This window comes from Symsagittifera roscoffensis, chromosome 2 (genome assembly GCF_963678635.1).
Source record: "Symsagittifera roscoffensis chromosome 2, txSymRosc1.1, whole genome shotgun sequence".
Taxonomy (NCBI): domain Eukaryota; kingdom Metazoa; phylum Xenacoelomorpha; order Acoela; family Convolutidae; genus Symsagittifera; species Symsagittifera roscoffensis.
In genome coordinates, this window is record NC_087063.1 from 58,366,553 (window position 1) to 58,510,731 (window position 144,179).

The 144,179-nt window shown below is 34.4% G+C and overlaps 5 protein-coding genes across 5 annotated transcripts; 1 reads left to right on the forward strand and 4 right to left on the reverse strand.

Moving 5' to 3' along the window:
• Positions 1–51,117: 51,117 nt before the first annotated feature.
• LOC134839890 (N-lysine methyltransferase KMT5A-like) lies at positions 51,118–53,873 on the forward strand. The gene is made up of 3 exons (XM_063855517.1): positions 51,118–51,750; positions 53,043–53,157; positions 53,473–53,873. Exons 1-3 carry the CDS (start codon positions 51,118–51,120, stop codon positions 53,871–53,873), a joined length of 1,149 nt encoding a protein of 382 aa, XP_063711587.1.
• A 15,199-nt stretch (positions 53,874–69,072) lies between these two features.
• Positions 69,073–119,221, reverse strand: LOC134839356 (ubiquitin carboxyl-terminal hydrolase 15-like). The gene is made up of 14 exons (XM_063854875.1): positions 119,007–119,221; positions 114,881–115,100; positions 113,106–113,459; positions 112,495–112,884; positions 112,062–112,195; positions 111,560–111,718; positions 110,906–111,130; positions 110,407–110,663; positions 109,656–109,775; positions 109,093–109,493; positions 108,478–108,661; positions 105,966–106,115; positions 70,443–70,641; positions 69,073–69,848 (listed from the first exon to the last, which is right to left on the reverse strand). The coding sequence occupies exons 1-14, from the start codon at positions 119,214–119,216 to the stop codon at positions 69,714–69,716; spliced, it is 3,138 nt and encodes a 1,045-aa protein (XP_063710945.1). The 5' UTR covers positions 119,217–119,221; the 3' UTR covers positions 69,073–69,713.
• Positions 119,222–122,809: 3,588 nt separating this feature from the next.
• LOC134840347 (BTB/POZ domain-containing protein KCTD3-like) lies at positions 122,810–125,180 on the reverse strand. The gene has a single exon (XM_063856110.1). It carries the CDS (start codon positions 125,133–125,135, stop codon positions 123,153–123,155), a length of 1,983 nt encoding a protein of 660 aa, XP_063712180.1. The 5' UTR covers positions 125,136–125,180; the 3' UTR covers positions 122,810–123,152.
• A 9,476-nt stretch (positions 125,181–134,656) lies between these two features.
• LOC134839891 (BTB/POZ domain-containing protein KCTD3-like) lies at positions 134,657–136,386 on the reverse strand. Its single transcript, XM_063855519.1, is given in 4 exon segments — positions 134,657–135,092; positions 135,094–135,392; positions 135,690–136,246; positions 136,335–136,386. Coding segments are annotated over 4 exon segments (1,344 nt in total).
• Positions 136,387–140,132: 3,746 nt separating this feature from the next.
• LOC134840113 (putative uncharacterized protein DDB_G0286901) lies at positions 140,133–143,522 on the reverse strand. The gene has a single exon (XM_063855805.1). The coding sequence runs from the start codon at positions 143,511–143,513 to the stop codon at positions 141,153–141,155; it is 2,361 nt and encodes a 786-aa protein (XP_063711875.1). The 5' UTR covers positions 143,514–143,522; the 3' UTR covers positions 140,133–141,152.
• Positions 143,523–144,179: the final 657 nt, after the last annotated feature.

Below are 144,179 nucleotides of genomic sequence, written 5' to 3' on the forward strand. Positions count from 1 at the left end.
AACATATATAAACTTTCAATAAAACAAGTTAATCAGTATGACAAAAGTCCAAACAAACAACAGCTTTTCATGTACGATTTCGAATTTAAACCCATTCACAAATTTTTCAAAATTACAATTTCATCCATAAAATATCTAAAAAAAGAAAATTCCGATATTATTTCACTACCCGTATATAATAATACACCATTTCGAATAACACTACCTTCAGGACTATTAGGATATTGTGAAACGAATGCTACAACTTCACCTGTAAATGAAGTAGCATATCGGGTAAATAATATATTACGACTATTAGATATTTGTCAGTCAACAATTCTTGACGAAGAATTATCCATAATTAATATAATAAGTAATGAAAAAAGAAATACAGATTACTTCACAAAAACACCATATTTTAAACCAACATAAATATATCAAATTATACAAAAGAACAACAAAAATTCTTAACAATGTTTAATTTTCAACATTCACAAATCACACAAGATCAATTTGACAAATTAGCAAAACAACTGATAAAATATTCCAGAGTCTACGCAACATCAAAATTTGACGTTGGAAAAATTATTACATCACTACACCTCCCTTTAAAACCTGACGCAGTTTTCAAAAAACAAAGAGCAAGTAAAGTACCGATTCACTTACACGACAAGGTAAATAGATTACTTGATATTTTAGAACAATACGAAATTATATCACCAATAAATAAGGAAGAACAACCAAAAGGTAAAACCTTCATCAACCCTGTTATCATTCTAGCAAAAGGTGAATCACTAAAAATAGTTTTAGACGCTAGATATCTCAATTCACTAAATGACGAATCAAAATGCAATTGGCCTATTGAACCAATACAGGTTATCTTAACAAAGATAAATGGTAAATACTTCACAATCGCAGATATGAATAGTGCTTATAATCAAATGCCACTAGATGAACAATCAAGACGACTTACACAATTTGTTATTGGAAATCAACAATACGAAATTAACCGATTATTCTATGGAATATCCAAAGGACCAGCAGCTTTTTCAGCTTTCATGAGTAAAATTTTTAGACCATTAATACTCATGAAACATGCAATCGCATATCTAGATGATGTTTTCATGCAATCACGAACTAAAGACGAAGTGCTTACAGTTTTGGAACAATATCACGAAAAACTTCAGAACGAAAATCTGAAAGCAGCCCCCGATAAATCACATTTTTTCTTAACACGCGTTAAATTTGTAGGACATGATAATGAACGAAATACAATCACCCCATTAAAATCACGCATTGATGCATTCCAAAAACTTCAACCACCTACAAATAAAAAGAAAATCCAAGAATTCCTTGGAATGTTGAATTTCTTAAGTAAATATGTTTACAAAATGCAGTTATACTTAAGACCTTTCTTTAACCTCGTCAGACAACAAAATAATTTTGAATGGACCACTGAACATCAAACTCGATTTGAAGAAATTAAAAAACTTTTGACAGAGCAAATTTCAAACACAATTCCAGATCCAAATCAACCATTCTACGCAATGTGCGATGCTTCAATTTTTGGCATCGGCGCAGCATTACTACAATCACATAGTGGAACAAATAAAATGAATCTTATGTCAGCAAATTTACGATTTGTCACACCACAAGCCGAGCTACGACTCTCTATTCTAATGAGAGAATGTACAGCTATAATTTATACATTTACAGAGTACGAATTTCTGATACTTGGTTCAAAACACCCAACAGTTCTATCTACAGATCATAAACCAATTATATTTCTCTTCACACAAAAATCAAATCCTAATCATGTAGTTTATAGATTTCAATTAATTTTAATGAAATTCCAAAACTTACATATAGTTTGGAGAGCAGGAAAAAACCTTGCATTACCAGATACATTAAGTAGAAATACACCACCTGAACTATTTACACGAAAAACTACAGTTGAAATACCAAAAAAATATTAAATTCTATCTCGCAAAAGATGAATTATCACCCCGATTAAAATGCAAATATGCAGTAAAACTGATATTGATCAATCACAAATAAATAATCTACAACATTTTCGACTTTACTTAGATTGCCAAAATAATCACTATGAAGTTGATTTATTAGGCACATCTACCTTCAAACCAATTCCATACTCACAATGGATCAAAAAAAATACTCAACAAAAGAAAATGAAACAACAACCGCATAAAAAAGACCTTTTTCCATTAATTGAAAAAGAAAACTTGACCGATGAAATAAATTTATCAGGACCACAAACGAAGGATTCAAAATACACAATAAATCAAATTCTTAACCTCTATGACCCACTTGACACAGTCCCCTATCAAAACTAGAAATTGAAAATATTTTTCTCCCACCAACAGAAAAAATTACACTTGAAATTTTAAAACAATATCAAATTTTTGACCCAGTAATTAGACAACTAAAATCATGGCACAAATACAAAACAAAACCAGCAAAAGCTGATAGCACAATTTTAGGAAACAAAACACTTCTCCGATATTTCCGAAAATTTAATAACACAACAATCAATGAAAATATAGATCTTTTATAATATCAATTAGATGATTCAAAAGTTCCCCGTCTTCCTTTAAGTATGATACTGATAGCATTTAACATCTCCCATACACAAATTACAAAAGGACACTCAGGATCAGAAAAGATATAATCGAACTTCGCACAAAATTTTTATTTTCCAAATGCCCCAATTTGGATAAAAGTATTATGCAATGATTGTATAAAATGTCAATTGAATAAACCTTATCCAAATCAAAAACAAATAGCACAGAAACAAGATTTTAAAGGACAAAGTTTTTATTTCAACCATAGAATTTCATTCGACACAAAAGGACCAATTTCACCATCTTCTGAAGGAAACTTCTACCTTATGGTCATTGTTGATGCATTCACACATTATGTAGCACTCAACCCAGTACCACATTGTAATGCTTACTATGCTTACACAACACTTTAAGAACACTGGATAGCTAAATTCGGATTACCCGAAATCCTAGTTACAGACAAAGGTACAGAGTTTATTAATAATGAAATCATCTCACTATGCCACTTATATAACATCAAACATAAACCACGTACATCTCATGCACCTTGGACAAACGGTTTAGTCGAAGGTATGAACCGTTCATTACAAGAATATCTTAGATGTATCATTAATGGAAACGATACACAGAATGGTCAGCCGATGTAAAATTATTTCCCTTATCATACAATGCACAAATCACGACATCTTTAGAAATGTCACCATATGAAATGGTTTTTAATCAAAAGCCACGAAAACCAGTTATGTTCACAGCAAATGCCCATAAAAATGCACAAGGTTATTGCCAACCAAATAAAGATTCAATTTGTTATAACCTACCTACACACACACATGATGAAGCTCATTTTCATCACCCACAATTTCTCAAATTAGCCTCCGGCACACATACCGAATGGATTTTAAATAGAGATAAAAAGCACAATGAAATCTACCAGAAAGTAACAAAGAAATTGTTACAAAAGCAAAACATTAACAGCCAAATTCATTCACGTTTTATGGCAGCCACAGATTTAAAAATTGGAACATTTGTTTTAATACCTAATTTTAATATACAAAAAGGAATCTCCAAAAAACTACAACCACTTCGAAAAGGACCATACCAAATAATTGCCAAACCCACTGAAGTAACATACAAACTCACAGATTCAACCAAAAAAGAAATTGTTCAACATCGTAACAATTTACTACCTTACTACCCAAAAGAATACGCATTACGCGAATTAACACAATTATATTCTTTTACAGGTTTAAAAGTTATCCAAAATCATACACATACAGAACAAGCAACAAATGTAAAATCTGACGTTCATCATACACAAAATAAAAAACAAAACACAACTCATAATAATACAAAAACACCAGACCCAAAAATATCTAAAAAAAAAGAAAAAACAGGAAAATGATAGAAAAATTTTACCACAAGAACAAGTACAAAAATCAAAACACAGAAAATTATCACGACTTAGAAACCAACCACGTAAAAATTACAAAACATTCATCCCACAATCTAAAATATTAAAGAAAGTTGAATTTCAAAAACAACTTTGATTTTTAAACTAGTAATTTGTACACCTTTAAATCATTTTGAACTTTCATATTTTCAAAATAACATACTGAAACATACGCAACAATTCTAGTTCAAATTCAGCCAATAGGATTCACTCAAATCCGTCACCTTCTATATCTCTAACACAAATCTATTAGCCGATAAATGTTAAACTTCAGGCATATTTATAACTATAACTTTACAACCTCCAGGTCAAAAATAAGCATCTCGCTAAAACTTGACAACTAAAATAAATACCACCATAGTTTTAAAACCCTCCCCTATCTAATAACGCAAAGATCAACAGTATCTTCCCAACTTAGACCTCAAAAACCCTCAAACCAAAAATGGCAAATTAGCCTAAAGTAAAAACGGACCAAAATCATTTGGCCTAAAGTACAAATATTTCAAAAATACCCCAGATTACCCACCAAACAAAAACAAAGCAAAGAAGACCTCCCAAACACCATAAAATTAGCCTTCAACAATTTTTCACAAAACTCAACTCAACCCACTTGTCAAAAAATCAAAAAATAACCGACCACACTTGAATTTCGCTCCAGAAAACAAAAAATATTCAACGAACGAGTCATTTCTTAAATGTTTTTCTCTTTTACAGTCGAAACCTTAAAAAATACAATCTTAAATCTTTTCATAAAATTTTTCATTCTCTTTAAACTTTTGCTAGTAATTTTTATTGAAACTTTTGAAGCCTTAATAATCCTTTTAATAATTTTTTGCAATATGTTTTTAATTTTCTACTCCCTATTTGAAATATATCTCCAACTTTCCCAAATCATTGACCACATTCACAGGTACGATAATTCAAAGTCTATTTAAATGATACGAACAATTTTTAGTAGAACAGATATTTTTTATTATTCGTAATTTTCATCATATTTTTATCATCTCTAATTATGACGATGTGCAAATGTGTAAAAAAGGTAATAGTCACATTCGTCTTAGCAATAATCCTTTTAATTCTTTTCATCGAAGAATATTACAATAAACATAAATCTTCCAACTAAAAAATAAATTAATCAAACACATTTCCAAAATTGCTAACCAACCACCACCAAAACAGTCTTCACCGACATCTTCCCAAGAAAACCCAATCAAACCTACAACTACCCAAAACCCCCAAGCATTCACACGAATTTCTTTCCAAGATAACCCGTATACTTTTGAAGAACGACACGCTCGCTTATCTGAACCATTAGAACCAGTTCAGCGACAAGCATCCCTAAGTGAACCATCATATAATTTGTACCCCCCATTACCACAAGACTTAAATCGAATAAGACATATTAGTCAGAACCAAAATAGAGTTGAAGTAAATAGACAAATTATACATCCACGAAGAAATAGAAATTTTCAAACCCCCAGAGTTCATTTTGATATACCCCAATCACAAACACCAACTACTTCAGAAATTTTGAAGTAGTACATTACCAGAAACTCCCACACTCCTTTCACAACATAGCACCTCAAGTATACCCTCAGACTATCTAGGTTCAACACCCACATCACAACAAATCCGAGAAAACCCTTTTAATCACGCAGATACCAGAGAAAGACCACCATATTGGACAACACACTCATATACACAAGGTGAACCGAACTTGGTAAATGAACCGATAGATATCTCTACTGATACAACACTATCATCGTTACCAGAAACATTATCACTCCCGTCAACACCATAATTAAGTCAAATCTCACCGACACTTTTCCCTTTAAATTTCCCGAATAGTCTCGACGCTAGATATCGAGAACAATCATCATCAAATATCCCTTTACGATTAGATTGGAACACTTTCGTAGCACCTCCCCCATTATTTGGACAACATGAAGAAAGTAACCGACTCCACAGTTGAGAACTCAATCGATTACAATATAGACAAGATATCCACGAAGATATTCGAGAACATAATATTCAAATACTCCAACAAAATAGTCTCCAAGTGAAATTTGAAATCACAATCAGACTAAACAATTTTGTTCAACATCCCTACCTATTAAATCCACCAAATATAACAGCTCAATCGCTACCACCACCATTTATATCAACTGAAGTAATATATAAATACGATAGATATACAAAAAACACAATTGGATACATAACATTTTACAACCCATACTCCGGATTATCATACACAGGTATATTTTAAAAATTTTAATATTTCAACACATCCTTTTTTTAAATATTTTCCGACCAAAACACAAATCCTTCTCCTCGAACAGGACCCCAGGTTTTATTAGTAACACACTATGATTGTGAAGAAAACGAACAAAAAAACACTACACAAATATGCAATAAATCATATATCACAATGCGAAACAGAACCACAAACTATAGAAACTACAAATGTAATAGCAACATTGTACTCAAAAGCCCGAGCAACAACAGTCACAGGATATAAATATACAGCAACATTTTCCGAAAAGAAAGTACATTGTTCACAAGTTTCAAACGGAAATAAGAACCGAATTGATCACGAATCATTTTACCCGAGTAATATTGAAGGACTTTTACACCTAAATCCCGACGATTGTAAAAACGAATTACTCAGACTAAATCTAACAAGAAATAAAAACACAGACAGAAAAATAGTAAATTTTCAAGTCTTTGCCGACTCTGTACATCAAGCAGAACTTGAACGATATCAAGGAAGGACATGTTAAATTAGACGAAAAATACCCATATAATGGCGCACACGGACGATTAACTTATGATATAAACGATAAACACTGGATACCACACATTGGAATAAATAGTTCTTCAAACTGCAAAGAAGACAGAAAAAATAAAGGATATCAAGAAATAATGTTTTTTGATTGCAAAATACAACTTGAAAAAATACAACTCACACGAGATTTAACTGATAACACTATGATCTATCAACGAATCAGATTACGCTGCGAAAATGATCAAGGTTATTGTGATCCTACAACAAGGACCCAAGCAACAATTGTTTTGTTTCCCGAAGATACATGCACAACATTTCAAGTAGCAAAAATACACCATCGAATGATAAAATTTCATGAAAAATATTTTATTGAATCAATCCCATACGAACAAGTAAACCCGTCTCGTAAACAAAGCACTGATTTCAAAAACATTCATGATATAGAAAATAAATTAACACGCTTTCAAGTCTATCATGAAACAGAATTTGCATGTAAATATAGCAATCCACATTATAAAACACAATACTCTGAAATACTTGTCGAATACGAGAAAGGTTTCGACATGACCACTGGAAAAACAAAATTTGACCCTATGCCACAAATCATCCTATTAACGAAGGAACATCATACGTCCCAGTTAACTTTTAGAAAAGCAAAGGTCAACCTGGTGGAAAATTGAAACCACACGACAGTAAAAGCACACAATTACAAGGACTGTCACTAATGAATAGCACCTACTCTGGTAATATTCATTATGATATCTACTTGGACATGAAATTAGACTACACAATTAGTAGAATTTTCCAAGAAATGTCACTTTCTGAATTAGAAACACTTCATCAACTATGCGAATTAAAAAGAACACAAATCTTACAATCACTCGCATTAGCAGTACTAAAAATACCTTACGCAGGATACTTATTATCAGGAAACAGATCAAATTTTCTTGATTACGAAGGAAACATTTTATGGTTTTATACTTGCACCAAAAAAGTGTCACCATTATATGTTTTCGAAGATAAACGTTGTTATAAAAGAATCCCCATATTCTATAAAAATAAAGTACATTTTGTCGATACACTCTCAAGACGAACTTATTTTTGGGATACCGTAGTCCCATGTGCCACAATGTCGTACAATTAAACCCTGATGAAGATAAATACTACCTACTTACACCGTATCCTTCATTAATGCAACCACTTAAAAAGTTTTCACCCGAAAGCATCCGAGCTATCGCTCGTATCCCAAATATTGATTTACAATCAATTGGAATATATTCTAAACCTGATATACAACATCACATTAGAACACAACAATTTCAAGAATTACTAACACAAATGGACACAATACAACGACAATCAATCGACCAGAATTTAAGAAAACTTGCCGAAACCGCAGGATTTGCAGACATTTATACACAAGACTACAGTGGATATTTTAAAGATATCAAAGACTACATATATTTAAATGGTGAAAAAAATAGACCACAGGATATTTCACCCGTAAATATTTTCAATTTTGTAACCTTAAAAATTGAAATTCTCGCCTTTCTAGGATGGCCCTATTAAATCTTAGAAAATTTAACCATCTTATACGCAATGTTTAATTTTATAGGATTTCTTTTCTCACTGTTAAAAGGAATCTATAACACATGTGCTATACACACACAAGTAAATCGCCAAGCAAGTGTAGCACGTATACTATTCGCAGGATTTTTTGAAATTTTTTCATCATCAATCAATAAAATACTTTTAGATGCACAAATAAAAGAATATAATACAAAAATATCCACAAGACCAAACACATATGACGAAGAGCATAACAATATCGATACAACACCTACAGCACCACAGATACCAACCCTACCACAAAACCATCCATTATCATTAGTTCCCCGAAATTTTCGAAACCGAGCAATCACAAATAACCCAAATTTTAGATCAAATACAACACAAAGCCCCATTAAACACATAATGACGCATCATTCACAAAATGATAATACATATGAACAAATTATCGAACAACATCATACCACCACTTTTCAGTCTCAAAATCATCATTTTTTTAGCCCACGATGAGCCGACAAATTGGATCCCTCCATCGCTTAAATTCCCACCCAGCCAACCTCCAAACTCAAATCCCAATTATCCCACTTTTTGATTTCCCGCCACCCGATTCTCCAATTAATAAAATACCATCAAGCACGAATTCTGATACTAACTCAGATATTTCAGTTTTTCATACTATCTCACAATTTAATAACTCCAATGTAGAAACCCCCGACGAATTTGAAGACTCCGAACCATCTCCCTCCACCCATACCCAGACCAACTCCTCAGTTTTTTCGCAACCCCCTTTTCGACCCATCCAATCCAATCATCCACTCCCATCCCTCTCTACTCCTTCTTACGCTTCCCAAGTAACCTCAACCTATTCTCCTTTTCATTCCAACAGATCACATAATAACTCCCCAGATACCATCCACATTTGCGAAGAACTCGACAAATTTTTTACATTACAACAACAACTAATACATCCACACACTCTTACAATACATCAACTATCATCCTCAATAACATCCTCAAATCCACCAACTCCTACACCCTCTTCAGCTTACACTCCATCACTAGCTCAGTCATCCACATCCACCGAAACACCTACCAGTACTAACCGAGCTTATCGCACTTTTAAACGAAAATTCCCAAATCACCCATTCCCAACCAAACGCGGAACAGCCCGAGAATACATCAACCACCCAGAACACACAAATACGAAAATTTTTCTAGAAATCACCCTACCATCATTTCCGCAATATACGTTAAATACACCTACTATTGCTAACGAAACACGAAATTTTGTTGATGAGCACGCTTTAATGCCAACACTTCATTGGACAGCTTACTACAATTATACTAACTCCCTTTGTTTACCACTAACAAATACTAGTGAAGACATAGAGAAAAACAAAAATATGTTATATAGACTCACCACATCATTAACACCTCGACAATTTACTTATGTTGGATATAAAAAGTTATTAAATACATTCAACGAGCTAACGATTTTTCAATAGAATACTACGATCATAATATCATCCGTCCTAACCAAGATCAATTTTTAGATGAAGATCGCTTCGCAAACCCGCAACAAAGGAAAATTTTTTTATTAAAACATCATACGTATTCACACTTAATATTTTTGATAGAAAGCATGATCATATTATTTCAGAAGTACTAGTTGACATTCAAGCATATGAAAGCTTCTATGATAAATTTCAGTTATTTCCACTAGCCTTTCACTTTCTTTTACCACAGGAACGCGATTTGCACTGTTCCCACGATATAATGTTACGCACTAAACAAACGCACACTTACACATATTATCGCTTTATACAAAATCATTTTGATTTACACACTCTATCAAGACAACCCCACCATCGTTTTCAGTTTCTTAACTTAAAATACAAGTCACCATTTTTTTCTTAATTTTACATATTGCATTAAAAATACTAACCTCCACGGCATCCTCCGCAATTACGACCCAGTCACCCAAATGTATATATTCTGTCCCATCACGAAGATCTTCAATGATGAAGAATCAAAACCCTTCATTATCCCGCATGAATTTATACAACCTATCGAAATACCCATATTAGAATTTATTCATAAAACTAAAAATAATCACAAAATCGATAACCTCATTCAAAACACGCCTCATGAGTTCGCAGTAGGCACAGAAGAACTAATCACCATCAAAGCACTTCAATTGCTTTGGCCACTACTACAAACTAAAAATGTCATACGCATACCAGCCAAATTATTAACAACATCAGACATGATTCGCGACATATTCCCCCACGGCTTTTTCCCAGACGACTAAGGTAAATATGAATAAAAAAACTTTTAACTAATAAATTCAAATTTGTACCAACCATTTTCTGTCAATGTTTAATTTATTCTTTTAGTCTTCACACCACAATCATCTACAAAACAGAAAAAGACAAATAAAAATACAAACTTCTTAAATTATATTCAAACTCATTAATCTCTCGCACTAAATAAGGTAGTAAAATTCATACCCAATGTAGAAATTTCATTTATAAATTATTTCCCCATGAAGCAGTTAAATTAAAATACGATGAAAATTTGTAATTCTAAACTTCCCCAAAAGCAGTAAAATTCAATTTCTATGCAATAAATTAATAAAATGAGAAAGCAGTACGAACTTTTTTCAATATTTTCATTCACTCGCACAGGAATTTTATCTAAACTCGCACAGCTCGCCCACGAAGAATTAATTAAATGATGATTTTAAGTTTCAAGTTTTCACTATCAACAACTCTAACACGCGATAACAAGTTTCAAACTTTCCTTTAACCCGGTTGGAAAGGAATTATATACTGAAACACACTAACCAACGCAGCTTACTAAACACCACAAATCATAAAATAACAGCATGACTAAGAAAAGAAAACCAACTGTACCCAAACCGGATTAACCCAGCTTAAAACTGGATAATTTATTCTTTTGAAGACTATTATGAAGTCTAAGAAAGAAATAATAAATTACAAAAAAGTCGCAAGACAAACCCAAACCAAAAACAATTTGATTTTTGAAAAAAGGACAAAACCGAAATAACATAAGAAAGACCAGAAAAAAAACAACATAAAATGTTATCACATAACAGGACCTCTCAAAGGAACAGCATGAAATCACACTCCCATTCCTGGCCTAACCCACCAGAGAAGGACGTCCTGAGCATGCTTATAGCCGGCCTAACCCACAGCGCTACACCCACGCTTTGTGACCACACTTTGTGACCACAATTTTTAATAAGAGCTACTCAAGGGTGAGTAACTCTTCAAAATAACTGAACTAAAATAAAACGCTTTTGTGAAAACGACTAACTAAGATCATGATTAAAAAACCAAATTAACAAAAATTTATAAAATGTAAATCATACTATGCAGTATATAGATCATACACAACAACAAAGACGAACATCCAAAGACTAGACGATCCCATCACACTCGAACAAAAGAATGGCTAAACACAACCGACATGCCGTCCACAATCACGACTCAAAGGATTTAGAGTACGACTCGACTTCGCAGAAAAGGACTTCATTGAACTAGACCAATGACCACCTCGATGTTCAAGTATACGTACAGATCCGAGTTTCAAGGCATCCCTTCCAAACACGATTCTCACGCCATTCCCAGACGAGGCTGCACACAAAATAGTTCTCTTCTAATACAGAAAACACTGACATAGCAAACCATTTTGAAATCGGATTGATTTCATTGGGGATCACAGTCGTTGTCGAACGACGTAATAACAACTTCCTATACCTGATTCCAGCGTCCTGGAACGTTCTTCTTCAAGAGGAACCGGATAAGAAAATGATGTTCGCCAAAAACCAACGTTCATCATCCATCCTTCAATTGCAGAACTCTGTAAACCCCGGATGGGTGGAACCTGATCTAAACTACATTTTATTATTGGATAAAATAGATATTTTACCACTGTAAAATATTTAATATTAACCAATCATATTCCATCTAACTAACAACCCACTTATTTGTAATTGCTGAAATTACTTGTAATTTCAGCACCAGAGAGATTCAAATTTAACTTAGTAATTAGTTACCTCTCCAAGAAAACTAAAGCAGTTGCAATAAGCCAGTATACTCTAGATCTATTGAGCCTAGCAGATACTAGTTAAACACCCTGAGACTAGTAGATATAAGAGTAAGATTAGGATCGGTATTAGACTAAGTAGTTGCACGAATCTATCCGGCCGAAAATAAGATAGCGTGACGAGCAGACGGTGTACTCTATCCGAAATTACTCTATGATTTAACCTAAAGGATCTAACTCATCATTTTTGAGGAACTCTTATGCTCCCAAAAGTATCCCGAATATCGCAAGAAAAAACATTCGATCTGTTCATAAATCAAAGTTTTGTTCGAAAAACGATGAACTGCAAGTTGTGAAGGCAATGCGTGGTCAGACACATTTAGTTGCGTCTTAGTTGTGCGCGCTTGGATTGGAAAAACGTCCAGACGACCAAAGACTTTAGTGTACCGAAATTTTACTACAATTTGCTTAAAAATTCAGGGAGTCTCCAAATGACTTCGAACGCAATAATTATTTTTTGCTTTCGATATTCTTAAATTCTTTTTGTAACCTCAACAAAAATAGTTGTTGAAACTGTAAACTTCAAATTTAAATTAAGAGTCTGCAAACTTCTTAATCAAAGAACCGGATTAAAAATTCCTATAAGCCTCAATTTGTCATACAAAAAATATCAATAAAAGACTGATTGGTGTTATTGATGTCAATTTTCTTTTTCATGGCAACGTTGCGTAGAAAAACAGCCAATTGGTCATTTGCAGTCAGTTTTTACACAGAGGCGATGCTGAGTTTTGCGTCACTCGAGATTCTGCAAGTAAAAGATTTAAAAAACTTGATGCTGCAGAAGTAGCAAACATGAGTTCAAGCGAAGACAAAATTGACAAAGGAACAAAAAAACCATTTCCAAAAATGAAAAAGAAGTTTTTTATGATTAAAATTTTTCCAGAAGACTTCATGAGGATCAAAATGAGCATTCGAAAAATTCGAGCCAGAGTGCTTTGATCTTCAAAACGAAACGACAAACTGGAAGGACACGAAAAAAATAAAGTACCACAAGGATAACCGAATACTGTAAAAGTAGCACAGATGTTTCAACCATAGTCTTTTCCAGACGTGATAAGATAAAAAGGAGCTGAACAACTGAGGATAAAGTATATTCGACAGTAAAAAAACTGAGCAAATTACAAAATAGTGTTTGTAGAAATATAACTAGAAAAACGAAAACAAGAATTTCGAAAAAGAAGTTTTTTTTGCAGTTTTTTGAGTTTTTGAAATTTTTGACTCGAAAAAGCGCTAAAATAGTCAAAGAACACTAACATTACTCAAGTAAAACTAGGTTTTCACGTTTTCAAATAAGCTATTAAGTGCTTTTGAGCAATTAAAAGAAGACTGCTCGCTTGATTTTTTCGCTCGAACAAAGACAAAAAAATCTATATTTTTAAATCGGTTTTGTACACGGGCTATTTATTTAAACAAATTTTCAACGTGTTTCAAAACCCGACCATAAGGGTTTTAAATTAATATAGCACTCATCACTGATATAATATTTCTGATACCTGTTTTTGCGTGCTAAACAAAAATAAAAAACTAACACACCCGAATACAAAATTACTCCCGATTTTTAATGGTCGGAACAAAAACCCACACAATTACATCCGATAGCCAGTCAGCTGAAAATCAACCGATATATACGGCTGTTATAGTGTCCACGAGTGAATTAGTTTTAATGAATACAAGACCTAATTCGTAAACTAAACCCACAGAGATTAAACCGGCAACCATGAAGCAAACATTTTGAAAAAAACAAACAGCACAAACTAGCGAAGCGCAATTAAAAAGAAAACTACTAAGTTGAAAAAATTATTCAAACTTTGTGAAAAGCCTAAATTATCAACATGTTCATATCTTTTGTATCATTTTATGTATCAATTTTTTTGGACTTAAAATCATAAAAAAAAAACATCATAGTATCGTCTGCCTAAACCTGGTAAATAAAACAAGTTGCTCGAATATTATACTTCAGCTGTATGATGTAAAGTGAAAACAGCAGAGTTCCCAGCGACGATCCTTGTGGAATTCTAGTTTTGGAACTTCAGCAAAAAAATCAAGAGAATGACTTTTATTTTAACTCTTTGTTTTGGTCTGCTCAGATGAGACTTTTCAATTTTAGGGCTTTGATTCCTAGACCCATCAAGTTTTACAGTTTAATTAGCAGTATCGTGTGACTCAGGATCACAAATGCTGCTGATAAATTAGAGCAATAACAAAAATTGTCTTCTTGCAGTCCAAAAAATTTTAAAAAAAACGACGTTGTGCTTAGCACGGATGGTTCTATTGAGTAAATTTTGTTATAAGCTAACTGCTTTTCATTAAGTAAAATTGGTTAGAAATAACTGGATTATTTTATTAATCAAGCTATCAGTTTTTTTTTTCAAATCACTGTCAAAGAAAAACATATTTCAAATCATTATGCAACGCGCGCATATCATGGCAAATTAAACGACAGATATAAGATGAAAGCTGAAAGACGAAAAAAAAATAGTCTACCGAAAACTTTCCTACCGTTGTCTTGAGGTTGTTTTAAATAAAAAAATCCATCAAAAAAGTATACCAAGAAGCGATACAATTGAAAGTTAAATAAGCTTTCATTTGAAAAAACTGAAAACTCGACAAAGCCGAAAATTCGTGAGCAGGCAAAAATTGCACGAAAAATACTTTTGTTAGAAAAACTTTAAAACTCAAAAGTCCTTATGTTTTTGAAAAGTCCCACACTCAGTCCTTCTCAAAACATTTCGATTAAGCTTTTCACTCCCAAAAACATTCCGGTGAGCTGTTTTGTAATAACCGAAACCTTTTCAGCCGCATAAAGAAAAAACAATAAAAAACCTGATGTACTGAAGTAGGAGTTTGTAACTTTACAAACAAATTGTAAAACAATTTTTTAAAAAGGTAGGCTTTTAAAACGCAGACATGCTCAAAACTTGTCGATTTGTTGACAAAAATACAGATGGTTCGAGATGTCCGCGAATCTCACTCATCTTGTGAACAAAATCACTTGAAAACTTACGTGGAAAAAAACAAGTATCACATTGCAACACCTTTGATTATTGCGAGGGTAGCAAAATAATAGCAGCAAATAATCGATATCAAATAATTAATGTTCATCAAAAAATTGAGCATAAAATTTTGCGGCTCTTGGTACTTATCAGAGTTTGGAAAGTTTTGACTAAAATTTGCTCTCCTTAAAAATTAGTATATATTGGTCCACCCCTAAATCTGCTGCGGTGCTTATCTTCATATTGCCCCAATACCAGCACAAAAAATCATGTTGGTTACAGAAAAAATTTAGGTTGGAAACAATGGCTAGGTAAATTAGAAATAACTGGATCAACTAATTCATCGAAATATCAATTTTATTAAATCACTGTCGAATAAACACCAGAATTAAAATCATTAAAAGGTTGTAATAATGACACAGAAACAATAGAGCACGCACGTATCATGAAAAACTAACCAATAGAAAAAAAAAAGAAATTTGTAGAAAAAATTAGTTGGAAAAAAACTTTTCCTCGCTTTGTCTTAATTTTATCTTGAAGAAAAAATCCTTTCGAGAACATATACCAAGAAGCAAGACAATTCATTGTTTCATAAACATCAATAAAAAACTCGTTGAGCCAAAGGCATTGTTTTTGAGCCAAAAGGTCTGCATTCTACTTTACACTTCCTAGTAGATTTCGGTTTGATAGAAAACTACACAAAGCCGCACTTGAACGATGGATTTTCGGTTAAACGAGAATATTCAAAATTTGTTTGTTCCGTTTAAAGAGAAAAACACGCACAGTTTTTTTGAAGCGATAGAATTTTTTGAAATGGGAAATTTCAACGATTGTTTATTATTTTTGTAGAAAGTTCGCAAGTTTTCTGAAGATCGCAAGAAAAAACATTCGATCTGTTCGTAAATCAAAGTTTTGTCCAAAAAACAATAAACTGCAAGTTGTAAAGGCAATGCGTGGTCAGACACATTTAGTTGCGTCTTAGTTGTGCGCGCTTAGATTGGAAAACGTCCAGATGAACAAAGGCTTAGTGTACCAAAATTTTACTATAAATTGCTTAAAAATTCAAGGATTCCCCAAATTACTTCGAACGCATTAATTATTTTTGCTTTCGATATTTTTAAATTCTGTTTTCAACCTCAACAAAAATAGTTGTTGAACCTGTAAACTTCAAAATTAATTAAAAGTCTGCGAATTTCTTGATCAAAAAACCAGATTCAAAGTTCCTATAAGCCTCACTTTTTCGTACAAAAAATATCAATAAAAGACTGAATGGTATTATTACTGTCAAAAATTTTTTTCATGGCAACGTTGCTCGGACAAAAGCCAAATGGTCAATTGCAGTCAGTATTTACACAGAGGCGATGCTGAGCTTCGCGTCACTCGAGATACTGCAAGTACAAGATTTAAAAAAACTTGATGCTGCAGAAGTAGCAAACATGAGTTTGAGCGAAGACAAAATTGACAAAGGAACAAGAAAAACATTATTTTCAAAAATGGAAAAGAAGTTTTTTTATGATTAAAAACTTTTCCAAAAAACTTCATGAGGTTAAAATTGAGCATTCGAAAACTTCGAGCCAGAGTTTTATCGATCTTCAAAACGAAACGAGAAATTGGAACGACACAAAAAATAAAATAGCACAAGGATAACCGAATACTGTGAAAGTAGCACAGAATCTTTCGACCATAGTCTTTTTGAGGCGTGATAGGATAAAACGGAGCTGAACAAGTGAGGAAAAAGTATATTCGACAGTAAAAAAACTGAGAAAATTACAAAATAGTGTTTGTAGAAATATAACTAGAAAAACGAAAAAAAGAATTCGAACACTTTTTCGCAGTTTTTTGAATTTTTGAATGTTTTGACTCCAAAAAGCGCTAACATAGTCGAAGAACACTAACATTAGTCAAGTTAAACTAGGTTTTTACGTTTTAAAATAAGCTATTGTAAGCTTTTAAGCAATTAAAGAAGACTGCTCGCTTGATTTTTTCGCTCGAACAAAGACAAAAAAATCTATATTTTTAAATCGGTTTTGTACACGGGCTATTTATTTAAACAAATTTTCAACGTGTTTCAAAGCCCGACCATAAGGGTTTTAAATTAATATAGCACTCATCACTGATATAATATTTCTGATACCTGTTTTTGCGTGCTAAACAAAAATAAAAAACTAACACACCCGAATACAAAATTACTCCCGATTTTTAATGGTCGGAACAAAAACCCACACAATTACATCCGATAGCCAGTCAGCTGAAAATCAACCGATATATACGGCTGATATAGTGTCCACGAGTGAATTGTTTTTAATGAATACAAGACCTAAATCGTAAACTAAACCCACAAAGATTAAACCGGCAACCATGAAGCAAAAACTTTGAAAAACAACAAACATAGCACAAACTAGCGAAACGCAATTAAGAAGGAATCTACTAATTTGAAAAAATTGTTCAAATTTTGTGAAAAGCTTAAATTACCAACATGTTCATATCTTTTGTATCATATTAAGTATCAATTTTTTTGGACTTAAAATCATAAGAAAAAACATCATAGTATCGTCTGCATAAACCAGGTTATTAAAACAAGTTGCTCGAACATGATACTTCAGCTGTATGATGTAAAGTGAAAACAGCATAGGTCCCAGCGACGATTCTTGTGGAATTCCAGTTTTGGAACTTCAGCAAAAAAATCGAGAGAATGACTTTTATTTTAACTATTTGTGTTGGTCTGCTCAGATTAGACTTTTTAATTTTAGGGCTTTGATTCCTAGATTCATCAAGTTTTACAGTTTAATTAGCAGTATCGTGTGACTCAGGATCACAAATGCTGCTGATAAATTAGAGCAAAAACAAAAATTGTCTCCTTGCAGTTTAAAAAATTTAAAAAAAAACGACGTTGTGCTTGGAAGGGATGTTTCTATTGAGTAAATTTTGTTATAAGCTAACTGCTTTTCATCAAGTATTATATTCGATTCTAGGTGTTTATTCAATTTTGGACCAGAATTGACTCAAAAACTGTGTCAAAGAAACAAACGACGTCAGTAAAATATGTTAAACCGTAAAAGAATATCTAATACATTTTGAAATCAGTCGACTGGAAGAATTTTATAAATGCGCACAAATTATAAATGAGCAATAAATTTATAAATAGCACCAATTTAAGGCTATGAGGTTGGGTAATAGCGCACTTGCTTATATCCAGAACAAAAATTTATTCGACGCTCTTCTTATTCCAATGCCCTATTTGCATGTAGACGAGTCCGTTTCGAAATAATTTTTTGTGCGTACCACATCAAACCTGTTTGTGCAGATCTTTGTTTTGTGCATAGTCAGGGTTGAGAAAAACCAATCTGGATGTTCACTATTCAAATTTAAATCACCACTAGGGATTTAAGGGATGAACAACAAGAAAAAGCGGTAGCGGGTGATTTTAACTCAACAGTCTAACTCTCCATGAAGCTAACATTCGAGTGTGAACTCAGAGGTGGATCTGCACCTGCAAATTCAAGCGACAAACTGGCAACAAGTAGCTTTAAAAAAGCATTAAAATACGGACAACAGACAGATGGAACAGAGTCAATATACCAATAAAAACAGAAAATGACTTATTCGAAATTCAAAGAATCTGGCCTTCATTTCCAGAACAATTTATGATTGACACGTTTCACTTTTACAATTCACTTTTGAAGCAGGAATTCATAAACGTTTTTTGTGATTATAAAGCTTTTGCAGTTCTATAGTCGACTTTCTCTTCCTTTTAATAAAGGAAATGAACTAAACTTTAACATAAATCAAAAAACAAAACCGCAAAAAAACATCAAACTAGAGCATAAAAATGTTTTCCCAAGAAAAACTGGCTTGTTTTTTTTTCAAGAACCTTTAAAATTTTGAATTTCGATAAAAAAAACAACTGATCGCCTTCCAGCTTTTAGAATTTGTAAAACAATTTATCATGGACACTTTTTTGTTAAAATTAACCTAATTTGAGAAAACTGGATCAATATGCGAAACTTTTATTTCGCTGGGAATTCTGATAATTATTTTCCGTTTTTCGTGACATTTCCAATTTTGCTGCTCGAAAGTGGAGTTTTCCTTCCTTTTAACAATCTATATGCACCGAACTTAAAAAGAAATCACAAATCAAACCGCGAAAAATCAGCAAGACCTATAAAAGAGTACTCATTGAATTTTGTATTATGTACTATACTCATAGAGTAATTTCAGATAAGGTACACCGTCTGCTCGTCACGCTATCTAATTTTCGGCCGGATAGATTCGTGCAACTTCTTAGTCTAAAACCAATCTTAATCTTACTCTTATATCTCCTAGTTTCAATAGATCTAGTATACACCGGTTTGCGCGAGTTAGTTCCAGAATGAGAACAACTGTATTCTAAGTTTAATTCAAATTGTTCTGGTGTTGAAGCTACAAGTAGTTTCAACACTTACAAATAAGTAGGTTGTTAGTTTGATGGAGTATGATTGGTTAGTTTTTCGTATTTTATAGAGATAAAACATCATAATAATAACCAATGATAAATACTAGTTTAGATCTGGTTCCACCCATCCGGGGCTTAGAGAGTTTTAGTTTTCCAAGGTTCTATTGTAGTCTAGGGCGGATGATGGTGTTTTTCTATAGAGGTTGCGAGCATATTCTTTTTTCTGGGTTGGAAGAAGAGATGTTATCACAAAAGAAAAAACAGGAAAATTGTAGTAAAAATTTTACCACAAGATTAAGTACAAAAATCAGAACACAGAGAATCATCACGACTTAGAAATCAACCAGGTAAAAATTACAAAACATTCATAACACAATCTAAAATATTAAATAATGTTGAATTTCAAAAAAAAAACTTTGATTTTTAAATTAGTAATTTGCACACCTTTAAATCTTTTTGAACTTTCATATTTTCAAAATAACATACTGAAACATACGCAACAATTCTAGTTCAAATTCAGCCAATAGGATTCACTCAAATCCGTCACCTACTATATCTCTAACACAAACCTATTAGCCGATAAATATTAAACTTCAGGCATGTTTATAACTATAACTTTACAACCTCCAGGTCAAAAATAAGCACCTCGCTAAAACTTGACAACTAAAATAAATACCACCATAGTATTACAACCCTCCCCTATCTAATAACGCAAAGATCAACAGTATTTTCCCAACTTAGACCTCAAAAACCCTCAAACAAAAAGGGCAAATTAGCCTAAAGTAAAAACGGACCAAAATAATTTGGCCTAAATTATAAATATTTCAAAAATACCCCAGATTACCCACCAAATAAAAACAAAGCAAAGAAGACCTCCCGAACACCATAAATTTAGCCTTCAACAACTTTTCACAAAACTCCACCCACTTGTCAAAAAATCAATAAATAACCGACCCCACTTGAATTTCGCTCCAGAAAACAAAAAATATTCGACGGACGAGTCATTTCTTAAATGCTTTTCTCTCTAACAGTCGATACCTTAAAAAATACAATCTTAAATCTTTTCATTAAATTTTTCATTCTCTTTAAACTTTTGCTAATAATTTTTATGGAATTTTTTGAAGCCTTAATAATCCTTTTAATAATTTTTTGCAATATGTTTTTAATATTCTCCTCCCTATTTGAAATATATCTCCAACTTTCCCAAATCATTGACCACATTCACAGGTACGATAATTCAAAGTCTATTTAAATGATACGAACAATTTTTAGTAGAACAGATATTTTTTACTATTCGTAATTTTCATCACATTTTTCTCATCTCTAATTATGACGATGTGCAAATGTGTAAAAAAGGCAATAGTCACATTCGTCTTAGCAACAATCCTTTTAATTCTTTTCATCGAAGAATATTACAATAAACATAAATCTTCCAACTAAAAAATAAAATAATCAAACACATTTCCAAAATTGCTAACCAACCACCGCCAAAACAGTCTTCACCGACATATTCCCAAGAAAACCCAATCATACCTACAACTACCCAAAACCCCCAAACATTCACACGAATTTCTTTCCAAGATAACCCGTATACTTTTGAAGAACGACACGCTCGCTTATCTGAACCATTAGAACCAGTTCAGCGAAAAGCATCCCTAAGTGAACTAACATATAATTTGTACCCTCCATTACCACAAGACTTAAATCGAATAAGACATATTAGTCAAAACCAAAATACAGTTGAAGTAAATAGACAAATTATACATCCACGAAGAAATAGAAATTTTCAAACCCCCAGAGTTCATTTTGATATAGCCCAATCACAAACACCAACTACTTCAGAAATTTTAAGTAGTACATTACCAGAAACTCCCACACTCTTTTCACAACATAGCACCTCAAGTATACCCTCAGACTATCTAGGTTTAACCCCCACATCACAACAAATCCGAGAAAACCCTTTTAAACACTATCATCGTTACCAGAAACATTATTACTCCCGTCAACACCATCATTAAGTCAAATCTCACCGACACTTTTCCCTTTAAATTTCCCGAATAATCTCGGGGCTAGATATCGAGAACAATCATCATCAAATATCCCTTTACGATTAGATTGGAACACGTTCGTAGCACCTCCCCATTATTTGGACAACATGAAGAAAGTAACCGACTCCACAGTTGGGAACTCAATCGATTACAATATAGACAAGATATCCACGAAGATATTCGAGAACATAATATTCAAATACTCCAACAAAATAGTCTCCAATTGAAATTTGAAATCACAATCAGACTAAACAATATTGTTCAACATCCCTACCCATTAAATCCACCAAAAATAACAGCTCAATCGCTACCACCACCATTTATAACAACTGAAGTAATATATAAATACGATAGATATACAAAAAACACAATTGGATACATAACATTTTACAACCCATACTCCGGATTATCATACACACGTATATTCTTAAAATTTTAATTTTTCAACACATCCTTTTCCAAATATTTTCCGACAAAAATTACAAATCCTTCTCCTCGAACAGGACCCCAGGATTTATTAGTAACAAACTATGATTGTGAAGAAAACGAACAAAAACACTACACAAATATGCAATAAATCAAGTATCACAATGCGAAACAGGACCACAAACTATAGAAACTACAAATGTAATAGCAACATTGTACTCAAAAGCCCGAGCAACAACAGTCACAGGATATAAATTTACAGCAACATTTTCCGAAAAGAAAGTACATTGTTCACAAGATTCCAACGGAAATAAGAACTGACTTGATCACGAATCATTTTACCAGAGTAATACTGAAGGACTTTTACACCTAAATCCCGACGGTTGTAAAAACGAAAAACTCAGACTAAATCTAACAAGAAATAAAAACACAGACAGAAAAATAGTAAATTTTCAAGTCTTTGCCGACTCTGTACATCAAGCAGAACTTGAACGATATCAAGGACATGTTAAAATAGACGAAAAATACCCATATAAGGGCGCACACGGATGATTAAATTTTGATATAAACGAGAAACACTGGATACCACACATTGGAATAAATAGTTCTTCAAACTGCAAAGAAGACAGAAAAAATAAAGGATATCAATAAATAATGTTTTTTGATTAACCTGAAAAAATACAACTCACACGAGATTTAACTGATAACACTATGATCTATCAACGAATCAGATTACGCTGCAAAAATGATCAAGGTTATTGTGATCCTACAACAAGGACCCAAACAACAATTGTTTTGTTTCCCGAAGATACATGCACAACATTTCAAGTAGCAAAAATACACCATCGAATGATAAAATTTCATGAAAAATATTTTATTGAATCAATCCTATACGAACAAGTAAACCCGTCTCGTAAACAAAGCACTGATCTCAAAAACATTCATGATATAGAAAATAAATTAAGACGCTTTCAAGTCTATCAAGAAACAGAATTTGCATGTAAATATAGCAATCCACATTATAAAACACAATACTCTGAAATACTTGTCGAATACGAAAAAGGTTTCGACATGACCACTGGAAAAATAAAATTTGACCCTATGCCACAAATCATCCTATTAACGAAGGAACATCATACGTCCCAGTTAACTTTTATAAAAGCAAAGGTCAACCTGGTGGAAAATTGAAACCACACGACAGTAAAAGCACACGTTTACAAGAACTGTCACTAATGAATAGCACCTACTTTGGTAATATTCGTTAAGATATCTACTTGGACATGAAATTAGACTACACAATTAGTAGAATTTTCCAAGAAATGTCACTTTCTGAATCAGAAACACTTCATCAACTATGCGAATTAGAAAGAACACAAATCTTACAATCACTCGCATTAGCAGTACTAAAATTACCTTACGCAGGATACTTATTATCAGGAAACAGATCAAATTTTCTTGATTACGAAGGAAACATTTTATGGTTTTATACTTGCACCAAAAAAGTGTCACCATTATAAGTTTTCGAAGATAAACGTTGTTATAAAAGAATCCCCATATTCTATAAAAATAAAATACATTTTGTCGATACACTCTCAAGACGAACTTATTTTTGGGATACCGTAGTCCCATGTGGATCAGAAAATAGCCACAATGTCGTACAATTAAACCCTGATGAAGATAAATACTACCTACTTACACCGTATCCTACATTAATGCAACCACTTAAAAAGTTTTCACCCGAAAGCATCCGAGCTATCGCTCGTAACCCAAATATTGATTTACAATCAATTGGAATATATTCTAAACCTGATATACAACATCACATTAGAACACAACAATTTCAAGAATTACTAACACAAATGGACACAATACAACGACAATCAATCGACCAGAAATTAAGAAAACTTGCCGAAACCGAAGGATTTGCAGACATTTATACACAAGACTACAGTGGATATTTTAAAGATATCAAAGACTACATATATTTAAACGATGAAAAAAATAGACCACAGGATATTTCACCCATAAATATTTTCAGTTTTGTAACCTTAAAAAACGAAATTCTCGCCTTTCTAGGATGGCCCTATTAAATCTTAGAAAATTTAACCATCTTATACGCAATGTTTAATTTTATAGGATTTCTTTTCTCACTGTTAAAAGGAATCTATAACACATGTGCTATACACACACAAGTAAATCGCCAAGCAAGTGTAGCACGTATACTATTCGCAGGATTTTTTGGAATTTTTTCATCATCAATCAATAAAATACTTTTAGATCCACAAATAAAAGAATATAATACAAAAATATCCACAAGACCAAACACATATGACGAAGAGCATAACAATATCGATACAACACCTACAGCACCACAGATACCAATCCTACCACAAAACCATCCATTATCATTAGTTCCCCGAAATTTTCGAAACCTAGCAATCACAAATAATCCAAATTTTAGATCAAATACAACACAAAGCCCCATTCAACACATAATGACGCATCATTCACAAAATGATAATACATATGAACAAATTATCAATTAACCTCATACCAACACTTTTCAGTCTCAAAATAATCGTTTTTTTAGCCCACGATGAGCCGACAAATTGGATCCCTCCATCGCTCAAATTCCCACCCAGCCAACCTCCAAACTCAAATCCCAATTATCCCACTTTTTGCTTTCCTGCCACCCGATTCTCCATTTAAAAATATACCATCAAGCACGAATTCTGATACTAACTCAGATGTTTCAGTTTTTCATACTATCTCACAATTTAATAACTCCAATGTAGAAACCCCCGACGAATTTGAAGACTCCGAACCATCTCCCTCCACCCATACCCAGACCAACTCCTCAATTTTTTCGCAACCCCCTTTTCGACCCATCCAATCCAATCATCCACTTCCATCCCTCTCCACTCCTTCTTACGCTTCCCAAGTAACCCCAACTTATTCTCCATTTCATTCCGACAGATCACATAATAGCTCCCCAGATACCAACCACATTTCCGAAGAACTCGACAATTTTTTTTACATTACAACAACAACTAAAACATCCACACACTCTTACAATACATCAACTATCATCCACAATAACATCCTCAAATCCACCAACTCCTACATCCTCTTCAGCTTACACTCCATCACTAGCTCAGTCATCCACATCCACCGAAACACCATCATTAATAAAATGAGAAAGCAGTACTGACTTTTTTCAATATTTTCATTCACTCGCACAGGAATTTTATCTAAACTCGCACAGCTCGCCCACGAAGAATTAATTAAATAATGATTTTAAGTTTCAAGTTTTCACTATCAACAACTCTAACACGCGATAACAAGTTTCAAACGTTCCTTTAACCCGGTTGGAAATGAATTATATACTGAAACACACGAACCAACGCAGCTTACTAAACACCACAAATCATAAAATAACAGCATGACTAAGAAAAGAAAACCAACGGTACCCAAACCGAATTAACCCAGCTTAAAACTGGATACTTTATTCTTTTGAAGATTATTATGAAGTCTAAGAAAGAAATAATAAAACACAAAAAAGTCGCAAGACAAACCCAAACCAAAAACAAATTGATTTTTGAAAAAAGGACACAACCAAAATAACATAAGAAAGACCAGAAATAAACAACATAAAATGTTATCACATAACAAGACCTCTCAAAGGAACAGCATGAAATCACACTCCCATTCCTGGCCTAACACACCAGAAAAGGACGTCCTGAGCATGCTTATAGCCGGCCTAACCCACAGCGCTACACCCACGCTTTGTGACCACACTTCAATTTTTAATATGAGGTACTCAAGGGTGAGTAACTCTTCAAAATAACTGAACTAAAATAAAACGCTTTTGTGAAAACGACTAACTAAGTTGACAAAAATTTATAAAATGTAAATCAAACTATGCAGTATATAGATCATACACAACAACCAAGACGAACATCCAAAGACTAGACGATCCCATCACACTCGAACAAAAGAATGGCTAAACACAACCGACATGCCGTCCACAATCACGACTCAAAGGATTTAGAGTACGACTTGACTTCGCAGAAAAGGACTTCATTGAACTAGACCAATGACCACCTCGATGTTCAAGTATACGTACAGATCCGAGTTTCAAGGCATCCCTTCCAAACACGATTCTCACGCCATTCCCAGACGAGGCTGCACACAAAATAGTTCTCTACTAATACAGAAAACACTGACAAAGCAAACCATTTTGAAATCGGATTGATTTCATTGGGGATCACAGTTGTTGTCGAACGACGTAATAACAACTTCCTATCCCTGATTCCAGCGTCCTGGAACGTTCTTCTTCAAGAGGAACCGGATAAGAAAATGATGTTCGCCAAAAACCAACGTTCATCATCCATCCTTCAATTGCAGAAAGAAAGATAAATCTGAAAACTCTGTAAACCCCGGATGGGTGGAACCTGATCTAATATACATTTTATTATTGGATAAAATAGATATTTTACCACTGTAAAATATTTAATATTAACCAGTCATATTCCATCTAACTAACAACCCACTTATTTGTAAGTGCTGAAATTACTTGTAATTTCAGCACCAGAGAGATTTGAATTTAACTTAGAAATTAGTTACCTCTCCAAGAGAACTAAAGCAGTTGCAATAAACCAGTATACTCTAGATGTATTGAGCCTAGCAGAGACTAGTTAAATGCCCTTAGACGAGTAGATATAAGAGTAAGATTAGGATCGGTATTAGACTAAGAAGTTGCACGAATCTATCCGGCCGAAAATAAGATAGCGTGACGAGCAGACGGTGTACCCTATCCGAAATTACTCTATGATTTAACCTAAAGGATCTAACTCATTATTTTTGAGGAACTCTTATGCTCCCAAAAGTATCCTGAAGATCGCAAGAAAAAACATTCGATCTGTTCATAAATCAAAGTTTTGTTCGAAAAACGATAAACTGCAAGTTGTGAAGGCAATGCGTGGTCAGACACTTTAGTTGCGTCTTAGTTGTGCGCGCTTGGATTGCAAAAACGTCCAGACGACCAAAGACTTTAGTGTACCGAAATTTTACTACAAGTTGCTTAAAAATTCAGGGAGTCTCCAAATGACTTCGAACGCAATAATTATTTTTTGCTTTCGATATTCTTAAATTCTTTTTGTAACCTCAACAAAAATAGTTGTTGAAACTGTAATCTTCAAATTTGAATTAAGAGTCTGCAAACTTCTTAATCAAAGAACCGGATTAAAAATTCATATAAGCCTCAATTTGTCATACAAAAAATATCAATAAAAGACTGATTGGTGTTATTGCTGTCAATTTTTTTTGTTCATGGCAACGTTGCGTAGAAAAACAGCCAATTGTTCATTTGCAGTCAGTTTTTACACAGAGGCGATGCTGAGCTTTGCGTCACTCGAGATACTGCAAGTACAAGATTTAAAAAATTTGATGCTGCAGAAGTAGCAAACATGAGTTCAAGCGAAGACAAAATTGACAAAGGAACAAAAAAAACATTTCCAAAAATGAAAAAGAAGTTTTTTTATGATTAAAGTTTTTCCAAGAAGACTTCATTAATATCAAAATGAGCATTTGAAAATTTCGAGCCAGAGTTCTTTGATCTTCAAAATGAAACGACAAACTGGAAGGACACGAAAAAAATAAAGTACCACAAGGATAACCGAATACCGTAAAAGTAGCACAGATGTTTCGACCATAGTCTTTCCAGACGTGATAAGATAAAAAGGAGCTGAACAACTGAGGATAAAGTATATTCGACAGTAAAAAAACTGAGCAAATTACAAAATAGTGTTTGTAGAAATATAATTAGAAAAACGAAAAAAAGAATTCGAAAAAGAAGTTTTTTTTGCAGTTTTTTGAGTTTTTGAAATTTTTGACTCCAAAAAGCGCTAAAATAGTCAAAGAACACTAACATTACTCAAGTAAAACTAGGTTTTCACGTTTTCAAATAAGCTTTTAAGTGCTTTTGAGCAATTAAAAGAAGACTGCTCGCTCGCTTTATTCGCTCGAAGTAAGACAAAAAAATCTATATTTTCAAATCGGTTTTTTACACGGGCTAATTTTTTTAAAATTTTTTTCAACGTGTTTTAAAAGTCGACCATGAGGGTTTTAATTTAAAATAGCACTCAACATCGATATAATAATTGTGATACCTGACTTTGAGTGGTAAACAAAAAGAAAAAACTAACAAACCCGAATACAAAATTACTCCCCATTTTCAATGGTCGGAACAAAAACCCACAAAATTACATCCAATAGCTAATCAGCTGAAAATCAACCGATATATACTGCTGTTATAGTGTCCACGAGTGAATTAGTTTTAATGAATACAAGACCTAATTCGTAAACTAAACCCACAGAGATTAAACCGGCAACCATGAAGCAAAATTTTTGAAAAATAACAATCAGCACAAACTAGGGAAGCGCAATTAAGAAGAAAACTACTAAGTTGAAAAAATTGTTCAAACTTTGTGAAAAGCCTAACTTATCAATATGTTCATATCTTTTGTATCATATTATGTATCAATTTTTTTGGACTTAAAGAAAAAACATCATAGGATCATAAGAAAAAACATCATAGTATCATCTGCCTAAACCTGGTAATTAAAACAAGTTGCTCGAACATTATACTTCAGCTGTTTGATGTAAAGTGAAAACAGCAGAGTTCCCAGCGACGATCCTTGTGGAACTTCAATTTTGGAACTTCAGCAAAAAAATCAAGAGAATGACTTTTGTTTTAACTCTTTGTTTTGGTCTGCTCAGATGAGACTTTTCAATTTTAGGGCTTTGATTCCTAGACCCATCAAGTTTTACAGTTTAATTAGCAGTATCGTGTGACTCCGGATCACAAATGCTGCTGATAAATTAGAGCAATAACAAAAATTGTCTTCTTGCAGTCCAAAAAATTTTAAAAAAAAAACGACGTTGTGCTTAGCACGGATGGTTCTATTGAGTGAATTTTGTTATAAGCTAACTGCTTTTCATTAAGTAAAATTGGTTAGAAATAACTGGATTATGTTATTCATCAAGCTATCAGTTTTTTTTAAGCCACTGTCAAAGAAAAACATATTTCAAATCATTATACAACGCGCGCATATCATGGCAAATTAAACGACAGATATAAGATGAAAGCTGAAAATCGAAAAAAAAATAGCCTACCGAAAACTTTCCTACCGTTGTCTTGATGTTGTTTTAAATAAAAAAAATCCATCAAAAAAGTATACCAAGAAGCGATACAATTGAAAGTTAAATAAGCTTTCATTTGAAAAAACTGAAAGTTCGACAAAGCCGAAAATTCGTGAGCAGGCAAAAATTGCACGAAAAATACTTTTGTTAGAAAAACTTTAAAACTCAAAAGTCCTTATGTTTTTGAAAAGTCCCACTCTCAGTCCTTCTCAAAACATTTCGATTAAGCTTTTCACTCCCAAAAACATTCCGGTGAGCTGTTTTGTAATAACCGAAACCTTTTCAGCCGCATAAAGAAAAAACAACAAAAAAACCTGATGTACTGAAGTAGGAGTTTGTAACTTTACAAACAAATTGTAAAACAATTTTTTAAAAGGTAGGCTTTTAAAACGCAGACATGCTCAAAAATTGTCTATTTGTTGACAAAAGTACAGATGGTTCGAGATGACCGCGAATCTCACTCATCTTGTGAACAAAATCACTTGAAAACTTACGTGGAAAAAAACAAGTATCACATTTCAACACCTTTGATTATTGCACGGGTAGCAAAATAATAGCAGAAAATAATCGTTATCAAATAATAAATGTTCATCAAAAAATTGAGCATAAAATTTTGCGGCTCTCGGTACTTATCAGAGTTCGGAAAGTTTTGACTAAAATTTGCTCTCCTCAAAAATTAGTATACATTGGTCCACCCCTAAATCTGCTGCGGTGCTTATCTTCATATTGCCCCAATACCAGCACAAAAAATCATGTTGGTTACAGAAAAAATTTAGGTTGGAAACAATGGCTAGGTAAGTTAGAAATAACTGGATCAACTAATTCATCGAGATATCAATTTTTCTAAGTCACTGTCGAATAAACACCAGAATTAAAATCATTAAAAGTTTGTAATAATGACACAGAATAAATAGAGCACGCACGTATCATGAAAAACTAACCAATAGAAAAAAAAATGAAATTTGTAGAAAAAATTAGTTGGAGAAAAACTTTTCCTCGCTTTGTCTTAATTTTATCTTGAAGAAAAAATCCTTTCGAGAACATATACCAAGAAGCCAGACAATTCATTGTTTCATAAACATCAATAAAAAACTCAAAAAAAAACTCGTTGAGCCAAAGGCATCGTTTTTGAGCCAAAAGGTCTGCATTCTACTTTACACTTCCTAGTAGATTTCGGTTTGATTGAAAACTACCCAAAGCCGCACTTGAACGCTGGATTTTCGGTTAAACGAGAATATTCAAAATTTGTTTGTTCCGTTTAAAGAGAAAAACACGCATAGTTTTTTTGAAGCGATAGAATTTTTTTGAAATGGGAATATTCAACGATTGTTTATTATTTTTGTAGAAAGTTCGCAAGTTTTCTGAAGATCGCAAGAAAAAACATTCGATCTGTTCGTAAATCAAAGTTTTGTCCAAAAAACAATAAACTGCAATTTGTAAAGGCAATGCGTGGTCAGACACATTTAGTTGCGTCTTAGTTGTGCGCGCTTGGATTGGAAAACGTCCAGATGAACAAAGACTTAGTGTACCAAAATTTTACTATAAATTGCTTAAAAATTCAAGGATTCCCCAAATTACTTCGAACGCAATAATTATTTTTTGCTTTCGATATTTTGAAATTATTTTTTTAACCTCAACAAAAATAGTTGTTGAACCTGTAAACTTCAAAATTAATTAAGAGTCTGCGAATTTCTTGATCAAAAAACCAGATTCAAAGTTCCTATAAGCCTCAATTTTTCGTACAAAAAATATCAATAAAAGACTGAATGGTATTATTGCTGTCAAAATTTTTTTTCATGGCAACGTTGCACGGAAAAAAGCCAAATGGTCATTTGCAGTCAGTATTTACACAGAGGCGATGCTGAGCTTCGCGTCACTCGAGATACTGCAAGTACAAGATTTAAAAAACTTGATGCTGCAGAAGTAGCAAACATGAGTTCGAGCGAAGACAAAATTGACAAAGGAACAAGAAAAACATTATTTTCATTTTCAAAAATGGAAAAGAAGTTTTTTTATGATTAAAAATTTTTCCAAAAAACTTCATGAGGTTAAAATTGAGCCTTCGAAAACTTCGAGCCAGAGTTCTATCGATCTTCAAAACGAAACGAGAAATTGGAACGACACAAAAAATAAAATAGCACAAGGATAACCGAATACTGTGAAAGTAGCTCAGAATCTTTCGACCATAGTCTTTTTGAGGCGTGATAGGATAAAAATGAGCTGAACAAGTGAGGAAAAAGTATATTCGACAGTAAAAAAAAATTGAGCAAATTGCAAGTTTTTCGCAGTTTTTTGAATTTTTGAATGTTTTGACTCCAAAAAGCGCTAACATAGTCGAAGAACACTAACATTAGTCAAGTAAAACTAGGTTTTCACGTTTTAAAATAAGCTATTGTAAGCTTTTAAGCAATTAAAGAAGACTGCTCGCTTGGTTTTTCGCTCGAACTAAGACAAAAAAATCTATATTTTCAAATCGGTTTTGTACACGGGCTGTTTTTTTTTAAACAAATTTTCAACGTGTTTCAAAACCCGACCATAAGGGTTTTAAATTAATATAGCACTCAACACTGATATAATATTTCTGATACCTGTTTTTGCGTGGTAAACAAAAATAAAAAACTAACACACCCGAATACAAAATTACTCCCCATTTTTAATGGTCGGAACAAAAATCCACACAAGTACATCCGATAGCCAATCAGCTGAAAATCAACCGATATATACTGCTGATATAGTGTCCACGAGTGAATTGTTTTTAATGAATACAAGACCTAATTCGTAAACTAAACCCACAAAGATTAAACCGGCAACCATGAAGCAAAAACTTTGAAAAATAACAATCATAGCACAAACTAGCGAAGCGCAATTAAGAAGAACTCTACTAAATTGAAAAAATTGTTCAAATTTTGTGAAAAGCTTAAATTACCAACATGTTCATATCTTTTGTATCGTATTATGTATCAATTTTTTTGGACTCAAAATCATAAGAAAAAACATCATAGTATCGTCTGCATAAACCTGGTTATTAAAACAAGTTGCTCGAACATGATACTTCAGCTGTATGATGTAAAGTGAAAACAGCATAGGTCCCAGCGACGATTCTTGTGGAATTCCAGTTTTGGAACTTCAGCAAAAAAATCAAGAGAATGACTTTTATTTCAACTCTTTGTTTTGGTCTGCTCAGATGAGACTTTTTAATTTTAGGGCTTTGATCCTAGACCCATCAAGTTTTACAGTTTAATTAGCAGTATCGTGTGACTCAGGATCACAAATTCTGCTGATAAATTAGAGCAATAACAAAAATTGTCTCCTTGCAGTTTAAAAAAAAATTTTAAAAAAAAACGACGTTGTGCTTAGAAGGGATGTTTCTATTGAGTAAATTTTGTTATAAGCTAACTGCTTTTCATCAAGTATTATATTCGATTATAGGTGTTTTTTCAATTTTGGACCAGAACTGACTCAAAAACTGTGTCAAAGAAACAAACGACGTCAGTAAAATATGTTAAACCGTAAAAGAAAATCGAATACATTTTGAAATCAGTCGACTGGAAGAGTTTTATAAATGCACAATTTTCAAATAGAATCTTGAACCCAGTAAACCCAAATGTTTTCTCTCTCCACCCAGAAGGCAAAGGCAAATGAATCCATCAGAAGCAATTTCCAAAGTTTTTTGTATTTTCGAGGTTTCTGTTCATTTTTTGTGGTGTTGCATTTTAAAGTTTTGGACTTTGTTTGAAAAAGAATGAAAAAACAGTGAATTGACTAATATCATAAAGAACTTTCAATAACAATATTTTCAAAAATTATGCCTCATCGACGCTTTGTAAGATATCATTGAGGATTCTCGAAGACGATTTTTTCACATGATGCGTCCCATTGACGAGTTGTTTGCCCCAGCTACTCCTTGAAAATTAAAACCGACAGATTTCAAACTGTCTTAGATTTTGTCTAACGTCGGCTGAGCCATCTGACTTTGCTTCCTTCCAAATACTAAACATACTCGATTTTCCCAAATAAAACATGTTCAGTTTACAGGTACTCAAATTTTTCTTCACTATTGATTAGCACCAATTTAAGCCTATGAGGTTGGGTAATAGCGCACTTGCTTATATCCAGAACAAAAATTTATTCGACGCTCTTCTTATTCCAATGCCCTATTTGCATGTAGACGAGTCCGTTTCGAAATAATTTTTTGTGCGTACCACATCAAACCTGTTTGTGCAGATCTTTGTTTTGTGCAGTCAGGGCTGAGAAAAACCAATCTGGATGTTCACTATTCAAACTTAAATTACCACTAGGGATTTAAGGGATGAACAACAAGAAAAAGCGGTAGCGGGTGATTTTAACTCAACAGTCTAACTCTCCATGAAGCTAACATTCGAGTGTGAACACAGAGGTGGATATGCACCTGCAAATTCAAGCGACAAACTGGCAACAAGTAGCTTTAAAAAAGCAATAAAATACGGACAACAGACAGATTGAACAGAGTCAATATACCAATAAAAACAGAAAATGACTTATTCGAAATTCAAAGAATCTGGCCTTCATTTTCAGAACAATTTATGATTGACACGTTTCACTTTTACAATTCACTTTTGAAGCAGGAAGTCATAAACGTTTTTCGTGATAATAACGCTTTTGCAGTTCTATAGTCGACTTTGTCTTCCTTTTAATAAAGGAAATGAACTAAACTTTAACATAAATCAAAAACAAAACCGCAAAAAAACATCAAACTTGAGCGTAAAAGTTTTCCCAAGAAAAACTGGCTGGTTTTTTTTTCAAGAACCTTCAAATTTTGAATTTCGAAAAAAAACAACTGATGGCCTTCCAGCTCTTAGAATTTGTAGAACAATTTATCATGGACACTTTTTTGTTAAAACTAACCTAATTTGAGAAAACTGGATCAATATGCGAAACTTTTATTTCGCTGGGAAATCTGATAATTAATTTCCGTTTTTCGTGACATTCCACTCTTGCTGCTCGAAAGTGGAGTTTGCCTTCCTTTTAACAATCTAAATGCACTGAACTTAAAAAGAAATCACAAATCAAACCGCGAAAAATTAGCAAGACCTATAAAAGAGTACTAACTGAGTTTTGTATTATGTACTATACTCATAGAGTAATTTCAGATAAGGTACACCGTCTGCTCGTCACGCTATCTTATTTTCGGCCGGATAGATTCGTGCAACTTCTTAGTCTAATACCAATCTTAATCTTACTCTTATATCTCCTAGTTTCAATAGATTTAGTGTACACCGGTTTGCGCGAATTAGTTCCAGAATGAGAACAACTGTATTCTAAGTTTAATTCAAATTGTTCTGGTGTTGAAACTACAAGTAGTTTCAACACTTACAAATAAGTGGGTTGTTAGTTTGATGGAGTATGATTGGTTAGTTTTTCATATTTTATGGAGATAAAATATCATAATAATAATCAATGATAAATACTAGTTTAGATCTGGTTCCACCCATCCGGGGTTTAGAGAGTTTTAGTTTTTCAAGGTTCTATTGTAGTGTAGGGTGGATGATGGTGTTTTTCTATAGAGGTTGCGAGCATATTCTTTTTTCCGGGTTGGAAGAAGAGATGTTATCACGATAGTTTCGAGAGATTGTATTATGATTTCTGATCGGTTGTAATGAGTGTTGATCTGGTTATTTTAGAGAAAAGGAACATTGCTATTCTACATTGCTATTATCAATCTCGTTTGGATGTGGCATGTAGTTCGATTTTGGATGAAGTGCCTGGTGAATTGGATCTGTACGTACACTTGAACATCGAGATGGCCATTGTTGTGTTGCAATGGGTTTCCTTTGCTGCGATGCCAAGTCGTACTTTAAATCCGTTGAGTGTAGTGACTGTAGGCAGCATGTCAGGTGGGTTTTGCCATTCCGTAGTTGGAGTGTGATTGGGTTGTCAAGTTCATTGCTGCTCGTCTTTGGGCTGTATTTTAACTATGTATTGCATTGTATTGTTTATGTATATAAATTTTTGATATTCTTGTTTTTTAGTCATGATCTTGTATTAGTTTTTATAGTTCGGTTATTTTTAAGAGCTACTCACACTTGAGTAATTCCCGTCAAAAATAGAGGGTGTTGTCACAAAGCGTGGATGTAGCACGGTGGGTGAGGCCGGCTATAGAGCATGCTCAGGACGTCCTCTTCTGGTGGGTTAGGTCGGGAGTGAGGGTATAATTTCATGCTCTCTTTTTTAGAGGGTCCTGTTTTAGTTCAACTTTTCGTGCCTTTTTTATTGCTGGTTTTTTATTTTGTTGTCTTAGTTATATCTTTTTCTCAAAAATCAAATTGTTTGTTTTGGTTTTGTCTTTCGACTTATTGGTGTTTTGTTCTTTTGTGTTCAGACTTAAAAGTAGTCTTTAAAAGAATAATTTATCCAGTTCTAAGCTGGTGTTAACCCAGTTTGGGTACCGTGGGTTTTCTTTTCTTAGTCATGCTGTTAGTTTGTGGTTGGTTTGTGGTGTTTAGTAAGCTTGCGTTGGTTAGTTTGGATTATTATATAATTCCTTTCCAACCGGGTTAAAGGAAAGTTTGAAACGTGTTAAACCTTGTTAGAGTTGTTATCAGTGAAAGCTAAAACTTAAATGCATTATTTTAAACAATTCTTTGTCGGCAAGCTCTGCGAAAGCGGGTAGAATTTGTGGGCGAGTGAATATAAAAAAGCGTCTTTGAAAATGTTAGTGCTGCTTTTTGCAATTTCTGGGCAATTTTTATTAATTTACTACTTGAAAATTATGAAGTTTACTGCTTGATTTGGGGGTTGAAATTATTAATTTATTTTCAATTTTATGGAGGTTTACTGCATTGGGGAAAAGAAATTATATATTAATTTATTGCTTTGTACGGGAGAATTTTACTGCTTCAATAATTGAAATTGTTTAATGGAAATTTATGAATTTAGAAAAAGTTTCCTGTTTTTTATTTCGCTTTTTGTTTCATAGATGATTGATGATCGGGCCTATGAAGAAAAAAGAGAATATTCATGAAGAATGGTTAGTTTTGTTCGTATTTGTTAGTAAATTATTTAATTCATATTACCTAATCGTCGGTGAAGAATCTGTGGGGAAAAACGTCATGGATGATGTCTGATGAGGTTAGTAGTTTAGCTAGCAAACGAATGATGTGTTTAGTTTGAAGAAGTGGGCAAGCAATTCGAGTGCTTTAATGATGTTGTGCTCTTCAGTGCTAGGTGAAAGTTCTTATGGTGTGCTTTGAATAAGGTTATAGAGTTTATGATTATAGCGAGTGATTTGTATATGAATTCTAGGATTGGGACTTCAACGGGCTGGAGGAATTCGTGTGGGACGATTAGTGGGCGGGATTTGTCTACGTTTAAGAGTTTGGTTAGGGTAAAGAAGATATACACCTGGGTGATGGGATCCTAATTTCGGGGGATGCCCTGTAGGTTAGTGTTTTCAATACAATAGGTGAAGTTAAGAAAAAATGGTGAGGTGTACTTAGAGTTAATATATTGATATCTGTGGTGAATTTGTCGTGCTGGTGTATTATGAGTGTAATGATGTTGGATGAACTTATAGTATGTGTACGTGTGTGTTTGTTTAGTTCGTAACATGACATCGTGTGAACAGTGCAAATCACGTTATTTGGGTGTGAGGAAATGAAAGGTTCGTGAAAAGTGGTTAAATTTGTTAAAGTATGAATCATAAGCATGAATATCACGGAGTGCTGCTGAAATGACGTTGTTGTATTTTTTATTTAAGGTGTCGAGGGTGAAAGTGTATGGGGTTTTGATGAAAAATTTCTCTGTTAGTTGGGTGTTAGCAAATGGGTCGTTGTTTAGAAAGATGTCTTCGTTAAGTCGTATGATGTTATGATCGTAATAATCGATAGAAAATTCATTTGGTTTGGGTGCTATGAATTTGATTAGTGATTGTCTGTATCCTATCTGTGTGAACTGTTTTGAAGTTAGTGCTGTTGTTAGAAGATAGAGTTGGGTGCTGCATACTTCGATGTCATGAGGGGTGTTATATAGTGGTAGTGATAGTGGATTAGTAAAGTGATAGAATGATGTCCATGAAAGTGTATAGTACAACACGTGCTCGTTTACATAATTAGGTTTCTCATCATTGGGGTCTGAATGGAAGTATGTGTATTGTGGGAAAAAGAGTAAACATATTTGTAGAAATTCTTTGGTGTTAGTGTGGAGTGGATGATTGACAAATGTTGCGGATGTTCCTGGGTTAGATAGGAATGGAGTATTTGGGAATTTTCTTTTAAAGGTTCGGTAAGCTCGGTTTGTACTGGAGGATGGGGTTGTTGAGGAAATCGGGTTCTGTGAAGGTGTATAATGTGAAGAGGGGGTTGGGGTTGATAGGTTGGATGATATTCTAGATTGTGAGAATTGGTGAATGGTTAGTGTTTGAGGGTGTTGTAATTGTTGTTGCAGTGTGATGAAATTATCAAGCTCGTGTGAGATTTTCGTGTTTTCAGAGTCGTTGTTATCGGATGGTTCACTGGTTGGAGGGGAATATATGGGTTTCACATTTGAAATGGAAGAGGGAGGGGAAGGGGGTTCAATTTTGACTTGGGTATGAATAGGTTGAAAGGGAGGTTGGGAAAATGTAGATGGGCTAAGTTCAGAGTTGGCAAATTCGTCGTCTGATATCGGAGTTACTGAATTGGTAGATAGTGTTATATACTGTTGTGTTGGAATTAGTGTCTGATTCCATGCTGGATGAAGTGTTATGATGAGGTGATTGAGGTGGGGGGAAAGCAAAAAGTGGGATGATGGAAAGGTTGTTCTGGAGGTTGTGTGGTTGGAAAATTGATCGATGGGGGATCCAACTTGGCGGCTTATCATGGGCTAAAAAGATGGTTGTTCTGAGAACGAAAGTTAGTGGTATGTGGTTGTTCTATACTTTGTTCGTATGTGTCTTCTATACTGGGTTGTTGGGTTATTATGTGTTGAATTGGGCTTTGTGGATAATTAGATCTCGAAGTTATGAGGTCTGTTAAGGCTATATTTCTGAAATTTCGTGGTACTAATGATAAGGGATGGTTATGGTTTAGCTTTTGTAGTTGTGGTGCTGTAGGCGTTGTATTTGTATTATTTTGTGATTCGTCATATGTGTTAGGCGTTGTTGAAAGCTTGGTATTGCATTCTTTTATTTGAGCGTCTAAAAGTATTTTATTGATTGATGTAGAAAATATTCCAAAAAACACTGCAAAAAGTACGCGTGCTACGCTTGCTTGTTTGTTTACTTGTGTGTGTATTGCGCATGTATTGTAGATTCCTTTTAAGAGAGACATTACGTCGCCAATCCGTGTTATTTGGTTTTTGCGGAATCGGTGCCAAAAAGCTAGAAATCGTGTGTCCCGGATTCCGGAACACACACATTTTTTTTTGATGTTTTTAGATTCCGTGGATTCCTAATTCAAACCAGTTTGTATGTGACCAGCTTTTGTCATGGATTCCGGGACAGCTAAAACCACCGATTTTGTGGCCAATCCCGGAATCCATGACAAAAACCATGGAATCCGATACCATATTAAAACGCATTAAAAAACGGTTTTACCATAGATTCCTGGGCTTTTGGCTTCTGCGTGTTCTGGAATCCGGGACTTTACCAAGATGAAAGGGACCGGATTCCATGACATTTTACAACAATTATCAATACACAAAATTAGAAATGTTTAGTGTTTTGCCACGGATTCCATGATTAACACACAATTAAAAGAAATCTTTTAGTGACTTAAGTGACTTATTTCGAAAAGAAAGAGGTTAAAAAACTATTGTATACTCTATACAGTTCAACTGTATCACTCTATACTGTATACTATATACTCTATACTGTATACTGTATATACAGATTTTTCAATTAGTTTAGTTTCACTAGTTTTACATGTATTTGATGTTCATGTTGTAGAACAACAATATTCATTCTTCTAGAACATTTAAAATGTACAGGATTTCGGCATGCATTTTTTCAAAACAGGTAATTGTAACCGTTACCGTAACGTGACAATGGGGACCATTTGTCATTTACAGGATTTCAGCATTCTAGCAAATTTTATAATTAGTTCAGTTTAACTAGTTTCATTTGATGTTCAACATTTGAAGTTCAGAAAAACAGCCTGTTGAGTTGAATATGAATACTACTCATGATTATTCAACACTAAAACCTGAGTCTCATAAACTATTCAACACTTAAGCTTGAGTCTCATAATAGGATAAGTTAGTAACTTGTTGTCAGAAAAAGTTTGCACGCGCGTGCGCACAACTCAGTGTCAAGATTCACACTATATCATTTAGTAACTATGATAGTTACGTTAAATCACCATTGCATAAATTCAATTCATCATTGTTTTGAAAAAAGTCCTTCATCGAAAGATTCAACAAAAGTTACTCACAATTGTCAACAATGGAATTATGGAATTAATTTTTAATTTCTGGCGCCGACTCGGACATTAACCGTCAGTTTGTTGACTGTAACATTTTGGATGCAATTGCCGAAAAGTTTATCCAAAAAAAGTACGACAAGTTATCAAAGATTCTTGAAGAGACGCTCGCAGGGACGGATAAGTGGATCGTTTCTGATGTTCTTCGTCAGATATCTGTGCGGGGACAATAAAAAAAGCTACAATTTTAGCAGTAAGTAACTGTTCACAAATTTATCGTTTTCAGTCACCAAACATTCTTTACGTTGATTAATTCAACTTCAATTACGTTCAATTACGTTCATCTTTACGTTCAATTAAAATTCAACTTTCAATAAAATTTATATCCAATTGGGACAACACAACACTGTTTAGGCTGGCGTAATGCAACTCGTAATTCTTTGTGGTTCAAGAGAAATGCCTTGGACCAAGACTCGGAAGGAGCTAGTAAAATGTTTCTTCGGTCCAATGTTCATACCTGACGAAGTTGATCCTTATAAAGCGCTCAAAGCAACCGAAACTTCATTTTCATTTGAACAGTGCGCACTCAATCAAACCTACCTCAAACATTGGAAGAGTCAAGACACGTTTCCAGGATAATGAAACGATCAAAATTTATGTCTATAACAGCTGAAAACTCCCAACAACTATGGGGACAAGTGCTGAAACTGATCCGACAAAAAAGTTCAAATAAGCACATTTGTTAAATTGATTCGACAATCCGCATTCAGCCGTAAAAAGACGTATTCTGGGTATAGAAAGAATTACACAAATGTCTTACGAGTTTTGGCGATGGAACTATTTTCTAAAAGAGGCTCAACGAAGGATTTTGAGTTTTGCTTGGGCATCGCTTGTAAAACTGGAAACGTAGAAGAAGTGATCAACATTATCCGGAACAGACTACAACTGATTGGCCTCGGACATAATTTAGTACCCTCAATGAGAAATGTCCAACGATCAACTGCAAGCCTTGTAAATCACTTTTTGGCCTTGTGCAAACCACAGAAGTCCTTCTCTGGATTCAGAACGGACTTGGTTGCATGTATACAACTAGCTGTTTTTCTATTGTTTAAAAAAGAAAACATCAACAACGTTAAAGTCGATATTTGGGGAAACGGTTGTGAAATTGGTGGCACAGAAGTTACGAGAATGGCTTTAGACTACTTTCTGAAGATATTAGCGCCCAATCTGCTACGAGCGTCTTCTGCTTCGCAGGTACTCCTTTTTCTAAAATCATTTTAAAATCATTTCTTCACAAGTTTTTTTCTCAACTTGAGACTAAATTGATTTTTTTTAGCTTATCGAGGAAAAGACTCAAGGTTTGCGATGGAGTTGAACTTGGGACCGAGTGTTGTCGGATGTCAAGAGTCAGGGTGGTTATTCCAGCAAACAAATCAGTTGAAAAATTTGGGAGCAAAATTGACGTACAGTGGAAATACCCCGTTTCTCCATCGACTGATACTGGGCTCCGGAAACGACCTGTCTACAGATTACCCTTCTAAGATGGCACTTTATGTAGAAGACGAACGTTTTCTACCTTCCCTTTGCGACAAAATAACTGGTCGAAGAACGGATGTAAAGATTCCATTTCGCACGAATATTCCTGAAACTTCTCTAGTTTTCCTTAATGACGTGAGATGCATTTGCCCAGATGCCACGCACATGCTCACTCGATGCGTTGAAAGTGACCTGAGAAAAATGGCTCAAAAAATTATCAACGACAAAAGTCCGTTCGAAATGGAGTTTCTTCACCGCTTTGAACAGAATCTGTCAAGTCGTGATGCCAAGAGACCCGTCTTCCAATTTACAAGAACTGCGAAAAATGCGCAACAAGTTGGAACTGTTGGAGCGGTATCGTTATCTGAAGTGGTGCCCCAACTGTTATCGCGGACAAAGAGGAGTTGAAGGTATGCTAAATTACCATTTTAATGTATCCTCATAATTTCATCAAATGTTACAATTTAGGATGCCAAGTTTGGAAAAATAACCGACCTATATGATGGAGTGTGGTGCGATGAAATAGTTAGCGGTACCTCAGATAAAACCGTCGCAAATTCCATTGATGTCCTCAAAGTATTGCATCCAAATTTGTTCACGAAAGAGGACCCTAAAGCGAAAGGAAAACTTTCTATAACGACTCTGGATGCAAGCGAACTTTTGAGAAAAAGCTTGAACCGTTGTATTACTATCTTGAGAAGTTCTAAGGAGAGTTTTAACGTAATTGATTTCAATTTTTGGGCGGAAACCTACTATCAAACTTCTTTACTATTATTCGCAGAACACGGACTGACGCCATACAAACTCAAGCTGGTGACTATTCCGCAAATTGTTGAAGGAAATTTCGTGGTGTCCCCGTGGAACCACATTTGCGAAGGTCTAGAAAAATCTAACCATCACGCCAGCAAAGATTTTCATACAAGAACAATGCGTGGAGGCGGAAAAATGTGTAATCATGATCCACTTTTTCTTGAAAGTTTTTTCTCTTTTTGCAAGCTCCTTCAACGTACTAAAGCAGAAAAAGAAGTGCCTGACGTTTTAGCGAATCTTACGAGTGTTTTCAACGTGTCATTAGGACAAACTTATCTGGAAATATGCATCGACGCAGTACCGAATCCTCGTAGTACAGTGCTACTAGTTGGTAACTGTTAAAAAGGCTTTGTCCCGGATTCCGGGCCAGAAAAGAATTCAGTCCTCGGATTTCGGCACACAACTTTTTTGAGATTACACAAAATAAATTATTGCAAAAAAACGGCCTATATCAAAATCAGTAGTTTACAGTAATTTAGCACACTTGTCCAATGCTTTCTCTGTTACCATAGCAATAAATCCGTTTCTCTGAGAAAGTTTCTCTGAAACACGTGGCAGTGCATTGTTATTCACACACACCGTGCAGCGCAGTCGTTTAATTAGTCACATGAGCTTTGAAACGGCAGGAATAGTATATAACTTTCTCGTGTCTTTTCTCGTAACTTTCTTGTCGGCGAAAAGTTATTGATAACATTGTTTCAATTATTTTTCATTTATTCGTTTATCGCAGCGAAGATTATAATCCACCTTCAAACTTTCAAAGTTGAATTTAAATTCAACAATTGTTACAAGTTAAATTTCTTATTTTCAGTAAGAAATGCCAAATCGTCAGAGAAGAGAAACTGACAAAACCTGCAATGGTAAGTATTTATAATAATTAAGTGTAAATTAGAATGGTTAAACCATCATGATGATACATGAACTTCAGTTGAACTACAGTTATGCTTGGTCTTAAACAAAATACACTTTGTGTTTTTGAGTGAGTTTAAAGTTCATTTGATTGATTTTTTGATTGACAAAAACCTCTAGATTGCATTATAAAGAAAAATAAATTATTTAAATACTGAAATATTGACCGTCAAGTGTGACAATCATTGTCATGATACGGCCCGTATAACCGGGTTATAAATTACTGAAATCGTTTCGTGACCGTCACGAATCATTCGTGAATGAATTCGTAATTCACGAATTCGTGACGAATCACTGAAATCAACCATATTAGAACAACCGATATTTACAGGAAAATGGCATGCATGTAACCTGGTAATCAACAAAACTTTTATTGGTTTTTCCAGAAGCCAGTACTGTAATTAAATTACATCATGTTATTAACCAATAATCATTCACATATTAGAATTTTGCTTCCATTATCCCATGATATATCACTGATAAACTATAACTTTTTTAGAATGTCGTAAAGTCTTTCACTCTACCGGCACGCTCAACCGCCACAGAAGACTAAACGTTTGCCGAGCTAAGCAGGTCAAACGGGAGAGCATGCTCCGATGCATGTTTTGCGGTGTGCCCGAATCTTCTTGGTTCGCGGACATCTATGCAGTTGCTGAACATGCATTGAGTCCCTACTGCTGGAACAAAATCAGGAGCAATCGTGTACGAGGAGTCGGAGCAAATTTTCTGGCGCCAACACGAACAAACTTTGATGCAGTCGTGAGAACATGGAAAGGCTGCAAAAAAGCGTTTTCCCTGGCTGATAGACGTCGAAGCAAGCAGTTTGAAGACGAAGAGTTTCGGTTTGGTAAGGTTTTGTTAGCCCTCAGGCCCTGGGTTGCTTTTGGCCAACTGAAAAAAATAATTTTGCAATAAAAAATAACCGTTATTTTAGTGACTGAAATAAAATAAAATAATAAAATAATCAATTGCAACTTGAATGTTGAACATGATTTTCAACCAATTTTTTTTGTTATGTAAGATTTTGAACTCCAAACTTCGGAAGTCATAGTCAATATAGACAAGTTGTGTTTAGACATGGACGCAGTTGACTCCCAGGTGTTTTATTTGCCCAGTCAACTTCAACAAGTCAAAAAAAATCAACGAGTTCTCCACTGGCAGGAACAGCACAAATGTTGCCAACAACATCCTGTTCAGTGAACCAAGAAAATGCTGAACTTCCACTGGAAGAGGAAGAAGAACCTTCAACGAGTTCTCCACAGGCAGGAACAGCACAAATGTTGCCAACAACATCCTGTTCAGTGAACGAAGAAAATGCTGAACTTCCACTGGAAGAGGAAGAAGAACCTTCAACGAGTTCTACGAAAAGTCCGGGAACTGCACAGGAAAAGCTTCATGGCCATGACGCGAACAGTGAATGTGGAAGTGGAATTGTTGCGAACTTCGAACTGTTGAACAGTGAATGTGGAAGAGGGAGTGTCGTGAACAGTGAAGGTGGAAGTGGGAGTGTTGTGAACAGTGAAGGTGGAAGTGGGAGTGTCGTGAACAGTGAAGGTGGAAGTGGGAGTATCGTAAACAGTGAAGGTGGAAGTGTTGTGAGCAGTGAAGGTGGAAGTGTTGTGAGCAGTGAAGGTGGAAGTGTTGTGAGCAGTGAAGGTGGAAGTGTTGTGAGCAGTGAAGGTGGAAGTGTTGTGAGCAATGAAGGTAAAAGTGTTGCGAGCAGTGAAGGTGGAAGTGTTGCGAGCAGTGAAGGTGGAAGTGTTGTGGGCAGTGAAGGTGGAAGTGAAGTGAACTTGAAAGAAGTGGTTGAAATTGCCAATAGCCTTTTGAGTATTGCCAACAATGTTGAAATGGAACAGGAGGATAAAAATGTTGTGAGCAGTGACTCACCTTCGGAAGGTGGAAGTGAAGTGAACTACAGTGAAGTGGACTACTTTGGAAGACTTTTTTCGGAAGAAACGGCAAATAGTTTTGCCAACAGTGACTGTTTTGTAGTGGAAGAAGGACTCCTTCTCGGAGATGGACAGGAAGAAGAAAATGAACTTGAATGGAAAAAATTTATTGAATATCTTGAAGAAAGTAGTGAAGAAGAACTGTTTCCTGTTGAACTTCAACCGGTTGAACCGGAAAATGAACTCAATTTTGATGCTCCTCTTGAAGAGGAAGAACTGTTTGAAACAGCTGAAGTTGACTCTGAAGTTGGGGATGTCTCTAAGTTCAACTTGAATCTTCTTGATACAGAAGAACAGCAAAGTTCAACTGCAAACAAGGTAACATTGTTAATCATTAATCTCGAAAAATTCACAAATTTTTTCGAGCTTTGGAGAACGATAAAAAAATTGTAGGCCTGTGAACTGTGAAAAAATGAACTCCATTCTTCATTCAAGAAAAATTATTCTCACTAAACGTGCCAAAATCCAGTACTTTTGAACAAATTTTTTCGAGCTTTTGAGAACGATAAAAAAGTTGTAGGCATTGGCCTGTGATAAAAATTGGCAATGTTTTGTCATTTGACACTGGATTCCGGGCCTCATGGCTAAAGGTTTGAACATGAATTCCGAGATCAATTCCTTGCCTAGTTGACAGCATTCGAAAGTGCCATGGATTCCGGAGAGATATTCATTAGACCCGGAATCCATGGCACTTTCGAATGCTGTCAACTATGCAAAAAATTGATCTCGGAATTCATGTTCAAACCTTTAGCCATAAGGCCCGGAATTCAGTGTCAAATGACAAAACATTGCCAATTTTTATCACAGGCCAATTCCTACAACTTTTTTATCGTTCTCAAAAGCTCGAAAAAATTTGTTCAAAAGTACTACTTTTGTTGTAGTACATCCTGTAGTACAGGATTTTGGCACGTTTAGTGAAAATAATCATTATTTATGATAGAAATAGAAATATGATATTTCTTGAATGAAGAATGGAGTTAATTTTTTTAAATGAAGTCACAACGCTGGTTCTTTGGGTTTTTTCAAATGGGTTTGACTCAACCGGACAAACTACCCACTAACTTCCTTTTTTCAGCAAGCAAAACAGACTAGAGTGGATTCTAAGGCCGCTTCTATCTGGCCTTCTGTAAAGATAGTCTTGCCGAGAGACTCACGCATGTTGCATTTGAGGCAACTGGAGAGCTTCACGACTATCCAAGATTTACGAAGAGTGTTATCCTGCGTGAGTTTTTTTCGTAAAAAATGAAAAGTGTTTCACAGAGAAAAAAATTATGTTCACAGGTAAAAATCGCGAAATCGTTGGTAAGGACAGTTGAAGCGCGACATATCGAAAGTGCCCTTCAGGAAGCAGAGTTTTTGAACTCAGAATATGCTGTTTTTGTTCCTGACGCCTTTCGATTCAACGGCTTCACGTCAAAAGTGTCACAATCAGTCCTCGACAACCCAAACGTCGTGAAGCTTCTATTGGAAGGTTACAAAAAACCCTTAACCCTCCGCTCGTACGACTCGAATTTCAGGGTTAGTACTACTAACGCTTTAGTACGCTTTCTTTTCAAAAGATTTGCCAACAAAGGTTGCCAGTATAAAATTTTTATCATGACCGTCATTCATTCATTCACTGAAAGTTGAGGTTGAAATGTCTCTGGATGATTTTCCGAAATTTTTTCAATTCAATTTCTAATTTCTTACTATTTCTAAGTTATAGTATTGAACCATTCCAGGAACAAACAAGGATAATTGATGGAAAAGAGGTGGATCAGTTGTTCAGAAAAACACCTCCCATGTTTTACAACATTATTGACGCTGATGCCGCACATCAAAAAATCACAAAATTTACACAACCGTCATTCCTATCGAGTACCTCGCTGGGACACATTCATTCAAAAAGTTTGCACGCAGCATGTCGGCCCAATAAAGAGTCCAACTTTCTTCTCATTTCTCAAGATGGCGCTGTGACAATGTTCCACCACGATTTTTCCAGCACATCAGTCCTCTATATTCTACTGAAAGGATGTAAGACGTTCTTCTTGATAGCCCCGACGAGCATCAACCAGGATCTCTTCAACCAGTTCCTGCAGCAGTCCCGAAGGAAATTTTTCTTCGGTTCCCATGAAGGCTTGAATATGGGAGGGTGCCAAGCTATCACGCTGAAAGTGCGACAAGGTTTAATCATGCCAGCGAATATGATTCATATGGTGGAGACGACAGGCGTTTCTGTCGCCTATGGAGTTAACTTCATTTTCAAGAATCATCTTCGTCTGGCCGCTGATACCTTCAAGACAGAACGCGTTCAGAAAACAAAGTTCACTGAATGCTACCCTTCTTTCTCGTTCCTTGCGCTTACTCATATTGTGTCTCGAGTACAGTGAGTCGTTTCAAACGTTGAACATCATTTTAACGTTTTAACATCAACGTTTAACTTAAACTTGAAAATTTAACATCATGTTAAAGAGTCAACTGTGAAAATCTGTGGTTGAAGTTTATAATAATGTAACCTCAAAATCAATAACTGGAATAATATGACAAAATCTATTTTTTTTGAAATTTTTGAATTTGTTTACAGAGATGGATCCGACGCAAATGTCGATGAGCTCGCGGCAATTTTTGACGTGTTTCAAATTCTGAAAAAACACGACTCATCGTTTGCACAACATGTTTCCCTAGTAAAATACATCGTACGTACAAATTATGCTCAAGTTGAAATATTGAATATTTTTCACACAATTTTATCCATAACGTTTTGGTAAAACTTCTCTGAGTTTATGACAAAATTAATTTAATATTACTCAGTAATATTACTCATCAAGGCTTGATGTAACTTACATATATATTCAATGTATATCAAGTATATATCAATATATACTACATATAGTATACTATATTTATAGTATAAAGTTGAATATATTTTTTGATGTCATCCAGTATTGTTTTCCAGGATAAATTACTTGCAACTGGAAACTCTTCGAACCTGGGTAACAACTTCTCTGAAGTTGAACTTTTGGAAAAGCGAATCGAACTCATGATGATGCTGAGGCAACATGATTGTGTCCTAGTCAGTCCAGCCCCGAGTCCAAACAAAAAGTTAAAGGCAAATCCTTCAACCTGACAGCCGTTTATGCCAACCACTGTATATTGCTCAAAAAAATCTTCTGTTCCCTAGCGACCGCATTTAACGTGTTATTTTTCTCTCGATTATTCGAACATGAAACAATAACATTCGATGTGGAGTCAACTTTCTTCCAAATTCTGTGTAAATACGCCTTTTCAACTCCTTCGCGGCGCGCAGTTATCACTGTGAGTGACCGTCAAAGTGACTTTATGATGATAATTTATAACTTACGTCATTGAATGACGTTATGATGATGATTATGATTATACTGTAATTTTTTTTCAGTACTGCTTGTACTGACACTGTCAAAAAACCATAGCTTAAAGCTCTTACTATGAGCCTTATGAGAAACATTTCCAATTGAAGTGTTTGCAAACAATTTGTTTTCTTTTCATTTAACAGAGAGAAAAAATTGATTGTCAATTTTCGGATTTGAAAAAAGTTACATTGTCAAGGTTTGAAGTTTATGAAACTTTAATTGATCACATTCACGCGAAAACACTGAAACTTTGAACTAGTTGAACTAATAAAAATAATGGGGTTTTGACTGTTCTAAGTTGTGTGAAAAAAGAGTCCGGTAGTCTTCTTCACTTGCGTAGTGGCCTGTGCACGTTTGAACGTTGCATCGTAAGTTGAAACTTGTGAATTCACGGTGTTCTGTAATCCTTAAATACTTTATAAGTGTATCATGACCATTGTCTTTTTGTGCGGGCAATACATCCCACCTGCTACCCAACACAGAATCCCAAGATTTGTGGCAGCCTCGAATTCCTTCGGATATTGCTGCACTAAACTTGACCACTTCCTTTTGGGATTCTGTCGAAAAACCCATTATTTGTCTTGTTAGTTTGGTCACGGGTCCAAGATTGAAAGTGATGGAGTTTTTGTCCCTAGCCAATCCAACAGCACGTTTCAAGGCGGAAAACACCGCAAACGATAAATTGATTGGATGTTCAATTGCATTGAAGTCACACGTTTCATGCTAAAATGTTTCAAAATTAGTCACGTGCCAAAATCCTGTACTTTTGAATAAAAGTATTTGAGTTTTTGAAAACGATAAAAATTGTAGGCATTAGCCTGTGTTTTCACGTGCCAAAATCCTGTACTTTTGAACAAAAGTATTTCAGTTTTTGAAAACGATAAAAAAAATTGTAGGCATTAGCCTGTGATAAAAATTGGCAATGTTTTGTCATTTGACACTGGATTCCGGGCCTTATGGCTAAGGGTTTGAACATGAATTCCTAGTTCGTTTCTCAGTCGTAAGCATTGTTAAAGTCCATGGAATCCGGGACGTGACAAATTCGGAATGTTTCAAATAAAAATTGTAGGCCTTAGCCTGTGATAAAAATTGGCAATGTTTTGTCATTTGACAGTGGATTCCGGGCCTTATGGCTAAAGGTTTGAACATGAATTCCTAGTTCGTTTCTCAGTCGTAAGCATTGTAAAATTCCATGGAATCCGGGACGTGACAAATTCGGAATGTTTCAAATGAAAATTGTAGGCCTTAGCCTGTGATAAAAATTGGCAATGTTTTGTCATTTGACACTGGATTCCGGGCCTTATGGCTAAAGGTTTGAACATGAATTCCTAGTTTTATTTCTCAGTCGTAAGCATTGTTAAATTTCATGGAATCGGGGACAATAAAAATTCGGAATGTTTCATTAAAAAAACTTTACCTTGAGGTAGTCTTCACAAGCTAGCTGAACCAAGAGTGCAGGCATCCTTATAGAAATGTCCTCGTTATTTATGCATGTCAACTGTGCAAAGGCCTTTTTTGTCCTTCCTTCAAACTCCAAGCTGTCTACTCTGCAATTTTCCCCTCCTTAGAAAGCAGATGATCCAACCTGAGAAACAAATTGAATTTTTATACAAAATATTTTGATCGGGCGCTGAGACATATATTCCTAACTTTATGACATCTAAAAAAATCGCGGCACACACTTCCAATGCTTGTAATTATTTTGTTAACAAACCTTGAGGACACCGTTGGAACAAGGGACAAAGGTCAAAGGCACTATGTCTTCTGTGGCTTCGAGAAGTGTCAGCATGTCAATTTCTTTTTCGTCTTTTTTAGCTCTTTTTGTAGGATTACGTTGATGATCCTGAACCTCACATGGCTCCAAATCTAAAGTAGCCGTGTCACAAAAAGATGTCTGAAACAATTCACGATTTCAAACAGATTATGAATGAAGTTAAAATATGTTTTTCAATTTCAGCTATTCAAAAAAACTTCTTTTGAAGTTGAACTTCTTTCCGAGTGATGTTTTGAAAAATGTTTTTCAAAGCAAATAAGTACCTCAGATGTAAGCGTATCTTCAAAGAGCCCTTGATTTCGAAGTTGATTGTATTTTACAACCAATATGTTAGCCTCTGGTTTTTCTCGGGGGTTTTCATCGTGCTCCGAGTCCAAAATTCTCAATGTACATTCCCGTTTGAAAGAATCGTTGTACAGTACAACCCCTGTCATCAGAATGCATTTGTCAACGCAATCTGTTTCACAAGCAGCACAGAAAAAAACATCTGTATTGCGAGTTAAGCGTCTTGGGTTGAACAGAAGTGGATCTTTTTTGTTTCTTCTTTTAGCCCTATCTGGCTCTTCAACAACTTTGATTGTCTTTCTTATTTTCCAATGTTTCATCCTCCGATTGTCGCGAAGGTCTTCTGGAATTGTTATCTGTACGGGTGGACCCTTCCATTCAGTCCATTTGACATTATTGAATAATACTATTATTAGTAAGTTGTTAGTAACACCCTCCGAGGGTGATTCATTCGATTCTGCAATCCTTTCTAGTCACTTCTCATTTCATTCCAAGTTTCGTTAACCTGAACTATGGACTCCGAACTTCCTGCTGTGAATACTGCGCAACTTGAAACTCCTGTTTTCCATAGAGATCATAATGAACCTCCATCTAGTCAACAGTCTGTTACTAACATATGTAGTACATCTCGGAGTTTCGACCAAAATTTTGCACAGCTCCCATCTGTGGAAGTTCCTTTAGGAACCCCCATCCGAGTCGGACATAGACCCTATGCTGAACCTTGTACAATTATTACAGATGTTAATCATAATCATCATGACAATACTTACCACACATTGGAGACTCCGCAGCAAGTGTCTTCTCGAAGTGAAGGGTATTCAAACTTCATTAGCCCAATGCCAGTGGTGTACCCACACTTTGATCCTGCGTTTTTTCATAGAAATCAAATTGCCAGCCAGCCCACTGATCGTCATGATGATTACACTGCCAATGGAACAGAACTCAGTCGTTTTTTTTCTCAACCTTCAGAATCAACTCCTTCAAACCAGCATTCATCAACTTTGTCATGGGAAACACCTCTGTTCACGCCGCAGTCGGCGACTGCCACTCAGGCTGGCAGTTCAAGTACAGAGCCTCCGACTGAGTCTTCATCTGAGAATATGGCAAAACGAGTTATTCCAACGAACAATGACTCGCAAACCGAGGTAAGATTCCTTTTGTTTCGAATCAAAAAGCATTTTTGCTGCTCAAACCGTGAAGAGTTGGAAACTTTCAGCTAATGTTTTTGTTCACTTTTGTAGTTCAACTAAAAGTTTTTGTTTTGAGTTTAGATAGCTGCAAAACTTGCACGCGTTCAAGAACAACTTGAAGCTGCTTCGTCCAAAGACGACCAAAATGAACATTGCGAGAGGCAAGAAATCGAAACACTTGTTAAAGAGCACTTGGATGTTTTCCAAGAATCGGGTTTTTTAACCCATAAACAACGTGTTTCGTTATTTCAACTTGTGACAGCATTCTTATACTGTTATGTCGTGCCATCAATGCTAGAAAAAACCATAAGCTGCATGTCTGTTCATGCAGTTGCACAAGCGTTTGTGGCATTGTCAGATGAGGACGATACTTGTATAACGGTTTCAATTGAACCAAGTGAAAGTGAGTCATCTTGAATTTCTTCCGTATAACTTTTTTTCAAAATTGTGAAACTGTTTGTTTAGTGTCTACTGAACGTTCGAATCACATTTTGCCGCGATGGCTCGTACAGGGTTTGAAACTTTATCACACTGAAGTTCGACCACATTTCTTACCTCAGAGTGTCCCGGAAGAAAAAATTTCTTTCACCCGATCTTTCCCTGAGCAACCAATCCAAGTCAAAACAGAACTTTTTTTTGTGAACTCCAGTGGAAACACCAAGTTTCGTGTGAATAGAATTGCCGCCACAGTTTCTGACATGGTACGTTTCAACTTTTAACTTATAAGTCTGTGGAAGTTGAACTTCCTAATATGATTTGAACACAACGGGGAATATTCGTTCTAGAAGGATCTGTTTAGATTTCTGCTCAAATGGAGCCTGCTAAGCGACCCAAGACACTGCTCGATCGTCAAGTGGCAAAATTCATGCCTTTGTCAAAAGATCCTGCATTTCAACTGGTGAAACACAAAACGCAGGAAATTCACAAGGTACTACTTTGATTTTCCAAGAATTTTTTTAATTTAAAAAACGTTTCGACTCGGAAACTTTCGGAAAGTTTCGACTGTTTCAGCTGATTTGTACTTCACAGTTTTTTTATACAGTATCACAATTTATCAATTGGATGTATGAAACAATACGCTCACGTTTTTCCAGATTGTCAATCACACCTACAAAGATGTTGAAAAAGCTGTGCGATGTAAACAAGATCAACAAAGATACATTAGACAGACAATTAGGGCACAAGCTTTTGTGAAACAGTATCCAAACTTTGTTGAATCGGAGACGCGCGTGTCGGGTTTTTTCCAGCGAAACAAATGGGAAACTCATCACGACCTAAAGAAAGTCATGTCCCAAATCGCCATGCTGCAGAAAGAGAAAAGCAAGCGACAACAAAAGCCGCTTTTTGATTCCAGCGGCATTAGTTATTGGAAGCACAAACGCTTCTGGCCCACAGATGTGATACGCAAGAATGGGTTGGCATTTGTGATGTCGTTTTCCCTACCTTCGGAAGAGGTAATCTTGCGTTTCTTGAAAACGTTGACAACAAGTTTCCAAAACTTTCAAAAGTTTCTTTTTCAAAAAAATTTCTTTTTTGATTCAAACGTTATAGTTTAAAGTTTTAAAAAGTCATAAAGTTTTCAACCAATACAGTTTTTTGAATTCCATTCAAAAATGCCATGTAACAGTGTTACATAATATAGAGTAAACTTTAAATGTTGAACATTTTCTGATTCAGGCGTTGTCAGCACACAGGCCTTCCAGAAGGATGATATTATCATGGACTACCATGGGGTTGCTGTGACAGATAAAACATATCAAGATTTGATAAGGAACCGTTCTGTTCCGACTGAATTTGTGCTGGAAATTGGCGCGCCTGTGAAGCTATTCATCGATGCTTCTTCAGAAGTGTGTGTTGAACATCCAACCAACCGCTGTCTTGGTCGACTGGCTAATCACAGCACGCTAAACTCCAAGAAGAATTTGGATGCGAATATGAAGATCATAGAAGTTGTTCTTAATGCCTTCGATCCGCCAAAACGATTAGCTGTATTCAAAGCCCGAAGAAACATTGAGCCTTTCGAACAGCTACGATACGATTATGGCGATAAAGTTGCTCGAAACATGTTCAACATGTGAAGTTCACAAGCTCAGCTTTTTTACCTTAGAAACTTTTCAAGTTGTATTCTTATTCTTGACTGTTGTTGTGTTACACCCATTCAATGGAAGTTCCATATATTTTATGTTCAACATACTGTATGTTACATACGTGTAGTTACTACTAGTAGTAGTTCAAACATTTGCACCCACAACTTTTTTCATCGAAGTACATGTACAGTATTTCGGCACGCTCGAAATTACTAATTACTTAGTAACTAATTAGTTAGTAGTTGCAACTACAAGTAGCCTACTTATAACTAAGTTTGATCAAACAAGTTCAGACACTGGCAGTGTCTTAACCTCAGTACAGTATTTCGGCACGCTCGAAATTAACTAATTAGTTAGTAGTTGCAACTACAAGTAGTTATAACTAAGTTTGATCAAACGATTGTACCCACAACTTTTTTCATCGGAATACAGTATTTTAGCACGTAAGTTAATAGTTGCAGTTATAATAACTTGTAGGACAAACTAAACAAAAAAGATGGAATAAAATTGCTTAAAAACTGTAAACTTCTGCCAGATAAATTCAAAAATATAAAATTCTTGGATTCCATGCCATTTTTCTCACTGGATTCCAACGTCTTGGATTCCATGGTTATAGTGTATTGAATTTATCAACTATTTGTTTAGCAACTATTTGTTTAGTGGTTGAGTAAAAATGGCTCGGATTCCGGGACCATGTCCTGGATTCCGAATTCAAGTAATTGTTCGCTATACCATGGATTCCGGGATTTTGCCAATTTTCGGTGGTTTAATTGATTGTCCCGGATTCCGGGATTTTGCGTATATGCCTGTTCGTGCCGCCATGCGAGTATTTGAACGCGGAATCCATGGCATGTGCATGTTATATCATTTGAATTCGGAATCCATGTACACTAATAGTCAAATCTGACTATTGAAATAACACGGATTGGCGACGTAATGGAGAAAAGAAATCCAAGAAAGTTAAACATTGCGTATAATATAGTTAATCTTTCTAAGATGTAGTAGGGCCATCCTAGAAAGGCAAGAAGTTCGTTTTTCAGATTTACAAAACTAAAAATATTTATTGGTGATATATCTTGTCGTCTGTTTTTTTCGCCATTTAAGTAAATGTAATCTTTTTTATCTTTAAAATATCCGCTATAGTCTTGTGCGTATATGTCTGAAAAGCCTGCCGTTTCTGCAAGTTTGTGTAGGTCTATGGATTGTCGTTGTATTGTGTCCATTTTTGTGAGTAATTCCTGAAATTGTTGTGTACGTATGTGATGTTGAATCTCGGATTTTGAGTATACGCCAATCGATTGCAAATCGATATTTGGGTTTCTGGCAATAGCTCTAATGCTTTTAGGTGAAAACTTTTTTAGTGGTGGCATTAGTGTTGGATATGGTGTGAGTATATAGTATTTATCTTCGTCGGGATTTAATTGTACAACCTTTTGGCTATTTTCTGATCCACATGGGACTGCCGTATCCCAGAAATAAGTTCTTCGGGAGAGTGTATCAACAAAATGTACTTTATTTTTGTAGAATTTTGGGATTCTTTTATAGCATCTGTCTTCAAAAACATATAAAGGTGATACTTTTTCGTACAGGTGTAATACCATAAAATGTTTACTTCGTAGTCAATGAAATTTGATCTGCTACCTGAAATTAAATATCCTGCTTAAGGGATTTTAAGTACTGCTAGTGCAAGTGATTGTAAAATTTGTGTGCGTTCAAGTTCGCATAATTAATGATAGAGTGTTTCAAGTTCTGTCAAAGACATTTCATGAAAGATTCTACTTTTTGTGTAGTCTAATTTCATGTCTAAGTGTATGTTATAATAGATTGCGCCAAAATTAGTGTTGTTCATGAGTGAAAGTTATTGTAAACGTGTACTGTCTTTGTCTTGTGGTTTTAATTTTCCATCAATTCTTCCTGTGTTTTTTTAGAAATTTTACTGGGACATGAATTTTCGTCAGTGGTTGAGTGAGATGCAGCCATTGGATGTATAATAGATTTTCCTGTTTTCATGTCGAAACCTTCTTCGTATTCGACAAGAATTTCTGAATATTGTGTTTTGTAAAGTGGTTTGGTGTATTTACATGCAAGTTCTGTTTCTGGGTATATTTGGAAGCGTGTCAATTTATTTTCTTTTTTATGAATCTTTCTAAATTTATAAATACTATGTCTGAGTTGATCAGGGTTCACATCTTCAAATGGGATTGATTCAATAAAATATTTTTGGTGAAATTTTATCATTCTAGCGTGTATTTTTGCTACTTAAATGTGGTACAGGTGTCTTCGGGGAACCAAACAATTGTTGCTTGTGTGCGTGTAGTAGGGTCGCAGTATCTTTGGTCGTTTTTGCAAGGGAGTCTAATTTCTTGATAAATTATAGTGTCATCTTTTAAACCACGTGTTAGTTGAACTTTTTCAAGTTATATTTTCCAATCAAAAAACATTATCTCTTGGTACCCTTTATTTTTTGTGTCGGCTTTACAATTTGAGAGGCTGTTTATTCCAATGTGTGGTATCCAATTTTTGTCATGGAGATCGTAAATTTATCTCCCATGTGCTCGGTGGAAGGGAAATTTGTCATCTAGTCACCTTGGTATCTTTCAAGTTCGGCGTGATGTGTCAAGTTCGGGTCGAGTTCGGCGTTCGTTTTTACCATAGTCAGGGCTGAGATGTAAAAATCTTTTTATCTTATTTTGGTTAATAGAATCTTGATCTAGTTTGTATTTGTTTCCGTTTGAAACTTGGGAACAATGTACTTTCTTTTCGGAAAAGGTTGCTCTGAATTTATATCCAGTTAGTGTTGTAGCTCGTGCTTTTGAGTAAAGTGTAGCTATTATGTTTGTTGTTTCGATTGATTGTGGATCGGATTCACATTGAGTGACTTGGTTTATTGCATATTTATGTAACGTTTTTTGTTCATTTTCTTCACAGTCGTAATGTGTGACTAATAAATCTTGGGGTCCTGTTCGGGAGGAAGGATTCCTATCATCGGGTTTTGGGAGAATGAAAAATAGAAGGGTCTGAAAAATAAGTATCTTTAAAAGATTCATGTGTATGATAGTCCTGAGTATGGATTATAAAAGGTGATATATCCAATTGTCTTTTTTGTGTATCTATCGTATTTGTAGATGATTTCTGTTGTTATAAATGGGGGAGGTAAAGATTGAGCTGTTATATTCGGGGGAGGGGGGCTAGAGATAAGGGGGGATGAATTATATTATTTAGTCTTACTGTGATTCCAAATTTTATTGTGAGATTATCTTGTGTAAGTATTTGTATGTTATGTTCTTGTATATCTTTGTGGATATCTTGTCGATATTGTAATCTGTTTAGTGCCCAGTTGTGTAATCTGTTACTTTCGTGATGTTGTCTAAACAATGGAGGGGGTGCTACGAATGTATTCCAATCTAATCGTAGGTGTATGTTATTGGTTGAAATTTCTCTATATCTGGCATCGAGATTTGTAGGAAAATTTGAAGGAAATGAGGTTTGTGAGAATTGAGTTAAGGAAGGAGTTGAAGGGAGTGAAAAAGTTTCTGGTAGTGATAAGGTTGTGTCAGATGAAACGTCTATTGGATCGTTTACTAAATTTGGTTCGCCTTGAGTAAAAGCTTGTGTCATCCAAAATGGGAGATGTTCTGTAGTGGCTGGGGGATTGAAAGGATTTTCTCGGATTTGTTCAGATGTAGGGGTTGAACCTAAAAAATCTGAGGGAATGTTTGATGTGTTTTGTTGTGTTTGGGTCTTGGGAGTACTTTGAATTGTGCTACTGGAGAGATCTATAGGGTTTTCTATTGGTCTATTGGTGAATGAGGTATGTTGAATTGAACTCTGGGGTTTGCAAATTTCTATTTCGTCTTGGGCGAATAATTTGTTTGTTTATTTCGAGTGTGTTTTGGTTTTCACTTTGAGGTCTTGCTCTATTAAGATCTTGTTGGAGAGGGGGGTATATATTATATACTGGTTCGTATCGTGGTTCGCTTAGAGATGCTTGGCGAAATACTGGTTCTAGTGGTTCGGACAATCGTGAGTGTCTTTCTTCAAATGTTTATGGATTGTCTTGAAAAGAGATGCGTGTTGATGATAGGGAGTTATTTGTTTGACTATTTGTTGGTGTTGTTGGAGGTTCTCGGGACGTTGTTGGTGGGGACTGATGTGATGGTTGTTGATTAGCAATTTTGGAAAGTTCTGGAAAAATTATTCATTTATGAGAAAATTTTGTTTTTTGTAATATTCTTGAATGAAAAGTATTAAAAGTACTGTTGCTAATGCAAAGATCACAATAGCCTTTTTTATATATTTGCATATTGTCATTATGAGGGATGTCAGAAACGTGAGAAATATTATAAAAAGAAGAAAAACATCTGTTCTACTGAAAAGATGTTGGAACATTTAGATAGTTATTTGAAATATCGCACCTGAGGTGGTCAATGATTTTGGAAAAATTAACGTAGGTTTGAGCTAGAGAGTAAAAAATGATGAAAAAGTTGCAAAGAATTATCAGGGAGAGAATTAGTATTTCTAAAATGTCGGATATGAAAATTTTACAAGGTTTGAAAAAAGTTGAAAGGATTAAAAAAAGGTTTGAAAGAATGTTTTGAATATTGTTGACTGTTCGAGAAAGAAGCATTTGAAGAAATGATTCGTTTCGTCGAACGATTTTTTGTTTTTTGAGGCTAAAATCGAATGTGGTCGGTTTATTTATTAGTTTTTTGACAGGTGGGTTGGATTTCGGCAATTTTTGATAAAGGAATGTTTGGAGGCTCTTAAGAGCCTTCCTGGTTTTGTTGTTATTTGTTGGATGATTGGGGTATCTAAGAGATGTTCGTACTTTAGGCTAAATGATCATGTCCATTTTGTTCTTTAGGCTAATTTAGTATTTTTGCCTGAGGCGTTTTTGAGGTCTAAGTTGGGACAATAACGTTGATCTTTGTACTGCTTGAGGGTTGTAATAATGAGACTTTGTTTATTTCAGGTGTCAATGTTTAGCAGTTTGCTTATTTTTGACCTGGAGGTCCTTTAGTTATATTTAGAGATTAGCTTGAGGGTGATTGTTGGTCGGCTAAAGAAGTCGTTTTAAAAACGAGGTGATGATTCGGAAAGGTTTCTGATTGGCTGAATTTGAACTAGTTTGTTCAAGTGCTTTTCAGCATTAATTTTGAGAAAATGTTCGGTTTATGAAAATATCTTCAAGAGGTGAAAATGTTAATTAATTTTAAAGTGGTTTCTGAAATTCAACTTCCTTTAATATTTTAGATTGTGGGATGAATATTTTGTAATCTTTTCGTGGCTGATTTCGAAATCTTGACGATTGTCTATGTGGAGATTTTTTTTGTTCTTGTGGTAGATTTTTTTTCTAAATTTCGATTTTTTTTCCTGTTTGAATTACCTTTTTGTTGTCTACATTTTTAGATTTTTGTTTGAGAAGTACTTTTTCATTTTTATCTATTGGTTTTTGGATAAGGTTCATATCAGTGGGAACAATGTACTTTCTTTTCGGAAAAGGTTGCTCTGAATTTATCTCCAGTTAGTGTTGTAGCTCGTGCTTTTGAGTAAAGTGTAGCTATTATGTTTGTTGTTTCGATTGATTGTGGATCGGATTCACATTGAGTGACTTGGTTTATTGCATATTTATGTAACGTTTTTTGTTCATTTTCTTCACAGTCGTAATGTGTGACTAATAAATCTTGGGGTCCTGTTCGGGAGGAAGGATTCCTATCATCGGGTTTTGGGAGAATGAAAAATAGAAGAAATGATTCGTTTCGTCGAACGATTTTTTATTTTTTGAGGCTAAAATCGAATGTGGTCGGTTTATTTATTAGTTTTTTGACAGGTGGGTTGGATTTCGGCAATTTTTGATAAAGGAATGTTTGGAGGCTCTTAAGAGCCTTCCTGGTTTTGTTGTTATTTGTTGGATGATTGGGGTATCTGAGAGATGTTCGTACTTTAGGCTAAATGATCATGTCCATTTTGTTCTTTAGGCTAATTTAGTATTTTTGCCTGAGGGGTTTTTGAGGTCTAAGTTGGGACAATAACGTTGATCTTTGTACTGCTTGAGGGTTGTAATAATGAGACTTTGTTTATTTCAGGTGTCAATGTTTAGCAGTTTGCTTATTTTTGACCTGGAGGTCCTTTAGTTATATTTAGAGACTAGCTTGAGGGTGATTGTTGGTCGGCTAAAAAAGTCGTGTTAAAAACGAGGTGATGATTCGGAAAGGTTTCTGATTGGCTGAATTTGAACTAGTTTGTTCAAGTGCTTTTCAGCATTAATTTTGAGAAAATGTTCGGTTTATGAAAATATCTTCAAGAGGTGAAAATGTTAATTAATTTTAAAGTGGTTTCTGAAATTCAACTTCCTTTAATATTTTAGATTGTGGGATGAATATTTTGTAATCTTTTCGTGGCTGATTTCGAAGTCTTGACGATTGTCTATGTGGAGATTTTTTTTGTTCTTGTGGTAGATTTTTTTTCTAAATTTCGATTTTTTTCCTGTTTGAATTACCTTTTTGTTGTCTACATTTTTAGATTTTTGTTTGAGAAGTACTTTTTCATTTTTATCTATTGGTTTTTGGATAAGGTTCATATCAGTGTTTTGATTTTGTTTGTGACCGAATTGTTTTGAATAACTTTAAGTCCTGTAAAAGAGTATAATTGAGTCAGTTCGCAGTTTATTTAGGTCTGTAAGTTAGTATTTTACATCAGTGGGTATATCAATTATTTGATATGGTTCTTTTCGGAGTGGTTGTAGTTTTTTAGAAATTCCTTTTTGTGTTGTAAAATTTGGAATTAAAACGTATGTTCCGCATTTTATATTTGTAGCTGGGGTAAATCGAGAATTTATGTGGGAATTAATATTTTGTCTTTGTAACAATTTTTTTGTTACTTTCTGGTAGATTTCGTTGTGTTTTTTTATCTCTGTTTAAAATCTTTTTGGTATGTGTACCGGAAGCTATTTTTTAAATTTGTGGATGATAAAAGTGATGTAGTGGTTGATTATAACATATTGATTCTTTAGTGGGTTGGCAATAACCTTGTGTATTTTTTGAAGAATTTGCTGTGAATATTATCGGTTTTTGTGGTTTTTGGTTCAAAATTATTTCATAGGGTGATAGTCCTAAAGTTGTTGTTATTTGTGAGTTATACGATAATGGGAATAGTTTTACATCTGTGGACCATTCAGTATATCGTGTGTCATTTCCGTTAATGATACATCTAAGAAATTCTTGTAATGAACGGTTCATGTCTTTGACTAATCCATTAGTCCAAGGTGCATGAGATGTACGTGGTTTGTGTTTAATTTTATATAAGTGGCATAGTGTAAAGATTTCGTTATTTATAAATTTAGTGCCATTATCTCTGACAAGGATTTCGGGTAAACCGAATTTCGCTATCCAGTGTTCATAAAGTGTTGTATATGCGTAATAAGGATTACAATGAGGTACTGGGTTAAGTGCTACATAGTGTGTGAATGCATCGACTATGACCATTATATATGGGTTTCCTTCTGAGGATGGTGATATTGGTCCTTTTGTATCGAATGAAATTCTGTGATTGAAGTATAGACTTTGTCCTCTAAAATCTTGTTTTTCTGCAGTTTTTGTCTTTGATTTGGATATAGTTTGTTGAATTGACATGTTATGCAATCATTGCATAAAACTTTTATCCAAATTGGTGCATTTGGGAAACAAAAATTTTTGTCTTTGTAACAAAAATGGTTTGGGTTTGATTTTTAAGGAAAGAGTAATATTAATGGTTTATGATCTGTAAATAAAACTGTTGGATGTTTAGATCCAAGTACTTATCCAAATTGGTGCATTTGGGAAATAAAAATTTTGTATCAAATTTGAGTATGTTTTCTCTGCTCCTGAGTGTCCTTTAGTGTGTAACGAGTGAGAGGTATGAAAGCTATAAGCGTCATACTTAAAGGTAGACAGGGTACTTTGATATCGGATGTTTGGCAATCTGGAATATCTGTGTTTTCGTTGATAGAGGTATTGTTAAATTTCTGGAATATCTAAGAAGGGTTTTATTTCCTAGAAAAATGATATCTCTAACTGGCTTGGTTTTGATTTTTGTGGAAAAAGTAATATTAATGGTTTATGATCTGTAAATAAAACTGTTGGATGTTTAGATCCAAATATTTATCCAAATTGGTGCATTTGGGAAATAAAAATTTTGTATCAAATTTGAGTATGTTTTCTCTGCTCCTGAGTGTCCTTTAGTGTGTAAAGAGTGAGAGGTATGAAAGCTATAAGCGTCATACTTAAAGATAGGCAGGGTACTTTGATATCGGATGTTTGGCATTCTGGAATATCTGTGTTTTCGTTGATAGAGGTATTGTTAAATTTTCTGGAATATCTAAGAAGGGTTTTATTTCCTAGAAAAATGATATCTCTAACTGGCTTGGTTTTGATTTTTGTGGATACATGACATTGTTACTCGGAAAAATTTATGAATTGGTCTGAATTCAAGGTCAGACATAAAGAGATGTTGTTCATTCTAATCTTTATCATATTGGCGAACTTGTTTGATTGAGAACTTATACACATTTCCTGAGAGTGGTTTCAGGTGTTTCCGTTCCTGATTGTATATAGGGTAAAATTTAGAGAAAAATGGTGGTTGTTTGTTTAATCTTTGGAAAAATGTTAAAGCTGTGTTTTTCATTCTTGTGTAATTATCTTTTATATGAACTCTGCTATTTAAGATACTTATAGTTGGTATATATTTAGTGATCAATAGTATTCCAATGATATTATGTTTCATATCTGTGATGTGGAAGGTTTGTTTAAATGGTTTGCTCATGAGATTGTTTTGTTCCATTGTTGGAGTGGGAACAAGGAAAAGTTGGATCTTTCCATAATTTACTAATGTTGATCCTTGTGCTGTTGCTAGTCTGCTTGTTGTTTTGAAGGGTATTAATTTTGGATGTAGAATTTTTATTTCATTCCAAGTGGGAATGTTGATGATATTTGATTCTGCTCCGGAATCTATTAAAAAATCTATTTCAAGGTCTGCTGTTTGAAATTGTTTGGATTTTGGACTTTCTAAAAGAAGTGGGATTGTCCAGATTTTTTTTCTAACTGCGGTTCTTTAGGTATGTTTTGATAAATGTTAATTGTGCTTGAGCTTTCGGTGGGTTTTTCTGATGTTATTTCTTCTACTATTTTTTCTATTTTTTCCTTTAGTTTGTTACTGGTTATATTTATGTATATTAGTTCAAAAGATATTGATCATGGTTTTGATAGATATGAGAATAGATCGGTTGTTCGTATATAATAGGTTCGTAGTCATTTTCAACGTGTATCATGTTAACTGAAATTCTGTTTTCTGTGTCACTTCCACTGTCTGTGGATTCGCAATTGATGTGATTTAATTGCTATTCTGTGCTTTCGTTATTTTCAATAACAGGGGGGTCTGGTTGAGTTTCTTTAGTTGTTTGTACCTGATTTATTTGTCTTTGATGTTTAGTTGTACTACTTCTATACTTTTGTTGTGAATTTTGATAACGTGTATTATTCATATATGGTGACTGAGAGTAGTTTCGTTGACTGTTGTTATAACTTGAATTTCTATTCTGTGAATTATCGCGTGATCTATTTTGATAATTGTCATATTTTGATCTGTGATAGTTTGATTTGTCGTTAGAATAATCGCGTGATCTGTTATTTTGATATCTAGGATTTCGATCATTTGAATAGTTTCTATTCCTGTTGTTGGAATAATTTCGATTTCTATTATATGAAGAGTTTCTGGATCGATTATTTGAATATTTTCTATTTCTAGAAGTTGAATGGGAACTGGCATCAAACGAAAATTCAGGTTGATTTGAATTTGATCTTGAATAGTTACTTCGATTTTGACTATTTCGACTATTTGATCGACTATATCTGTTTTGTGAGAAATTTCGTGAATTTCTTTGGTATGGTGATCTTCCTCTATAATTCGTATTATAGAGTGATTGATGTCTAGAATAATTGGAGTTATTTGGAAGTAGTTTTCCTGAACTATTATTACTATGAATGTTTTTGTTGGGTAAATTTTGATCTTTTTTCATGTATTGATGAAATAATTTATTTGGTTCTCTTTATTTTTGTGGTTCATTTTGGTTATCTTGTTGTTTTTGTATACATTCAGCAATGCTGTGTCCGTATTGTCGGCAAAAAACGTACACCATTTTTTGAATGATGGTTTGCCTTAGGAATTTGGATTTTTCTTGTAGATGTTTAAGATTTCAGTGATTTTTTTCAGATAATTCTGTATCAGAGTCGTTAATAGTGTTTATTTGTGAAGTAGTGGTTTGGATGTTGTTAAGATATTGTAACTTTAAGTTTTATGTCTCCTCTAATTTTATAGTGATCTCTGCTTGTTCTAGTTTATCTACTACTTTTCTAAAGTTTAAATCTGGTTATCGGATTGAGGAAGGATGTGATGCTCTTTTTTATTGCTATTTTTCGCAATTGAGGTGTTAGAGTCATCATTAAGATTTCTGCCGTCTTTGTATTTTTGTAATCAAGAGTATTGAGTGAGTATGCTTTTCGGACTAGTGTTTCTATTCTTACTGCAAACTGTTTAATTGTTTCATTTGGTAGTCTACGAATCTCATTGCATAAAACTCTTTGGTGTTGTTTGTTTCTTTCTGAATCAAACATTTTTGAGAATTTTAGTTTGAATCTTTTCCAATCAGATTTTATTTCTATAGGTAAAACTGAAAACCATTTTTGGGCTGCGCCATCAAGTGTAGTTTGGATTTAAGCTGTGCGTCTATGTATCCAATTTTGATAAAGGTGCGTGTTTACTGGTTCAGGTCCTATATTTAAAATCAAATTTGCTGTGACTGAATTTAAATATCTTTTACGGAGTATTCAGGATCTGTTCCTGTGAATACCATATGGCTAAGTTGAAGATATTGAGGATCCACCCATAAGGTATAGATTCATAGTCAATTGTAGTGATTCTGCGGCATTTGGTATTTGAGAAAAATTTGTAAGTTGAGTCTTTGTTAGTTCATGTCGTTGTAGATAATATGGTAGTGAAATTTCTTTTTGCCTTTGACTTGGTTGGTAAATTTGAGTATTCACTAGATTTTGTGATTGAAAATTAAATGTGATTGTGTGTTAACTGCGTTTTGTTGTTGAAAACTATTGTTGCAAGATTTTGGGTTATTTCTGGGTTGTCGTGTTTGTTTATCTCGTGTGTATGGTTCGAAAATATCTGGTTGGTCGATACTGTAAGAACGAGGTCTTTGCCTTGAATAATATCGTTGATGATTTTGATTATAGTATTCTTCATCATCTGATGGATAATAATTAGTTGTATAATAAGGAGGTTGATTTCGGTATGGTATCTATTTGTATTATTTTAATTTCGTTGAGAAAATAGGTAATTTTAACTTTGTTCCTGTGAAGATCGTGATTGATTATAAAAACTTACTGAATTTTAAGTCATTTGTGGTATATTTTGACTTTGTGAGTATGGGTAGTTCTGAGTATTCATTTCATAAGATTTTGTTGTTTATGATCTATTTACATAGTTATAATTATGTTCTGCGAAATTATTTCTATGTGATTTTTGTTGAGATGATGGTTTCGTTACTGGTGGAAAAATTAAGTTATCCATTTGTGAATATTTTTTTGCAACAGAGGGTTTTACTGTGGATTGTATAATTGCTTGTTGTAGCGTTGAGTTTTTTTAGTTTTGGAGTTGTAAAATTGGGTTGAATAGGTGAAATGCTTCGTTGTGCTTCTGTTGTTGTTATTGTTTCAACAATTTCTTTGCTTACAAAATGTGATGGAGTTTTTATATCTTGTTGGGTAGGATTTCTTGTTCCATTTAAGTTGTCATTATTTATAAATGTAGAATTTAAACTATTATTTCCTGTTCTTTCAGGAAAGAATGAATTATGGTTTAAAGGTGTTGCGTCAATTGTAAGTGGGTATACTCTAACATAATCTTTGTCAATAGAGATAGTGCTAATTGCTTGACTTGATATATCTGTTGGTATATTTATAAATGATTCATGAGACCATTCAGGGGTCACAAACAATCTGTTTGTTCTGCTAATATGATTTCGTCGTCTGTATTTTATGGTCTTAAATTTTTTCCTGCTTGTGCAATAAGATCATCATTATGACTAAAATAATCGATTATGATCCATGCTAAGATTTTTTGTAAATTGTGTTTACATGTGTTATTTCATTACTCATTAGATCTTCTCGGATTGCATTTAAAATTTTTGAAAATATGTTTATTTCTTGTCGTACAATTGTATGTCGGGATGTTTGAGTTGGTGAATCGCTTTGAGGTTCTTTTAGTTCTAATATAGATATATAGCTTTAGATAAGTGAGAATACATCATTTGTGAATATTGAGTTTGCTCTTTGTGAGTTTTGATGTTGTATGCTTTTGATGTTTTGTGTAAGAACTTTTGAAAATTTAATATCTACGTCATCAGTTTGATTGAGATATTTGTCATGAAATTCTCTTGGCTATTTGATTTCTATTGTGTAGATTCCATATTGTGATGTCAGACTACATATACCTTTGAGATAGTGGTCAAGAAGTTGTCTTTGATTTTTACTTCGGGAAATTCTCTTGTGCATGGAATTTCTCCTTTTTCAAGTTTTGTTGCGATTAAAATTTGGCAAAATTGTACCTGTCCTCGAGCTTCAGTTACTGGAGATATTTAGAATGGAAGAACTGAATTTTCTGGGTTATCTTCATTTCGAATCAATTTTGTGTTGTATGACTGTTAACGTGTAATTTTCAATGTCTCATTGGCTGATTCCAATTGTACCTACTGTATTGGTTTGTTTGTGTAGCAAATTTTTATTCTTCGTTTCCCTTTTATCGATGCTGGTGACGGGGTTTCTGACGTGATTTTGTTTGTTAATTATTTTCTTTCTTAGTGTTTATCTTTTTGTTCTAATGTATCCTACTGATTGTCTGTGTGATGTGATAACGAGGTCGTATCTGTCGTCGTTAATTAAACAATTGTGTATTACGATTGTTCGTTTGTTTCCTAAATTGTCTCTTGACATAAGGTTTAGGATGATGGGTGCAAAATCTGGATTAGTGATTCTTATGTCTTAACCTGTTAGTTCTTACAATTTTTTGTGGTTAGCTTAACTTGGGTCGTATTGTTGGGTTGGAGAGAAAAGCGTATATCGATTCCTGAGAATGATTTTTACTTTCTCGTGACTAATTCTAAGCTAAGATAGACCTACCTAATCTTACTTAGGGGTTGTGATTTGTGATCAAGGGTTGGAGAATAGTAAATCAATCCACAAGGTTCAGGTATAATTAGAACGCAAGTAGTTCGTTCGATACTATTTTATGACTTACTAAGTTTAAGTGTTTTAGTCTGGGTCATCTAAGAGGAAGAAGATCAAGTGAAGGATGAGTAACCGAAGTTCTTCACTGTTTATCTTAATTAATATGGTTAGTTTTTTGAAAAATTTCTGTTAATTCTGGGTTTTTGATAAGGGTTGGGTATGAATCGACGTTTGAGAACGTTAGACACTAATGTAATTGGGAGGGACACAAAAAATTGTTCTATTTGATCCAAGGGTAGATCTTGATGGTAAAAAATTTAGATATAAATTATTTTAATTTAAAGATCCGAGGGAAGCCTTGATGATCTGTTATTTAGAATGAAATTACTTAAGTGAAAACAAGGATAAGCCTTGATAGTTTATTGATAAAAGGTTAGGGTTAAGTTTTAGTTTTGATGATTGTTAGTTTTTAAGATTTGCTGTTATTTTTAAGGTGATGAAGCTGGGATGAAATATATATACTAACGATGTTTGATTTATACTAACTAATTTTTGTATTTTATTTTCAAGATGTTATTAGTTGACAGCTGATTTAAGGAAAACGACAAGTGTTGTTTTTATCAGTCGTTATTGTACAATTACTAGTTTTAGCGCCATGAAGGGTATTGAAAAAAATTCTTCAAAGTATTATGTCAGTAAATGAAAGTTTAAATTTACTGCTGGTAGTATCCTAAAAACAAAGTTTGATCTCGTTTTTGTCGTACTATCATGAAATCGATTGGTAGATTTCTTCCTTGTCGTATGTCGTCTCTGGTTCGAAGTATTCTTCCATTACTGGGTAGTTCTCGTATTGTTCGGAATATTGGATCTGATCTATTGAGTCGTAGAGACATATCTATTAAATTTTTATCATATAACATTTTTAAAATGTTGTATTTGTCTAATTCTAATCTAATTTTTGTCTAAGTCTAGGTTATTAGTTAAGGTCTGTTCGAGACTTTTGGTCGCACCAGATGAGTTTTGTATTATGTACTATACTCATAGAGTAATTTCAGATAAGGTACACTGTCTGCTCGTCACGCTATCTTATTTTCGGTCGGATAGATTCGTGCAACTTCTCAGTCTAATAGCAATCTTAATCTTACTCTTATATCTCCTAGTTTCAATAGATCTAGTGTACACCGGTTTGCGCGAGTTAGTTCCAGAATGAGAACAACTGTATTCTAAGTTTCATTCAAATTGTTCTGGTGATGAAACTACAAGTAGTTTCAACACTTACAAATAAGTGGGTTGTTAGTTTGATGGAGAATGATTGGTTAGTATTTAATATTTTATAGAGATAAAATATCATAATAATAACCAATGATAAATACTAGTTTAGTAATATCTGGTTCCATAACTACGTTCATTACTCTTCATCATCACGGCCTATATAAGAGTCTTCACTTAAACAGATTTGGACTCTGTCTTTACCAATAGACTATGAGCTTTTGATATCTTACAAACGCTAGCCACCAATATAGAATATAACACGTGGAAAAAAAACATAAGCAATTACCAGAACTCAAATTGATTTATGGTGCCTTTGCTGAGCATCATTTCATGCAAGTTAGGTTGAAACTAACCGTATAACACTATGCTTGTTGCGTAGAAAAAAAAATTGACTCTTTCTGTTTTCCCCACGCTGCGGTAGAAGAGCCAAAAATTGAAAAAAAAAATGATTATTTGTTTTTGCATTGACGCCTGTAGTAGGAGCGAGCTAAGAGACTTGCACAGAAGCTACATTAGCTACTTGTCTTCATTTGTAGTAGCTAATACTCAAGTTAGAAAAAAATTCTGTCATTCATTAGATGACACGATGAGTTCGTTAAATAATAATAATAAGATCATTATCTTCCTCATTTCAGAATAGCAAAACTGTATGATTTCAACATCTTTCAATTATTCACCGACCAACGACATTCAATCATCCAATTTATATCATCAAACCACGGCTTACAACTTGCAGCGACTCTGGGCTTGCTTTTCCTTTTCAAAAATTTTGATCCAAGATCACAATCTACTACATTTTATAATTTATGATCAGAAGGCTTGATCAAAATTTCATGAAGATAGTAACGCAGATCGATTAACAACGACACCTGAGTACAGATGTCGGATAAAATTTACAAATGAAAGCACCTTTATTCTACTCAGATCATGTGTACGCATTTATGTAAACCTACGAGGGGAAATTTTAAGTCTGCTAGGCAGACACGAAAGCAATGTATATGTAAGTGAGATCAAAATACAGAAATGTAAGAAAATATAATTATAATCGGATCAAAACAGGCTGGACGTCTCAGTTATTGTTCAACAAACAGCTCAACAATTATATATGTTTCGGTGTTTCTTAAAGTTCTTCATCTGATTGTTTTAGCTGCTGCTGTTGCTCTTTTTACTTCCTTTATATCATTTAGTTTAAATTCATTAAGAAGCTGTTTTTTCTGTGCTGACTGCTTCTAATAAAAAGGACAAGGCAAGAAAGGGGACGAGTGGGGGTGTGACTGGGAACTAGATATGACTAGACTGTGTCCATTTCGTCATCTACGCTACTCTCTACCGCGTCTGGGTTCGGCTGGGTTTTGATCGAAGGCGGGATGATGTCTATCTCGGTTCTCTCGCGACGTCTGTAGAACAGCACGTATGCGGCACTTGTCTAAAACAAAATATTTCAAAAGTCGTAGTTTTAGCACACCTCATATGATGAAGGGAAATTTTGGGTTTTATCAGCTAACAACCATGCAGTTCCTTGGGGTTTCTTCTTTCAGCCCTGCTAAAAGAAGTGTTATTTTTCAGTATTTAAAAGATTTGATTAATATTAATTGTGGCTTCTGCGAATCGCAGAGGATCTAAGAAAGGCTATCCATCTTGTCTGAGCAGAATTCGTTTCTCTTAATTCCCCACACTTCAGATAGTTATTTTGTTGAGCAAGGCTCTTTTTTGCGACTCAAGGTCGTTTTTTGTGTCTAGAACTTCCCGTGTGTTACCACTATTGCAACCGCATTCGGTCAGGCTGTGGTAGATATGCAGCTAGAGGTTAATGAGCTCATCCTCACATACTATCAATACCATGGCAGGGGATCAATCACACAATCTGAGCACGAAGCCGAACTGTTATTTCTTCTACAGCTTTCCTACAGCTCGCCTTCAGTTTCATTCTTTCAAAATAGTATTTTTTGCCCCATTTTTGAGCCGTGTATATTATATTTTACCCTTATGTAATTCAGCAAGACCTTCACAGCCTCCTCACCTTCACAGCCTCCTCTCCTCCGTGCAGTGGAGACACCCTTGAGTCATCATAGTCGTACCAGTTTTCTGTGGGCTCGTGTTTACAGTAGGCCGTGTAGTGCCCCCCTCCCAGTCCCCCGTAGTGGTTCACAACCCCAATCAGATCGTACACCTGGTGACCCACATTCGCATTCGTCACGAACTCATTCAGCGCCAGCTGACTAGAACACAAACACAAATTTCTCGTTAGATTCGACGGCGAAACAGCAAAAATTAGCTCTAAAAAGGCGCAAAAAAATTGCAGAAAATAACAAAATTTGTTTTGAAAAAAAAATCAGCATCAAAACATAGGGCTCATTGAGCACACCCCCCCCCCCATGACCTCGCACAAATATCAATTTTATGGTGTGATAGGGGGTTTTAGGTTAAAAATGAACACCAAATTTGTTCGTCATTGTTTAATAAGTCAGCATGATAATGTCCATAACAACCGGACAATGTGACAACCACTTTACTTGGTGTTAGGAAAGAATAAGACGCAAGCATAACTGACAGAAAGTTGGAAAAGTGTCAATGAACTCAATCAGATCAAAAAAATAACCGATTCCTTTTTCTTAAAAAACTATCACTTCCGAGTGTCAAAGAAAACATAGCCAATCGAAGATGGGAAAAGAGTAATGAACGCAAGTAAACATTAAAAAAACACTGACATTGTTGAAAAAATCTCATTTTGCGACTTTCAAAGAAAAAAAATAGATGCCCTTTAAGCTTTTTGAATTTCTAGAACGATTAGTGATTGGCGCTTTTTTGATAACATTAACCAGATTTGAGAAAACTGGATCAACAGGAAGAAGTTTTATTCCGCTGGAAATCTCAAAAAAAAAATCCATTTCCGAAATTAGAAATCGTTCACGAACTTCGTATTTAAAGAAATCTATTTTTGTCACTTTCAAGAGGCGCATTTCAATTGAACTCAAAAAGTGCATAGATACCTAAGAGCATCAATATTTTAGGACTTTTTATAAAATCAAATATGTCCATTAATCTTAATGATACAGTGCTGATTAAAATGATACGGACAAAATGGAACAAAACTTGAATTTTCAAACGCGTTTTTCTCAAATTTTTTCCCCAAAATTGTCAACCAAAATTATACCTCAAAAATCCGTCAATCTGGCTTCTTTCAATTAAACAAGAATTACGCTGAAACTACCTTGTTAATTCATGAGAAATATATATCTCAAGAAGCCTCTACAAAATTCTAGAAGGGTTACATCTCCAAAAACCTGTATAAGAGAAAATATTTTTGCTTGATAGTCAAGAAACGTAATTTCTACTATCTAAAACCCAAAATTTTTGCTTAAAAACAAACTTTAAACAATTAACTCAAATTTTTGGATATTCAACTCTTGTAGAATTTTGTTCTTGAGATATATATTTCTCATCAATTATCAAGGTAGTTTCAGCGTGATTCTTGATTAATTGAAAAAAGCCAGATTGACGCATTTTTGGAGTAAAATTTTGGTTGACAATTTGGGAGAAAAAGTTGTATCATATTAAATCTGATGAAATTCTAAGCAGATTTTGTTCTCTTCACTTTTTGTCTAATCCTAACCCTAATTGAGAAAAACGTGTTTGAAAAACGTGTTTTGTTCGTTTTATCCCGATAAATTAAATCAGCACTGTATATCAACTTAAAATTATTTGAGTTACAGGAATCTTAAAAGACATTTTTTTAAAATAAAACTAACTCAAAATGAGAAGATTGGATCAATGGCTGATTTTTTGATTCCCGCTTGAAATTATGAAAATTACGATCCAGTTTTGAAACAAGAACTCGAATTTGTCGTCACAACAGCCATTTGCGCTTAAAATTTGATTAGAATAATCTGAAAAATAAAGAACACGAGTTCTAATTTTTCTGTTATACAAGTCATGGATAATTACTCGTAATTTACGAAGATCAAAAAAATTGGATGACGTTTCAATCAAAATGACTTCGCGACTTCAAGTTGACGTACACTACTAATGTATACGCAGCAATGAACTGGATAATATCTCCTTCCTCAAAGTAACGATATAATTAATGTAACAAAAAACAAAAACACGCAAATGGCAATAACTTTGCTAATCATAACTATGATTTTTTCACAAATATTAATATTAGCAATCCAATAGCAAAACCAATTTATCAAACACAAAATCCATCTCAAGAAAAAACTATACCTAACAAATACCAAAACTAATATCTCAATCAATATTTTTTATTGATAAACGAAAAACTCCGACAGACCGCACCAAAAATTATCCATTTTTTCAACGAAATGTTTTGAAAAAAAAATCAGCATCAAAATATAGGGCTCATTTACACCCCCCCCCCCCGCCCCCATGACCTCGCACGAATATCAATTTTATGGTGTGATAGGGGGTTTTAGGTTTAAAATGAACACCAAATTTGTTCGTCAGTGTTTAATAAGTCAGCATGATAATGTCCATAACAACCGGACAATGTGACAACCACTTTACTTGGTGTTCGGAAAGAATAAGACGCAAGCATAACTGACAGACAGTTGGAAAAGTGTCAATGAACTCAATCAGATCAAAAAAATAACCGACTCCTTTTTCTTAAAAAAACTATCACTTCCGAGTGTCAAAGAAAACATAGCCAATCGAAGATGGGAAAAGAGTAATGAACGCAAGTAAACATTAAAAAACACTGACATTGTTGAAAAAATCTCATTTTGCGACTTTCAAAGAAAAAAATTAGATGCCCTTTAGGCTTTTTGAATTTCTGAAACGATAAGTGATTGGCGCTTTTTTGATAACAATAACCAGACTTGAGAAAACTGGATCAACAGGAAGAAGTTTTATTCTGCTGGAAATCTCAAAAAAAATTCCATTTTCGAAATTAGAAATCGTTCACGAACTTCGTATTTAAAGAAATCTATTTTTGTCACTTTCAAGAGGCGCATTTCAATTGAACTCAAAAAGTGCATAGATACCTAAGAGCATCAACATTTCAGGACTTTTTATAAAATCAATTATGTCCATTACTCTTAATGATACAGTGCTGATTTAAATGATCCGGACAAAATGGAACAAAATTTGAATTTTCAAACGCGTTGTTCTCATTTGGGTTAAAATTAGACAAAAAATGAAGAGAACTTAGAATTTCATCAAAATTAATATGGTGCAATTTTTTCTCCAAAATTCTCAACCAAAATCATACCTCAAAAATCCGTCAATCTGGCTTTTTTCCATTAATCAAGAATTACGCTGAAACTAACTTCTTAATTCATGAGAAATATATATCTCAAGAAGCCTCTACAAAGTTCTAGTAGGGTTAAATCTCCAAAAACCTGTATAAGAGAAAATATTTTTGCTTGATAGTCTAATTTTTCTGTTATACAAGTCATGGATAATTACTCGTAATTTACGAAGATCAAAAAAATTGGATGACGTTTCAATCAAAATGACTTCGCGACTTCAAGTTGACGTACACTACTAATGTATACGCAGCAATGAACTGGATAATATCTCCTTCCTCAAAGTAACGATATAATTAATGTAACAAAAAACAAAAACACGCAAATGGCAATAACTTTGCTAATCATAACTATGATTTTTTCACAAATATTAATATTAGCAATCCAATAGCAAAACCAATTTATCAAACACAAAATCCATCTCAAGAAAAAACTATACCTAACAAATACCAAAACTAATATCTCAATCAATATTTTTTTATTGATAAACGAAAAACTCCGACAGACCGCACCAAAAATTATCCATTTTTTCAACGAAATGTTTTGAAAAAAAAATCAGCATCAAAATATAGGGCTCATTTACACCCCCCCCCCCCCCCCCCGCCCCCATGACCTCGCACGAATATCAATTTTATGGTGTGATAGGGGGTTTTAGGTTTAAAATGAACACCAAATTTGTTCGTCAGTATTTAATAAGTCAGCATGATAATGTCCATAACAACCGGACAATGTGACAACCTATTTACTTGGTGTTAGGAAAGAATAAGACGCAAGCATAACTGACAGACAGTTGGAAAAGTGTCAATGAACTCAACCAGATCAAAAAAATAACCGACTCCTTTTTCTTAAAAAAACTATCACTTCCGAGTGTCAAAGAAAACATAGCCAATCGAAGATGGGAAAAGAGTAATGAACGCAAGTAAACATTAAAAAACACTGACATTGTTGAAAAAATCTCATTTTGCGACTTTCAAAGAAAAAAATTAGATAACCTTTAGGCTTTTTGAATTTCTAGAACGATAAGTGATTGGCGCTTTTTTGATAACAATAACCAGACTTGAGAAAACTGGATCAACAGGAAGAAGTTTTATTCTGCTGGAAATCTCAAAAAAAATTCCATTTTCGAAATTAGAAATCGTTCACGAACTTCGTATTTAAAGAAATCTATTTTTGTCACTTTCAAGAGGCGCATTTCAATTGAACTCAAAAAGTGCATAGATACCTAAGAGCATCAACATTTCAGGACTTTTTATAAAATCAATTATGTCCATTACTCTTAATGATACAGTGCTGATTTAAATGATCCGGACAAAATGGAACAAAATTTGAATTTTCAAACGCGTTTTTCTCATTTGGGTTAAAATTAGACAAAAAATGAAGAGAACTTAGAATTTCATCAAAATTAATATGGTGCAATTTTTTCTCCAAAATTCTCAACCAAAATCATACCTCAAAAATCCGTCAATCTGGCTTTTTTCCATTAATCAAGAATTACGCTGAAACTAACTTCTTAATTCATGAGAAATATATATCTCAAGAAGCCTCTACAAAGTTCTAGTAGGGTTAAATCTCCAAAAACCTGTATAAGAGAAAATATTTTTGCTTGATAGTCTAATTTTTCTGTTATACAAGTCATGGATAATTACTCGTAATTTACGAAGATCAAAAAAATTGGATGACGTTTCAATCAAAATGACTTCGCGACTTCAAGTTGACGTACACTACTAATGTATACGCAGCAATGAACTGGATAATATCTCCTTCCTCAAAGTAACGATATAATTAATGTAACAAAAAACAAAAACACGCAAATGGCAATAACTTTGCTAATCATAACTATGATTTTTTCACAAATATTAATATTAGCAATCCAATAGCAAAACCAATTTATCAAACACAAAATCCATCTCAAGAAAAAACTATACCTAACAAATACCAAAACTAATATCTCAATCAATATTTTTTTATTGATAAACGAAAAACTCCGACAGACCGCACCAAAAATTATCCATTTTTTCAACGAAATGTTTTGAAAAAAAAATCAGCATCAAAATATAGGGCTCATTTACACCCCCCCCCCCCCCCCGCCCCCATGACCTCGCACGAATATCAATTTTATGGTGTGATATTAAAATGAACACCAAATTTGTTCGTCAGTGTTTAATAAGTCAGCATGATAATGTCCATAACAACCGGACAATGTGACAACCACTTTACTTGGTGTTCGGAAAGAATAAGACGCAAGCATAACTGACAGACAGTTGGAAAAGTGTCAATGAACTCAATCAGATCAAAAAAATAACCGACTCCTTTTTCTTAAAAAATCATCACTTCCGAGTGTCAAAGAAAACATAGCCAATCGAAGATGGGAAAAGAGTAATGAACGCAAGTAAACATTAAAAAAACACTGACATTGTTGAAAAAATCTCATTTTGCGACTTTCAAAGAAAAAAATTAGATGCCCTTTAAGCTTTTTGAATTTCTAGAACGATTAGTGATTGGCGCTTTTTTGATAACAATAACCAGACTTGAGAAAACTGGATCAACAGGAAGAAGTTTTATTCTGCTGGAAATCTCAAAAAAAATTCCATTTTCGAAATTAGAAATCGTTCACGAACTTCGTATTTAAAGAAATCTATTTTTGTCACTTTCAAGAGGCGTATTTCAATTGAACTCAAAAAGTGCATAGATACCTAAGAGCATCAATATTTCAGGACTTTTTATAAAATCAATTATGTCCATTACTCTTAATGATACAGTTCTGATTTAAATGATCCGGACAAAATGGAACAAAATTTGAATTTTCAAACGCGTTTTTTTCATTTGGGTTAAAATTAGACAAAAAATGAAGAGAACTTAGAATTTCATCAAAATTAATATTTTGGTTGAGAATTTCTCCAAAATTCTCAACCAAAATCATACCTCAAAAATCCGTCAATCTGGCTTTTTTCCATTAATCAAGAATTACGCTGAAACTACCTTGTTAATTCATGAGAAATATATATCTCAAGAAGCCTCTACAAAGTTCTAGAAGGGTTAAATCTCCAAAAACCTGTATAAGAGAAAATATTTTTGCTTGATAGTCAAAAAAACGTAATTTCTACTATCTAAAACCCAAAATTTTTGCTTAAAAACAAACTTTAAACAATTAACTCAAATTTTTGGATATTCGCCTCTTGTAGAATTTTGTTCTTGAGATCTATATTTCTCATCAATTATCAAGGTAGTTTCAGCGTAATTCTTGATTAATTGAAAAAAAGCCAGATTGACTCATTTTTGGGGTAAAATTTTAGTTGACAATTTGGGAGAAAAAGTTGTATCATATTAAACCTGATGAAATTCTAAGCAGATTTTGTTCTCTTCACTTTTTGTCTAATCCTAACCCAAATTGAGAAAAACGTGTTTGAAAAACGTGTTTTGCTCGTTTTATCCGGATAAATTAAATCAGCACTGTATATCAACTTAAAATTATTTGAGTTACAGGAATCTTAAAAGACATTTTTTCAAAATAAAAATAACTCAGAATGAGAAGATTGGATCAATGGTTGATTTTTTGATTCCCGCTTAAATTTATGAAAATTACGATCCAGTTTTGAAACAAGAACTCGAATTTATCGTCACAACAGCCATTTGCGCTTAAAATTTGATTAGAATAACCTGAAAAATAAAGAACACGAGTTCTAATTTTTCTGTTATACAAGTCATGGATAATTATTCGTTTTTTACAAAGATCAAAATAATTGGATGACGTTTCAATCAAAATGACTTCGCGACTTCAAGTTGACGTACACTACTAATGTATACGCAGCAATGAACTGCAGAATATCTCCTTCCTCAAAGTTACGATATAATTAATGTAACAAAAAACAAAAACACGCAAGTGGCAATAACTTTGCTAATCATAACTATGATTTTTTCACAAATATTAATATTAGCAATCCAATAGCAAAACCAATTTATCAAACACAAAATCAATCTCAAGAAAAAACTATACCTAACAAATACCAAAACTAATATCTCAATCAATATTTTTTTATTGATAAACGAAAAATTCCGACAGACCGCACCAAAAATTATCCATTTTTTCAACGAAATAAAAACCCAACTAGCATGCAATTTACAAGAAACCAACCACACTATTCTGAAGATAAAGATTACTTCAATCAAAATCAACAAAAATTTAATAATAACTAACGAAACAACCACTGGCAAATTATAAATCAACCAGATGCTATTTTTCAACCAGATATTTTCGAACCTTTTATGAACCCTCAACAACCAAGACAATCACAACAACAATTTTCTCAAAGCCAAAATCAGGCACATCCTAGTAATCACATGCATCTTTCTCATAGTACGATACAAAGCAACCCACCACCGTTTCAAAACATTTTCCAACAAAATATCCCAATTATTCCATACGACTATTTAGGTTCACCACCTACTTCTGAACAAATTCGTCACTTCATCACAAAGACTTCCACATTTGATGAGCCAAACATTTTCCCCAGGCGAACCCAACCTTGTAAATTACCCAAAAGAAATTTCTTCAGATACCTCTTTATCACTACCAGAAACATTATCACTTCTATCAACACCTTCAATCACAGATCAAACACCAACTACATTCCCCACAAATTTTCCAAGTCACCTAGACGACAGATATCATGAACAGGGAGGTACAAGTACACTTTTACGCTCAGGTTCGAACTTCTTTGTAGCACCCCCTTCCCTTTTTGGCCACCACCTTGATAGCAATCGACTCCAAAATTGGGCACTAAACAGACTACAAAAGACACGATACTCACAAAAATATTCAAGAACATAATATCCAAATAATTTCACAACAAAACTTAACTCTTAAACTTGAAATAACAGCAAAACTAATGAATTTAGTACATCATCCATTAGCATTGTCACCATCAGACAGCTCAATCCTTACCCCTCCATTTATCACAACAGAACTTAAATAAATAAATACGATAGATATACGAACACCATAGGTTATATAACATTTAATAATCCATTTTCAGGACTATCGTACACATGTATATTTTAATAATTTTTTCAACAGAACCCCCCCCCCCCCGTCTCTCTCTCTCTCTCTCTCTCTCTCTCTCTTAGTACATCTTGAAACCAAAAGCATAAAAAAACCTTCCCCCGGACAGGACCACAAGACCTCCTTGTCACACATTATGATTGTGAAGATAACAAACAAGACACTACATAAATATGCAAATAACCAGGTCACATAAAATGAATCTGAAGCACAAGATATTGAATCAACAACCGTAGTAGCTACTTTAGTCAAAAGCTCGAACTACAACTTTAACAGGATATAAAATCAAGGAAAAATGTCTGAAAAGAAAGTACATTGTTCACAAGTTTCAAATGAATCTTTCTATCAAAGTGATATAGAAAGACTGTTACATCTTGACCCTGAAGATTGTACGAATGAACTCAAAATTTTAAAAATAAATACAAACGAAAATCGTAACATGGTAAATTTTCAACTTTTTCCAGACTCTGCACATCAAGCACAAGTTGAACACCACCAAGGTCATGTACAGCTAGACAATAAAATTCCGTATCATGGCGCAAACAGACATTTAACCTATGATTTAAACGATAACAATTGGATACCTCAAATTGGAATCAATAATCCGTCAAACTGTAAAGCAGACAAAAAAATTCAGGCTACTAAGAAATAATGTTTTTTGATTGGAAAATTCAACTAGAAAGTGTACAATTAACACGAGATTTAAAAGACGATACTATACTATATCAAGGCAATTAGTTACCTTGTTGTTAAAATGATCAAGGATATTGCGATCCCACTACCCGATCACAGGCAACCATAGTTTGGTTCCCCGAAGACACATGTACCACATTTCAAGTCGCTAAAATTCAAGCAAGAATGAGGAAGTTTCACGAACTTTTTGTAACAAAAACCATATCCTTTGATAAGATAAACCCTGATCAAACAAGGTCAAACCTAAATCAAAATAAAAACATACATGCTATAGAAAAAAAAATTAACACGTTTGCAAATCTACCCTGAAACTGAAGTAGCATGCAAAAACCCCAAACCACTTTTCCGAACACAATATTCAGAAAATCTTGTCAAATACAAAAAAGATTTCGACATGAAAACACGAAAACTAATTCTTGACATGCAAGACCCAAATAGAAATAGATGACGAAAAATCTTACACCCCGGGAACATTTTATTAAAATACCGGAAACAATGGAGGAAAAGTTCGTCCAGAAAACAAAGATAGTACAAGATTACAAGATCGTTCACTCATGAATAACACATATTTTGGCGCAATCCACTATGATTTTCACCTCGATATGAATTAAGGTTACACAAAAAGTAGAATTTTTCAAGAAATGACAGTAGTAGATGTTGGAGGTGATCAGGGGGGGGGGGGGGGGGTTGCATGGCGGACCCCATGTATTAAGATACGTTATAGATTTCCGGTCCGCCATGCCATGTATTAAGATTGGGTATAGAGTCTACAATGTATTAAGATAGGGAATACCGATGGTAAGGTTTTATGGTTTGTGTGATAGTAAGATAATGGTAAAAACGATTTTTTTAAATTTTTGTGTGGAAATGTTTATTTATTTTTCGCAAAATTTTTGGCTCCCGTTATCTAATTGTGAACAGTTAATTGTTAATTACGTGTAGATTGTAGAATTAAGGTTATGTATTTAGTTTTTTGGTGCATGGTAAGTCAATGGTAAGAGTTTTTGTGCAAAAAAAAATATTCAAAACACGATAAGATTAGCTATTATTTGACCTAATTTATTAGATAATCTTACTTTCTATCTAATTGAAACGATAATCCTACTTTCTATCTAATTGAAACAATGATGAAACCTACTGAAACTTCAAAAATATCAAATTTTTTGAGAAAAAAACTGAAAAAATTTCAAGTATTTGGAAAAAATTGCCAAAATTGCAAGTATTTGGAAAAAATTGCAAACATTTCAAAACAAAATTGCAGAAATCTCATTATTTTGGCTAATGTATTGTTGCTTCGGATCTAATTTTAAACATACTTTTAGCTATAGATTTTAAAATTGAGCTCAGACTGTATTTTAATTGGCATCATGTTGAGACAATGATGTAAAATTTTGAATAAAAAAATGAATTTTTTCTCAAAATACTGAAATACGATAAAGTTTACCTTAATTTGAGCTAACAAGCGGGTTATATAATACCCTAAACACTAAAAAGAAAGCTCATAATAGCAGAATCAATATTGAAACTTCCGGAAAATAGTGAAACTAATCGTAATTTTTGAGAAAGTATAGTAAAAAATTAATGAAATCTGTCCAAAATTTTCCATTTTCAACCTTTTTTTGGTGATTAACTGATTTTTTATCCAATTCACGGTGAATTGAAATAGGATTCTCAAATTCAAATGAACATTATGAGCAATATTCTACGAAATTTCTAGATCAAACTCCATGATTTAACTCCTCAGTTTTTTTTTAATGATTAATCGAAATTTGTACAAAAATTACAACTTCTGTGAAATTTTTCAAATTAATAATAATGATTTTTAGATCAATGATGAAAAATGAACAATTAATTGCTAAAATTGACTAAAAATGGGATAAATTTTTCATAAAAGTTTCTTCGATATTGGTTCAAATTCAAAAAAATCTTCTTCATAACTGATGATTATCTCTCTGTTGCTTCTGCAACATAATTTTCATGATTTTCCGAAGAAACGTTCTATGTTTTTTATGTTTATTCTTGCTTTCTGCTTAATGCATATTTTCGCTATTGAACATACTTTGCAAGAAAATTTAGTCAGAACTGGAGAATTTAGGAGGAATATATTATCAATTGAACGAACAATTTGCTGACAGAGATGAAATTAGAACTGATTCCGTCTGATTATTTTGATAAAAATTGAAAATGTCTTTCTCAAGGTTCCCTTGTTCAGTTGCTACCGTAAACTTAAAATACAACTTTTGGGATCAATAACTATCACTTTTCTTGCAAAATATTTATTAACAAACGTTTTTCATTCTTAATTTATAACGGAAATTTTCTCAAAAATATCCAAGTGAGAAAGAATTGGTGCTAGTTAAAGCATTCAAATTATATGTACAAAATGAGACTATAAAGGTTCATTTTTACGATTTAAGAACAAATTAAGAGCAGCTCTATTAGTTATAATCTGAAAACCTCCAGAAACACGCAAGAGAACCTAGTTCCTAACATCTACAAAATCTAAAAACTTCTTAAAGAGCACGTCTCAAAAAATTGATTAAGCACAGGCAATCAAGTTGCAAATTGGAACAACTGTATAGTTTTCCTAGTTTTAATCAGCAAAAAACTCTATAGTAAAAATAATGAAATGTAGACCTTGAAAGCAATTTTTGATTTAAGCTTTATGTATCATCTTCCAAAAGATGTCGAATTGGGTTTGCTTCACAAAAATTATTCTCCAAACATTTAATTTTTCATATAAAGTACCTAATATATAAAATGATAACAAATTTTTCTAATAAATTACGCATAAATATAATACTTTGAGAATTTTTTTGTCGGATTTTTTCAAGATAAACTTAAGCTAAATTTTAGTAAAATTATCTCAAAACTCCTAGGGAATAAAATTGAGTTTCTATCTCATTTTAGCATTTTCTCAGTTTTTGCTTTATCTAATATCTACCAAATGAATCCAATTTGAACAAATTTTTACTTGAAAATTGAATTTTAGATGGAAAAATGTATCGTTTAAACAAACATTCAACAATCCGAAGCAGAATTAGTACCATAAATCCTTTGCTAAAAGTCTTTAAATAATTTTCTCAACCTCAAAACTGTATATTCATGGTTAGAGTCTGAATTTCTATTTTAGAGTAAACTTTTAGTTGAGAATGATGTATATCATTATCTTGAAACTTTCAAAGTTTAGCAAAAACGTACATTTTTTCCAGGTCATTTATCTATGAACATTTTTACAAGCACTAAACAAGAAAAACTTTAAAATAGTAAATACAAAAAACCTTTCAATTAGTCAATGTTTTACAAATATCCAAGTTTCCCAATTTTTAAGCAAATACTTAACTACTCACTAGCGTATGTTATGCACTTTTACTACAAATTTATCGCAACAAAGTCTCCGCAAGCTTGCAACCAAGGGAGTTTTTACTGTTGATATAAGGTTTTCGGATCGAAATCCATGGAAAGTTTCACGACAATTTGAACTCGATTTTAGCTGTCTTTATCGTCAATCAAAACTTTGAATAAAAAAAAATGACAGTTCAGGTATTGTGATGAAAACACAGTCTAATTTCTAACTAAATTTATCTCAATTGTTCAGACTTTTCAGATACAGTAAAAACTAATATTCATAGTAATTTCTATGTTTTTATCAAAAAATATTTTACCTTCTCTTGAAGAGTGTTTGGAGACTGCTGAGCACATAATTTAACATTATGTTGACAATGCTTCTTCTTGAAATGATTAGTGAGTTCCTCGCTGCTTTAAGTATAAAAGTTACAGTTAGAACATTTCAAAACACCACAGGTTCTACGATGTCTTGATGCGTGTAAGCGAGTGTATTCTGTGCCACATTCAAGACATGCAACTCTTTCGTTTCTATTCAGTGACGGCATCTCAATAAGTAAAGAATGATTAAATGGGAGATTTAAAATGTACCAAATTTTTAGATAAGAAGAGTTGATTAGACTCAAAAAAGAATAAAAGTGAAAAAAACAGCAAACTTATTAACCAATTGTTTTTAACGTGAAATAAAATCAGAATGGATATGCTATTTAGCCTAGCTGAAATAAAAATCATCCAATCTAACCAGGGAGTTTTCAAAAGTAGCAACCAATCAGAATCGAGTATTAATTATAATGAAATTTTTATCTTTTCTGATATCAACCAATCGGAATCGAGCTTCAATAGTCATGGAATTTTCAACAAATTTAATGTCAACCAATCAGAATTGAGCTTCAATTGTCATGGAATTTCCAACAAATTTAATGTCAACCAATCAGAATTGAGCTTCAATAGTCATGGAATTTTCAACAAAATTAATGTCAGCCAATCAGAATTGAACTCTACTTCTCATGAATTTTTCAACAATTTTGGTATCGTTTGTAGTTATTGAGGATACCTTCACAGGTAGTATTTGTGGTAAAAACCAATCAGAATGAAGTATTCACAGATTTAAAAAAACTTTGTAGATCAGAACCAAACTATGTTAATGAAACTACCTAATCAATCAATTTTATTGAATTTTTCTAACATAACTAAGATATAAAATTTGATACCTTAGTGAGATAAATGAGATTACTTGCTTGTCGGGTTTATTTTGTTTTTTCGATACTCAATTCAAATTTTGAAACTTCGATCAAAATTTTTTCGATTTGTTCTATTTCTAACCAGTGAAAAAAGAAATTACCAAAATATACGTTTTTATCGTTTTCTTTTTGGTATATTGTAGTATAAACAACCGGAAGTCTATTAAATTTGGATAAACGATCAAAAGATATTCTGACAAATCTGGATTTTTTATTTGTATCAAATTCAAAACAGTGATCGAATTGATGTTCCTTATCTCCAATGTTCTGTTGTTTTGTTTTTTACTGATCGACCACTTAATCTAAGTTAACTCTTCTAAATAAAAACATTTTTGATAAATCTGGCAGTACTCTTCTTTTTTGTAATCTCCTCTCCATCTTTTTAACAAAACTATTGAACTTTCTGTGTTTCTATACAAGTTGAAACTAATACAATCTCCATCAACGTCATCTGTCCACCACTCTTGTAGTTTTTTGTAGTATTTCAATTTTAAAATCTGATAAATGTTCAATTCAGACATTGAAAACGCTTTTGATGGAAACATTTTTCTGACTGAAACATACGAAGAAACTTAAAAAACTCGAATTGTTTTATTATTTTTAAAGTATTTTGTAATAACAATCACCGTAAATATTTTTTTTCCTTATTAGTTTAATTAGTTTTAAGGAAAATCAAATCAAAACCTCAAATAAAGGCAGAAAAAAGTTGATAACCAAAAAAATTCAAAAAATTGATATATATATAATGATAATCTTTTCAACTAAATATACATTCTTGTTTGTAATTTTGTTGAAATGAGACAAAATTTAGCTAAATTTTGATAAAACAGTAATTAAATAAATTTATCTGTAATTTCATAAACAAATACTGGAATATCATTTGATAATTGGTTAGTGTTTTATGTCAATTTCGATTAAATTATATGTGTTGTCTGACATTTTCCTCAGATATTATAGCTCTAAATATACACTTCAGTGAGAAAAAATAAATTTGAACCAATAATATCTCAATTACCAAACATGCAAAACATCACAAAGCTTTACTGAGGTTTACAATTATCAACAAACATAAAGTCTCCCAATATTTGGGACAGTTCTTTGAATTCATTCAAAGTATAGTTGACATATGCAACTTGCTTCAAGTCTTCATTTTCCTTTGCAGTGAAGAGTCGAATCTGAATGTAGGGTGGCTTGCTCACGTTGTATTTCTTGATTGTGACACACACCCTCCTCATGTTGTATGTTGCTATTTCATATACTCTATTACAGATGTCGAGCTCCTGATCCATAGTTGATTCTTTACCAGATTTGGCTTCTTATATAGGTACGAGTCCAAGATTTTCAGCATCGTGAATAAGTATTCCTTATTGCGGATATTGCTTCTCTTTCTTTTTCACTAAGATAGACTTGTTGAGACTTTTCAAATTACCCCAAATCATTTATTTTTAATAGTTGAAAGCACGGTTTCAAGTATATTTTCCACCTTGTAGGATTTTTGGAACCAAACAAATCTCCCAATTCTTTTTTGATTTTTTTGAAAACTCAATAAAGTTGGGACTATCAGCTTTTCTCGAGTACATTTTGAAGAACAAACTGATCAGATGAGGAGAAATGATTTTGAGATAAAATGAAAATGGAAGTAAGCGGTTTGAGTCATCGCGATTTCCATATATGGAAGTAGTACCAAATATGGAAGGAATTATATGGAAACTGCGTAGGCGTTACTACTACTATATAACTCCACAATTTTCTGCAAAAATCGTTTTTCCCAATGGCAGCTGCTATGTGTCAAGCTCTTCCCAGCTTTTATTCTGATTATAATAGTAAATCATTGTTTATTTCTGTTTCCAACGAATTTTACGAAAAAAACATAAGAACCCAAGATTATTGCGTGTCTACTCATGATTCTTTCTGTTCCTTGGGAAATTGCAAATTTCATATAAATTTAATTGGAACATCTCTTAGCCAAATTCTTCAGAGATTAGACAAATATCAATACATATATCAAAAAATTGATTGTCTTTAAACTTTGTACAAACACAAATTCTTTTCGAGTATGTCACATCAAGTGGGGAAGTCTTCACTCAGCTTAGTTGCGGAGTTCAGCATAATTTACGATGGAAAGGAGCAGAAAAAAACACCAAGCGTATCAAGGAAACGACTTGTTCGGAAAAAGTTCAAAAACATTATCTAAGTTCTAATCAGAAACTTGCATCTACGCAAACTCTTGGCTCAGCATTTTTAGACAGAATTCGATAAGTTCAAAACGCAAAATCTGAATCTGATTTGTTCAAAATAAATGATTGTTTTATTGATGGTTATGGTTCTGTAAATAGTGAGCTTGTCAGTTTTTCTATTAATTTTTGATTATTTCTTCATAAGAATCTAGTCAAGGTTACTTAAGTTTCAATTCAAATGCTTTTCAACGAATAAATTCATGTTACTTTTTTTTAAGATGCAAAAAACTAAATCACTTTATAAAAAATATGCGTACTTTACAGACAGTTTGTTGCAGAACGCAACTTTTTTCATATTTTAAAAAATATATACATTTGCAAAACCTAACTTCTTTTCAGGCTACCAAGAAATAATGTTTTTTGATTGGAAAATTCAACTAGAAAAAGGACAATTAACACGAGATTTAAAAGACGATACTATATTATATCAGGCATTTAGTTACCTTGTTGTAAAAATGATCAAGGATATTGCGATCCCACTACACGATCACAGGCAACCATAGTTTGGTTCCCCGAAGACACATGTACCACATTTCAAGTCGCTAAAATTCAAGCAAAAATGAGGAAGTTTCACGAATTTTTTTTTTACAAAAACCATATCCTTTGATAAGATAAACCCTGACCAAACAAGGTCAACCTAAATCAATATAAAAACATACATGCTACAGAAAAAAAAAATTAACACGTTTTCAAATCTACCCTGAAACTTAAGTAGCATGCAAAAACGCCAAACCACTTTTCCGAACACAATATTCAGAAAAACTTGTCAAATACGAAAAAAGTTTCGACATGAAAACACGAAAACTAATTCTTGACATGCAAGACCTAAATAGAAAAAGAGACAACAAAAAATCTTACAACCCGGTAACAATTTAAAAAAACAACGGAAACAATGGAGGAAAAGTTCGTCCAGAAAACAAAGATAGTACAAGATTACAAGATCGTTCACTCATGAATAACACATATTTTGGCGCAATCCACTATGATATTCACCTCGATATGAATTAAGGTTACACAATAAGTAGAATAAGTAGGTCCGCCATGCTATTTATTAAGATTGGGTATAGAGTCTACAATGTATAAAGATAGGGAATACCGATGGTAAGGTTTCATGCTTTGTGTGATGGTAAGATAATGGTAAGAAAAACGATATTTTTTGGTTTTTGTGTGGAAATGTTTATTTTTTCGCAAAATTTTTGGCGCGCGTTATCTAATTGGGAACAATTAATTGTTAATTACGTGTACATTGTAGAATTAAGGTTATGTATTTAGTTTTTTGGTGCATGGTAAGTCAATGCTAAAAGTTTTTATGCAAAAACTGGAATTTTTATCAAAAAAATTGAAATTTTTTGCAAAATTATCCAAAACACGATAAGATTAGCTATTATTTGACCTAATTTATTGGATAATCTTACTCTCTATCTAATTGAAACAATGATGAAACCTACTGAAACTTCGAAAAAACTCAAATTTTTTGCGAAAAAAAATGCAAAAATTTCAAGTATTTGGAAAAATTAGCCAAAATTTCAAGTATTTGGAAAAACTAGCCACAATTTCAAGTATTTGAAAATTGCAAAAATTTCAGAACAAAATTGCAGTAATCTCATAATTTTAGCTAAAGTATTGTTGCTTCTGATCTAATTTTAAACATACTTTTACGTATAGATTTTAAAATTGAGCTCAGACTGTATTTTAATTGGCATCATGTTGAGACAATGATGCATAATTTTGAATAAAAAAAAAGAAATTTTCCAAAATTTTTTCTCAAAATACTGAAATACGATAAAGTTTACCTTAATTTGAGCTAACAAGCGGGTTATATAATACCCTAAACACTAAAGAAAGCTCATAATAGCAGAATCAATATTGAAACTTCCGGAAAATAGTGAAATTAATCGTAATTTTTGAGAAAGTATAGTAAAAAATTATAGGAATCTGTCCAAAATTTTCCATTTTCAACCTTTTTTTGTAATTAAATGATTTTTTATCCAATTCACGGTGAATTGAATTAGGATTCTCAAATTCAAATGAACATTAAAAGCAATATTCTACGAACTTTCTAGATCAAACTCCATGATTTAACTCCTCCTCAGTTTTTCAGGTTAATAATAATGAGTTTTAGAAAAATGATGAAAAATGAACAATTAATTGCTAAAATTGACTAAAAATGGGATAATTTTTTTAAAAAAGTTTCTTCGATATTGGTTCAAATTCAAAAAAATCTTCATAACTGATGATTATCTCTCTGTTGCTTCTGCAACATAAATTTCATGATTTTCCGAAGAAACGTTCTATGTTTTTAAGGTTATTCTTGCTTTCTGCATAATGCATGTTTTCGCTATTGAACATACTTTGCAAGAAAATTTAGTCAGAACTGGAGAATTTAGGAGGAATAAATTATCAATTGAACGAACAATTTGCTGGCAGAGATGAAATTAGAACTGATTCCGTCTGATTATTTTGATAAAAATTGTAAATGTCTTCCTCAAGGTTCCCTTATTCAGTTGCTACCGTAAACTATTTAAGCAAAAATACAACTTTTGGGACCAATAACTATCACTTTTCTTGCAAAATATTTATTAACAAACGTTTTTCATTCTTAATTTATAACGGAAAATTTCTCAAAAATATCCCAGTGAGAAAGAATTGGTGCTAGTTAAAGCATTCAAAACATGTACAAAATGAGAATATAAAGGTGTATTTTTACGATTTAAGAACAAATTAAGAGCAGCTGTATTAGTTATAATCTGAAAACCTCCAGAAACACGCAAGAGAACCTAGTTCCTAACATCTACAAAATCCATTTTTTCCAGGTCATTTGTCAATTTCTTTTCTGAAATCATCAAAAAAAACAATAGAAAAGCATAATTCTCAATAAATCAAACCACATTATCTGCTTAAAAAGCTAGACTATGAACACTTTTACAAGCACTAAACAAGGAGAACTTTAAAATAGTAACTACAAAAAACCTTTCAATTAGTCGATGTTTTACAAATACCCAAGTTTCACAATTTTTAAGCAAATACTTAACTACTCACTAGCGTATGTTATGCACTTCTACTACAAAATTATCGCAACAAAGTCTCCGCAAGCTTGCAACCAAGGGAGTTTTTACTGTTGATTAAGGGTTTTCGGATCGAGTTCCATGGAAAGTTTCACGACAATTTGAACTCGATTTTTGCGGTCTTTATCATCAATCAAAACCTTTGAATAAAAAAACAAATGACAGTTCAGGTATTGTGATGAAAACACTGTATAATTTCTAACTAAATTTATCTCAATTGTTTAGACTTTTCAGATACAGTAAAAACTAATATTCATAGTAAATTCTATGTTTTTAACAAAAATTATTAAATTTACCTTCTCTTGAAGAGTGTTTGGAGACTGCTGCGCACATAATTTAACATTATGTTGACAATGCTTCTTCTTGAAATGATTAGTGAGTTCCTCGCTGCTAAAGGTATAAGAGTTACAGTTAGAACATTTCAAAACACCACAGGTTCTACGATGTCTTGATGCGTGTAAGCGAGTGTATTCTCTGCCATATTCAAGACATGCAACTCTTTCGTTTCCATTCAGAGACGGTATCTCAATAAGTAAAGAATGACTAAATGGGAGATTTAAAATGTACCAAACTTTTAGATAAGAAGAGTTGATTAGCCTCAAAAATGAATAAAAGTGAATAAAAACAGCAAACTTATTAACCAATTGTTTTTAACGTGAAATAAAATCAGAATGGATATGCTATTTAGCCTAGCTGAAATAAAAACCATCCAATCTAACCAGGGAGTTTTCAAAAGTATCAACCAATCAGAATCGAGCATTAATTATAAGGAAATTTTTATCTTTTCTGATATCAACCAATCAGAATCGAGCTTCAAAATCATGGAATTTTCAACAAATTTAAGGTCAACCAATCAGAATTGAGCTTCAATAGTCATGGAATTTTCAACAAATTTAATGTCAACCAATCAGAATTGAGCTTCAATAGTCATGGAATTTTCAACAAAATTAATGTCAGCCAATCAGAATTGAGCTCTACTTCTCATGAATTTTTCAACAATTTTGATATCGTTTGTAGTTATTAGGGATACCTTCACAGGTAGTATTTGTGGTAATAACCAATCAGAATGAAGTATTCACAGATTTTAAAAAAACTTTGTATATCAGAACCAAACTATGTTTATGAAACTTCCTAATCAATCAATTTTATTGAATTTTTCTAACATAACTAAGATATAAGGCTTGATACCTTAGTGAGATAAATGAGATTACTTGCTTGTCGGGTTTATTTTGTTTTTTCGATACTCAATTCAAATTTTGAAACTTCGATCAAAATTTTTTCGATTTGTTCTATTTCTAACCAGTGAAAATAGAAATTACCAAAATATACGTTTTTATCGTTTTCTTTTTGGTATATTGTAGTATAATTAACCGGAAGTCTATTAAATTTGGATAAACGATCAAAAGATATTCTGACAAATCTGGATTTTTTATTTGTATCAAATTCAAAACAGTGATCGAATTGATGTTCCTTATCTCCAATGTTCTGTTGTTTTGTTTTTTACTGATCGACCACTTAATCTGAGTTAACTCTTCTAAATAAAAACATTTTTGATAAATCTGGCAGTACTCTTCTTTTTTGTAATCTCCTCTCCATCTTTTTAACAAAACTATTGAACTTTCTGTGTTTCTATACAAGTTGAAACTAATACAATCTCCATCAACGTCATCTGTCCACCACTCTTGTAGTTTTTTGTAGTATTTCAATTTTAAAATCTGATAATGTTCAATTCAGACATTGAAAACGCTTTTGATGGAAACATTTTTCTGACTGAAATATACGAAGAAACTTAAAAAACTCGAACTCTTTTATTATTTTTAAAGTATTTTGTAATAACAATCACCGTAAATATTTTTTTTCCTTATTTAGAGTCTAATTAGTTTTAAGGAAAATCAAATCAAAACCTCAAATAAAGGCAGAAAAAAGTTGATAACCAAAAAAATTCAAAAAAATTGATATATATATAATGATAATCTTTTCAACTAAATATACACTCTTGTTTGTAATTTTGTTGAAATGAGACAAAATTTAGCTAAGTTTTGATGAAAACAGTAATTAAATGAACTTATCTGTAATTTCATAAACAAATACTGGAAAATCATTTGATAATTGGTTAGTGTTTTATGTCAATTTCGATTAAATTGTATGTGTTGTCTGACATTTTCCTCAGATATTATAGCTCTAAATAAACACTTCAGTGAGAAAAAATAGTTTTGAACCAATAATATCTCAATTGCCAAACATGCAAAACATCACAAAGCTTTACTGAGATTTACAATTATCAACAAACAAATTCTCCCAATACTTGGGACAGTTCTTTGAATTCATTCAAAGTATAGTTGACATATGCAAATTGCTTCAAGTCTTCATTTTCCTTTGCAGTGAAGAGTTGAATCTGAATGTAGGGTGGCTTGCTCACGTTGTACTTCTTGATTGAGACACACACCCTCCTCATGTTGTATGTTGCTATTTCATATACTCTATTACAGATGTCGAGCTCCTGATCCATAGTTGATTCTTTAACAGATTTGGCTTCATATATAGGTACGAGTCCAAAATTTTCAGCATCGTGAATAACAGTATTCCGTATTGCGGATATTGCTTCTTCTTTTTCACTAAGATAGACTTGTTGAGACTTTTCAAATTGTCCCAAATCATTTATTTTTAATAGTTGAAAGCACGGTTCCAAGTATATTTTCCCCTTGTAGGATTTTTGGAACCAAACAAATCTCCCAATTCTTTTTTGATTTTTTGAAAAGTCAAAATAGTTGGGACTAACAGCTTTTCTCGAGTACATTTTGAAGAACAAACTGATCAGATGAGGAGAAATGAGAGAAATGATTTTGAGATTAAATGAAAATGGAAGTAAGCGGTATGAGTCGTCGCGATTTCCATATATGGAAGTAGTACCAAATATGGAAGGATTTCCCTATATGGAAACTGCGTAGGCGTTACTACTACTATATAACTCCACAATTTTCTGCAAAAAAAAAACATTTTTCCCAATGACAGCTGCTATGTGTCAAACTCTTCCCAGCTTTTCAGATTATAATAGTAAATCATTGTTTATTTCTGTTTCCAACGAATTTTACGAAAAATACATAGTGACCCAAGATTATTGCGTGTCTATTCATGATTCTTTCTGTTCCTTGCGAAATTGCAAAAATCATATAATTTTAATTGGAACATCTCCTAGCCAAATTCTTCAGAGATTAGACAAATATCAATACATATATCAATAAATTGATTGTCTTTACACTTTATACAAACACAGATTCTTTTCGAGTATTGTCACATCAAGTGGGGAAGTCTTCAATCAGCTTAGTTGCGGAGTTCAGCATAATTTACGATGGAAAGGAGCAGAAAAAAACACCAAGCGTATCAAGGAAACGACTTGTTCGGAAAAAGTTCAAAAAACATTATCTAAGTTCTAATCAGAAACTTGCATCTACGCAAACTCTTGGCTCAGCATTTTTAGACAGAATTCGAAAAGTTCAAAACGCAAAATCTGAATCTGATTTGTTCAAAATAATTGATTGTTTTATTGATGGTTATGGTTCTGTAAATAGTGAGCGTTTCAGTTTTTCTATTAATTTTTGATTATTTCTTCATAAGAATCTAGTCAATGTTAATTAAGTTTCAATTCAAATGCGTTTCAACGAAAAATTTCATGTTACTTTTTTTACAAGATGCAAAAAATTTAATCAATTTATAACAAATATGCGTATTTTACAGAAAGTTTGTTGAAGAACGCAACTTTTTTCATATTTTAAAAAATATATATATATTTGTAAAACCTAACTTCTTTTTTCTTATTGTTTAGAAAATATCAGTATTGCTGACTTCGAGTGCTTTTCCGTATCTTAATACACTGTTTTTTTGATGTTTTCGATTTAGATACGTGCAAAAATAGATTTTTTACTGATCAAACTTAAAACAAAGAATTTCTTAAACTTCAATTACTAACATTGCAAGAAAATCTTGTTACAGTTTTCTTTGAAATGCGAAAATATTTAGTGAAATTTTTCTTGATTTGCGATATTTTCTTTGATTTTTTTAACAAGTATGCAAAAAAAACTATGAAAATGTTTGCATGTTGCAAAATTTTTAAAGTTTTTTTTTAAAAAAAATGCAAAATTTTTCGAGAAAATTTTTTTGCACGATGCAATTTTTTTCATGATTTTTCAAAAAAATATATGCAAAAACCAAACTTCTTTTTTCTTATTGAAATGCGAAAATTGCAAATATTTATTGCAAAAAAACTTGTTAAAATAATGCTAACATTTTTTCTTAATTGATCACTTTGAGTGCTATTCTTTATCTTAATACATTGTTTTTCCGATATTTTTGATCAATCTACATGCAAAAAAGAGATTTCTTTATGATCAAAATTAAAACAAAGATTTTCATTTACTTTAATTATTAACAGTGCAAGAAAATCCTCTTTCAGTTTTCTTTGAAATGCGAAAATATTTAATGAAATTTTTCTTAATTTGCGAGATTTTCTTAGATTTTTTAACAAGTATGCAAAAAAACTATGAAAATTTTTGCATGTTGCAAAATTTGTAAAGATTTTTTTTTTTTAAAATGCAAAATTTTTCGCGAAAATTTTTTGTACGATGCAACATTTTTCATGATTTTTCAAAAAATATATGCAAAAACCAAACTTCTTTTTTCTTATTTAAATGCAAAAATTGCAAAATTTTATTGTAAAAAAACTTGTTAAATTAATGCTAAAATTTTTTCATAATTGATGACTTTGAGTGCTATTCCCTATTTTATTACATAGTTTTTCCGATATTTTTGATCAATCTACATGCAAAAAAGAGATTTCTTTTTGATCAAAATTAAAACAAAGATTTTCATTTACTTTAATTATTAACAGTGCAAGAAAATCCTCTTTCAGTTTTCTTTAAAATGTGAAAATATTTAATGAAATTTTTCTTAATTTGCGAGATTTTCTTGGATTTTTTTAACAAGTATGCAAAAAAAACTATGAAAATTTTTGCATGTTGCTTAAAGATTTTTTAAAAAATAAATGCAAAAACCAAACTCCTTTTTTCTTATGTAAGTGCAAAAATTGCAAAATTTTATTGTAAAAAACTTGTTAAGTTAATGCTAAAATTTTTTCATAATTGATGACTTTGAGTGCTATTCCCTATCTTAATACATTGTTTTTCCGATATTTTTGATCAATAAACATGCAAAAAATGATTTTTTTAATGATCGAAGTCAGAACAAATTAATTCATAAATTTTAATTTTCAACAATGCAAGAAAATCTTGTTACATTTTTTTTAAAGTGCGAAAATATTTAATGGAATTTTTCTTAAATTGCGAGATTTTCTTTGATTTTTTTTAACAAGGGTCCAAGGAACAATGTAGGCGATTGTGTCATTAGCATAAAAGGAAAATTGCGTGGGTTTTGACGTCACTTCTATTCATAGAATGACGTCATTACCATAGAAGGAAAATTGCGTGGGTGATGACGTCACTTCTAAACATAGAATGACGTCATTGCCATAAAAGGAAAATTGCGTAGGCGGTGACGTCACTTCTATTCAAAGAATGACGTCATTACCATAAAAGGATAACTGCGTAGGCGATGACGTCAATGTTAATACAAATATGCTTATTTTATTGGGTTAAATCAGTCATTTAGTTTGCCAATCAGAAAAAGTCAATTGAATTTTACTTCAAATTTTACATTTCGTTATTTCACGAAAAGAAAAAAGTAAGTATTTTCAATCAATTGGTACTTTAAATTTTAAATTTTGGAACACTTCTTAAATCCCAATTTTTTTAGATAATGCCTGCCCTTAACCGAAACGAGAAAGTGAAGTGTGAGGACTGTGCTCAGGAATACAGGAGAGCTGATGCTGCGAGACATCGAAAAAGATGCGAAAAACATAAGGAACATAAGTGTCCAATCTGTCATTTTTATACAAAGAGTAAAGAAGAGATGGATTATCATGTTGCGAAGAAGCATGCTGAACCAAGTTCTGAGCAGTCGACGGTTTGTCCTTCTTGCGAACTAGAGTTCCCAAGTTACTACTCTCTCCAACAACATCGGAGAAAGGAACATGGAGCAAAACAACGGAAACCCAGTGATACTGTAGCGGACTTGAACAAGATTGTGGAGGAAGAAGTGGAAGATGGTGAAAAACTAAAGGAGTAACTTAGTGCTTGTCAACATTTTCTGGTGGATACGGAGATGGAAAGTGGGAGACATAAGGTAATTAACTTCCAAATGTCCAAGTTAGATACTAAAATAATCAACGAGAAAAATGAAGAAGTCTTCAACAAGCTCGATTCTGCCGCTAAAATCAACATTGCACTGGGGTTTGTTCTTCGAAATATTGAGACTGGTGAATATCGATATTTCTACGCCCATGAAAACAATACTTTATTTGACAAATCCCATTTGCTCTGTACTGAAGCAGACTTGATAACAATCCAAGGAAAAGTCGAAAAATTTGATATTGAGGAGCAATGTACCCAAGAACCCCAGAACACATAATGGAGATTCAAGTTGATTACTAACGTTACAATTTTTGCTGTTTTGCTGAAACACATCCCAATGGGATGTCCGGACTCTGTCTCACCCGAACCTTTTCTGAAAAATCATTCTGTTAACTGTCTTTTATCGAACAAAGACAAGGAAGCTTACAAAGATCGTTTGTGTCTTTTACGCGCATTGACAATGTACATGAACGGACATAATGATCTCGACTCTGACACTTCCAGATACTTTACAGAATTTATATCAAAGTCTGGCTATGATCCTAAAAGTTTTCGTGGAGTTTCAGTACAAGACTTACCTGTTGTCGAGGAAATTGTGCAAAGAAACATTTTTATATACGATTTCGATATCCAAGAAGGAGAATATGTAGGAGAACTAGATCGACGAAGTATTGGAAGATTTCATAAAACAGTCAAATTACTGAGATTTAACAACCATATTATTCATACAAATGATATAGATAGTTTCTTCAAGTGCTTTCGATGTCCTAGCTGTGACACTTTCTTTAATAAATACGACAATTTTAACAAACATCTTCTGAGATGCAAGGACCGAGTGAAACATATTTACCCAAAGAACGTCTATGAGCTTCGCTAAACCTTGTTTGAAAAGCTAGAAGGATTCAATCTTCCAGTTTCTGAAGATAACAAACTTTTTAATAATCTAGCAATTTTCGATTTTGAGTCGATTTGTGTTCCTACAAAGGAACTAAAAGAGACGCAAACTACTACCTGGATTGAAAAACATGTTCTAATTTCAGTCTCCATGTCATCGAATCTGATTGATGGACCCATCTTTTTGTACAACAAGGATCCACAGAACTTGATTGTTGATTTTGTAAGCAAGCTCGAGCTGTTGGCTGAGAAAAGTAAGCTGGAGATGAGAACAAAAATTTCAAGATATTGAAGTAGCTGTCAATGAAAGATTGAAAAAGATCTTTGATCAGCTGAACGAACGTGGTAAAAAATTATTCAAGTAATAAATTTGAGTACGAAGACGAATGCATTGAAGATTCGGAAGAAGCAGATATGTCAACACAATTCTTGCGAATTCAGAAAAATCAACTCATTGATTTGAAAGAACATCTGGAGAGATATGTAAATAGTTTACCTGTTTTTGGATTTAACAGCGGTCGATGTGATTTAAATTTGATCAAGTCCTACCTAATCCCCTATTTGATTCGCGATAAAGAACAAGAAACATCCGTCATCAAAAAAGCAAATGATTTTATATCTTTCAAGTTTGGAGATGTACAATTCCCGACATAATGAAGTTTCTGGGAGGGGCAACTACTCTGACTCCTTTCTCAAAGCCTATAAAGCTAGCGAACCGAAAGGATTCTTTCCCTATGAGTGGTTTGATAACCCAGACAAACTTGACTTTCCTGAATTGCCACCGTATGAAGCCTTTTTCAGTAAAATTAGAAACAACAATCCTCTAGACAAAGACACCATTGATTATGAGAAGCTTAGAAAAAGTGGGTTTGACGAACAAAAGGCACTGAAAAAGCTTCAAATCAAGACTGTTCCTCCATCTGGTTTGGATAATTACAAATACTTACAAGAGACTTGGAAGAAAAATGGAATGACAGTATTCAACAACTTTTTGAAATGGTACAACAACAAGGATGTAGTTCCAACCCTGGAAGCAATGCAAACAATAATTCAGTTTTATCATAACAAGGGGATAGATATGTTAAAACTTGGATGCACACTTCCAAATCTAGCAAACATATGTCTACACAAATCCACAAACTACAAGTTTTATCCATTTTGCGAAAGTGATAAAGATTTGTGTGAAAAAATTAGAGGACATGACTGGTGGAGCTTCCATTGTTTTCACTCGAAAAGCTGTAGTTGATAAAACATACATCAGAAATTCATCAAATGTTTGTAAATCAATCGTTGAATAGATGCAAGCCAGCTTTACCCTTTCTCAATGTGTCAAGATATGCTAACCGGACTGTACAAGAGGTGGGAGTTTGACCATGATATGCAGAAAATCAAGGCTAGACATAATCGAACTCGCAACTTTGAGAATATGGTCATGTCTTTATCAGGAAACAAGACCAGCATGTAAAATTGAGAGCTTTTTCACATCTGGAAACAGAAAAAAATCGACTGTTTTAATGTGGACGGTTATCGTGATCACTGTAAGACAGTGTTTGAAGCAATGGGATGCTACTACCACTTCTGTTCCTGTCAAGAAGCTCGTCCCTCCTTAACAGAACAGGATATTGAGCGAGGAAACAAGAAGAGAGAGATGGATGATATGCGACGAGAATACATTAAAGAGAAAGGATACAAAGTGGGAGAATTGTGGCAGTGTGACTGGTGGGAAAGTTTCAAAACCGATGATAAGATCAAAAATCACGACAAAACCGATTTTCCCTATAAAAGACCTCTTTCTACAGACTCCCTTCTAGCAAAAATAAAAGATGGACTTCAGTGCGACTTAGTGAAAATTACGTGACTTAGTGCGACATTACATGAAAAACTAGGCAATCGAGAACGAAATGTTAAAGCATCCCCAGAGAATGCTGATATCTAGTTTCAAGCTGGAATATGGAACAGTAATAACTCCTCTGTTCAACTTTTATTTGGAACTTGGCTTGCAGTGCACCAAAATTTACCGTTTTGTTCAGTATACTCCACGGAAATGCTTTAATAATTTCGTTCAGTCAGTGGTTGATGCTAGAAGAGAAGGAGATGAAAACCCTTTGTCAGGAGTTGTAGCAGAAACAATGAAACTTTTGGGTAATTCTTCGTATGGATATCAGATCATGGATAGATCCAGGCATACAATCACAAAATATCTGAACGATGAAAAAACTCACAAGGCAATCAATGAACCATTGTTCAAAAGATTGAATACAGTTGAAAAAGACTTGTTTGAGGTGGAGTTGTTGAAATCAACCATTGAACATAGAGAACCCATCATCGTTGGTTTTTTTCATACTTAAGTATGCGAAACTGAGAATGTTGGAACTCTACTATAACTTCTTCGACGAATTCTGTGATGTAAACAAATTTGAAGAGTTAGAGTTGGACACAGACTCGCTTTACTTAGCTCTTACTGAAGAAAATTTTTACGACTGTATCAAACCAGATAAGAGAGCTGCTTGGGAAAAATGAGGGAAAATTACTGCAGAGACTCCTTCAAGGCGGATGCAAAATCTAATTTCTTCCCTCGAACGTGTTTCAGTACGCATAAAAAGCATGATAAGCGGGAGCCGGGACTTTTTAAAGAAGAATTTAGATCTACAGAAATGCTATGTTTGTGTAGCAAGATATATTGCTGCTATGACCGCAAGTCCGATAAGTTCGAATTTAGCAGAAAAGGATTAAATAAACGGGTTCTAGAAGATTCTGGAGACGGTCCCATGTCAAAATACAGGAGAGTGCTTGATGAAGCATTTAACCTTACATCTACTAACAGAGGATTCAGAACTATAAATCATATGGTAGCCACATATGAACAGACAAAGAAAGGACTAAGCTATTTTTATCCAAAAAGACAAGTACAAGATGATGGAATTCATACAAAACCATTGAACTTATAAGAACTGATCTGTTGTAGTAAATTTATTCATGATGTCGTATTATATTGGTTTTTTGATTTTAAAATGTAAAATTTTGCGGTAAATTTAATATACAATGCAGTAATTTATATACTTTTTTTTGTAATTTAATTTTTTCTCAAAAAATTTGATTTTTTTGAAGATTCAGTAGCTTTCAGAATAGATTCAGATAAACAGAAAGTAAAAGTATCTAATAAATTTTTATTAGATCAAATTATTCCAAATCTTATCGTGTTTTAAAGTATCAATATTGATTCTGCTATTATGAGCTTTCTTTTTAGTGTTTAAGGTATTATATAACCCGCTTTTTCTGCTCAAATTAAGTTAAACTTTATCGTATTTTAGTAATTTGAGAAAAAATTTTGGAAAAATTCATTTTTTTATTCAAAATTTTACATCATTGTCTCAACATGATGCCAATTAAAATACAGTCTGAGCTCAATTTTAAAATCTATAGGTAAAAGTATGTTTAAAATTAGATCAGAAGCAACAATACATTAGCCAAAATAATGAGATTTCTGCAATTTTGTTTTGAAATTTTTGCAATTTTTTCCAAATACTTGCAATTTTGGCAATTTTTTCCAAATACTTGAAATTTTTTCAGTTTTTTTCTCAAAAAATTTGATATTTTTTGAAGTTTCAGTAGGTTTCATCATTGTTTCAATTAGATAGAAAGTAGGATTATCGTTTCAATTAGATAGAAAGTAAGATTATCTAATAAATTAGGTCAAATAATAGCTAATCTTATCTTGTTTTGAATATTTTTTTTGCACAAAAACTCTTACCATTGACTTGCTATGAACCAAAAAACTAAATACATTACCTTAATTCTACAATCTACACGTAATTAACAATTAACTGTTCACAATTAGATAACGGGAGCCAAAAATTTTGCGAAAAATAAATAAACATTTCCACACAAAAATTTAAAAAAATCGTTTTTACCATTATCTTACTATCACACAAACCATAAAACCTTACCATCGGTATTCCCTATCTTAATACATTGTAGACTCTATACCCAATCTTAATACATGGCATGGCGGACCGGAAATCTATAACGTCTCTTAATACATGGGGTCCGCCATGCAGCACCCCCCATCCCCTGATCACCTCCAACATCTATTACTAATGACACTTTCCGAATTAGAAACACTCCATCACTTATGTGAATTAGAATGAACAGAAATACTACAATCTCTCGCATTAGCAGTACTCAAAATACCGTACGCATGATATCTTTTAACAGGCAACCGTTCTAATTTCATTGACTACGAAGGAAACCTTCTTTGGTATTACACTTGTACTACAAAATTCACCATTTTAAGTTTTTGATGACAAAAGATGCTACCAACGGATACCAATCTTCTAAAAAGATAAAGTAAATTTTCTAAATACCCTATCACGCCGAACATAATTTTGGGATACAGCGGTTTCTAGTGGATCTGAAAATCTACAGTAAATATTTTAGACTAGTGGGAATATTTTAAAGACATTAAAGAATATATATACTTAAATGGAGAAAGACATCGCCCACAGGATATTTCACCAATAAATATTTTTTAGTTTTCTAACACATCAAAAACGAACTCCTAGCTTTTCTAGGATGGCCTTACTATATCTTAAAAAGATTGACTTTATTATACGCAATGTTTAAATTCATAGGACTCCTCTTCTCACTTTTGAAAGGAACCTATAATACATGCGCAATACATACACAAGTCAAGAGACAAGCTAGCATAGCACGCATTTTATTTGCAGGATTTTCCGGATTATTTTCAACCTCTATTAATAAAATCCTTCTTGACGCACAAAGCAGTGAATACAATAAAAAACTATCTGCAAAACCAAACGCATAAGATACTCAACAAGACAATACAAAAACAACACCTACAGCACCATCACATTTACACAGTTTACACAAAAACCATCCTCTATCATAGGTAACACAAAGTTATCGAAATACACTTTCGACCTCCGAGCGAACAATACATACTAGTAACTTACAACGTAGCCCTATATCTCATCTAGCCTTCCAACAACCAAATAAAGACGACACATGAACAAATTGTAGAAGAATCGCACAACTTAAAACTTCATTCTCAGAACAATTATCTCTTTAGCCCACGCTGAGCCGACAAGTTGGATCCCTCAACCGTTCCCTTTCCTATCCATCCCATCTCCAACGCCACCATTCCCTCATTTCAGTTTCAGACCTCACCTCCTCCGCCTACCCAGTTTTTCTTCTAACTCACTATGCATGGACTCAGATGACTCAAATCAAACAGTTTTTAATACAATCTCAAATTTTAATAACTCTGATGTTGAAACTCCCGATGAACTCCTCGACATTGAACCCAGTCGCTATGATTTTTCACAACTACCTTTTGAACCCATAACTCCCCCTACCCCTGTTGAACACTGACACTACACCTATTCTTTCCCCTCTATCAAGTAATGAACCCGATGTACCCAGCCCTATCGCAGACGATCAACTCGAGCATGATTAAGACTGATTTATTACTTACCAACCACAAATTCATAATACAAATAACTCATTAACAATTCATCAACTAACCCACTCAGCCTCAACCTCCAAATCCTTTAGCCCTTCTGTCCACATTGCACCTACACGTGTACAGTTTTTATGAAACGAAAACATCCCAACGCCACACCGCAATTCCTCATCAGCCGCCCACAATCATCTTGACTTTATTTCCACCACCCACATCATACTATTACACCAGACTTCTTAACACTTAACCTAACACTCTTCCCTGAATACACCAACTATAATGGCGAAAAAGAAGCCCAACGCGCACGATAAGTAGATGAACTTTCCCTACTACCAACACTTTCATGAACTTCATACTATTACTTTACTAACCCACTAAAACTACCCCTAATGAACAATCCCGCCGACAACGAACTTTGTGACTCTCTCATTCTACAACTTACTACTGCACTTCACGTAAATCAATTCAACACTAAGCTCAAACCAAATACTAAACCAATTCATTGCACAGCTAATCGATTCTCTATTAATCGCTATGACCACACTGACTAGATATATGACAGATTCGCCGTACGACAATGACCCTAACATCAACACACAACTAACTGAAAAATTCTTCATCAGAACAGATTATATTTTTCATCTTGACAGCAGAAAAAATTCTACCACATCAAAGATCACGCACTAACAAACACTAAAGCTTATGAAACCATTCCTCAACCAATTCAATCACTTCGCACTAACATTAAACTTTCTCACACCAAAGGAACAAGATATTCACTGCTTGCATGAGGTTATGTTAACAACAAAATTAACCCACACTTATACTTATTACAAATTCATCCAACGGCACTATATACACAGTTCACAATCCCGTAATCCACACCACCACTTCATGTTTATTAACTCGGAACACACATCCCCCTGCTTTTTAAACTTCACATACTGCATTAAATCTACAAACTTAAACGGCATCCTCCGTAACTACGACCCTGTCCGTCAGATGTTTATCTTTTGCCCCTTAACTAACAACTTCCCACTAGAAGATGCTCGTCCCATCATCATGCCCCACGAATACATACAACCCATCGAAGTAGCCCGATTAGAAAACATACATAACATTAAGATTAACCACAAGCTTTACAATCTAATACAAAGTTCTAGTCACGAATTTTCAGCTATTACCGAAGAAGTAAATATCAGCAGAGCGTTTGAACTTCCTTGGCCACTGCTTCGCACTAAAAATGTGAAACGCACGCGTGCTAAGCTTTTGATAACTTCCGACACTATTAAAACTCACTTCGCCCATGGATTTTTCCTTGATCCTGAAACTTCGTTAAGGATAGATTTTATTAGTATGCCTAACAGAAATCAATTAAACACTCACCATTTTTACACGTGTGTTTCCCCTTTCCTTTCTAGATTTCACCCAGCATTCTTCAAAAAGAAAAAAAAAGAAAATAAAACTATTTCAACTTTCTATTCTTAAATCTAACTATGTATTATGAATTATTCTAGTGCAATAAAGTTCAATATCAACGCAATAAATTGATAACTCTGTAGTAAAAGTCAAATTTGAAGTAGTAAATTAAAGAAAACTAAATTAAGGATCACTTACATTTTTATGTGTGCTTCTTTTATAAAATTAGAACATTTGTCATTCATTCGCCCACATTTCACGCACTCTTTCCATACAAAATATACAAACCGCCCTCGTAGAATTGTTTAATAAACGAAGAAGAAATAAAACTAACTGAAAACAACTTTAACTTGCTTTCACGCGTTTCGAAACTTTCCTTTAACCCGATTGAAAGGAATTATAAATAAGCTTAAACTAACCAGCGCAGCTTACTAAAACCACAAAACCAACCGAATGTATGAGAAAGTCACAAGGTACCCAAACCAGATAAACCCAGATTAAAACTGGATAAATTATTCTTTTGAAACCCACTTTCAAGTTTCAATATAACCAATTGAAACACAAAAAACTCAAAAGAAAAACAAAAAACACGACAATCTGTTTCTGATAAAAGGACACAAGCAAAAAAATAGAGAAAAACACCTGATATACAACAACAAAAAGCTGAACACAAAAAGAGACTCTACTCAAAGAGATGGTAAAATCATACTCCCAGAACTGGCCTAACCCACCAGTAAAGGACGTCCTGAGCATGCTCTATAGCCCGCCTCGCAACCCGCGCTACACCACGTTTAAGACACGCACTCCTATTTTTGACGAGAGTAGCTCTAGGGTGAGCGACTCTTTAACATAGCCGACTTTTTAACATAACCGAAATGCTTTTGCGAAAACTAATAAAAATCATAATTAAAACTGGTATTACTGAAAAAACGCAGCTATAAATATGCATTGTAAAAAGTTTTCTTATAGTAAAAGAAACGAGCAGCAAAGGGAGAAGAAAACTCGATGACATTCCGACTCTGGAATGGCAAATCTATTGTTTTGTTGCCGTAGCCACAACCCTCACAGGATTTTAAATATGGACCCAAAATCGCAACCCATTGAAGAAGAACAATGTCAACTAGATGTTGATCTCACTTACGAATCCTAGTCACTTGGCGCTTCACACAGAAAAGTCAAACAACTCCTCGCTATTCGATGAATAGTTGAGAATGCACGTAGTCTCGCTCTAACCTAACGAAATCAAGACATCATTGCATAAATCTGAAATCTTAACACGATCACTCAAAAAATCCAGATACACGAGACCCACTTATGATGAACGAGCAAATGCACCCCTTCTCTCCATGAAGACAACTACTCCACAACACGAGCAACTGTTTCTTCCTCCTCATTCACGCAGCCACTGCTTCAAAAGAATCTACTCCCAAAATCAAGAAATTTCTCCATCCATCCTCCACTACAATCAACATTAAACTTAAATATCTCTAAATCCCGGATGGGTGGAATCAGTTTAAGACTAGTATTTATATTCAATTATATTATTGAAAAAACGATCTCTGTAAAATATTTCTAACTAACCAATCATGATCCATAACTAACACTTACTATAAATTGTATAGCTGAAACTATTCATAGTTTCAGCGATAAAACAGAATAAATTTAACTTAGCAAACAGTCGTTCTTCTCCAGAACAGTTTCAGATATCTTATCTCACAAATACCAGTATAGACTAGATCTATTGACACTAGGAGATATAGGAGTAAGATTAAGATCGGTATTACACCAAGAAGTTGCACGAATCTATCCGGCCCAAAAATAAGATAGCGTGACGAACAGACGGTGTACCTTATCTGAAATTAATCTATGAGTGAGCCACCCCGGACATGAACTCACTAGCACCTCAATTCACATCTAATAACTCTTATTTGTCGTCTGATTGTCATGTCGGCTTATTTACCTAGCACCAGCGGAAGATGCTACAAAAAAAATTTGCCGCCGTGGGAAAACTTAAAATTAAACACTTGATATAGATTATTTCAAGCATAAGTGGTCTTCGCACGCAACTCTGGAAAATTACTGGTTACACTATTAACCTGTTTGTGAATGGGAAAAGAGCCAACTTTTCTGCAATAGATTTCAGAAAGATTTCATGACGAAGTGAACGCAGAGCAATTTGTTCGATGTAAATGAAGTAATAGCAACACTTTCAGGTCAGCTCTTAATTTAGTACATCAATTAGCTTGGAGGCGGAGCAATAAGCAGAATTGTCTAAGAGCAGAATGGGTCCAAGAGCAGAAAAACAGAAAAATACTAACTTTTATTGATTTATTCGGGCTAATTGTTAAACCAATTATTATGATCGTCAATAATACCAAGAAAATTTAAAAAATATATATGCATGAATTGAATAATCTTATCAACTTTTTTTAAATTGAATTTTAAAAAATCAGGATTAAATTATTCAAATTATGCATAAACAATTGCTTCTAATATTCACAATTCTTATACTTAATTTACCGATTAGCAGATGAAATTTGATAATTTTCTGTTTTTCTGCACTTGGACGCATTCTGCTCTTAGCTTATATATGTTAACTCACTTGGTAGGGAAGTCGATCTTGTTGTCTAGTTTGTCTCGGAAGAAACGGTTGTAGGAGAATCTCTTGAGGTGGATAACGAGGATGTGGGGCAGAGTCCACAGGTCGAACTTCTTTGTCGCCTCCTTCAAATCCTTACACTTGGGACAGTACCTACACAACATACCGAGTTACACCAGCGGATTCAAGGGAGGGGGGGGGGCGTCCCTCAGGAGTTCAACTCCTGACGATCCAAATGGTCCCCCCTTTGTACTATTTTGAGATATCCATTTTTGATGACGGACCCTAAAAATTTCCTAAGGGCGCCTTTGGCGCCAATATATACTAATTTTAAGGGGGAGCGCGCGCCGAAAAAACACGATTTTTGGTCAAATGTTTCAAAAAGTGCCTACAAACGCCTTTTTTGGCCTGTTTTTTCAAAATTTTGCCTGCGGTCAAAATGATGCCTTTATAGTGATTGAGGAGAGCTCAGAAAATTAATTTGGTCGGCCTAAAAAATAGGTCGACAAAATTTTCGAATTTTTTTTGAAAATCCGCCTCGAGAAAATCCTGGATCCGCCCCTGCCGAGTTATTCCACATAAAGTCGCCAATGAATGGCTAACTTATTCATTAAATAATAAAGCAACAATTGAATGGAATACAATAACTGAAGTTTCGCATTTCAACCATCCACTCCCAAATTAGTCGAAAAAGCAAAAAAATATTGGGACCAAATTCTCTCGACATGTTTCCTGACCCAGAGGCGAAGCTGAGATTCGCACCACATGCGATACAAAAAGTATAGGATTAAAACAGCAAGTCACTCAAGAACTATCAAAGATGACTTCGAAAGTTGTAACTGTTCAGTTTTCAAAAGAGTTCCCATTGGTGTTGAATAAGAGCATGCGAAAATTTAAATTTGAGGCCAAAGTCTTACCGATCTCATGAATAAAATTGAAAAATTGTAGGAAACAAAACGTAAGGTAAATATACCGACAGAAATGGAGCCTACAGCCAATTAGCTGAAAATCAACCAAAATTATTATATAAAATCTTATCGGAAAATATACATGTACTTCCCAAATAGTATCCACGAAGGCCCTATAGATACTGAAAACAAGGTGGTATACACAATTCAGAAACTAAACCGAGAGCTAAATCGAAAGCCGAAAAATCATTTTCAAAAAAGTAACATCGATGTTCTACAACTATACATACAGCCAAGCTATCAATATGAATGAAGATGGCTTTGAAAAAAAACATGCCAAGATAATAGAATGCAAAATACGCATCGTAACAAAACTTAACAAGCGCTAACAAAACAGAAAAAACCTCAGCCGAAGCTCTTCATGCCGAAAAAAAAATCAAAGTTCTTTGTAATAAAAAAAAAGTTTTTAGCCATCCTTCCCCTCAGAACACACACGCACAAAAAAGGGACCACTAAGTAGATATAAAAAGAGCGATTAAGCCGAAAAAAAAGAAGACAAAGACATTTAAAAAAAACTAACAAATCGAGTTGGTAAAATTACAACCAATGCAAAAAGCAAATTCGTCGATTAGGACGGATTTTTAAAATGCTAAGACATTTAAAGCAACTAGAGTGAAATTTGTTAATACCAAAATGAAAAACAATTCTTAAATATGGTAATTAAGAAGACAAACATAAGCATACAAATAATAGGCCGACATTATTGAACCGCAATTTTACCGTTTAAAAAAATAGGTCCTTGGCAGATTCCAACCCCAGACACTTGCCTTCCCAGGCGTATTCGTTAACTCCAGGCTAAGTGGCAGGAAACAGTAAGATATTTGAAATCGCTATGAACCGAGGTACCACCAGGAGTCGATGAGTCATGTGGACAAAGCTGTGTACGGGGAAAAAGTCGAGTACCCGATTGCAATACCCTCGCTCATCGCAATGGTAATGATCTACAATTATGACTAATAGTGCTCCACTAAGATATCATATTTGAACCAGGCTTGGGAAAAAAAACTTCTTGGGAAAAATCAATCAAACAGGCTTGTGAAAAAATCAATTAAACAGCGTTTGTTGATAAAAAAACATGTTTTATTGTTTTTTTTACAGTTTGTTCAGCTCTAAATTTCTGCCCTCATAGCGATGATCTAATAGATATGCAGCAAGAAAAACGGGAAACGGATAATAATCTCTTCTCTTTGCTACAAAATGTTTAAAATGATCCGGTGCAGCATTGCAGAGATCGAGTTGGCTCAATACGGGAAGGCGGATCATACCCTTATCGCAGCGGTTCGACTCCCAGACAATGCTAGTTTTTGCGATAAAAGTTTAAAAAAAGTTTTTTATTTTCTGTTTTTTTGCCTTGTTTTAAAACATGTTTTAAGACATTCCCAACCCTGATTTGAACCCCTATGAGTGTTCTTTGAGGTATCTTAAACTGTGCTTACAACGCAAATACACCGCGGTTCCTTCCCTTTCCCTGATAGTGGCTGAGAGGGATGAGAATTTAATAATCAGTCACAGAAATTAGTTTTCTATGATTAATCTACAAGACTGACCATGAGTCCATAGGCCCCAACTTCTCGGCCACCAGAAACTGTTTGATGCAGTCTTCCAGTTTGATGGTCCTCTTCAGGTCCACCTTCAAATCCAGACTATCATGTGGCACCACCAGCTCATCCAGGGGCCGGAACAACACCTTCCTCGCATCATACGTCCAGTCACACGCCAGGTACGCTTGGGCTGGAGATAATTTAAGTTAGTATATAAAATTTCATTACAAAATGAAGCCCCTGTTGACTTTTCGCGTTGGGCTATAAGTATTCGATAAAGTAAAAAAACAGTCATATGAAAGCAAAACATGTTCAGGAAAAATTTAGATGATCTATCGAAAAAATGTGAGACGTCTAAATTGTAATGACCAGGCGACTGGTGCTTCTGAAGAAAACGTTAAGTGCTTTTCGAAAAACAGCGAGGCGGGGATGTTGGAAGTTTAGAATGTCAGAGCTAATTTGAGGAAAGCGAAAGGCGTGAACGCAACAAAACATCCTGATCAAATAAAAGAATGAACAAATCTTTTTCACAGACGAGTTTCATGCGACTTCTTTCTAGTCAATTTCAAAATATAGGCACAAAAGAAGAAAAAGAATAAACAGCTCAAAATATGAGCTAACCATTGAGCTTGAATGAGCCGGTGCGAGGCAACTTCTGGATCTCTGTGCTCCCTGTACTGTACACAGCAGATACCTTGAAGTAATGGCACTTTCCAGGCCCTGTTGTCGACTCAATCGACCCCTTCTCGCTTTCCACCCCTCCTCCTGAACACCCGTTCTCCATACTACTAGTCGAGTCACACTCATTGTTGTTATTATTAGTGTTGCTGTTTACGTTTCCCTTTTCATCGAAGTTGTCGATCTCGTCGGCGGTAGGCGCCACGCTTGATGATGTGCTGTGAGAGGTAATTCCGTTCTGCGTTTTGGCGGCAGCAGTAGTATCGCCCGTGGGCGCGTTGTCGTCAATTCGCAATGACTCTAACTCTTTCGGGTCAATGTTTTCCTCTTTCTCCAAAAAGGGCCTGAAAGTATTTCATTTTATTAAGGACAAGTATAAATACAAAAAAGGCAGTGTACTTCGTAGCCGTCAAATAGTTAGGACTTTTCGAGCACAATGGAACCTTCCTTTGAGTGTTTCTTCTGGCTATTTCGAAAATTAGGCACTTTTTTATTAATTGACTCACTTGACTCTTCTGAGCACGATCGCGTAGAGCTCGTCGTAGGTGATTTCACTCTTAGGTATTTTGACGAAGAGCGGGTTTCCAAAGCATGTGTACGAATTTGTAATTGATTTTGGGTGATTTCTGAAAAATAAAAACATAGTTACATACCACGCACCTCTGCTTATGGGCAGCTTGGATCTCGGCAGAATTTAATCAGCATCATAAAAAGCTTTAACAGTATAGCATTCAAGACTCCTTATCAACTTACATGTTCTGAATTCGTACCTTTGACAATAAGTTTGACCGACCGCATTCAAAAATACTTGAAAAAGACAGTCTTTAAATCAAAATTGTGACGTTTTTGTGCAGGATGGTTTAGTTGAAAGTTTAGAGCGCCAATAATTTACACATAATCAAATACAGTTATCTTCAAAAAAGTAACTTTTTGCAGATTTTTTAATGAAATTTTTAACAACTTTTTATTACCAAGGAAGCGCTAAAGGAAGCTTCAAAATCTAGTTTTCCTTGAGTAAAACTAAGTTTTCACGGCATAAACAAAAACTTTTTGTCGTATTATAACACAAACTAAAGCAAAAATTTCAAACCAATTTTCTCGACACTAGACCCAATCTAATGATGATTTGTAGTAACTGACTTTGCACCAAAAAACAGTAAACAAGAAAAAACTCCTCCCAACTTTCAGTGGTCGGAATAATTCCAAAGCATGTATGTTTTGTTTTTGCAAGCAACAAAAATCTGAATTTGCACTGACTTTTCTCGGAAGAGAAGAGGCACGAATCTGAACTCGCAGTCGGCTTTGTTGATCTCCATTGGTGCTTCAAACACGGAGTATTCGTCTCTTCCATACATGTTTCCCATAGTGTCCTCCTGCGATAGTGTCTTGTGGATGCGACTGTTGTACACCTGGGTGGTGATCATGTCATCTGGACGCACACTCTTGTCTACCACTGCAGACACTGCTGTTTGGAACTCATGCACGGAACAGCCATCGCCCACAACCACTCGCAACTGAAAGCATCACGAAAGAGGGGTGATTTATTACCTTCATAGTAAAACGTTCTTTAGAGCCATCTGGAGTTTATTAGTTGATTTGCTTAGAATTAAAGCTCTCCACAAATCAAGAGCTGGTTTAAAAAGTCATGCAAATGGCAACAATTCAAATTTAACGATTCCACGACATTCAACTTTGATCAAACAATATCTACGAATGTGAATCACATCCCACAAAGGTGACGTCCTGTGTTACATACCTTTGTGGGTGGTTTTTCGAGGTTGAGCCTGAAGAAGGTGATGTCGTAACTCTTCAACTTCTTCACTGGGAGGGGAAGGGAGAGGAAACAGTAGGGGTCGAAGGTGACGCTCACTTTGTTACAGTCCGGACAGACGAGAGTGGATTTGAATTGGCCGTGGAACATGTCCACGATGATGCTGTCGTTCCGCTTCAAATGGTTCTCCCAGGCCTCCTTCGCCACAACCTACACGCCAAAGACAAGTATCAAATCCAAAACTTCGAGCTAAAAATTAATTCACATCTTAATTACTTTATTTAAACCTTTTCGTTCCGACCACTTTACAAGGTTCCGACCACTTCTAAAGCGTCGCAAAAAAAATTTCTAAAGCGTCGCAAAAATTCTTCGTAATAATACACTTAGCTTTGCTTGTGTAAAAACGCGACTGAAAGAGGTTTGATAGGTTATATCACCCAACCCATTGCGCTGACTAGTAGTGATAAAACTAAAACACATCCGAAGACAAAGTTCCTCCCCATTTTTCAATGGTCGGAAAAATCATGTTTTCAAGTAATATTCTTTTTTATAAATTGAACCCAGTTAAAAGCTGCAATTAACTGTTCTGATAGCGTTGAACGTCAAAACTGTTCTATTTCAATAGAACTGAAAACTAACATCATCATTTCGGTTGTCGTCGTCCTTCGCCTCGATGTAGGGTTTCTTTTTGACCCGGTTGAGATCTTCATGCAGCCCATCCAGAAGGAAAGAGAGCAGCTCCTGTGAGTCATGTTGTTGGAATCCGGAGAAACGAGGAGCAAAACTTCCGACTTTACTCTGAAAAGATGGAAATGAAAAGCATAAATATCAATTGTTTTTCTTTGGACCACTTTCATTTCCAAAATCTAGTGCAAGCCGAAAAACGTAATCGGAATGCCTCTAAACTGGCGCGCGTTCACCCCTCATATCAGTATTCATTGGCGCCTCAGGTATTCTTAGAGAGTACTAAGAGTTGGTCGTCCAAAAATTGATGTTTCAAAATGGTAACAGAGAGGGCACAGTTTAGGAGCGTCCGCCCCTCCTGAATCTGCTTCAAAGCATGGGGAGAAACGGGAAAACAGTTATGAGAAAAGACAGCAGAAGAACCCATGGTCTAAATTGTCGCTGCTTAACTTCGTACCTTGAATTGTCTAGGAGGCGTTGAGCTGGCTTCTCCGGACCAGATTGTTTGCACCAGGTCACCATACTCCATTGCGATTTCACCCCGCATACCCAGAGGATTCTCTTTATTGATTTCCGCTTTGTGATAGTTATCTAAAACATTCGCGTTGAATTAGTCATTGTTCATTGATTGAGTCACTCTTTAATTATTTTGGCCTAGAATCAAACGTTAAGAGAAACGCACGCAATTTTTAATCAAGCTATGTCAACCCTGGAATTTCACCGTAAAAAAAACAACCCAACTAGCCTAAAAATTACATTGGTTTGAGAAGCTTTAGCAATGGCACAACAGCGACAGGAACTACATGCTCAGATAAACCATGTTGCCATTTGATTATTCTTACCAGATATTTTATTTTAACTGCCACGCAGAATTATCTAAATTAACCTACTTTTAAAATACTCGGTGAGAGGAGGCACATTGCTCATACACTGCAGAGCTGAGTTCATGAAGCACGTATTTCCCAAATTGGACAATCCGCACAGTCCAGGTACATTTGAGTTCGGTCCTGCTATATGACTGGAGCCTGAAGACGAGAAGAGTTTTGCCGTTGAGCCCGTAGAAGCAATCCCGTTAGACACCGGGATCGCTTTCTTGGGCCAACTTCCGTCTTCGTTCTGGACTTCGATCGTGATCTGCTGGTTTGAGAAGAGCCCTTCGTCTTGTAGAGTTGCGGACATCTTCGAGATCTCGTGCATCTCCGAGCCGAAGTTGCCATAAAGGCGGACGTTCTTGGGCTCTCCGATATTGTATATGTGTTTCAGCTTCGCTTTCAACTGTTCTGTAAAAGCATTAAACTAGAAAACTCACTTTCAGTTAAAATGCCTTTAAGACTCCTACCTCAACATAATAACATAAGCTAACTTCATTGACAAAAACTGAGTACCTTGACAAAAACTGAGTTGAATTTCTGAGTACCTTGTAACGCCAATCGACATCCTTCAACACTACAATTTCTTTGCAAGAACAAACGATTGGTACGTGCTGATTTAATTCACTAACCGATAGTGTTTGATTTGCTCATTTTCAGTTTCTTCGAGAAGCGATGGTCGGGGTACTTGTATACACTCAGCTCCAGGTAATAAACTTCAATCTTATTAAACTTGATATAACATCCCTCTTCAATCACGAATCTGCGCACTTCCCCATGCGGTGAATCTGGGTCCGCTTCCACCTCGGCGTTCAGTTTCTCGACTCGGGTTTCCACTTCGTCAGGTGTCGTGTCCGTGGAGATATTGAGCGCTTTGGGAGACTGGGGGAGGATGCCGTACCAGGCCACGAGTTGTCTCCAGCACACTTCAGGCACTAGTTCGTAGTCTACATTCTCAAGTAGACTGGATCGGACGCTCCGACCATCTGAAGGCAAATTTGTAGGAGATAAAATTTAGCTAATACCTTAACAAACGAAGCAGTTCAAAAACAACTAAGTGATGCGCAAATAATCAATGACTCGAGTGAATTGAATTTGAAGCACAAACAAATTTCTTGTAGTTTTTTCATAAACACTAAGATTTTTTTTGATTGTCTAGCGACTTGCAACTTCGATTAGTCAAAACTGGATAACATTATAAAAGTGTGAAAAGTATAATTCTTTGTGAAATATTTCACTGAACGAATTTAAAAAAAAAATCTCTGGTCTAAGAATTGGAAACTAAAGATTAGACTGTTATTAATAGCTCTGTTGGTATCACAAACTTATGCAGGTGATCAAAGGAAAATAAACTTCATTAATAATCCCACTTTAGTTTAGCCAACAAAGAAATGACTAACTCTCACAACCCTGGAAAGAAAACAACCAGTTCCAGTTACACCATAAACAATGCTCAGATACTGAATCTCGTTCAAACTTACCAAATAGGAAATGAACACAAAATTAAACTCACGGCATCTAATTTTGAGTAAAATTTGAAAGCAATCGAAAAGGTTTATCTGCTTGTCAAATTATAGACTAATTTTGAAATATCAATAGGCAGTTCAGCAGGCTGGATAAATTTACAATAATTTGAACAAAAGACATTTGAACAGTAGCAACTTATTCTCCTTATCTGCGGAGAGATATAACTTGTATCCCTGGATTTGATGTCTCATTCATTTCCAATCAAATGAGAAAAACAAGCAATCAAAGAAGACTTTAAAAGTCAGATGACAAATTGTGTACAGCCAGGTGTCTCGTGAGATAACTATGAGCAGTCGAAAAACATCAAATCATCTCAGTCCGAGTCACTTTATGTTATTTGCTCTTTGAAAGGTGTAAAGATTTTTGAAGATGCTTTCTTTATTTCAACAAATTTCACCAATTCTATTTTGATTAAAACTCGCAGCACTATTTAGGACACAGTTGCGGCTTCGCATCATTTCCAAACAAAAATATATGCAAGTGGTGGCAGTCCTACAAATTAACTGAACAACACCCTCAACCTCGCAGTATCAGCCTCTACCTCGATTTACACCCTCAACCAGATTTACACTCTCAACCTCGCAGTATCAGGCATCGACGTTACCTCATTAGCAAAGAGGATGAGACGCCAAATTTAAATTTATTAAAAATTAAGCCATCAAATGATTCAGTGAATCTGTGATACAAACTGCTTGAATGAAAAAAAGTCGTTATATCGATTTGATAACTCTTGCTTAAAGTAAAAGGCGCAGTTCCAAAAAAAAGAGCTATTTAAGATTTCGTCTCCCCAGTCCCTATTGCAAATGCAAGTTACAACTATGACAATGAATAACAAAATACAGCCAAATAAACAACGAAGAACAACAACAACAGCACTGACCATAGTATATGATGTCGTGGTTGTTGATGGGCCCAGGATGTGTCTTCTTATAAGGACTGGGATAAGACAGGATTCCACTTGCAGTTCCTGGCGATGTCGGCGTGTGTGAGGATGAGTACTCGTCAGCATCACAGTACTTCTTAAAGGCGCGCATCCACGTGCAACTCACTAGGAACCATTTCTCCCCAGGGACCATCGTCTTCTTGCTCAAAGTTTCCACCTGCAAATCAAATCACTGAAAGATTAATTCTAATAATTTCTGTTCCAAATTCTTCTTCAGCACTATCAAGAAACTTTCACATCAAACTCTCTACTTTAATAATTATTTCAGGAATTTAAAAGAAAAGTTACACAGAGGCGAAGCTGCACTTCTCAAACACAAGCAAGAAAGATGCAAAAAAAGAGCTCTAAACAAACAAAAGTTGTTCAAATTAGGAGTAACACGTTCTCACAACATCTGCTCCACGACCGCTTGTATTTTTACTAACATTAGCCATCAATAAAGAAGCTGCAAATGAGATGTAGCAAAAACTGGACCAAAAAATTAAAACTATTTAAATGTTCCGGATTTGAATATCCGACCTGTTCATTGGGAGTCTCACGTCCTCGCATCTGCGCCACGGTCGCTTGGAAGTAAACTAGTGGCCCAGCTAATGCTGGATCTACAAGTTCTAATATTTTTAATCATATATTGTACTGATACGGAAATGCGTTATATTCAGAAAACAGACTTTACGCTGAACCCTAGTGTTTCTCTGCTTAAGAAGGGGATTAACCGCTTGGTCTTTATCTCAGATTTGGCGGGGTACTTTTCGACAAGTGTAAAAGATTCCAACAATCGATAAAAAATTATTTTTCCTCAATCCGAAAATTTTCTCTATAAAACATGAAAAAATCCTCTGCTTTCCACACCTAACTTTTAGACTGAAGATTTCCGCACCATGATTTTCCACATCGAAGCCTCAATATCAGATTTAGGTAGTAAAGAAACGTTAAAATTTTGAAAACGAATTTTTCCGAAGTCCATATCAGCTTTTTTAGAAAAAGAACAAGGTAAAACAGATTGTGCAGGAAAAATCTGAGCACCATGTTGGGCTCAATGCACTATCAACTTCAGAATCAGCAGGTTACTTTCCAAAAACTGGGAAAACTTTAAAAATTGGACATTTTCTAAGGCCATCTTTTTTTCAAAGCGCAGGACATGGCCGCGTGAGCAGGTAAGAATCGCAACAATACTTTTCTTTTATTTGTTAAACACTTAACCTACAATTTGGCCGGGTTGTTTTTGAGATTTGGTAGGGTAGTTTTTGAGAAACGTCAAAAAGTTTTTTAAATAAATCAAAATGTCGAAAAAATGGGTTTGTTTGAGGTCAGAACTTTTTCCTGCCGAATTCAGGGAACAGCCGCTTGAGAAGTGGAGACTAGCATTATTTGTTTTTTTTATTGACATCATCTTAGATTTGTGCCTTCAAGGTTTGAGAAAAAAATCCAAAACAAAAAGGCAAAAAAACCCCACTTGAATCTTTCGAAGGCGGTAGAACTTGAGTTGAAATGAAAAAAGACTAGCGAAATAAGCCGGCACACAGAAGAGCAGCATATTTCTTATTAAGAGCTCTTTAAAAAAAATAGGAAGAGTAGTTTTTAAGAACAAATTAAACTTCTGCGAAAAATTTTCAAAAGCGTCACAATCAAAAACGAAAAGCAACAAATCCCATACATTTTCTTAATACATGTTTTTTTTCAAACAGGACCTTATACTAGCTAAAAATAGAGCAGCAGCAAATGCCATTAAATTGTTTATTTTTGATTAAGCTTAAATATGATTATATTGAAATATTAAAATTCGACCAGATGAAATTAGTTTTTAGAATGAGTGGCCATAAATTATTTCAAAACGCAGGGCCTGGCCTCTTGCGCAGGAAAGATTGATATAACTGATTTTTTTTTCTTTCGGTTAAAACCTTGATCTCCGATTCGGCAGAGGTTAGTTTTTGAAACGAGTTCTAAAAACCAACCAAAATGTCAAACAATGGGTTTGTTTGAGGCCATAACATTTTTCTACCGAGTTAATGGAATAACCGCTTAAAAAGAGAAGATCACCATGATTTGTTCTTTTGATTGAAACCTTCATCTCAGATTTGTTCTTGACAAAATGAAAAAAATCAGCAAAAAATAGGTCAAAAATCCCATAATAGAAACTTTCGAAGGTCGAAGAACGTGGGGTAAAAAATAGACTAGATAATTTTTAAAAAAATCAACAAAACAATAGGTCAAAAATCCCCTATCAAAACTTTCGAAGGTCGAAGAACGTGGGGTCAAAAGTAGACTAGAAGAGCAGACGGCTTGTCTATTGGTACCACTTTCTTTGAAAAAACGGGAAGGTAGTTTAACATTAAAAAATCTGCGAAAAGTGCAAAAATATTCCAAAGCGAAGCATTAAAAAAACAACAATCCCTTAGATTGTTCATAAAACCTATTTTCCATCAAACAGGACCTAACACCAGTCAAAAACATAGCAACAGCATGTGCTATTAAATTGCCTATTCTTAAACATGATTAAATTGAAATATACAAAAGGTGCCACCAAATGAGCACTTTTATTTGCCACTTAGGTTAGAAAAAACTCTTCGTGATAACACACTACGCTTTGCTCGTGCAAATATTCAATTTATTCGAGGTATACTAGTCCGATAGATATACTTAAATTGCTGAACAAGAAAATTTTTGCCAAACTTGCAAAAACTAGTTTCAGAGAGATTTATGATCGAGAATCAACTGGAAGAAAGTCGGATTGAGGAGAATCAAACCATAAAGCAAAAAACGGTTAAATGTCTCTAAAAACGCAAAAATGAAAAAGGCAGGAAGATTAAAATGAAGCCTTAAGAAATAAAACTTTTCCTATGTGCCAAAATCTAGCTTCCGACATGTAGGTTAGAAGTCTCAAGTCCTCGCATATAGGACACTGTCACTTGAAATTTTCATAACCAAGATAGCAACCAAGCAGCTGCAGTCGCTATCAAATTGCCAATGCTATGCAGCAAAATTGCCACCAATTACAAGTAAAACTTGTAATTTGCCATGCTTGGGGAATATACCAAAAGTGCTACCAAATGAGCACTTCTGGGTTGGGAATTTTTTTATTCGTAATATTACACTATTACACTATTAACGAGTTTAAGAACTGGGCTGAAATTATGACGCTCTGGAAGCTTATACTTACTCTCAAAAAAGTCAAAATTTAACTAAATACATTTTTGAGTGAAGATGCGTTCTTAATCTTATGATAATGTTTTGCTTCTCACCCATTGGTTAGATATTACGAAGCTACAACTATGAGTTAAAAGTCTGGGCTGAAAATATGATGCTCCGGGTGCTTGCAGGTATCCAGAAATCTTGAATTGTCACTCAAAAAAATTCAAAAGTTCAAATTAATATTTTTAGTGCAATATAAATAAGCTTATTTTTGCTACGTTGCCTAGGATTAGCATGGATTTTAACATAAATGGCTAATAGTTTTTTCCTAAAGCCAATTTCCTGGGCAATTATGCCCAGTGAAAAAAGTGATCCACCATTGTTTGAGTCTCTTTCGCTGTAAAAACTTGCAGATATAACATCGGCATGTTCAACAACAGCTGTTCTCTCTAGTTCCAGCTTAGCTTTCGTTTTCTGGAGCTCTTCGACCAGCTTTATTGATTTTTTTTGGGGGCAGAGACTCAAAAAATGGTAGATCAATGGTTTGAGCAACCTGCCTCAGTATGTTCACTTAACTTAAATAGAAACGTTAAATCCAAAAAAGAGAAATTTCTACTGTTTTTTCTACTTGTACCGTCGTTTTTTTTTAATTTATAAGACTTAGGTACTGTCGACTTCGAACTGTCGTTTTGTTTTTTAAATTAAGAAGATTCTATTTCATTTTAGTTAACACACCAAGGGTACATTTTCATTGGGCACACATGCCTGCTATCTATCCTTTCCGTAATTGTCTACAATTTACTTTTAATGTATTTGAAAACTTGTACTTCATACACATTTTTGAAGGAACAAAGTCTCTTTTTTTCTTGTTTTTTCTTTTAAGGGCAATCCGATTAAAATGTTAGGCGAAAAAAAAACTTCTGCTGTACTCTACCTGTGACTTCTGTTCAGTGGGAGATGGAATATCAACTACACCATTCGCTAGTTCGTTGTCATTCATCACTCCGTTTTCTTTGTCCTTCGCAACTTGGACTCCATTCACAAAGCCTTCCCTTTCACGGGGGGACTTCATGTCGACATCGTTGAAATCGCCGCTGCCCTCGCTGTTATTGTTCGCTGCTGATGATACTTTATTTTCAACCATGTCACATCTAGAAAAAAGTAGACAGTTTTAACTCTAAAAAGTATCTGAATGATTTAAACTATTATTATCAAGCGATGCAATAATTGGACCGAACATGTCATCCCTAGAGACAGAAAACTATGAATTACTGCGGATTTATCAGGAAAAAAATAGCAAATTCTATCATTAAAAATTCACTTTCAACGTGAAATTCAATTTATATCTTCGATTAAAACTTGGAACCACAAAATATTGGAAAACCCAAAGTAATGATTTTTTGAATAGCGATCAGAGCAGTTTAACTTCTTTGGAAACAAAGTAGTTACTTGAAGATATTATTTACTGAAAAAGTAGTTACTGATCGAACGCCTACACACTGAATGTCTCAACCTTCCCGTAACACAACACATGAACCTACTCTCTTCCCAATACTATGCAAGTTCCCATACAAAACCACCCCGGAAGGGCAATACTCGATATTACAAACCCCCAGGCAAATGAAACCCTTTTTGAAAAGCCACAATGCGGGTCTCCTGACTGACTTGATCGACCCTAACGAGTACATCGACAAGGGAGACAAACTCCATATACACAAAGAACTGCATATACGAGGGGTTTCCAATTACATCGAAACTGTTCCCAAACGTAAATACTCACTGAAAACCCCCACTTATCTCCCAAACTGAACTATCGCTGATTCGCAAAACCCGGTCCAGCCTAGCTCAACAACGCTCCGGTTATTCCCCCTTTATTCCTACCTCAGCAGACTTGACCCATGTGTCCTAAAAGGAGGCCCTGAGTGCTTCAACACCCCTCGCCATCCCAGCCACCTCTTTCATGTCCCCAAAACCCTACTACAATCACAACTCTTTCACTCTGGTCTAACCCTGTGGAGGCTTCTGCTTTCCTCAGGCCGGATCAGCCTTCATGCAAATCAGTCGAGAATGCTCCGGATGACCAGTGTCGACTCAAAACTGGCTCATACCTTCGGCTATGAAACCAAAACGGTTCCTCTGTCTGGTGTTCCACAGATACGGTAAAGATGAAATTAGACACCATGACCGTAGCTTTGTTATCCTTTCCACGTTTGACGTGTTGTTGATTCGCCGAACCAGGTGCCGCTACCAGAATCACAGATGTCTCAGTTACTGGAATCGCCCCTCTTCTTGCCAGAGGCACCCCAGCGGGGGCCGCAGAGAAACTTGGAAGAGACTACATGAACAACCTTCCACTGGAAGTATTGAAAAATAACCCAACCAAGAAATCAACCTTCTTCCAAGAAGTATTGAACTAACGAACAAACCATTCAACACGAAAAAGAAAACCATTTATACTCAAAAATGACCAAAATGACGAAACTTTATGCGCTGCCCCTCGATGAGCAACACGCGGCAAAATTAATTTAAATTATATTTCATATTTCACGATAGTATATTTCAACTTTTGCATGCCATGTTTTGCGGAGTTCAAGCGAAGTAATATAAATAAAATTTGCCCCTTTTGGCGTGCGCTCCGCCCATAAATTTAGTGTATATTGGTGCCAAAGACTCTTTTAGAAAAACTTCTGGGTTGGTCAACCAAGAACGGATGTCATAACTTAATAAAATAATACCAAAGAAGAGACTATTTGGAAAATTTTGAGGGAAAGGGCGCTGTCGCGTCTCCTTTTCGTTAGACAACTGCTTTTTAGGCGAGCTCAGACTATCAAATCTTATCTCTTTATGTTTCAATTGGATGGGAAAAAATTTTTTTTAAATCTGACTTTCGGAAAAGTAGAACAAATTTGACTGATTTTATTTTCATCTGACTTTATTATGGCTATACTACCTATTGCATAATCCTAAAACTCAATCAAAAATAATTTGAAAATTTTTTTTATTTCGGACCGCGTCACTGAAAGTGATCGGAAGGAACCATAGATTAGCATATACTTTTCGAACCGCGTCACTGAAAGTGATCGGAAGGAACCATATATCAGCATATACATTTCGGACCGCGTCACTGAAAGTGATCGGAAGCAACCATATAGTAGCATATACTTTTCGGAACGCTTCACTGAAAAAGATCGGAAGAAACCAAAGATTAGCATATATATATATTTTTTTCGGACCGCGTCACTGAAAAAGACCGGAAGGAACCATAGATTAGCATATACTTTTCGGACCGCGTCACTGAAAGTGATCGGAAGGAACCATATAGTAGCATATACTTTTCGGAACGCTTCACTGAAAAAGATCGGAAGGAACCAAAGATTAGCATATATTTTTTTTCGGACCGCGTCACTGAAAGTGACCGGAAGGAACCATAGATTAGCATATACTTTTCGGACCGCGTCACTGAAAGTGATCGGAAGGAACCATAGATTAGCATATACTTTTCGGACCGCGTCACTGAAAGTGATCGGAAGGAACCATAGATTAGCATATACTTTTCGGACCGCGTCACTGAAAGTGATCGAAAGGAACCATAGATTAGCATATACTTTTCGGACCGCGTCACTGAAAGAGATCGGAAGGAACCATAGATTAGCATACACTTTTCAGACCGCGTCACTAAAAGTAATCGGAAGGAACCATAGATTAGCATATACATTTCCGACCGCGTCACTGAGAATGATCGGAAGGAACCATAGACTAGCATATACTTTTCGGACCGCGTCACTGAAAGTGATCGGAAGGAACCATAGATTAGCATATACTTTTCGGAACGCGTCACTGAACGAGATCGGAAGGAACCATAGATTAGCATACACTTTTCGGACCGCGTCACTAAAAGTAATCGGAAGGAACCATAGATTAGCATATACTTTTCGGACCGCGTAACTGAAAGTGATAGGATGGAACCATAGATTAGCAATTGCTTTTTGCTGCCCAATCTTGACAACTTAAAGAAAAGCTCAAAGATGTTCAAGTTTATCATATTTAAGCCCTAATGGCAATGATTCGGATTCTCAGTGTCGAGGAAAACTGGTCTGTATATTTTCGGTTTTCACTAACTCATAAGCTTTGAATTGAGGCTTTTCAATGTTTGAATTTAGTAGACTTTTCCGCTAGCGACAATTCAATTTTCAGAATCGAATCACAGTGGTTGGAAAACTGCTTATTGAACAACAACGGTTAAGCTTCTTATAAATGCATAAACCTAAATATTTTGGTTCGTCTTCGGAAAAAGAACTCTACCAGCATTTGAAATGTCAAATTATACTTTGCTTTCTGCTCATGTTTTTGGCACCTTAAGCTTATCAGCCTGTCGCAAGCATTGCGAAAAACTGCTAAGCCCGTGTTTACTTTTGAGAGCTTTTCGATATATTGCGTTGCGATGAATTGTACAACGATAACTCGATCAACAATATAATTCGATATATTGCCAAAACTAATACATAACAATTATAGTTTTTGTAGCAACTATTTCCCGCAACAACATACCTTTATCATCAGCGAGAATTGCGACGAATTCACTTTCAACACAAAATTTAATTTGAATCTTTAGAAATTGGAACCACCGATTAGAAATTGGAACCACAAATTATTAGAAAGCCGAAATGAATGATTTTTTGAATAGCGATCAGAGCAGTTTAACTTCTCTGGAAAGAAAGTAGTTACTGAAAAACAAGCTGCAAAACTAACTATAAATTATATTTAATATTTCCACATTGTATATTCCAACTATTACATGTCATGTTCCGCGGATTTCAAGTTAAAGAACTTCACAAAGAGTCCGTATATCAAAGTATTATGATGTTACGGCTTACGTCATAGCACCAAGAAAATGACGTGTTTCGTAAATCTAAGTAAATTGCTCATTGCAATAACATAGCCTTCAAGTTAATTCGAAATTGTAATACTATTAGGTTAAGCTACATTCAGCTGGATAAACTATCCAGAAAAATATGATCATTTTTAGAGTATTCACCTTAGATCTATTTTCAAAAAATATAAAAATTGAATAAAGTGACATTCAAGGTTCTTCCTGAGATAAGTCATAGTTGTCCAACATTTTCAAAATGTCGTCAATAGTTGGGTGATTTGTCCTTTGTGGGTACAATTCATTTGGCACAGTAGGATAAAATGACCTCGGATTTTTGATTGCCCTGACTTGATGTTGCATGTCTCCAGTACAGTTAATCATTGATTCTCTATTGTAATTAAGTTGAGAATTCAAATTGGACGAAACGAGAGAATACGGGTCTCCAATTGGGTTATGGACATTGTTATGGCTCGTATTAGGTCTCATCGCCGCCAGATTCCATACTTGTATGGTCCCATTTTTATGTCCAGTGAAAACATACTGAGTAGGATCTCCAACTCGTCGCCACTCTTCCGTAATGGAAAAACAGTTTATCGGACTACTATCAACCGATTCTATCTTATGCACGCATTCTCCGGTCATTGCCGAAATAACAAACATTTCCGTCGCCTCGGGTGTTATTTTTTGTAGATACCAAACTTGAGAACCTGACAACATATGAGGGCCTATAGGGTTAGCCGCGACGTAATCGTGACTCGAAAAATTTGGCTCCAGGTGCAACATCTTGAAACTAGTCAAAGGCATCGGTAGAGGGTTTTTAGACAGGAGTCCTCTAAACCTGCTGACTTGCCAGCATCTGACATGGTTAAAGTCGGCACAATTTGAGATCAAATGATTTTCAGCAAGAAGGATTTTAATCACAGGAGATCTATGGACTGCGAAACTAAATAGAAGCTGGGGTCCTTGTCCTATCGTTTCAGCATGTTCTGAAATCAATTTGACTCGGCCACTAGCAGTTCCATAGGCTATCTCGAAGTAAAACTGGTTTTCCATAGCACCCAGATCAATAACGTTGTTGCTTGTCGCCAATCGAACATTCAAAGCTGTGATCGCGTCATTTTCTTGATCATGATAAAGATCAGTCAGTATTATCTTATTGTCCTCCAGCCTTACAGGTAAAGTTTCGGCGTTGAAATACCGAATGATTCCGTTCTTATGGCCGAAAAACATCATTGGTCCACATTCGTCGAAACTAGAAATTGGCTCTACCTTCTGCTGCTGGAAGTCCCGGGAGTAATGCCAAACAGCGAAGGACCCTTCATTATTTAAAGTCACAACTTGACGTCGACCGGCGAAAACAAGCGCCGTTACATTCGGAAAAAGTGAGAACTTTCCTACAAAGGAAACTGGACTAATTTGGGTGCTGTCCAAATCTACAGACTGTTTCCAAATCAGAAGATCCCATTGGTTAGTCACACATGCAACTATCAATTGTTCTGACCTTTCTTCTCGCGATGACTGTTTTAAACTCTTAAGAGCGAGGAAAGAAGGTTTGCCATCGGGAATTGGCTGCAGCCAAGTCACAAATGTATTATTCGGACAAGCCTCGCCGCTGAATTGCCGAGTTGAGTAACAGGCTATTTTTGATGCGTATGCAACAGCTATCCATTTATCTGTAGCACAAAGTGCTAAAACTTCTTCATTTCTGGACCTTGGCGCCAAATCTTCCGTATCAGTCCAATCATTAATGGGAAAGTTGTTTTCCATTGGTGGTATTATACCACAGAACGCTAAGTTTCCACACGTTGAACTTTTTAGCTGCTTGCATACTTTAAGTCGATCCATTAAAGGTTGAACGCCGTAGAAATCGGCTTCATTTAGCATATCATCAATATCAACCCCATTTAGCCGGATGCGTTTCGTCCTCAGAAAGGCGAGGATTTTTTCAAATAGAATAGGACAGCGATCAACAAAAATTGCCCCATTCTCATCACGTGTCGAGGGCAGTCCATCTGAAATAATTCTCGACAGAAAACTATCAGTCTTTGTATTTCTCAACGTCTGCGCTGAAGTCACGAAAAGTTTTCCTCCGACATTGAGACGAACTATCTTGGACAATTCCAATTCAGTTATTAGCGAACCATCACTGCTTGTTTGAGTTTCAGCTGATTTGGTTTCTTTCACGTTTGCCATTTTTTTTACAGCTTTTTAAATCATTTTGCCTATCTAAGACCAATTCATCTGAAAACAATAGCAATAAAAACTTTCCATTGAGGCTAATAAAGGGTGTTTCAGAGAGACAAAAGCGAACGCCTTCGAGCTGTTACCTACGAGCCGCCCAGACCTACTATGACCCATTAAATAATACTCGCCATAAAACTTGATCTACGGTTCTATAACAGCTATTGTTATGCTTTATTTTGGTTATGATTTGTCTATCGGCAATGATTTGTCAATAGGCTGGAGCTGCTATGAAATTGTTGGCAGTGCTTCATTATCGGGCAATCAAATGCAAAATTTACACAGGATTTCCACTGACTCATTAAAAAAGCTAAAAATTATTCATTACAGCTGTATTGTATCAATCTTAATAGATAAACATACAAATAGTTCAGAGTAGAAACATGGACTATTCTGATGATAGAGGTGCCGAATGATGGAAAATTTTCAACCAATTAGATTCCTTAGACTTTCTCGTTCGTTGAATGGTTTTTGGTGATTTATTACAATAGGTGGTAGGTTCAATTTGAATAGCTGGATCGCTATTTGTTTTTAATTCTAATTATTTCTATTTGTAATTTGTTTCAAAAGCCAAATTTTCTGGTAAAAGTGTAAACTTTGAAGTTTTGAATAGCATAAATCGTAAATGAATTTGACAAAAAAAATTTTTTTTTCAAATTTTTTGATTTCTTATGGCGCTAAAAAACTCCATAAACTAATTTTACTCAAGTAAAAGTGAGTTTTCACGGCCGTTTTTTCTCGACACTGGCCACACTTTTTTGAATTTTTTAAATTTGTTCGAATCGCGACTGAAAGTTCTTTATTATGACATATCACGCAAGCCAGACGGATGATTATTTGTGATAATTGATTTTGCGTGGAAAATACAAAGGTAGAAAAAATAACTAAAACGCCCAAACACAAAGTTCCTGCCTATTATTCAAATGGTCGGAACAATAAGGAGAAATTGATTTGAGGGCAAGTTTTGCTCTACAATTCGTGCAGATATCGAATAATTTTTTTGTTTTGTTTTTCAATTTTTTAAAATTGATATCCTCAAGGTATTACATTTTTCCAATGCTTTTTGATCTGACACTTATTAGAAATTCTATTTTGTGCTTTTTTTTCTCTTTGCAGTCGGTCAAATTTTGTCTTGATAGCCTGAATTTGTTTACCGAAATCGCAAATTTCTAGATTTCTTTGGCAAAATAAACTTCCAACAATCAGCCCTCTCATCAACAGGGACGCCACCGTAAAAACACGGACAGCACGTTGCTGTATCCGTGGCACAGAATGTTCCGGCCAATGATAACAATGAAAAAAAAGATCGAAATAAAATCATAAAATCAAAAAAAAATATTAATTTAATTCAAAACTTTCTTTCACTTTTTTCGCCCACTTTTCGATTGTTTTTTTTTATTATGGGACAATTCAGTTAGGTAAAGCCCTGGTGAAAGTAGAGGTCATTTGAGATGAACTTATGTTGAATTGCACTAGAATTGAATTGAAAGTTCAGTGTGGTTCGTTTAGTTTCGAGTGATTTAATCTCAAAAACCTTTTCGATTTTCTTTGGAATCCAAATCACAGGTAAAAAATAATTTAATGTGACCTCGTATTCAGAAAGCGCTACCAAGTAAGAAACGCTACCAAAATTAAAAAGAGAGTAGGGAAATCAGTTTACTGTGCATTTAACACGGAATGCTTCTTTTTATTTTTTGCTTGTTTGAAGTGTTTAGTTTCTTTAATACATAGTAACTTCAACTTGATGAAACAATACAAAAATTCAAACAAGGATAGCCGGTTGCTGTACAGAGTTTTTTTGCGTGGTGTGATAAAAAAAGATGCCATAGTAAAATAGGCCAAACGGAAAACAAATTTTGTACGAAACGAAACAATAAATCGTAAATGAATTTGACAAAAAAAAATTTTTTTTCAAATTTTTTTATTTCCTATGGCGCTAAAAAACTCCATAAACTAATTTTACTCAAGTAAAAGTGAGTTTTCACGGCCGTTTTTTCTCGACACTGGCAACACTTTTTCGAATTTTTTAAATTTGTTCGAATCGCGACTGAAAGTTCTTTATTATGACATATCACGCAAGCCAGACGGATGATTATTTATGATAATTGATTTTGCGTGGAAAATACAAAGGTAGAAAAAATAACTAAAACGACCAAACACAAAGTTCCTGCCTATTATTCAAATGGTCGGAACAAGAAGGAGAAATTGATTTGAGGGCAAGTTTTGCTCTACAATTCGTGCAGATATCGAATAATTTTTTTGTTTTGTTTTTCAATTTTTTAAAATTGATATCCTCAAGGTAATAAATTTTTCCAATGCTTTTTGATCTGACACTTATTAGAAATTCTATTTTGTGCTTATTTTTCTCTTTGCAGTCGGTCAAATTTTGTCTTGATAGCCTGAATTTGTTTACCGAAATCGCAAATTTCTAGATTTCTTTGGCAAAATAAACTTCCAACAATCAGCCCTCTCATCAACAGGGACGCCACCGTAAAAACACGGACAGCACGTTGCTGTATCCGTGGCACAAAATGTTCCGGCCAATGATAACAATGAAAAATTAGATCGAAATAAAATCATAAAATAAAAAAATATATTAATTTAATTCAAAACTTTCTTTCACTTTTTTCGCCCACTTTTCGATTGTTTTTTTTATTATGGGACAATTCAGTTAGGTAAAGCCCTGGTGTAAGTAGAGGTCATTTGAGATGAACTTATGTTGAATTGCACTAGAATTGAATTGAAAGTTCAGTGTGGTTCGTTTAGTTTCGAGTGATTTAATCTCAAAAACCTTTTCGATTTTCTTTGGAATCCAAATCACAGGTAAAAAATAATTTAATGTGACCTCGTATTCAGAAAGCGCTACCAAGTAAGAAACGCTACCAAAATTAAAAAGAGAGTAGGGAAATCAGTTTACTGTGCATTTAACACGGAATGCTTCTTTTTATTTTTTGCTTGTTTGAAGTGTTTAGTTTCTTTAATATATAGTAACTTCAACTTGATGAAACAATACAAAAATTCAAACAAGGATAGCCGGTTGCTGTACAGAGTTTTTTTGCATGGTGTGATAAAAAAAGATGCCATAGTAAAATAGGCCAAACGGAAAACAAATTTTGTACGAAACGAAACAATAAATCGTAAATGAATTTGACAAAAAAAAAATTTTTTTTCAAATTTTTTGATTTCCTATGGCGCTAAAAAACTCCATAAACTAATTTTACTCAAGTAAAAGTGAGTTTTCACGGCCGTTTTTTCTCGACACTGGCAACACTTTTTTGAATTTTTTAAATTTGTTCGAATCGCGACTGAAAGTTCTTTATTATGACATATCACGCAAGCCAGACGGATGATTATTTATGATAATTGATTTTGCGTGGAAAATACAAAGGTAGAAAAAATAACTAAAACGCCCAAACACAAAGTTCCTGCCTATTATTCAAATGGTCGGAACAAGAAGGAGAAATTGATTTGAGGGCAAGTTTTGCTCTACAATTCGTGCAGATATCGAATAATTTTTTTGTTTTGTTTTTCAATTTTTTAAAATTGATATCCTCAAGGTAATAAATTTTTCCAATGCTTTTTGATCTGACACTTATTAGAAATTCTATTTTGTGCTTATTTTTCTCTTTGCAGTCGGTCAAATTTTGTCTTGATAGCCTGAATTTGTTTACCGAAATCGCAAATTTCTAGATTTCTTTGGCAAAATAAACTTCCAACAATCAGCCCTCTCATCAACAGGGACGCCACCGTAAAAACACGGACAGCACGTTGCTGTATCCGTGGCACAAAATGTTCCGGCCAATGATAACAATGAAAAATTAGATCGAAATAAAATCATAAAATAAAAAAATATATTAATTTAATTCAAAACTTTCTTTCACTTTTTTCGCCCACTTTTCGATTGTTTTTTTTATTATGGGACAATTCAGTTAGGTAAAGCCCTGGTGTAAGTAGAGGTCATTTGAGATGAACTTATGTTGAATTGCACTAGAATTGAATTGAAAGTTCAGTGTGGTTCGTTTAGTTTCGAGTGATTTAATCTCAAAAACCTTTTCGATTTTCTTTGGAATCCAAATCACAGGTAAAAAATAATTTAATGTGACCTCGTATTCAGAAAGCGCTACCAAGTAAGAAACGCTACCAAAATTAAAAAGAGAGTAGGGAAATCAGTTTACTGTGCATTTAACACGGAATGCTTCTTTTTATTTTTTGCTTGTTTGAAGTGTTTAGTTTCTTTAATACATAGTAACTTCAACTTGATGAAACAATACAAAAATTCAAACAAGGATAGCCGGTTGCTGTGCAAGAAGCACATGATTTTCCTACCATATTCGTAAAAACTACAAAAAAAATTATCTTCAAAATAGCGTCTTTTCTTCTGTGTGGTGTGATTATAGAATTATACACAAGCGCGTAGAAAGTTAGCGAATTAAGCATAAAATGCTACAATCGTCTTCAAAAAACAACAAGTAAGCCGAAAATTAAAAAAATATAAATAAAAAAACACTAAAAAAGTTTAAATTGCGTGAAAATTTTTATGGCCGAGAAAACGCTCAATACAGCTTCCAAAACAATTTTTTTTTAGTAAAACCATGTGTTTTTTAGTCTAAATGGTCAAAATTTATGTAAAAGAACGTTACTCGATCGCTTTACTCGCTCGAAAACTCAAAAAGTTCAAACCGGTTTTTCTCAAAACTGGGAAAAATTTATGGAATTGTTATTTCTTACTTTATTTGAAAATAATCGACACAGAGTAAAGCGGAGCAGTGAAAACTCTTTAACGAGCAAAACCAAACGCGACGAAACTTGAATGAAACCCTGTTAAACAAACCCAAAGCTGTTGTTTCAGGCAATGAAGTTATGAAATTTAAACTCTTTACGGCCTATCCCTCCTGAAGCGCAGAAAAGCACGAAAAATTAACATTTTGCCTTCGAAGCTACCCAGTAAACAATGAATAAGCTCATGTAACATACGCCAAAACCGTTAAATCGAAAAGCATAAAAAGCAGGGCCTCGCACCACAAACAAAAAATATCGAAAAATTAGGTGGATCAAAATTTTCGTATGTCTCGATAAAAAAGAAGCCCAGCTAGATGTACGTGTTTGATTTTGTATGATTTTGATATACTGATGCGGGACGGAATGCGTGATTTCAAAACCTTAGTTGTTTCTCTAAAAAAATTGAGAAGAGTAAAAATATCACATAAAGCAATTTTCCCAAGGACATAACATATCTCCTACAGGAAAACAAAGGATTGCCGCTTCAGGAAAAACAAAGGATTGTCGCTTAAAAACCAAAAAGTTTCAAAAAAATTCCTGAAACCCATATCTTTTTTCTGCAAAAAAGCAGGTCGTGGCAGCTAATGTACAGAAGATTCCTAAGACCGGGTTTCTATATTGAACATTTGACCTGAGAATTGGCACATTAATTTCCGAGAAGAAACAAAAATTGCCAAAAGTTTCAAAACTACTTTTAGGTCCATAACTTAATCTAAAAAAAGTGGCCGTAGCCAATTCTAAGGTAGGCCTTCAACAACCTGTTGTTTTGACTAAAACTATGATATCGGATTCAGCAGTACAGACAGCAAGAACCGGTCCAAAAAACGGTCAACAAATCAAAACAATTGACACTTCGGAGCAACATACATTGTTGTTTAAAAAAAATGGGACATAGCCGTTTATGATGAAAAAAAAGTCACGTCATCAGTAATTTCGATTGAAAAGAAAACCTCAAATTTGAGAGAAAAGTTTTTAAAAATTTCAAAAAGAGGTCATAAATCAAAAACATTTATTTTTGACCTCTTTAAGCCATAAGTTTCGGTTTCAAAAAATTTGGGCGTAGTCGAAAATTCGAAAAAAAAATCCACAACCCGTTCTTTAAATTGAACCAAAAAACTCAGATATGGCAGTGTAGTTTTCAACTAAACTAAAAAACGGTCAGCAAATCAAAAATTTGAATTTTCCGATTGCGTCAGCTTTTTAAAAAATTTTGAGTTGCCGCAAATGCGGTGGGCTTTCCACTACTCGCTATCTTAATTGAACGCAGAACCTCAGATTTCGAAAATTAGTTTTAAGAAAGTTCAAAAAGTTTCGACATAACGATCAAAAATTCTAAAAACGGTCAAAAAATGAAAAAAAATCTTCATTCAAATTAAATTTTCGAGGATTTCAGAGTAGTTCTCAAGAAAAAAGTATTTCAAAAAACGGTCAAAAATCAGAACATTGAATTTTCTGAGGTCCATAACTTTTGGCGTAAAAAATTGGACGTCGTTGAAAGTGCAAAGGAGCGTCATCCAACCCATTCTTTGAACTGAAAAAAGAATTGACATCAAACATTTAACATTTCAAACATTTGACATCTCTGAGGGCCATAATTTTTCAAGCAAATTCAAAAAATTTTTAAATGGTCATAAAATCAAACATTTGACATCTCTGAGGGCCATAACTTTTCAATCAAATTCAAAAATTTTTAAAACGGCCAAGAAATCAAACATTTGACATTTCTGATAGCCAAAGATTTGCGCGTAGCCGCTGATGCAGTGGAATTTTAGACCTTTTTTTATTCATTGAAACCAAAAAAAAACAAGATTTGGGAGGATAGTTTTTTCAGAAAACTAAAAAAAATATGGGTCAAACAATCCCCCTAAAAACTATTTCAAAAACTGCACACAAAGGTGCAAAGAAAAAAGAGGCTAGTGGAGTATGAAGAGCACACTAAAGAGAGGTTTTTTCATTGACACCCGTTTTTTTAATCGGTAGAAGTTTGAGAAGAAAATTTCTGAAAAGGAAAAAAATTCCCAAGCGTCCAAAATCCAGTCTCATACATTTTCATATTATCTGTTTTTACTAAACCGAAGTGACATTTGAGTTTAAAACTAGCAACCGAACAAAAAGACAACTCAATTTCGCACCACTTGTGACGCAAGAAGCGCATGGTAAACACATGACGCTAACAAATTAGCAAAAAAAAAGATTTGAAACGATCTTACCATTAAAAAAAGGACCAGAAAACGAAAAAAATTTGATGTTTTAAATTTGCTGTTTTTACGAGAGAATCTTTGTGAGGTTGACTTTGAGAAGAAAATATATAGAGGTTTTTCAGACAAATAAGCTATACTTTAGTCTAAATGAGAAGCAAGTTGTTATATACGACGAGTTCTATATATGTTTTGCAAGCAAGCTGGTAAACTTCACTCAGAAACAAAAATGACAGAGCTTACGCCGAAAAGACATCAGGAAAAAACTCCGACTCTGAAAACATACAAGGAGGCAAAGCTGAGCTTCATACCACTTCCGATACACAAAGCCACCGACTCGTAAAAAATGACAAAATGCCTAAAAAACAACACCCGAAAATTTCAAAGGTTTGTTTTCAACTGAAACTCAATGTGATGACAACTTATGAGATAACACAACAAACAGTATTGAACTAGCTAGAAAAATTTCGAATTGCGCTACAGATAGCGCTACAATATAGACAGTGGAGAAAAAAGACAGTAAAAAATATGAAAAAATTTACTCGAAAAAATTACTTGAAAATATAAAAATAAAAAAGTTGAAAAAATTACAGCTAGGAAAAGTTCATGGTTGTATCGGAGGAAGTTCATAAACAGCCTTCAAAACAACTTGAAATCATTCATCGAGCGGCAACAAGGACGACAAATTTTGAGTCGAAACCGGTTGAGCCGAAAACAAAACTGTTGTCTTAAAAAATTTCAAGAAGTTTTGCTAGTCTTTACTACCCATCCACACTGAAGCACCCTAACCTAACTCACACAATATAAAATGACAAAGCCGAAACAACAAACTGTTTAAATATTTAAAAATTGGAAAAAAAAATGGGCGAAATCAAATTTGGTTAAATTACAAAATACTGAACTTTAGTAATAGCTGCAGTTTAATTTTTTTTAAATTGAAAAAACCCATTCTTGAAAAGTAAGCCAATAAAAACCCTACCAGATAAAAAATGTGCGTTTTTGAAAGAACGAAGCAACAGAAACTAGTACGAAAACCACGAACCGGAAAAAAAGTTAAAAAACTTAATTACAACCTGAAACAGTCTTTAGCTAATTACTTCTTAAAGGATGGTTGTTTTATTTGAATTTCAAGAACTTGAGCATGACAAGCGATAATTATCATTCCTACTAAAATGTCTATTCTTTGAACAAAGATGTTTACGGGAAAAAAGTCTTATACCCGATCGCAAAACCAATGTCCGGAAAAAAGCGAGACAGCAGCACAAAAGATTCCGGTAACTTTATTTAGAAAATTAAGTTAAAGTCCCTAAGAAAAGTCGATATTCTGATTTGACAATTCTTGATAATCGCGAACGTAAACATATATGCAATGATGAACGCGGTCCGGAAATCTTTACTTTTTAAACTACAATTGACTATACTGAATTTCTGAAAACAGCTCAAGCCATGCTAATACTTCCTGTTTCTATGGTGGCGTCTTAATACAACGCCAGAAGTAAATAATAGTATTCTTTCAATTAATCTCCGGATTTCAATTTATTTTAGTTTTAATTGTCACCTAAACACGCACAATTGTGTCTAGGGCAGTCGACACCTTGATGGGAGAAAAAAAGATGATGCAGAGCAATAATAAGCCGATTGATACCCTGGGATACACTTAACTTTCATATCACTAAGGACAATCATACATTACACATACGATATGATCAGGTTTTTATTATCTAATTGAAGCATGCATACACACTCAAGCAATCTGATGAATTACAACAAAAAGCTAATTCAACAGAAAAAATTGAACATTTTGTTCAACTATTGAAAAAAATTTTCAATATTAAGAAACTAAATTTTATGCACCGCGCATTAAATTACTAATTCAATTACACGAATTGTTCGTCCTATGCAAAGTCAATCAACGAAAGAAATTTTGAAAAAAGATTTTAAAACAATTCGCGATGATATTTCGCCCTTTGATATACTGATTATCATATTTACATCTGTTTTAGTTACTTATCACGTCAATTCAATTCACAAGCGAGTTCCGACGCAATTCATCAGCAGAAATAACAACAATACAAGCTTCTCAAAAAACAAGCCGTGGAAACATCAATTTCAGCCACGAGTGCTCATTTTGACTAGCAGAAGAATCGGGTAGTTAATTTCATTTTTTTTCGAAAACGAGCGTTTCACTTTTTTAATTACCAGTTTTCAGTCAAAATTTACTCATAAACCTAGGAAAAAATTGCTCAAAGAAAAAAAGCGATCCAAAGCCAGTTACGGAAAAAATCATGGTCCGTTGAATTAATATCTTTTTCTGTAAAAGCAAACTCTCAGCCAGAACATGTTCGCACTTAAACCGAAACTATTTGAAATTGACGAGTACTCCAGAAAAATTGTTAAAATTCATGTGTTGTTACCAGAAAAACACGAAAAAATACTTGTTTTCAAGTGAGAATACCTTGACAAACCACAATATTAAAATTTTGAAAATAATTGGGTTTACGGGTCTCCAATTGGGTTATATACATTGTTATGGCTCGTATTAGGTCTCATCGCCGCCAGATTCCATACTTGTATGGTCCCATTTTTATGTCCAGTGAAAACATACTGAGTAGGATCTCCAACTCGTCGCCACTCTTCCGTAATGGAAAAACAGTTTATCGGACTACTATCAACCGATTCTATCTTATGCACGCATTCTCCGGTCATTGCCGAAATAACAAACATTTCCGTCGCCTTGGGTGTTATTTTTTGTAGATACCAAACTTGAGAACCTGACAACATATGAGGGCCTATAGGGTTAGCCGCGACGTAATCGTGACTCGAAAAATTTGGCTCCAGGTGCAACATCTTGAAACTAGTCAAAGGCATCGGTAGAGGGTTTTTAGACAGGAGTCCTCTAAACCTGCTGACTTGCCAGCATCTGACATGGTTAGTCGGCACAATTTGAGATCAAATGATTTTCAGCAAGAAGGATTTTAATCACAGGAGATCTATGGACTGCGAAACTAAATAGAAGCTGGGGTCCTTGTCCTATCGTTTCAGCATGTTCTGAAATCAATTTGACTCGGCCACTAGCAGTTCCATAGGCTATCTCGAAGTAAAACTGGTTTTCCATAGCACCCAGATCAATAACGTTGTTGCTTGTCGCCAATCGAACATTCAAAGCTGTGATCGCGTCATTTTCTTGATCATGATAAAGATCAGTCAGTATTATCTTATTGTCCTCCAGCCTTACAGGTCAAGTTTCGGCGTTGGAATACCGAATGATTCCTTTCTTATGGCCGAAAAACATCATTGGTCCACATTCGTCGAAACTAGAAATTGGCTCTACCTATTGGCTCTACCTTCTGCTATTGGAAGTCCCGGGAGTACTGCCAAACAGCGAAGGACCCTTCATTATTTAAAGTCACAACTTGACGTCGACCGGCGAAAACAAGCGCCGTTACATTCGGAAAAATTGAGAACTTTCCTACAAAGGAAACTGGACTAATTTGGGTGCTGTCCAAATCTACAGACTGTTTCCAAATCAGAAGATCCCATTGTTAGTCACACATGCAACTATCAATTGTTCTGACCTTTCTTCTCGCGATGACTGTTTTAAAATCTTAAGAGCGAGGAAAGAAGGTTTGCCATCAGGAATTGGCTGCAGCCAAGTCACAAATGTATTATTCGGACAAGCCTCGCCGCTGAATTGCCGAGTTGAGTAACAGGCTATTTTTGATGCGTATGCAACAGCTATCCATTTATCTGTAGCACAAAGTGCTAAAACTTCTTCATTTCTGGACCTTGGCGCCAAAGCTTCCGTATCAGTCCAATCATTAATGGGAAAGTTGTTTTCCATTGGTGGTTTTATACCACAGAACGCTAAGTTTCCACACGTTGAGCTTTTTAGCTGCTTGCATACTTTAAGTCGATCCATTAAAGGTTGAACGCCGTAGAAATCGGCTTCATTTAGCATATCATCAATATCAACCCCATTTAGCCGGATGCGTTTCGTCCTCAGAAAGGCGAGGATTTTTCCAAATAGAAGAGGACAGCGATCAACAAAAAGTGCCCCATTCTCATCACGTGTATGTCTTTGTATTTCTCAACGTCTGCGCTGAAGTCACGAAAAGTTTTCCTCCGACATTGAGACGAACTATCTTGGACAATTCCAATTCAGTTATTAGCGAACCATCACTGCTTGTTTGAGTTTCAGCTGATTTGGTTTCTTTCACGTTTGCCATTTTTTTTACAGCTTTTTAAATCATTTTGCCTATCTAAGACCAATTCATCTGAAAACAATAGCAATAAAAACTTTCCATTGAGGCTAATAAAGGGTGTTTCAGAGAGACAAAAGCGAACGCCTTCGAGCTGTTACCTACGAGCAGCCCAGACCTACTATGACCCATTAAATAATACTCGCCATAAAACTTGATCTACGGTTCTATAACAGCTATTGTTATGCTTTATTTTGGTTATGATTTGTCTATCGGCAATGATTTGTCAATAGGCTGGAGCTGCTATGAAATTGTTGGCAGTGCTTCATTATCGGACAATCAAATGCAAAATTTACACAGGATTTCCACTGACTCATTAAAAAAGCTAAAAATTATTCATTACAGCTGTATTGTATCAATCTTAATAGATAAACATACAAATAGTTCAGAGTAGAAACATGGACTATTCTGATGATAGAGGTGCCGAATGATGGAAAATTTTCAACCAATTAGATTCCTTAGACTTTCTCGTTCGTTGAATGGTTTTTGGTGATTTATTACAATAGGTGGTAGGTTCAATTTGAATAGCTGGATCGCTATTTGTTTTTAATTCTAATTTTTTCTATTTGTGATTTGTTTCAAAAGCCAAATTTTTTGGTAAAAGTGTAAACTTTGAAGTTTTGAATAGCATTTCATCTGGCAGAGTTAAGTATTTACAAAAAAAATCTTAGTGCTAGTACAATTGATTGAAAATGAAATGACTACTTTATGCATTACAGTTCTGAATTTTAATACCTGCACTATACTCAAAATTACCACCTATTGTAACAAACTCGAAGTCAAAACAAGGAGAGCCGGTAACTGTACAGAATTTTTTATGCGTGGTGTGATAAAAAAAGATGCCATAGTAAAATAGGCCAAATGGAAAACAAATTTTGTACGAAACGAAACAATAAATCGTAAATTAATTTGACAAAATTTTTTTTTTTTTCAAACTTTCTGATTTCCTATGGCGCTAAAAAACTCCATAAACTAATTTTACTCAAAAAGTGAGTTTTCACGGCCGTTTTTTCTCGACACTGGCAACACTTCTTTGAGTTTTTTAAATTTGTTCGAATCACGGCTGAAAGGTCTTCAATATGACATATCACGCAAGCCAGACGGATGATTATTTGTGATAATTGATTTTGCGTGGAAAATACAAAGGTAGAAAAAAAACTAAAGCGCCCAAATACAAAGTTCCTGTCCATTATTCAAATGGTCGGAACAATAAGGAGAAAGTGATTTGAGGGCAAGTTTTGCTCTACAATTCGTGCAGAAGTCGAATAATTTTTTTGTTTTTCAATTTTTTAAAATTGATATCCTCAAGTTAATAAATTATTCCAATGCGTTTTGATCTGACACTAATTAGAAATTCGATTTTCTAATTCAAATGGTCGGAAAAACAAAAAGAAATTGATTTGAGGGCAAGTTTTGCTCTACAATTCGTGCAGTTATCGAATAATTTTTTGTTTTGTTTTTCAATTTTTTTTAAAATTGAGATCCTCAAGGTAATAAATTTTTCCAATTTTTTTGGATCTGACACTAATAAAAAATTCAATTTTCTGCTTATTTTGCTCTTTGCAGTCGGTCAAATTTTGTCTTGATAGCCTGAATTTGTTTACCGAAATCGCAAACTTCTAGATTTCTTTTGCAAAATAAACTTCCAACAATCAGCCCTCTCATCAACAGGGACGCCACCGTAAAAACACGGACAGCACGTTGCTGTATCCGTGGCACAGAATGTTCCGGCCAATGATAACAATGAAAAATTAGATCGAAATAAAACCATAATATCAAAAAAATACATTAATTTAATTGAAAACTTTTTTCACTTTTTTCGCCCACTTTTCGATTGTTTTTTTTTATTATGGGACAATTTAGTTAGGTAAAGCCCTGGTGAAAGTAGAGGTCATTTAAGATGAACTTATGTTGAATTGCACTAGAATTGAATTGAAAGTTCAGTGTGGTTCGTTTAGTTTCGAGTGATTTAATCTCAAAAACCTTTTCGATTTTCTTTGGAAACGAAATCACAGGTGAAAAATAATTAAATAATTTAATGTGACCTCGTATTCAGAAAGCGCTACCAAGTAAGAAACGCTACCAAAATTAAAAAGAGAGAAGGGAAATCAGTTTACTGTGCATTTAACACGGAATGCTTCTTTTTATTTTTTGCTTGTTTGAAGTGTTTAGTTTCTTTAATAGATAGTAACTTCAACTGAATGAAACAATACAAAAATTCAAACAAGGATAGACGGTTGCTGTGCAAGAAGCACATGATTTTTCTACCATATTCGTGAAAACTACAAAAAAATTATCTTCAAAATAGCGTCTTTTCTTCTGTGTGGTGTGATTATAGAATTATACACAAAGGCGTAGAAATTAAGCATAAAGTGCTACAACCGTCTTCAAAAAACAAGTCAGCCGAAAAATGAAAAAATATAAATAAAAAAAACACTAAAAAAAGTTAAAATTGCGTGAAAATTTTTATGGCCGAGAAAACGCTCAATACAGCTTCCAAAACAATTTTTTTTAGTAAAACCATGCGTTTTTTAGCCTAAGTGGTCAAAATTTATGTAAAAAGAACGTTACTCGATCGCTTTACTCGCTCGAAAACGAGCGTTTCACTTTTTTAATCACCAGTTTCCAGTCAAAATTTACTCTTAAATCTGAAAAAAAAAATGCTCAAAGGAAAAAAGCGATCAAAAGCCAGTTACGGAAAAAATCATGGTCAGTTGAATTAATATCTTTTTCTGTAAAAGCAAACTCTTAGCCAGAACATGTTCGCACTTCAACCGAAACTATTTGAAATTGATGAGTACTCCAGAAAAACTGTAAAAATTCATGTGTTGTTACCAGAAAAACAAAAAATACTTGTTTTCAAGTAAGAATACCTTGACAAACCACAATGGTAAAATTATGAAAACGACAGATATACGGAAAGGAAATTTGAATTTTTACTGCGTTCAACTCGGGTCTCGTATCTTTTATTTCCAGTAAAATAGCAAATTATCATCAACAGCAAGTCATCATAAAATGTTCCGACCTAATTATACAAGGAGAAATTCTGAAACAGCTTTTTATAAAACTTTTTCGCTAGAAAACTTTTTCTTAATTTTTTTGCCTAGATTTCCTGTTATTTGTTTTTCTACAATTGAACTAGGTTCACAATGGGAAAAAGAGCGGTAACTATACCTAGCAAGCATCAAATTGTAATTAAAATCAACTTAAGAGATCAGCTTTCCTCTTCAAATTTCCACGAAAAAAAATCAGACCAGTTTTTCACGACACTGGGATGCTTTTAAGAAACCCAATCACGGCCATTGGGGCTTCAATATGATACGACACTTGACCCGATAGGAGCCTTCTTCGATGAAATCGAAATTGGCCGGAAATAAATTTTACAAAACGGAAACTAGGCTTTAGTTCCTTCCCACTCTGCGAGTGGTCGGAACAAAAAGGCTGAGAAAATTTCATGTTTATTTCCAACATATATTGCAACGATTAATGCGGTCCAAGCATACATAATGCGCTGCTTGAACAGAAACTCTTAACATTTTAACAACAATCGACTTCACTGAAGGTATCAGAACACCTCACATCATACTAGTATTTCCTCTTTTAATGGCTGCGTCTCAAAATGAAACTGCAAGTATACAATGATAGTACGTCTCATTTCGGCTGAATTTCCTGGTTTGAATTGGTTTGTTGTAAGTTGAGAGCAAAAATGACTATTAGGGCAGCAAATATAAATTATATTTGGGAGACTACTGATTTAATCATAATCATATCATTTAAATAAAAAAATGCCTTCAAACAAAACAGAGATGCTACTTCAAAGTTCTGGTATTTGACACCAGTTTCAATGTAAGCTAGATGTAATTTTCAGATTCCCCGCATAATCATTTCAGGGTGTTACTTAGCTAACTGAATCTAAACGAACAGTTAATCTGAATTAACGAATAATCTGAACTGAAATGATTTTTCAAGGGTAAACAAAATTTGAGAATTAAGTTAAATCATAGCGCGAAAGGAAAAAGGGGTTGCATTAGAAAAGGCATTAACAATTTATCAAAATATATTACTTCACAATTTATGAATTAATTATCACCCCCAATCACTCAAAGATAACAACACCAAATTACCTAAAAAGAAGGAAAAATAAACAGTTCGAATCTTGCAGAAATCGAAGACTCGGTTGACTCGAAATGTTTATTCGAAAAGTTAATCTACGCATTGAAGAAAATTGCAAAAGTGTGACCTTTGAAGGGAAATTAATATTAAAAAGCTAAATTAATTTCAAAGACGAAGATAGAACCACGAAGAAAACAAACCCATGACTCGGAACTAATATAACTAATTACCAGACAATTACTATCATAAAACATGTTCATAAGTTCACCAGCTGTTTCATTAAACGCTTCAGCGTTTATCGTTTAATTCAGCATAGTAATTTGTGCTCTAATTCAGCCAAGAAATGGTATGAAAATAAGAAATAAAAGGATAATCTAAGAAACTAAGTCTTCAGCAAGAGCAATGAAATGCATTATAAGTAAGGAATTGATAACAGGACTGGGACTGTTGGTTTGCAGACACGTGAGAAGAGCGTTGGATTTGTCAAAGCTTTCAGATCTGGTCTTCAGATCGAAACTCTTGGGATCTATTTGCCTCGATCTGTTTGTAATTCTAATAGCTGCCGGATTTTTGGGAACTGAAATCAGTTTCGCGTAATCGTAACTTCGGGTATGACAAAATCAGGAAGCAGATGCAAGGAGGTTTTCTAGGGCCTCCTGGTCGCTAATGGGTATGGTTGTAGTTCCTCCGACGTTTGAATTAATGTTAGTTAGAAAGTTGGCAGGTAAGACTAGAGTTGCTCCGGAAGATGTTTGGATCAGGAACTGCTGTCCAGAGTTGGATCCTCCTCCAGCTAGTGTGGCCACGTTGTTGGCAGTGGCTATTTGGTCATGCCCAATGTCATTGTTCGTGCTTCTCCCATTTATGTTATTATCATTTTGTGACGAGGCGTTAATAGAAGAGTTTCCAGAAGCGTTCAGAGAGTTAGGGATCAAATTGAGCTGTTTTAGTTGCATTCCCTGGCTACCTGAAGAGTTCAGAACAATTGTTGAGTTCGACTGACCTCCAGAATTGTTATTGTTGTTACCCCCAACTGCATTTAGTGAGTTGTTCGAGGCGTTTATGATCTGCGTTGAGTTTGACTGCTGATGTTGACCTCCTGTGGCCAAGTAAATTTGGGTGGCTTGGCCACTGTTGTTGGAATTCTGTTGCGGTTTGGAATTATTGTCTAAACTGAGATTTCCGAGAACTGAGGATCCGAAGATGTTCTGCATTTTCTGAGGCGAGGCTGGAGTTAGGATGGGCTGCACGTCACAGTAGTTAGCATGGTTGCCCCAATCTTTTTGGATACAAAAATCGGAGCAGTAGTAAGCTTTGTTGCACCCAGAACACATGCTGGTGGTCTCTCGGCCACAATTATTGCACACTTTTTCATTTTTCAGCTGGACTGCCGAGGAACCTGAAGGTATATAGTTAATGATATCCCCATTCGCTGTTCCTCCTCTTGATTGAGGGGAAGTATCTCGGAGTAAATCTTTTTTAACTGCATTCAAAATGAGATCAACTTGGCTACCAAGATGCGTTATTTGATTTGAAATTGACTCCAGAGCAGGTACAAGAGCAGCCAGTGAGCTGGAGCTGTTACTTCCGCCGATATTTGAGTTTCCACTGTTGTTCGAGTTATGGCTTCCCGAGAGAATGTTCGAGCTCATATTGATTCCATTGCTTGTAGCGTGACTCAGTAGCTGTTGCGTGTTAGAGTTGTGCATGTGATGCTGTTGCTGCTGCTGATTCTGAATATTTTGGTCCACGTTGCTGAGATAAATTGCAGTATTAGAGCCTCCTCCGATAGCAGCAACCTGGCTGATGGGTGTCGATGAAAGGGTTCCGCTACTGTCGTGTCCCGAGTTAAGCATTGAGGATGAGGCAGGCATTGATTTGGAATTGTTCAATTGCGGTCTTTGTCCTCCATTTGACCCGTTAGAACTTCCGGGTGATGGCGCGATGGGGATGAGGGTCTTCAATTTTTTCGCGTTTGAAAGCCCAGGCGAAGATGAAGTGGGATTCGGTTTGGTGTTATTATTGTTGTTGCTGTTGCTATTATTGTTAATAATATTAGCCTCTGACCTCGGTTTACGTTTGTAAGGCGTGAAATATCTCACAGAGGCTGAGCCCGTTTGAGTTTCGGAAAGCGGTTCGCCAGATGGATCGTCACTGCAAATTCTGCAAGTGCACGATGGAGCGTGAAAGGAGATGAAACCAGCCATCATCAAATCATTTATGGGACGACCTTGGTAGCGTATACTTCTTTTCCAGTCCTTGCTGCCACTTCGTCCACCGAGACTCTCAAACTCCCAGGGAGTCATCCATTCGTTATTTACTTTGATACAGCGACCCTTCTTACCAGAACCAAGCCTATTTTTAAAAAGTACTCCCTGAGCTGAACGACAAGCAACTGGAAAACTTTCACCTGTAAGATTCTCGTCAAATTGGAAAGTTTGTTTCAATTCTTCTACCGTCATTATTGGAGTACACGGTGTTATTGGAGTTGTTGGGGCGTTCGAAGATGTTGGAGTCGAATAGCTTGATACCAACTTTTTGTTCGACATGACAGGCTCCGGCTTCGAGCGATTATCTGGTGCTACTCGGGCAACAACGTCATTTACTATTTGTAGAGTCTGATTGGATGTCTCATAAGACTCTTTAGACTTCATACTATTTTGATTCTCAATACTGTTTACCATGCTGGCAGTTGCCTCTGAAACATTTGATGAAATATTGGACTGATTATGGTCGTTCCTTCCGCTGCTAAGCTCTAATCCCTCTTGGTTGTGATTCTCAAACAGCTGCCAGTTTAGCTGGCCTTTTATATCTATGTTGGAAAAATTCTTCTTTCTTGGCGATGTTCGAACGCCGATGGCTTGATTTTTATTGTTAGAAGTCGAATCTGAAATTATATTGGCAGCAACTTTACTTGAATCGTCAGAGAAAGATAAAGGTTGCTTCTTCGAGATTAGATGGTTGGTAGAATGCACGTTCATATCATTTTAATCTATAATTTATAGCCCTGGTTAAGAAATTTAATAATAACTAGCGTTTAACACACCTCCGGTGCTTCGAAACTGTAACATTCGCCCAAATACTACACAGTGACGGAGCGTAGAAAAAGTACCTATTAACGACTGGCAGGCGTCAGTTACCTTAATCCTACTCGTTTTTCACCGTCTCGACCTTGCCAGTTGATTTTCTGGTCTGTCTAGGGCTAAGTAAAAAGTTACCATTTTTAGGCCATCAGTCAAACGACTTTTGATCAGCTTTCGTTTACATGCGAACACAACCACATAGCTGAGTCTCGGATCCTCAGACTACGTGATTGTCATTAAAAACACGGCTCGAACAACCTATTTTAATATGTTTTTGTGTGACAGTTCTATATTAAATCTATTGGAGATGGATTGACCCTTTCCTCTTTCTAGCTGCTCATATTCTGAAATATCAAACAATAACGGTATTAATTAAGAGATCTATGACATTCCAGCAGCTATAAAGTTAGTTTATACAGTCCCTTCACATAGAACAGTCTCTGGGGGACCAAGCCTCCGCTCCCGTAATATTCCTGAGATAACGCTCTTATCTCCTCCAATTTGTGTCCCGGGAGGGTTCCGTGGTGTATTTCTTCCCCCACTGAAGCCTCCTTCTCCACCAAT

What these genes read in the sequence shown, in the direction of transcription:
- LOC134839890 (XM_063855517.1), top strand. Translation starts at nt 51,118, where the DNA reads ATGGACTCCGAACTTCCTGCTGTGAATACTGCGCAACTTGAAACTCCT. An exon ending in ACAATGACTCGCAAACCGAG is followed by an intron (nt 51,751 to 53,042) that starts GTAAGATTCCTT and finishes GGTTTTTTCCAG; the next exon opens with CGAAACAAATGGGAAACTCA. An exon ending in TTTTGATTCCAGCGGCATTA is followed by an intron (nt 53,158 to 53,472) that starts GTTATTGGAAGC and finishes TTTCTGATTCAG; the next exon opens with GCGTTGTCAGCACACAGGCC.
- LOC134839356 (XM_063854875.1), bottom strand. Translation starts at nt 119,216, where the DNA reads ATGGTTGAAAATAAAGTATCATCAGCAGCGAACAATAACAGCGAGGGC. An exon ending in TCTCACCGAGTATTTTAAAA is followed by an intron (nt 112,196 to 112,494) that starts GTAGGTTAATTT and finishes CGAATGTTTTAG; the next exon opens with ATAACTATCACAAAGCGGAA. An exon ending in ATCGTGCTCAGAAGAGTCAA is followed by an intron (nt 109,494 to 109,655) that starts GTGAGTCAATTA and finishes AAATACTTTCAG; the next exon opens with GCCCTTTTTGGAGAAAGAGG.
- LOC134840347 (XM_063856110.1), bottom strand. Translation starts at nt 125,135, where the DNA reads ATGGCAAACGTGAAAGAAACCAAATCAGCTGAAACTCAAACAAGCAGT.
- LOC134840113 (XM_063855805.1), bottom strand. Translation starts at nt 143,513, where the DNA reads ATGAACGTGCATTCTACCAACCATCTAATCTCGAAGAAGCAACCTTTA.